General features: G+C 44.3%; 1 protein-coding gene across 3 annotated transcripts; it reads left to right on the top strand.

Annotated features, from left to right (window-relative positions):
- The first annotated feature begins 403 nt into the window (after positions 1-403).
- On the top strand, positions 404-88,822 carry LOC112217627 (transcription factor HIVEP2). Of its 3 annotated transcripts, none has more exons than XM_042300744.1 (10): positions 404-770; positions 9,907-9,972; positions 61,326-61,505; positions 72,875-72,944; positions 73,048-78,157; positions 78,405-78,553; positions 81,035-81,210; positions 81,473-81,574; positions 82,023-82,954; positions 87,470-88,822. In XM_042300744.1, exons 5-10 carry the CDS (start codon positions 73,280-73,282, stop codon positions 88,295-88,297), a joined length of 7,065 nt encoding a protein of 2,354 aa, XP_042156678.1. In that variant the 5' UTR covers positions 404-770; positions 9,907-9,972; positions 61,326-61,505; positions 72,875-72,944; positions 73,048-73,279; the 3' UTR covers positions 88,298-88,822. The 3 variants fall into 3 exon arrangements, with proteins under 3 accessions (XP_042156678.1, XP_042156677.1, XP_042156679.1); XM_042300743.1 differs by lacking the exon at positions 404-770 and adding an exon at positions 9,261-9,404; XM_042300745.1 differs by lacking the exons at positions 404-770; positions 9,907-9,972 and adding an exon at positions 30,057-30,986.
- Positions 88,823-121,896: the final 33,074 nt, after the last annotated feature.

Genomic DNA, 121,896 nt, shown 5'->3' with positions numbered 1-121,896 from the left:
CTGTGGTACACAGTAATTGCACTATGGTATATTTATTAATAGGATTTGCTAGAGACATATTTTCAAATTGGTCCTCGCATGAAATGTACCCTGGTCTGTCTGTCTGTCTGTCTGTCTGTCTGTCTGTCTGTCTGTCTGTCTGTCTGTCTGTCTGTCTGTCTGTCTGTCTGTCTGTCTGTCTGTCTGTCTGTCTGTCTGTCTGTCTGTCTGTTTGCGTGTCACGTCCCTGGGTGCGCTGCTTAGGGAGTTCCCTTTGTACAGAGCACGGAGGAGAGGGGGACGGGGCCGGATTCTCCATGTCCCTGTCCCTCTACCACCTCACACTGCCTCGCTCCACCGCTTCTTCCTCTCTCTCCCTAGGTCGCGCTGGGGGATCCGATGACGTCACGCACCAAACACACTGTCACATTCTCCTTCTCTCTCGTTCTCTCTCTCTCATCTTTTCTATTCTGGGAAGTAGTTCCACAAATAAACCCTGTGTCTCCCGATCGCAAACTCACGCTCTAAGCTTCGGCGTCTTCCTCAAAAACGGAAAAATCCTGTTGAAGAGCATTTTTTTACTGACAACTTTTCTTTATTTAGTGGCAGCATAAGGTTCGAGAATAGTCCTGCAGAAGTCGATCTTTGCTAATTTTGCTCGTTCTTGTGTTCTCGTGACGTTTTATCCGGCAATTAGCGAAGTGTCAAGAGCGTTGTCATAGGTTGTCATTTCTCTGGGATGTTAGGCTACCAGGACGTGGGGTTTTGCACGAAACTTTAAATGTGACACGGTAAGTGACTAAATATAAATGTCAGTTGACTTCCAGTGTACAATTTCGTTATTTTGTAACGAAAAATCTATTGTCTTTGTTCCGTTTATTATAATAGCTATGTGGGGATGGGGAATACCCAGCGCTTGCGCGCAGATTAGGAATGTTGCGTAATATCCTAAGGAATTTGCACAGCCAATGTAGTGGGCAAACGGTTTGTAAACCGATTAAGATGGATTCATGGCAGGAATCTTGTATTCTCTCTCCACGGAATAGTCAAGACCATGCACCTTTCTCTGTCACCTATTTGTATATTATTGTCTGTTATGTGCGTGTTGACTGTCGTGGTCTGTAATTTGATGTAGCCTACATCCTATGTTTCTGTGTGCTTGAATGTGTGTGTGTCTGTGAGAGGTATGGTGGGTGGTACACTAGCCCGTTCGGGGAATGTTCCATGACGTGTTCGCCGTCAAAAACGGGGCCCATTAAGGGGGTTCTCAGGCGCCTGCTTTTTTTACCCACTTTCTGGTGAAAATAATATGATTTCATGTTAAAAAAATAATGTAAAAAATAATTCGTAAGAGTTGACTTGTATTATCCATTACGTATGGATTACGAATGGGTTGTTTCTGCACCGGATTACCCAACTGCAGCATATGCACAGAGCTAGTAATGTTGAAAATTCAAATTTTCTCTTTAGCTTGTATTTTTTGTTTCATTGCCTAACAGTTATTTCCTCCCAACCATTTGGTCAACATGTATTTCTATTATATTATTTTCCTAATAGAAAGCACATTTTTCAATGGCTTTTTATAGAAAGATAGTTTAGAGAGATCTGTGCTCTTGCACATACAGTACCAGTCTTTAGGATGATACATTTTCATGTTTAACATCCTTCCTGGTTGTCCAATGTATGTTTGACTGATTGAACCCATGTCAATAATATTTACCTGCTGGGTCCTCAATCCATATTTCAGTCTGTCATCATGACAATGACAGGTGACTAAGTGATGTGTTTTTCATCATCAAAACAGAACTAACCATCAACATGTGATATATTTTCCCGTGAAACATTAATGGATGTGCTCAAAGGCTTTACATCCACGATAACAGTCTATTAACATGGTACCACAATTGAAGTCTACGTTACCCAGTGGCAGTTTTTGTTTCTCATACAGTACCTTCATTTGGATGTCCTACATTGCTTTAATGCAGATACAGCAATAACCTACTATCCCATCATTGTAATTCACCTTTGTTGAGCATGATCTGACTCTAAACGGATATCATTCAGGTTCGGCACCCACAGCCAAAGGCAGAGAGCAGTAGAGTGGCACTGTGGATAGCCAACAAACACTGAGCATGAATTCTAAAAGACCAACCTACATGCTGTACCATCTGTCCCACAGCGTTGTAGGAGAGGAGTGGGATATATTATGCCATACTGCACACATATTTTAGCGTGTCTTTCGCAGTACCAGCAACCTGATTGTGAGAGGAGGACGGTGAGGTTGTCAGCCTGGAATACAGAACGTAAGCAGTATGATATTGCTCAATTTCACAATGGTCACTTAGCAGTGGATGAAACCCTCTACTCATCTCTTTGTGTGTGGACTTTTTTGTATTGTGTCTCTGGTTAGGGAGCTGGTCTATTGTGAAGCTTTATTTCAGATCTACAGTACCTGTCACAATATACCGATAAGAGTCTTTCCTCTACTGACTGCACGGAGACACTGGACCATTTGACACCAGCAGCTTAATGATACAGTCAAATGTTCTGTGGTGGGGTAAATAAATAGTAGTCTAATGTCAATCTCTGCCTTTGAGCTACGGCCCTGAATACACACAGAACATGGAACACAGAACACAACACACAGCCTGGGAAGAGGAGATCTACTTTGCACCATTGTCATTATGGAAGATTCCCTCTCACCACTTAGTTTCAAAGACCAAACCATGCAACACATTTAATGACTTGATTACCCAGAGAGGGAATCGAGTTGGGAACGGAAGACCATGGTATCTAAAACTTGCTGTTACTAGTGGTTCTGCATGTATTATCTATAGTGGTGGCTGTAGTGTATATATCAGGAGACTGGGATGCTAGGATATTACTGAGCATGGATCCTAAGTATCTTTGCCTTCATGTCACCCTTCAGTGATGGGAAGATGACAGTGACTCACACCTGAGCTGTGTCTGGCCCCTTCTAAGTCCTCTAAGCAATCTTTCTGTCTAACTCTCTAACCTTTGTTGTTGTCCCCCCGTCCCAATCCCCATGGGGGTTCCCAAATAGGACTGTGATTTAGTGAATGACCTTTGCCTCCCTCCAGGCCTGAGTGCACACACTTTCTAGTAGGCTTAAATTGAAGATATGGCAAATAGGAGTGGCAATATTGTCCGCTATTATCCTTAGTAATTTTCCATCCAAGTTGTCAGACCCCGGTGGCTTGTCATTGTTGATAGAAAACAATCATTTTTTCACCTCTTCCACACTCACTTTACAGAATAAAAAATGACAATGCTTGTCTTTCATGATTTGACCAGATATACTTGGATGTGTAGTGTCAGCGTTTGTCGTTGGCATGTCATGCCTAAGTTTGCCAATTAGAAAAATAAATTAAGTATTTGGCAATATCAGTGGGTTTTGTGATGAATGTGCCATCTGTATGAAGGCACAAGGCGAGACCCAAATTCAGACACAGGAGGCAGATGGTTGGAGTCTTACAATGTTTATTAATCCAAAAGGGTAGGCAAGAGAATGGTTGTGGACAGGCAAAAAGGTCAAAACCAGATCAGAGTGGCAGACAGGCTCATGGTCAAGCAGGCGGGTACAAAGTCCAGAAACTGGCAAGGGTCAAAACCGGGAGGACTAGAAAAAGGAGAATACAAAAAGCAGGCGAATGGGAAACATACAAGACGAACTGGCACAGAGAGACAGGAAACACAGGGATAAATACACTGGGGAAAATAAGCAACACCTGGAGGGGGTGGAGACAAACACAAGGACAGGTGAAACAGATCAGGGCGTGACAATCTGTTTCAATGATTGAGCTGAGTTTTATTTTTCCCCCAAAATGTCATTTAAGATGCTCCAAAGCTTTTTACTATCATTCTTTATATAATTTATCTTTGTTTCATAGTATGGTTTCTTCTTATTTTTATTCAGTTTAGTCATATGATTTTCTCAATTTGCAGTAAGTTTGCCAATCGGTTGTTCTTCCATACTTACTTGCCATACCTTTTGCCTCATGCTTCTCAACCATACAATTTTGGGTTTACTACCATTTTTATTGTTCAGAGATGTGGTGGGTACTCTCTTCGTTCGCAGGACTTTATCCTGCAAACTGTTCCAAATGTCCAAACTGAATTTGGTAAAAGGGCTTTTATGTACTCTGCGCCATCGGCTTGGAACACCTTACAAAATACTTTTAAACTGGAAGAACTTGTCCCGATTGGTGTTTATAAATCAGGATTTTGAGGCTGATTCCCTGACCTGTCAATGTTTTTAATTTGCTGTTTTATGATTGTGTTATACTCTTGTGAATTCTATGGTTTTTACTAGATTACTTGTAGTTTATCATGTTGTCTGTCTGTAATTGTGTAATGACTTTGTGCTGCCTATCTTGGCTTGGTCGCTCTTGAAAAATATATTTCAAATCTCAATGATCCCTTCCTTGTAAAAAAAAAAAAAATTCCTCATCAATCCAAGGGGAGTTAGCAGTTTAGCAGTTTTTACAGTCATTTTCTTAATGGGTGCATGCTTCTTAGTACCCGGAATACTAAGAATACCAAGTGCAGGATCTGGTTGCTAGTCATTACACACCACAGACCAGCAAATATTCTTTACATCTTCAACATAAGAATCACTACAAATCTTATTGTATGACCTCTTTTACACTATATTAGGCCCAGCCTTTGGAACTTTAATGAGGACACAGAGGTCCAAGCACCAGGATGACCTTCAGACTAGTCGGTCCCTTTGATCTCAGTGTGGCATTGTGGATCCAAATCATATTCAAATGTATGAGATGGTCAGAGATGAGTCAAATGGTTAGAGATGGGTCATTGTGACCGTGTAGTTGTGGCTGTTTGTCCAGGGTGTACTGCAATGGGTATGTAGGTCTGTGGTGTTGCTTGCATTACGCTAGAAATGTTTTCACGTCACAATACACTCAGACACCTGTGTCCTACATCTGACGCCATGGAAATGCCAGTAACTCTGAAAACAGCACAGGATCCTGACCTTGGCTTGAAATCTTCACAATCATGTGATCACAATAACAAAAACAGCGTTGACACAGGTGACTCGATGTTCAGGTTCCCCCCTCTACAGTATCTTTATGTAAGGTGTGTGTGTGTGTGTGTGTGATAGTGTGTATTTATATAAACAGTGTTTTCTGTAAGTACATGGATTAGCCAACCAAATATAAAAATTAACCCCGGGCGGGAGAACAAGCCCTATTTTTGTGGCCTCTGGTACATTCGAATGCCTTGATTCCATATGAAATACCCATATTGGTCAAATGAGTTGTGTTATTGAGAAGAAAGACATTATTTTACAATTAAAATGACTGAAAATGTATGATTTCAGTATGCTAGTTGTTTTAGGCCTATATGATCAGGACTATTAAACCAGTCTTCTCTTGAGATTAAAGTCATATTTATACTGAGCAATGAACTCAACATGGTAGCAATTTCAAAGATTTAGTTACAGTTCATATAAGGAAATCAGTCAATTGAAATAAATCAATTAGGACCTAATCTATGGATTTCACATGACTGGGACTTGGTGAGGATGACCAGCACACAGATGAACTTCTCAGAGATGGTTTCTGACAGTTTGTGCAAAAATTATTCAGTTGTGCAAACCCACAGTTTCATCAGCTGTCCGGGTGGCTGGTCTCAGACGATCCCGCAGGTGAAGGAGCCGAATGTTGAGGTCCTGGGCTGGCATGGTTACACGTGGTCTGCGGTTGTGAGGCCGGTTGGACGTACTGCCAAATTCTCTAAAATGATGTTGGATGGAGCTTATGGTACAGAAATGAACATTCAACTCTCTGGCAACAGCTCAGGTAGACATTCCTGCAGTCAACATGCCTATTACACACTCCCTCAAAACATGAGACATCTGTGGGACTGTGTTGTGTAACAAAACAGCACATTTTAGAGTGGCCTTTTATTTCCCCCAGCACAAGGTGCACATGTGCAATTATCATGCTGTTTAGTCACCTTATTGACATGCCGCACCTGTCAGCTGGTTGGATTATCTTAATGTTGGAGAAATGCTCACTAACAAGGAGGTAAACAAATGTGTGCACAACATTTGAGAGAAATACGCTTTTTATGTGTATGTTTTATTTCAGCTCATTTAACACAGGTCCAACACTTCACATGTTACATTTATATTTTGAATCAGTGTACATTGTTACTGCAATATATGAATTGCCACATTGATGCATGTTCTTCAAATAATGTATTGTATTGACTCTGCTGCTGTGGACACATAGTGTAAGAAAACCAATGTAATTTTGTAATTTGGGTGAACTATCCCTCTGACAGTTTGGCCTGTCAATCAATCACTGTCCGTGGGATTGTCAGGGGAGGGGGCAGGATGTTTATAAATCACAGAGTTAGGGTTTCAGATCTGTCAATTAGTCACTGTGGGTGGGACTTTGAGGGAAGACATTAGATTAGTAATACTGTCAGAAAAACTAGTCTAGTCTACTCATTAAATTTAATGTATTGTGTAAAAAACTGAATCTAATCTACTGTTCCAATTGAGTTTGTGGCAAAACCTAAGAAAAAAGGTTGTGAGAAACAACATGTGTAAATTCACATGGAGCTGACTGCGGCCAACTAGAACGCACAAAAAAATAACACAGTTACTGAGAGGCGGTGACAGACAGCAGACTAACAAATCTTCACTCGCTTAGTGACTGACAGGCGCCTGTCCTATCAATAGATCACTAGAAGATGTTTGGCTTCCCAATGAGCAAGGGCTATTTTGTTTCAAGGTTCCGTTGGTCCCATAGTGACAAATGACATTGTTTTGATAGCAACGTTGCTATGTTAGAATCAGCTATTTAAAAATTTCTTTTTTTAAATTTAACTACGCAAGTCAGTTAAGAACAAATTCTTATTTACAATGACTGCCTACCCTGGCCAAACCCGGACGACGCTAGGCCGATTGTGCACTGCCCTATGGGACTCCCAATAACGGCCGGATGTGACACAGCCTGGATTCAAACCAGGGACTGTTGTGACACCTCTTGCACTGAGATGCAGTGGGTATGGGTAGCTACCGCGAGAGTTTGGACTTCTATCAATGTTAAGATGAGAGAAGTAGCTAGCTAGGACACCGGTAGAAAGTGTAATTCGCCACCCCGGAAATAGCTAGTTATTTTCCATTTGTTGACAAACAGTTTTCCATAACTGCTGGCTAGCTTCCTTAGCCTGCAGGAAGTCATTTGTAACTGTGGACCCCGTGCAAATTGGGTAGCATGATCACGGGCTACTCAATTCGCGCGGGGTCCATTGTTAGTGAGGATTTAACAGAAATCCAATCTCCTGTGGTAGCTATCCATAGTTGACGCTAACGTAGCTATCAAAACAATGTCATTCGTCACTATGAGGCCAGCGGAACCTTGCTAACAAAGGACTCTGTGCATACTGGGTGGCCCGTACTCATTGGCTAGCCACCGATGCATGTCGTTCATTCTAGCGGGAGTAGGCTATACAGACTTTTCTGACTAGTGAATTTAAACTTTTAAATGAAAGTAAGCCTAGTTAATAAATGAGGTGGAAAAAGTAGCCGGCTGACAATGAGTCTGTTATCGGCTATTTAGCCGACCGCCGTCGATTATGGAAAACATTGTGTGAACCCCAGCAGTGTGTATGTGTTCCTCCTCACAGCTCTCAGGCCCCAGAGGTAAGGTGATAGGGCCACCTGTGACCGGGTCCCTGAGAGGGGCCCTTTGAATTATTCACCGGCACCGTGCTCCCTGCACCGTATACAGTTAATGGGCTGACGCGGTTCAGTGGTTCACCCTGCTCTGTGGTTTCCCCTATTAGCTGCACATGTACACCTGCAGAGCTAGGAGGCAGGGGAGGGGAGGGGAAGAAAGGGAGAAGAGGGGGGGAGGGAGAGAGGAGGGGGTGATATGTAGCGCTGACTACAGCTCCCCTGGAGCAGCAGTGGAACAAGGAGGAAATGGCAGTGGTAACCAAGGCGACCCCCTCCCTCACTCTTTCTCTCTACAAGGATGCTTTGTTGAGCCAACGCTGGGCTAACAGAATGTGCCTCCTGTTGCCCTCCTCGAGTGTCGTTTGGCCCATGTTTGCGTAGGGTCTGCCGGGCCGGGCTTCCGAAGAAAATTACCCTCAGATGGCTTGAAATAAGTGGTGGAGGGAAATTGCAACAGTAGGAAGCTTGATAACATCTGCACCTGTGCTCCGTGGCTGTAGCCCAGTGCAAAACCATAGCAGGCTGTTCAAGGCTAATGGAAGAGAGTAGTCCTTCAAAAGAGAAAGACAGAATTGGTGAAAAAACATGTAATTTGTACGCCTACTAGTTGTATTCTCCCTCTTGTGTATCATGACACACTTTCCTTAAAAGGGAAAAGCCTGCATACATATACTTGTAGATTCTTGGCGTATTTACTTTCCTTAAATGAACGGGTTTTCTCTGAATAAAGTGTTGATTTACAGTGTAATTGGCCCTAGCTGGGTATCAGTGCAGACAGGCACAGTGTGGCCGGATGGGGCTATTCACAGCTGAGTAATGACACTCCTCCTCAGATGCTGTCATGGACCACATTGACTATAACCGCATAATGGATCAGTGTGACACACATGCACATGCACACCCACCCACACACAGGGCTATATGTCTTCTAAATGTGAACCCCTGTCAATGGAGCAGGACATGGCCACTTAGGAAACAGAGGGGCAGCAGTGCAGGCACATTCTGACAGAGAGTCAACACATGGAGTAGTCTTTGTGCTGTTGTCCTCCTGCTACTCCTCCTCCTCTGGGTGACTGAAAGGAGTGTATCTCCTCCGCCGGCTGTGCTGATGCCCTGGAGGAGTGTGAACGCTGTGTGACGTCCTCGCTAGTCACTTGCCCTGGCTGCACAACAGGAAACACTCATGGCCTCCTCCTTCCTGCTCTCAGAAAGAGGTAGTCTCTCTCCCTTTCCCCCGATTTCTTTCTTTTCTTTTGCTTTCTGCAGCGGTAAAACCAGCTGAGACCTACTTTTATGGCTGCACTCTGCCAGCCAGCAGCCACTGATGGTGTGTCACTGGCTCGATTTATTCCTCCTCCGCTCCCAGCCAGCCAATCAGACCACAGCTGCTTATGCTAAAGAAATATGATAATTTTTTTCTCCCGCTCTGCTCCCGCCTCTGAGCAGCGAGCAGTGCTAGAGGCAGAGAGAGAGTGAGCAGGCAAGCTAGAGAGAGAGAGAGAGAGAGAGAGAGTGAGGGAGGGAGGGAGGGCTGCAGACAGTAGAAGGGAATAGTTCTTATTCTCAGAGCCGTGTGAACGGCGCTCGTAGAGGCTTGTGCGACTTGGACTCTGTGGCTGTGATTTCTACCCCCCGCCCCTCTCCCCTAAGGCTCCCCATCGCTGAAGGGATGCAGAGGACACCGTGTCAGGTGGGCTGCTGTGAGGCTTGGCTCTGGAATACTGCTGAATAATGTCGGGAGAGAGATAGATTTGAAGGAAGCGAGATAAAGAGAGAGTGATACAGAGAGAGAGAGAGAGAGAGGTCTTGTCAGTGTGTTTCGGTGCTGCTCTTGTCACCTGCCTCTCGTCAGCCAAGGAGGTGAGGTGACATCACAGTGACTATGTAGGACAGAGGACGGGGCACAGAGGACAGGGGTGAGAGCAGAGAGGGTCTCTCAGGGATGGTGGTAGAGGCTCCACCACGCCACCTGAAGGAGAAAGAGGAGCGCAGCAGGCTGACAGGCACAGATACATAGAAGAAAAGTGTGGCGAGCAGGTTCACTGTTCACTTTGTGCAGAATATACATGAATACCAATTTACAATTTCACTGTGTTTGTCTGGGATTTGGGTGGTATTTGTGCATGGTCATGCACGTTTAGCCACTAGTCTTTATATTCTGACAGCCCGTTTTCTCTCTCTCCCGATCACAGAGTGTGTGAAGAGGGTGTGTGCCTGGATAACTTTGCCAGGGAGAAGAAGTCTGACAAATCCCAGAGGTATGTTCCCATACTGTACTCTACTGACTGTACCGTTTTTCATCTGTATATCTCTGGTCAGCCATTTCCATCGTTCTTTACACAGGACAGGAGCTCCATCATAGAAGGGACAGCTCGCTAGAGGTGTTAACGTGGGAATTTCTGTCTAAAAGTGAGAGATCTTTAACAGAACCAATGAAGCCGTTTTTCTTTTTCGCATAATACCCATCATTAGAGGGTAAAATGGCAGTCCCTTTGTCTGATAGACGGGTTAGAATGAGGTGTAATGTAGTTATTTTGTAGAATTATTCTCAATGTCACTGCTGAATACCATGGTAACCAAATGACTCCGTTAATATTCTTTTGCCAAGAGTATAATATCCTAAATTTAGAATGTTTTTTTTTGTGTGTGCGCTTTTTCCCACATTAACATATTAATGCCGCTAGACTAATTATGGTGCAATTATTTCTATGCAATGGGCTTGATAAAAGAAACAGTCGGCGTCAGATGATGTTGTTGACGCTGTTGACAACGTGCAGCAATGTAGCCTTTGAAGGTTTAAAGAGCGTCCTTCTGTCACTCGTGTCACCGTGTCATATCCTGTTCCTTTATACGTCTCTCTCTCTCTCTCTCTCTCTCTCTCTCTCTACTGCTTCCCTTTATACATCTCTCTCTCTCTCTCTCTCTCTCTCTCTCTCTCTCTCTCTCTACTGCTTCCCTTTATACATCTCTCTCTCTCTCTCTCTCTCTCTCTCTCTCTCTCTCTCTCTACTGCTTCCCTTTATACCTTGTTGAGGAGGTAGTGTGTATTCCAGCTGCAGCACAGTTCTTTGACTGACTGAGGCTCTCAGTGGGGCTGCAGATAGAAAAATACATGTAAAACACTGATAACCATCACACTCTGCTGAGTTTGTGTGTGTGTGTGTGTGTGTGGGTGCGCCCGCCCCACACGTCCGTCAGTGTTAATGTGTGAATGTCAGCATCTCGTCGTCCCCGGTTCACACAGGAAGTGGGAGTGACAGTGTGGGGGTGTTTCAGTGCTACCTGTGGCTGCGAATCGGGGTGACAAGCCTGGCAGTGCCAGTGCAGTGCACAGGCAGGGAGAAATGTCACTAATTGCACAACTTTGTGTGGCAAGTTGCTCAACAATAGAAAAGAGAGACTTCTTCCCTTCATGTTTGAAAAGGAGAGCTTTACAGTTCTTGAAATGACTATGGTTTTATCGATACGTTATTAAATATTATATTGCAATAGAATTTGATACCGTTTATTACTTCAATATTTTTTCCACATCATTTTGTACCATATAGTAAACTCTGGGTTGGTAACTGTTTATTTTCCCTGCAGACACAATCCAATGGTATTAAGTGCTTAGTCGGTTAAAAGGAATTTATAATCTTGTTTCTCTCCGCCTTGGGATCTGTCATCATGCAATGTTTATGTTTCTGAGCTCTATTTTTCTAAGATGACAGGAGAGCACTGTAGTAGAGCCCTCCAGTTGTTGTTTCATCTGCTAATTGGAGATTCATGCAACCCCCTGGAAAACTGTGGGATCCAAAATGGCGTCCAGTGAGTCAGCTGAGCAGCAGGAGCTGTCAACAGCCGGGAGGGGTTAGACATCGGTTCGTCAAAGTTCAATATAGCAGATATTGGGGGTGCAACTGAAGCTTTTAGTGGAGTGGGACGCATGGTGTTTTGGGAGGGAAGACGTGGGAGAAGACGTCAGTCCTGAACAGTTTATGGAGGCTCTCTGTATTTAGGTCATGTTCTGTCCAATGGAAAATAGTTTCCATGGGTCTTCAGTGTAGACAGACAGACAGGGAAGTAGAATTTATACAGTCTTGCCTGCGGGTGTATAGCCATAACCCCTCCCTCCCACAGAGCACCAATGGACTCTCACACATAAGTGGGGTGAGCTTAATGTGTTATAATTTATGAATAGTGGCTTGATACATGGTAACATTCATATTATTATGCCAAATTATTATCAATACCTATGTTCATTGTCCAGTGACTTCTTGTTTCCGAAGCAGTATGTTAACCATTAAGGTATATTTACTCATAGACGGTGCTTGCATTGTACAAGTGACAGTCGTGTCTCGCAGTACCTTCCTTCTGCTGTTATCCATAGCTTCATGTTCCCAGTGGAACTGCCTGCCATGCTTACAGGTCAACCATGGCCACTCTGGCCCTGCTGTCACCCCAGCCCAGCCACGCACCCAGGAGGCTCATGCGAGGTAGGATTTGAGTTACACTGGTGCTTATTTCGTATTCAACAGGAAACACTCCCACCCCACATCCATGTCGACAAGAGTCTGTCTACTGTGAAGTTTAATCCCCATAGGAGAGTGTCTACTGTAGCAGAAGGTCAGACTACCATGCGCTGGGTCAGATAAGGCTTCTCTGGTCTACTCTCCCCTTTGGTGTAGTAGTCTCCATGTGCAGTGTCATACAGGCATACAGAGGTGGAGGTGGCTCAGCTCTGTGGCCTGTCACGCGATGCCCTTGAGTTCAGTGCTCTCACTGTTTGTCATGCGGCATCGGCCCAGCCAGCTCAACTCCCTCTGAAAGCAGCGGGGTTCTGTCAGCACCGCCATCTTCAGCCCTAAGCCCAGAGAAAGGTCAATGCTGCCAGGCGGGAGGATCGGACCAAGGTGCTGGGGCTCAGACACTCACACACCTGGCAGGGAGAGCTCGGACACAGAGAGAGATCTGCAGCTACGCTGGTCACCAGGGCTAAACCCCATAATGAGCCGTCGGCTCCCTACTAGCTCAGATCAGCTCCCGTCTCCCTGAAGCAGACACATTTAGGTACATCATTTTGGGTTGGTGGGATTTAACAATCCACACGTAGACTTTCTAGGTAAGTAGGTGTGGGTTATAGGGTAAGACCATGAGACCTCTGGCGCAGTTGGAGTGTGTGTGTGTCTGTGTGTGTCTGTGTATGCCTGTGTGTGTCTGTGTATGCCTGTGTGTGTGGTTATGCCTGTGTGTGTGGTTATGCCTGTGTGTGTGGTTATGCCTGTGTGTGTGGTTATACCTGTGTGTGTGGAAGGGCTCCAGGCGTAGAAGTGTTGTCAAGCTGCCGTGTCCCCTCTGACCGTATGGCCATGGGGAGTCCCAGCAGGAGAGGAGAGCAGGCAGCTTACCACAGCTATAACGTGCTAAAGCAAACCCAGGCACAGCAACACACTTATTGAATACTGGGCCCCCAAGCCCTCCCTGGCCTCCACTGGACAGCCAAGCCTAGTAGGAATCTACCCGACACTATGACTGGGCTGTCTTTAGGGTTTCAGTCTACAGCATCACTGCCATAAACCACCACCAAAGACCGAAACCAAAAACCTAAACATCGATCTCCCTCGTCATCCAAAATAAAAGGGTCCACTCCAAGAGAAACACACAGCCATATTCATAAGTGGCCAAAGAAAATGGCCGGCCACTTTATGAACCACAGCAGGCATTCCGAAAGCTTGTCATGGACTGGGGAGCTGAGGGGGGAGGAAAATAGATGAGCGCTATTGGTCAGCCCGGCATTTGCTTTGATTCAAGCTGCCGGCGTGGTAGACAATAGATAGAAAAAGAGAGCCCTAAAGTAGAAAGACACATTCTGTTACTATGGGAACCCTCAGCACGCGGCTCAGCACGTCCTTGGCAGAATCAGATTGAGAGTGTAACAGTATGGACGTACGGGGCTGAACAAGGGTGAGGAGAGGAGGGGGGCGCTCAGCCTGTGAAACAGCTGTGGCCAAATATATTCACCCCCGGGGGGGTTAAATATGGCTGCTAAGAATTAAGGCCCACGTGATTGCCCTGTGTGCACACAACGTCTGCCTCTCATGTAGGTACTCACAAGCCCAACACGTCAGTTAACTAGAAAGATAACCTCCCCCCTTTCTCCTTAGCCCTCCCTCCCTCTGACTGTCTCTCTCTCTCATTCTACTTCTCTATTGATTGGATACATTAACAATTGATATCCAGGAGTCAGGAGCAGTGGCTAGACTGATGGCTGTGCTAATGTGAGGAGGTTGTTAGCTGGCTCCCGGCTGCTGCTGCTGACTAATTGTGTTGTCTGGGTTTCACCTTCATCAACACACGAGGGATAGGTGAGCAGTCGATATGTTGTAGCACAGCGCGAGCTGCTATTTTGCCTGTTCATGCTGGTGTACACAGGGGGCAGCAGCATGCCAAAACGCTGCGTCTGCATCGGTGTGGACTTAGAACAAGAGCTCTGCTCGGCGTGTGTGCAGGAGTCTTGTCAGATCTGGAGCGGAGCTCACACACATCTATGGACATGTTCAGTTTCTAACACATGCACGTTCATAAATCAAATCAAATCAAATGTTATTTGTCACATACACATGGTTAGCAGATGTTAATGCGAGTGTAGCAAAATGCTTGTACAGAACCATGATCACGTAGACTCATATGCAGGGAATTGAACGGTGTGTGTACACATACACTTAAAAGTCACATTTATTCCCTAGCCACCACGTGAACACGATCTCTGCTAATAAGCAACTAGTCTCACACAAAAAAAAAAAGCGCTCCGCACATCGGTACATCTCCGTGAGTCCACACCCATTCACCCCTGTTCACCCACATGAACCCATTATTCTGAGTTGTATTGTTGTTACCGTCATTTTGTCCTTTCACTCTGTGTCCATGGGGAGGAAAATACATGGATGTCACCCACACACACACACACACACACAGTGATCCATTTCCCTTTGGTGCTGGGGGGATAGATAACAGAGCATTTTAATGGATGGATTGAAGCGTCGCTGAGTACCAGTTTGCTTGTTCCCATTTCATGCAGCTACCCAGATGTCCTTGGGCAGGCCTTATGTCCTTAGTCAAAGCACATGGAAAGCAGTGTTTGGGGATGAGGAAACGGACGGTGCTGCGGCTCAGTACAGTAAAGGCATAGCGAAGCACGGTTTCATTTCCTCTTCCTCTTCACCGCACATGCAAATGATGCGCTCACAAACTCACGTCTGTGCAGCCATGCACACTTCCTGTTTAGGGAAGCTGCGGAAGCGTGCAGAGTTTGCGTCGGTCCGTCCTGATGAGAGAGATGGAGGGGGAGACCAAGTAGGGCTGGAGTGATTGCACCCACCAAGATACGCAGACCTGCCCCCTGCCTACCCCTTACCTCCACTCTACCTCCTCTGTCTTCCCACACATGCTGAAGGGGGTCTTGATTAGGTACGGACTGGTACGACCTGAGTGTAACCTGTGGGTCCTGAAAAGCCCATACCATTGCTTACCTCAGTCTCCCAGCTATAGTGTTGATAGACAGTAAGCTGTATCACAACATTTACGTGGGCATTTTAGTCATTTAGCAGATGCTCTTATGTAGAGCGACTTACAGTAAGTGCATTCATCTTAAGATAGTACATTTTTCCTCAATAAAGTAGCTACCAGCAAAGTCAGTGCTAGAAGGGAAAAGTGTAAAGTGCGAGTGTTAGTTCACAAAAGGCAAGGGTGAAGATGGATCTGACAAGCTATATCCTGTGTTACTATATCATTAGTGCAGTACACTACAGTTCTACCATAACCCACCACTACAGCCAGACCAGTCTAGGTGGTACGGACTGACTGGACCAAAGAGGGATGATGAGCTACAGTAGGCTGCAGAGCTGTGCTCTCCAACCCTTAAGCCCCCCTCTGTCTGTCTCCCTGGACCCCTGCCTGCCTGCCTGACTGCCTGACTGCCTGCTGCATAGAGGACACTCCACAAAGGGATCCTCATCTCACACCTGTTCCTCCCTGCAACCGTGAGCTTGATCCCCCTGTCTGATCTCTCTCTCTCCCCTCTCTCTCTCTCTCTCTCTCTCTCTCTCTCTCTCTCTCTCTCTCTCTCTCTCTCTCTCTCTCTCTCTCTCTCTCTCTCTCTCTCTCTCTCTCTCTCTCTCTCTCTCTTTTGCCATGGCAGAACAGGTGGCGGGCTCTCAGGAAGAACCAGTTGGTCTCCCGGAGCCCGCAGCTCTGCCAGGCGGTGACTCGCAGGAAGAAAGTGCTCCCCGGAGCCCGCAGCTGTGCCAGGCGGTGACTAAAGTGCTACTTCACTACGCCCACGCTCTCTAAAGAGCAAATGGCAGGAGTGTCACTCGTTAGCTCGCTCTGCTCGCTGAGTGCCGATGGAAGTCTGGGGACCGAGAGAGGGGGTGCGGGCAGGAGAAGGAGGAGATAGAAGCGGGGAGGGTGTTAAGGGGCGGTGGGGACTGACTGAGGTACATGATTTTCTAGGAGAGAGAGAGATTAGTCGTTTTTTCAACAAAAAAATCCCACTAATTTCAGGCACTTACACGTGAAAGAGGAGAGAGAAAAAAAAACGTTTTTCCGCCCAGTGAGATTTGTATGAATGGTAAAGGTTTGCCATTGTCACCACTTCCTGCTTGTGTGTCCTGCTACTGGAAGGTTGTCATTTTATTCTCAGCATGACTGAACTCTCAGTCCTTTACATGGACACATGTGAGTTTGTGTGTGCACGTGTTTGTGATTGCATGTGTCTGTGCGTGAGCCTGTGCGTGAGCCCTACAGGACAGTGCTGCCTGCTGAGGAGATGGATACAGCCCCTCTGACATTGCCATATTTGCACTTCCTCTCTCTCCATCTCTTAATCTGGCCTGTCTGCCATTAGCCGACCCCTTGCTGTTCAGCCTCATTCAGATTGCCTTTCACTGCGTTAACCAGAGGAGGGAGAGAGGAGAGAGACGTGAAAGCCGGACAGACGGTGTCTCTTCTCTTTATTGACTCCAATGATGAGATGATGGGAAGATGACGATGATACTCATCCACTCTGCAGTCAGAGGCAGGAACCATGGATGTGTCACAGTATTTGATTAGCCACAGTTGGCCACTCAGCCTGAAGCACTCCTTACACCCTTACCTCACACCAGACCAAGATGTTTGTTTTCATTTGGGGTGGGGGGGGTGGGGGGTGAAAAAGGTCAATAGCTAGGAAGATGTGACACTGAAAGTCGGAGCCTGGTTTAGCTCACATGGCAACATCACGTCAAACGCCTATAAAGTGCTGACGAAGTAGCAGGCCAGTGTACAAACCCAGGAGAAGCATCCCTCTGTGCGCGCAAGTGTGTGTGTGTGTGTGTGTGTGTGTGTGTATATATGTGTGTGTACGTGCTCTCTCCACTATCCTCCAGCCTCCTTCTCTGGCTCTTATATAATACCCTCTTTAGCCCAGAGTGTATTGACATGTATGGGATGAGAGTGGCAGGGGATTGGACTTTTCTATTAGCCCTCAGGATTAGCTAGCGCTCGCTAGCTCCCAGCTTAGCTCCCAGCTCCCATCACAGGCAGCCAGGGCATTAAAGAGAAATCTCTACATCACCAAAGTCGTCATGAATTTGTAAGGACCCCAGAAAAACATGTTTTGAATGCTGAATTTCAATACTGATGCTAGAACTTCAAGCAAACAGACAAACAAATTGACAAGAAACCTAAGTAGGCCAATATTATTCGTCCATTTTTTTGCGATGGGTGCTTTTGATAAGTTATATGTACGATATGCGTGTCTTTGCATGTGATTATAGCTGACTCTCCCTCTTGCCTGGAGAGGTTGCCTTTTCCGCCTGTGTGTGTGTTTGTGTGTGTGTGTGTTGCCATCCATCACAGAGCTGGGCCCTTGATCACAGGGCTGGCAGTCTTCAGACGTCTTCAGCACTGAATCTACTGTGAAGCGCAGTGTCAGAGGTTCTGATGAATACAACCCCTCCCTCCCTCCCCCCAAAGCCCTAGCGATCTGTCTGTAAACATTGATCCTCTTCCTCATCCTGTCAACGCGCAGCGACACCCCAAAGACAATATTTGCAAAGAGAAAATGGTTCCTTTTCTCCGTACGTGTCAGAATATCTAGCTCCGCTCTGAAGCTCTTCTTTGTTTGTCCTCGATCCTTTTAACTGGCGAGGCGAAGAGGCATCTAAAAGAGCGTTTTGATGTATATGTTTAAACGCTCTTTCCTGTGTTCCCCTGTTTGACATAGTAAAAATAGTGGTGCTTTGTTGCCACCTGCAATACGATCAGCGCAGTCTGACTACTACGTGATGCAGCACCACTTTACAGACACAGATACTATTCCACTGACAGCTCCAGACAACGCCATCAGCCTGATATTCAACCTCTTTGTGAACATGAACTAGATGTGAACATGAAAGCCAGTCAGCTATTAGTGTATTCGGCGTCTGTGTGTTTTTAGCAGGCTTCGTTTGTCTAGTCTCGTTTACCATTTTGAAGTCGTTGGCACTTTGTTCAGTCTTGGTGGGCACCAGTCAGACAGGCATGCCACCACTCGTTTTCTGACATGTAGTGTATGTTATCTTAGCTGTCAGACCCATACATGGGGGTTTATGTTGTTCAGTGTATTTATACAGTATGTTCCCTATCCTATATCTAAATAGGTTGATGGATGCCTAGCACAAGGGACAAATTGGAACAGTTGTGGAATCATCACTTCCTCCCACTCGACACCTGCTTTCAGAGCTGCATCCTGCTCCTCTCCAAGCAGACTGTGATTTTGGGCTGAGAAGAGGAGGCGTCGCCATTGCACACTCACTCACTCACGCACACACGCACGTACGCACTCACCCACACCCACAACACGAACACTCTCACATCTTATTTAGGTGGGCTGAGGAAGGGAAGTGTGAGCTGCCTCTGTGTCATGTCTCTAGTGCTGCCAGTGACCAACGCTGCATATGCTTTAGCATCCTGGCTGTGTCAACACCACAATCTACGCACCACCTCTCCTCCTCCTCCTTCCTCTTCCCTCCTCTCCTGTCTCCTCCTTCTCTCCTCTCCTGTCTCCTCCTTCCCTCCTCTCCTGTCTCCTCCTTCTCTTCTCTCCCCTCCTCGCTTCTCCTCTCCTTTCCAGTCTGGGCCCACCGCACCACACAGCAGAATAAATCAGGGAATAAACACACCTATAGCGCACCACAAAACACTTGGAGGGAAGATAAAGAGAATATTTGCGGAACCCCCAAATTAAAAATGGTGCCACCTCTCATTCGGAGCACGTCTCAAATAAAACATAGTCTTGCAAAGGCATAATCACTCAATCTACACCAGTGTGCACACACCCTACCCCCTGGACACAGAAAGCAGGTTGTGTGTGTGCGATTTCAAAACACTTCCAATGCAAGTGGCATACGTAGCTAGTAGTCCTGTAGGGGCTGTGTCTTGGCAGGCAGGTATGCACCGGTAGCCTAGTGGGAAGTTTCTCTTTTATCTGATTTCTGGCCATTTTCTCATCCCATCTGGCAGTTGGCAGATCCACAGAAGCTGACATTGTTGCTCCTCTCCTGAGTATCTAATTTAAGCATCCGATCTGTCAGAACTGCATTGGGAGCCTTCAATCTTCCATGCTGTGGCATGCTACACACTTCCCTCACAACTAACAACTCTTATCTGTATTGCAAGCCAGTTCGTACACAACACCGACTAAAGTGGACGTGCAATAATGAGAAGTAACGTGCTTTAGTAGTACAGCGCCTGGGCCCGCATGCATGGAATGGATAAGAAGAATGCCCTCCATCTCTCTGTGATGTACTCCTCCATCCTCAGTTCACCCCTCTGCTCGCCATAGAATTACTAGCAAAGTCAGGGAGCTGTGTGTACAGTTAGTTCATCCATGAGAATACCTGTGTCTGTACAGAATGAGAGTTAGAGACCTGGGCAACATTGGACCGTATCACTCAGCGCTGACAGCTACAGGAGAATTGATAGTCCTGGGATCAACTCTGTTCTAAGTCAATGAGGAGTAATTGGAGTTAAGTGAGCCCTGAGTATCCATGCCTACTGGGCAGGATACTACAGGGGAGATGCTGTTCTATGTGTGAGAGGCCCCACTGAATTTACAAGCTGCCTTCCTGTAGAGCGAGAAGTTCATACAGTATATTGGTGTACTATGCAGTATGAATTAGGCCAATGTATTATTTTACTTGCTGCAAGAATGTACTTTTTTTTGCATTTGAAATATTGCGATGCAAAAAGTACTGTAAAAGATTGTGCAGAAAGAGTTTAAAAATAAACACTGTTTTACGTCTTAAGGAGTGCATAAATATTATTTGGTGTTGAAAGGGAGTCCCTGTAGTTTCATTTGAGGTGTCTGATGTGCCACTGTATAGAAAGCTATAATTTAGGTGTTTTTTCTCTCCCAAGCAGAGATCCAAAAAGCTGCTCTGGCAAGTTTGTGGGATATATAAATATTGAAGCAGCAAATTCCGATGCTAGTCGAGACTGTAATCCTGTAAAAGATGGCTGCATATTTGCTCTGTCTTTTTTTAGGCAACATACATTTATGTGAGAGATTTTGGTCAGCCTCTCACACAGAGTAGCACTGCTGTTTAGCTACAGCCAGATGGGGGAGACCTTGTTAAGGATAGCGTTGAGAGACTGAAGGTAAGTGGGGGCGGATGCTTCCCCATCCGCCAGGTGAATTGAGCAGTGTTTAAAGCATCATTGTTCAGCGAGACCCCCCCAGAGAAGGATCTAGCCTGAGGCCTGGGTCCTTCTGCCTTCTTTAGTACTCCTCACAGATGCCAGTTTTCCCCAGCCTCTCTCTCTCCCTCCCTCCCCCCCTGCCTGCTCTTGTCTGCACACAAACTGCTCTTTGTTCGTCTCAGAATAATGTTTCCGCTCCGTATGCGCCCACTCATGACATCTCCTTAATTCCTTGAATGGATAAGGAAAACGATGGTGTGTGTTGGTGGCCTTGTGAGGTGATTAAACCACACTTGAGTGTGAGGCTGATATCACAATATGCATAGGTGACTAACTGTTGGCGATGTAGATGTTAGTATTGATAACTAATTAGGTTAGCCCTATAGAACAGCAGGGGAGGAGAGAAGGATCTGCTCCAGGATACAGATGAATCAGTGCGGCTGCCTGACTGGTGTTACCCATGTGGTCCGGTGTTTGCGGAGGACTCTATTAAAGCTAGTAATCTGCATAAACACACAGCGGATCTGAGGAAGGCCCAGCAGCAGGCGGAGAGGCAGGGAGGCAGATTGATTCCCTCTGCTGGGACAGACCTGGGCTCTCCGCTGATGAAACCCGGGTTTGTCTGCTCTGTTTGACTGGGGACCTTATCTCTCTCTCTCTATCTCCCCCCACCCGCATCCTCTCCTCCCTTCTCTCCCCCGCCTTGAGCCACTCTGTTGCGGTAGCTCCGGAGCCTCCCGCTGCTTCTCAGCCTCCTGTTTCTGGGATGGGCTCGGGGAAGGACCTAAAATTAGCAGCTCCCCCTGCTCTGTTTTGCTCGGCACGGACCGCTTAATTAGCTGTAGAACACAGCATTGCTTAGCCCGGACTTGTGCCAGGGATGCATTATATAAGCGTTGTATCATCTGATGCATATTTTATGCTGAACAGCGCAGAGAGAGAGTGTTGCTTGATGGTGGTGTCCCGCTCGCAGACCTGCGCTGTTGAGTCAGATAAGAGGCAGAAGGTGAACTCTGCTCGCAGAGTTTGACACGGAGAGAAGTTACTTTAACCAGTATACAGAGGCAGCGTCTCAGAGGCTGGGGGTGCTAATGGTGTCTATAATACTATGATGATTGGCGTACACGTAATCATCCTGCTGTGAAGATAATGAGGTCACTTCTTATTTTCAGTGTGTCTATTTGTAGCGCCACTCATTCGTCGAAGACAAATGACTTGAAACAACAGAGGTGCAAAATGAATTTGCCTCCCATCTTATCCACGTTCACCATCTAGAACTACCTTCACTATATGAGTCAGCATGCGTGCTCGTTATACAGTAGTTATACAAAATCCTCTAAATACCCAATAAATTCACAGAGAAAGTAGGTTTCGTAGTGGTGTAGTCCTCTATGGGTAAGCGACGTGATGTTTGTCTTCTCTGCTAGCTGACCTACAAGGACATTGCCAGACACAAAGTGTCCTGTGTAAAGGCCTGTCTTTGTTGATGGCTTTGAAGAGATCAAATACTCTTGATTTATTTATTACTAGTCGTTTTTTAAATATTTTTAAGAAGTGTACATTGTGACCATGGTTACAGTATATGTGTTATTGTTGTAGCATCTCAAATGTTCTTTCATTACAGTTGATGGGATGACCCTGGTAATACAAGGGGCCTTCAAACAAAGCAATGGCATCCATTTAGCTCGACAATGTTGTGAAAAATCACACCGTTCTTTACACTAGCTAGGATTACACACGCACTACTGTTACATAAGAAATTGCAACATTCACACAGATCAAATCACAACACCAACAGAGGCATCCATAACATAACATGATATGAAGTCACTGATACAGTTGAAGTCAGAAGTTTACACACACCTTGGCAAAATACATTTAAACTCAGTTTTTCACAATTCCTGACATTTAATCCTAGTAAAAATACCCTGTTTTAGGTCAGTTAGGATCCCCACTTTATTTCAAGAATGTGAAATGTCAGAATAATAGTAGAGAGAATTATTTATTTCAGCTTTTATTTATTTCATCACATTCCCAGTGGGTCAGAAGTGTACATACTCTCAATTAGTATTTGGTAGCATTGCCTTTAAATTGTTTAACCTGGGTCAAACGTTTCGGGTAGCCTTCCACAAGCTTCCCGCAATAAGTTGGGTGAATTTTGGCCCATTTCTCCTGGCAAAGCTGGTGTAACTGAGTCAGGTTTGTAGGCCTCCTTGCTCGCACATACTTTTTCAGTTCTGCCCACAAATGTTCTATGGGATTGAGGTCAGGGCTTTGTGATGGCCACTCCAATATCTTGACTTTTTTGCCACATCATTAGAAGTATGCTTGGGGTCATTGTCCATTTGGAAGACCCATTTGCGACCAAGCTTTAACATCCTTACTGATGTCTACGAGACATTGCTTCAATATGTTCACATAATATTTCTTCCTCATGCTGCCATCTATTTTGTGAAGTGCACCAGTCCTGCAGAAAATACCCCCACAACATGATGCTGCCACCCCCGTGCTTCACTGTTGGGATGGTGTTCTTTGGCTTGCAAGCCTCCCCCTTTTTCCTCCAAACATAACGATGGTTATTATGGCCAAACTATTCTATTTTTGTTTCATCAGACCAGAGGACATTTCTCCAAAAAGTACGATCTTTGTCCCCATGTGCAGTTGCAAACCGTAGTGTGGCTTTTTTATGGTGGTTTTGTAGCAGTGGCTTCTTCCTTGCTGAGCGGCCTTTCAGGTTATGTTGATATAGGACTCGTTTTACTGTGGATATAGATAATTTTGTACCTGTTTCCTCCAGAATCTTCACAAGGTCCTTTGCTGTTGTTCTGGGATTGATTTGCGCTTTTCGCACCAAAGTACGTTCATCTCTAGGAGACAGAACGCATCTCCTTCCTGAGTGGTATGACGACTGCATGGTCCCATGGTGTTTATACTTGCGTACTATTTTTTGTACAAATGAACGTGGTACCTTCAGGTATTTGGAAATTGCTCCCAAGGATGAACCAGACTTGTGGAGGTCTACTATTTTTTTCTGAGGTCTTGGCTAATTTCTTTTGATTTTTCCATGGTGTCAAGCAAAGAAGCACTGAGTTTGAAGGTAGGGCTTGAAATACATCCACAGGTACACCTCCAATTGACTCAAATGATGTCTATTATCCTATCAGAAGCTTCTAAAGCCATGACGTCATTTTCTGGAATTTTCCAAGCTGTTTAAAAGCACAGTCAACTTAGTGTATGTTAACCTCTGACCCACTGGAATTGTGATACAGTGAAATAATCTGTCTGTAAACAATTGTTAGAAAAATGACTTGTGTCATGCACAAAGTAGATGTCCTAACTCACTTGCCAAAACTATAGTTTTTTAACAAGAAATTTGTGGAGTGGTTGAAAAACGAGATTTAATGACTCCAACCTAAGTGTATGTAAACGTCCGACTTCAACTGTATATAGCTGCTCCCATAGTTTAATAGAACCCTATAAAACTTCCCATTAAGAGTATTGTTGTGTGTGCAAGCCAGGACAAGCTAACAAAGCTTGTTGATTTTTCGGAGAAATCCCTAAATAAATATGTGTCATGTTACTTCCCGAAACAAGACATGTTTACAACCGGGGCTAAGGGCCCAGTGACTCCCTTTCTTGGCAGCACCGTACACAGGGAGTGGGAAAAAGCATGCAGGTCCTCATTAGGAGTGAGTGTGGGAAACTAAAGTAAGGAAACAGGATCGCATCCAGGATCGGCAAGTCGTTGGCGGTCTCCAAGGTGAGAAGGTTCCCACAGAGACTTCGTCATTGAGGATTTAGTTTGGTTGGAGGTTGATGCCATGTATTGGGATTCCATTACCTGACCAGTTACCAGACCAGTTGACTGTGTCTGCTTTCTTCAGCGTGGCACTCCATTTATGTTAGCTAACAGCTCTGTTTACACATCCATCAGGCAGCCATGGAATCAATCACTGGGCTGGGAGCTAAGTGTTTCATTCAGTTGTATTCCAAACGTAACTAGATGGATCGACGGCACATGCATATGTGGTGTTTCGTTCTATCCATTTGGCACATGGGAATTCATTTCATACCATTATTGGTCTTTCAGAATGAAATGATTGCCATTACAATTGACCTGCTTGGTCATATATGTGTGTGTGTGTGTGTGTGTGTGTGTGTGTGTGTGTGTGTGTGTGTGTGTGTGAGAGAGGGAAAGAACATTCAAGGGGCAGCCCATTGTAACTTCAGCCTGAGCCTATCAGCCTGCATGTCCTTCAACGCATGTCCATCCACAAACAACCTCTCTGTTACTCTACTCCCCAGCCAGGCCATATAATGTAAATGACAGTCTGCCCAGGCAATAAAGATGAATGGTATGTCTGTGCTTTCGCTTGGTTGTCACTTGCCTGAGGGAGTTGTTTTTCGAACGCAAAAGGTAAGATTATCATCTTAGTCGAAATATGTAAAGAGACGTGTCATTCTGATCATGTTCCTCTATAAATGTACTGTCTTCTAGAACACGCTTGCTTATTTGTGGTGTAGAGCATCGTGTATGAGGATCTAAACCCGTTTACTGGATATTCATGTCATTGAAATGCTTTTTTTTCATTACATCTGTCAATATTCAAGATGCCACTTACCACCCTCTCAGAGCCTCCTACTCGGTTCCTGTGTGCATGCCACAAATAGCTACAAATTGGCTGCCATTAAAACCTGTTAAAACCCAGATTATGTAAATCGTCTGTAAAACTGAAAGGTGTGATGCATCCCAATTAATATCATGTTTGATGAACATTTCATCCAGCCATCTGTGATGGAGGATTTGGGCTGACAATTGTCTTTCGTTTAAATTAAAAAAGAGGAAAATCACAAAAATGTGATTATGAGGCGATAATGCTTTTTCCAGGGCAATTATTACAAATTATCATAATAATTGAATTGTTTATTAACTCCCATCCATGGTCTTTCATGAATCACAACATTATATGACCTATTAGTTGGCTGCAACATTTGGTTTTGATTCAAGTTTGAAAAACATGCATTTTCAGTGAGCCAGCCTGAACCCAGATATCTTTTGGATGTTTTGTTCTTGAGGCTGGCTCTTAGTGAGTCACCTGCACTTCCATGCATTGCTGTTTGGAGGGGTGCTGAGGGCCATCCGACCTCAGCAGGGGTGATCTGTTTGGGAAGCCCCCGCATAAGCCAGCTGATCTGAGTTAGGGCCAAGTCTAAAATTGGTACTGCTTGTCTGGCGGATTTTGGCGTAAACTGACACTCTAGTGGGAGTAAGAAAAGGCCATGGGGGAGTGGAGGGGTGAGCGGGGGGGGTGAGCGGGGCTCTCCGGGCTGTTCTGCCTGCTTTGCCTTACTGCCAGGGGCAAAAGGTGCCTCGGGCAACATAAGACCCTGTGGAATGACAGGGCCAGAGAGAGGGGCTCGGGAGAGACGTTCAGTTTTCGGTTTTCGCACCGAAAGGTTTTCATCGCCGGAATCGGGGACAGCTGTGGGATACCTACTCGGCTGACGGTGGAAAACACGCAGACAGGCAGGCGGGGTTGCGTTGTGTAACTACTAACCGGGTCCCTGATGGCTGGCTGAGAGCGAGTCACTGCCTTGCACTCCGATGAGCAATTGTGCCTTGGGTTGCATGAGAGCGTGTTTGTTTTGGAGGAGCTGCTGAGTGACTGTTTTCATGATCGCTTGCTCTCATTCTGTCAGGCTCCCTCACGCTCCCCCAAGGCTTGCTGGGGGGATCCACGTCCTGGCCAGGGAGCGTCAGGGGTCGCCAGGTCAAATATGACATTAGAGAGGCCAGGAACATGTGACACACTGTGTTTCTACTTCTCTCTCTCTGTCCCTACCTGGCTAAAAGGAGAGAATGGAAAGTGATATATAAAGTGATTAAATGTGATGAACTCATTCGATATCTGCTTATTCAATATCTGCGTAAAGGAGCACATTTGTCAAGTTAAATGGGGAATGATGTGAGGGAAAATGTTCATTGAAAAATGAACAATGTGTTGTCTGGAGGTCGTACAACCTGCACTCAATACCATAACATTAGACATACAGTGCATTCGGAAAGTATTCAGACCCCTTGCCTTTTTCCACATTTTGTTACGTTACAGCCTTATTCTAAAATTTTCTCATCAATCTACACACCCCATAATGACAAACAAAATGTTTTGTTGTTGAATTTATAGCAAATTGGGAATTAAAATAAAAGAATGAAATATGACATTTACCCATTACTCAGACATTGTCCCGAAGCCACTCCTGAATTTTCTTGGCTGTGTGCTTTGGGTTGTTGTCCTGTTGCAAGGTGAACCTTCGCCCCAGTCTAAGGTCCTGAGCGCTGAGGGATGGTGCCAGGCTTCCTCCAGATGCCAAAGAGTTCAATCTTGGTTTCATCAGATCAGAGAGTCTTGTTTCTCACGGTCTGTGTCCTTTAGGTGCTTTTTGGAAAACTCCAAGTGGGCTGTCATGTGCCTTTTACTGAGGAGTGGCTTCCGTCTGGCCACTCTACAGTACCATAAAGGCCTGATTGGTGGAGGGCTGCAGAGATGGTTCTCCTATCCCCACAGAGGAACTTTGGAGTTCTGTCAGAGTGACAATCGGGTTCTTGGTCACCTCCATGACCAAGGCCCATCTCCCCCGATTGCTCAGTTTGGCCGGGCGGCCAGCTCTAGGAATAGTCTTGGTGGTTCCAAACTTCTTTCATTTAAGAATGATGGAGGCCACTGTGTTCTTGGGGCCCTTCAATGCTGCAGAATTTATTTGGTACCCTTCCCCAGATCAGTGCCTCAACACAATCCTGTCTCTGACCTCTACGGACAATTCTTTCGACCTCATGGCCTGGTTTTTGCTATGACATGCACTGTAGTGGTGGACCTTATATAGACAGATGTGTGTCTTTCCAAATCATGTCCAATCAATTGAATTTACCACAGGTGGACTCTAGTCAAGTTGGAGAAACATCTCAAGAATGATTAATGGAAACAGGATGCACCTGAGCTCAATTTCGAGTCTCATAAGAGTCTGAAAAAAGGGTCTGAAAAAGTACGTAAACAAGGTATTTCGTTTTTTTTTTTTGCTTTGTTTTTGTGGGGTATTGTGTGTAGATTGATGCTAAAAAAAAAAATAATAATTGAATCCATTTTAGAATAAGAATGTAACGTAACAAAATGTGTATTGCTATTAAAAATGTAGTGTGTGTTGCATGCTGTGGGGACTTCCTGTATTCCTCTTCGTGAGCACCAGGAGTGTATCAGTGAAACCCACTGCTCAGCTTTAAACATAAGAATACAGAGAAGGTTCCAGGTGTCCGTTTTTTCCTTCTCTCTCTCAGTGTAGCTCTCATGGCCACTTTACATTAGGCACAGATATGCAATATGTGGCTGATGAAATGTACCATCTTTAAGAGGGCCATTGTTACTTTTTTTTCTCTTCCTGTTTTATAGAAAGTTCAATATGATTCCAGGTCTCTGATCACTTGCGTTGAGGTTAACTACTCCTGAAGGCAATGGTTTTCAGAGGGATACGGTGTCGTATTGCCAACCTGCTTTTGGGGGAAACGTATTATTTCATTCCCCGCCTCTCTGCCTGCTTTAAACAAGGGATCCGCGTCGCAGTGCCGTAACAACTTCCAAAATAATATTATTTTCAGCTCCTCAAGTATGATGCAAGCATTTCATCGAGGTAGCTATGTTGGTTAATTATGCAAGTGTTAATAGGAAATCACTCTTCTGACAGGATATCAGCGTGTGTAAAATACTTCCAGCAATACTTGAGATGAAATATTGATGCTGTAAAGGAGGGGATGAAAGTCCTCAATTAACACTGTTTGTTTGCTCTTGTCCCAGAAAGAGACTTACTGACGTACCACAGGTCTGAATACCTGGGGTAAGGTTATTCTTTTTAAACATTTTGTAGCCTTTTAAAAGGGTACACTCCACTCAGAGTTTTGGGGACTAATGTTGTGCAGGGTCCTGGATGGAAAAGGTTGGAATCTTGCTAGACATTTTATGGTATAGAAACCCATAAGGCAATGCATTGACCTGAGGTGCTGCAAAATTATCTTCAGCTGTGTTCATAGAATTCTCCACTTGAAGAACTCTACATGGTTCTCTAATACATGTACCTGGGGATACCTAGTCGGTTGCACATCTGAATGCACCCTATGTTGCTCTGCGTTTATATGAGTATGTGCACTTTCCACAATAAGTAGGTTCATTACTTATACTATGAGTATGTTGAAAATACGAAAGGGCCAACATGGTAGAGAGCTGTCCTAGTTGTACACGGTTACATAACCAACATGTTTCTCAAATGAAGACAGTCAACCAGTACAGGAGGATGTTGGGACTGTCTCTTTAAGATAAAGTCTGAGAAAGTCTGGAGCTTGTTAAACACTGCCGACTGTTTTCCTTAGCGACTACCTGTTTTTCTCTCCAACCATCTGTTCATATGTTGTGTGGTGTCGTGTTATTCTCTTTCGGTTGCCTACCACTGTCAATACACGTGCAGGGTAGAAATAACGAGGCATGTCGTTGTGAACTATGTGAAATTGGGTTCTATTGATCTTGTCTCAGACATGCCTTCAACTATGCATCTGGTACTGCTCACTGCTCAGGAGCACTGTGCTCTTAGTAAGAGGTGTACAGTGTGGACTATTGACTTCTGTTCACAGCAGGTGTTGGTTACGTTGAATTGCCCATACGTGGCTATGGTGTCAGGTCTCCCGGGAGTCCTTGGTGTGTGTGCGTATTAGGGCCAACTATTCCCAGTTGTCTCCTGTCCACACCGGTTCCTGATTCCCCATAGAGAGGTCAACAGAGGTTAAGTTATTTTTAGACCTGTAAATTGGATTCTCCAGTAAGGGCAAAGTAACAGTGGGCTTCTTATAGATGTGTACGTTTGTCTTGCATGACAGCACGGGTGTTATTAACCAATTTATCACCAGCACGGGACTGGTGTCTAACCTTGGTCGAGTTGGTCCACTTTAAACAAGTGCCATACGTGTTTGTTGACATCTCCCGAGTGTTGAGGTGAATTCCTCTCCACAATGCCTGCTATTTTGGCCATGTGTGACCCTGAATGTATGCAACGCGGAGAATGTTACACGGTGACCCTCAAACTAGCCGCACCGCTGTCACTCGTGACATACCTGAGGCTGACACAGAACCATAAACATGCACTAATATTCACACTACAGATGCAAAGAGGGTTGTGGCTGGAGGCTTTTTCTCAACAGGGATTCTCTCCCCCCTCTCCCTCTCCCTCCCTCCTTTCGCACTTCCCTCTCTCCCCCCCACTTTCTGTAATGCCTTGTCGCAGTGCTGACCTGTCCCAATGTCACTCTCCGTGGCCGATAATGTGGTGGTAGCCGCGCGTTGAAAGAGCAAGACAGGAGGAAATCATATCGTTGACCGGAGAGCAGAGGATGGGGCCAGAGATGGCACATCTCAGAGGATTTTACATTATTGGCCTGGTGAGATATTTATAGAGGTGAGGAGTGGGATGGAGGAGAGGGAGAAGGGGAGTCACAGGCGGCAGGGGAAGTAAGCTGGCCGGGAGGGGTAGAGGGGAGAAGGGGGGGGTTACCATGTTGTTTTGGCCCCCTGGCCGGTACACACTCTCTGGGACAGGACAACCCCCGGGGGCCTGCCGGGCTGCCCCGATAAGGCTGTGCTACTGTGTCATCACAACAGTAAAGAGTACAGCTGCACGATATGGGAATGTCATCTATTTGCTATTTTGTCTACCAAATATTGTGATTGCCATTTTACTTGCGATTTAGATCAAAACACTTGGGTGAACTGTTGGGATCATAGAAATAAAAATGAGTATTCTGATTCTATGGTTGGTGTTGTTTGGCATGACAACGACAGGTACAGTAGAAGTTATGTGACAGGTTAAGAACCAAAGTGTTGATCAGAGCTTCCCAGGGGGATGCTTTTTACATTAAAATGTTACATTCGTGGCATTTAAAACAAATTGCAGCGATATTGGTATTGCACATGTCAATATTGCAATTTTGACTACAATTCCATTCATTATGCAGCCATAACTAAGAGAGAGCAGCATCCTGCAACAGCCATGCTCCTACCACTCCACCCCCTAACTGTTGCCTTTCACTTGACCCCTCTATTTATGCTCATGTCTTGCTTAGGAAAATGTCAACTTACTTTGTGAAAAAAGACTCGGGGGCCAGCAAAGAGAGAGAGAAAAAAGAGCAAAAGAGAGAGCGAGAGTGTGTACAAGCCGCTGCCTGGTCTTTGGGCCAGTGGAAGTGCCTCTAAATGTAGTCTGTTGTATAATCCCTCTGGGGGCCCTATTGCTATTTCTGTTCCTAAGTATGCGTCATGACTGACTGGGTATTTTCTCTGGTGACTAGCTTACATCAGTAGGTCTCCTAACAAGCATACACTCTCTCTCTACCAGTGAGTGGCTATTCTGATTGATGGGAGTTTGGCCCTGCAGTTTGGTTTTTCTATTGGTGACCACAGAGAATGGACAAAAGGAGTTTCATCCCAGAGGAATGCTGTCGGTGACTGGAGATGTTGTGGGACTGGGGAGCTGATATAGCTAGGTTGGTAGACCAAATGTTTCTCCCTCTCTCCTTTTTATCTGTCTCTCCCGCTGGTGTTGCTGCTGAGAAGGTGATTTCCTTGTTGTCAGTGTGTTTTGTGAACTGAATGGGGGATGACAGTGGCTGTTGGATTGCCACCGGAGTGCTGATAGTGTTACGGACAGGGCAGGGGGGCCTTCTGCTCTGTGTGTTGTGTTACCCACTGTCTGCTGTGTGTCGTTGTAGCGATTCAGCCTTCACTTTGCTTGCCTGTGTGTGTGTGTATGACAGATTGGGCCTGGTCTGGGCTGCAGGGGTTGTCACAGGGCTGTGTGTGTGTGTGTATGACAGATTGGGCCTGGTCTGGGCTGCAGGGGTTGTCACAGGGCTGTGTGTGTGTGTGTATGACAGATTGGGCCTGGTTTGGGCTGCAGGGGTTGTCACAGGGCTGTGTGTGTGTGTATGACAGATTGGGCCTGGTCTGGGCTGCAGGGGTTGTCACAGGGCTGTGTGTGTGTGTGTATGACAGATTGGGCCTGGTCTGGGCTGCAGGGGTTGTCACAGGGCTGTGTGTGTGTGTATGACAGATTGGGCCTGGTCTGGGCTGCAGGGGTTGTCACAGGGCTGTGTGTGTGTGCCTGCTCTGTGTTCCTTGTTTGCACAGCCTTGGCAGGCGTCTCCCAGACGGAGATAAAAGGGAAACAATGCCTGCCTGTTTACAATCCACCTTTCCTTACGTATCCCCCTTCCTCCCTCCGTCATTCCCCTGTCCTCTAGCTCTCCTCTCCAGGAGCTCTCCAGTGGGGCACTAGTTGTTTACTCTGTAGGAAGCATGGCTGTAGGACCCCCGGTCATTTCCCCCTGGGCTCCACTGATGAGCTTACACAGAGCTGTCAGTTTTCTCCATTAAGGAAAGGTCTTTCCTAGTGTGGCACTGCTACCCCCCTCACCCCCAAGCTGCCGTTGCATGCTTTGAATCAAACCTCCCTCCCTCCATCTGTATTCCCCAGGGAGAGGGACAATGTTGTTTAACAAGAACGGGTTCCTTTTACAGCCTAGCACCCAGAGCCACAGAATCGCTTGCGTGTCTGTCTGTCTCTCTCACTCTGTCTGTGTGTGTGTGTGTGTGATCATACTGGAATAACTTGCTATGTGAGGGAATGTCCTGGTGATAAGGCAGGGAAACACCACACGTACACACACCTCTTGCCTCCCGCAGGTCTTACCCACATGCACATACACACAATTTCAAAGATGTTGCTTTCGGAAAAGCTCATCTTCCTGCCACTCTGCATGCTAAATCACACACACCACCCCGGCAACAGAAACCCCAACCCCAAACTCAGTCTCTCTTCCGCACTCTTTCTAGCTCCTGTAGTCCAGGGGTGAAATTAGCACAACCTTGAAATGAACTTGAACAACATTCCCCTCTACTCCTCCCTCCCTCCTCTCCTTCTCTCTCTCCCTGCCCACCACAGTCAGCCAGATAGATTCCTTTTATGTACTCTCTCGCTTTTCTTTTTCTCACTCTGTCTGTCTTTCTGCGGAGAAGAGAACTGTAATACCCCTGTCTGATAACCTTGGAATGAGGATTCGTGCCTATGCCAAGTGTGCTAAACCATTTTTCCATTCACAAATTCTCAGACGATTTAGAATGTGTGTCACTGGTACTCGCAGTGCTTCAGGGTGTTTGTGGGAACATTTTTGCCCGGGCATGGCTGGGGGACACCCCCTCCCTCACTGTAGGCTCCTGTCTGGCCTCCTACTGCCTCTCAACTCATCTCAACCTTTTGAGAGCTTATGTCCTAACCCTAACTCCAGGAAGCTATGGGAGGGAAGACACGGTGTGCTCATGCTAATGTTTGTCTAATGTCCTCACGTCCTGGCTCTGTGCTGTGTGTGTAGTAGTGGATGCTATAGCGCTGTACTCCTGCATCCTGACAGGGCAGAGAGACTGAGCGGTGGGTACCACACTAACTGCCTCATTGTTGCGGGGTGATGGGGCGTGTTGGTCAGTTGTCTCACTATCTGTATCTGTCGGTGGGGACCAATGCAACTACCCGACAAAGTTGGATTCCAATAGGCCTCAAAGGGCACGGGTAATGTTATGCAGGGCTACGTTAAGCAACCACTACTATGGTTGCAATGGAGCCACATCGAGAACAGCCTGATCCGGCCCCTGCTTTATCAGTTGCACTCTCTTGGCAGCGGGACAGGCCAGTAATTGTGTGCAGGTTTCGGTGCTGCATTCTTTGTTGCTTGTTTTCTGTTTGCGATTATTTGATTAGCCTCGAGCCTGTTTTTGAGTGTTCGCAAGCTATTTTTTTTTGTGTTGTGTGTGTGTGTGTGTGTGTGTGTGTGTGTGTGTGTGTGTGTGTGTGTGTGTGTGTTTTTGTGTGTGTGTGTGTGTGTGTGTGTGTGTGTGTGTGTGTGTGTGTGTGTGTGTGTGTGTGTGTGTGTAATAAAGGATAATAAGGCATTTCACCCTGGAGCCCAAACAGTGGGAAGGGGGTCTCCCAACTTTATTTTTCCATCTAACTTGGTGTTTACTGCTTGCCTCCAGTCCTGTCTAAAGTGAGTCACAGTCAGTCCCACTCCCTCCACTCTACAAGGGTCTACTATGCAGAGAGGCCTTACTGCAAGCTGCGTTATTGCTTCTCCACTCCCACATCAATGACCATCGCTGTGCGTTATTCACATCCAGTATCCTACAGTATGTTCTCATTCTCAGTATTGGAGTAGGTTGGGATTTTTATCTGCCCACGTACCTCACCCAAGGTCAGCCTAGCCTGGTAGCAGATATACATGTTTGCCCAAACATATACAGATCTGTGACCAGGCTAGGAGCAGTTTTTGTCCATGACCTTTTCTCTGTCATTATCTCTGCTTTTCAGTCTCTCAGTCCCAGCTATGATGCACCTGTTCTGACCTCGCCTTCTGGATGATAGCGGGGTGGACAGGTCATAACTCAGGTGGTTGATGTCCTGGAGGGCAGGCAGTGTGCCCCCGGTGATGCGTTGTGCAGGCCGCACCACCCTCTGGAGAGCCCTGTGGTTGGGGAGAAGGGCTGTCCTGTCCAGTGTCCTGTAGTGTACAGTAGGATCCAGGTGGATGGGCTCAGTGTCTTAACCTGAGACGTGTGATCCTAAGTGACCCTAGGAGCGTTCAGCTGTCTGTTTCAGAGGAGGAGGTACATCAACACGTCAGTACTTTCATCACTGCTCTCCTCTCTCAAGGCCTTTCTTTCGTTCATTCCCTCTCGCTTTCTGTCTTTTCCCTTCTCTCGTTCTCTGTTTCCATCCCTCTCAAGTTCTCTCTTCCTTTCTTCCCCCTCTCTCTCTCTCTCTCATCCTCTCTTTCGCTCTTGCTCTCTCTTTCACCCCCCCCCCCCTCCACCCTCATGTCTCTCGCTCCCTTTGAAAAGTAAGTGTGTTCTAAGCAGGAGCTTGGCCCCAGTGACTGTGCATAGTCCCAGTGGGGGTAATTGCCTAGCTCGGGCCGTGCTCCTCTAGTATGGACATTTACCTCTATTGATGTGACCTTTATCTGGTCCCCGCTGTGTAGGCGGTAACATAACCACACAGCTAGAGTCACTCAAGCCAGCACGACTTCCTTTAAGGTTTGCATTCTCAAGCGCTAGCTGTTCAATACACTCTTCTGAATGGATGCTTCCACACAGCCGCTGTACAGAAAATGCCTTGATTGAATGGAAAAAGCCATTTCGGCCTCAGCAATCCTGGAAACACACACATAGGCATTATGATAATCATTGAATCCCCGATTCATTCTATATTTAGGTCCATTGCGGCAAACATCTTTTCACTATTCTCCTTGAAGCTGCACAATGGGCTTGTCTCAGCAAAAAAATGTATTGCTCACCTTCCTATGGAGGATTATGATTCATCTGTTCCTGTGAAGAATGTGGTAAGGACAGACAGACCAGTAAGTTCAGCTGTGGAAATGTGTTTGGAGATGGGTGACTGTGTCCTGTTGGACTGTAATGTTTGTGTGTTTCGGTAAGTGTACCTCCTACTGTGAGAGTGCCTGTGCCGTGGTCTCTGACAGGGCGTGGCAAGTTCTAAGCCCCTCATACCTTCTGTCATTCTGTCCGGCAGCTGCTGGTGCCAGGTCCATGGCAGAGAGAGAGAGGCCCGGGCAGCAGGCACTGCCAGGCGGGCAAGCTTTCCTCTCCCTGCCTCCTACCCATTTCCTACTCAGCAGGTATCAGGCAGGCTAACACAGCCCAGCCTCTGTTCTTCTGGCAAACATGTCTTGTCCTCAACAGTAAAGAGAAAACAATGGAGGTAGTGAGAGAGGGGCGAGAGAGTTGGGAGAGAGGGGAGTGAGAGGAGAGTGAGGGGCATCTATTTCTCAGTCAAAAACATATGGTACCTTTTGAAAATACAACAGCAGGCCCAGCATGCTTCATGTCCATTGTGTTCACAATCAGTATTCCATTCCCACAGTTACCATGGGTTACTATTGCTTGTACTTTTAGGGCTAGCTTTGGCCACTTTTAGCATATCAGTGTATGTGGTCCGTGTGTCAAGTTAGATGGGGGGCTGGAGGTGCTGGTTCCTAGCCTGTATTGGAGGATTAGCACAGATGCTAATGCTAGTGTCAGTGGTTTGGCAGGGCAGAACGCCTCAGTGTCCAGGGTTAGCTGCTGGTGCTCTGTCATTACAGCCTGACTGCCAGCGCTGGAGGCCATGGCACCAGGCCTGGACAAACACACATGGGTGCAAACAGGCAGGCAGGCAGGCACGTACATGCAAACACACAAACAGAGGAAGTGGAAAGGCAGGGCCAGGGGGACTCTCACACAGATGGCCCACTGACACGGGACACAGCGCCCATGGCAGACTGAGAGGACATGCAGAGAGAGGGAGGTGAAAGAGAGGAGAGAAGGAAAGAGAGTTAATGAATGAGAGGCTCCATGTAGAGGTGAGACAGATATTGTGAGGCAGCCAGGAAACTGGGACTGTGTTCCATGGAGTAAACACTTCAACTCTAGGTGATACCACCTGTCCACCAGGCTTATTCCAGGCCACGTCCACTCTGACCACCTCACACCAACAGCGAGGGGACTGGAGGTAGAATGGAGCTACAATGCAGGGGCTCAATGTGGCACAGCCAGGCTACTCAACAATGGCTCAAAATAGCTAGAAGGCTAATTGCTAGCAGGCTGGCCGTTTGGTTCCTTTCTATATTTTCCACCATTGAGCCTTTTGTTGAGAGGCTTTCTGAACTACAGTAGGATCAGCTTCAACTCTCGTAGACAATGTCCCTCTGAAATGATCCAGTCTCTGTCTGGCGCGTCTGGGAAAGTTTCCTGTCTTGCAGCTCGCTCGTTCAGATTCACCAATCACCTCCCTCCCTTTCCCTCGCTTGTTCCCTTCCAGAAACGACTGCTCCTACACTGCTCATTAAATGCTGGAAAAATCACCAGGCCAGTCCGCCTGCATTACTCATAGCACAGGTGGACCCAAACCCCCATAAAAATATCCGTGGACTTATGCATACAGATGTCTTTATTTGAATGATTCCCCCCTTATTTTCCTATAAACCAGATGGATGTAAGAGATTGCTTGTGTATATAGTATTATTATCGTTTTTCCATGTCTTTTGTTCTAGCATTTTCCCATGTTTGTAGGTCCAGAGTGATAGTGGAGGGAAATGCCTAGAGCCTATTATTAATCATCATGTAGGTCTGCGGGGTTACAAGCCAACCTAGAGACATGTCTGTTGTGTGCAGCAGAGAGACAAAGGGAGGGAGAGCTGGCAATCATTCAGCCAAATTGCTGTAGAGTGGGTGGCATTTTACACCCATGAATAATAACGGTAGGATTTAGCAGCTGAGACATGAGGATAGATGGAGGAAAACACGCCAGCAAGAGGAGAGACAGAAACAGCAAACGTAGTGAGGGAGTGTGAATGAGTGGTGCACATGGTTACATAGAGGGAGTGTGTGAGGAAGGAGAAGTATATGGAAATAGCACACTGCCCCCGGCCTTGCAGTAGCCCAGTGTACAGCAAAACAGCACAACACACTGGCCTAACTGTTTGTTTGAACCACATGCTAACACAGTCAAGAGATCAGTTGTGATGACGACAGGTCCATTAAACAAGGCTGCTCAGGTTCAGCCCACCAGGCCCATGCTGTCTGCTGACACAAATAAAGGCTCTCCCTTGCTCGCTTTACTTACAGTGCCTTCGAAAACTGTTCACACCCCTTGACTTTTTCAGATTTACAATGAATTAAAATGTCATTTTTGGTCAACGATCTAACACAAAATACTATGTCAACGTGGAAGAAAAATTCTAACACAGCTTTGCACACCTGGACTGTACAATAAATAAACAGCCATTTTCAAGTCAAACTGTAACTAGGCCACTCAGGAACATTCAATGTCATCTTGGTAAGCAACTCTAGTGTATATTTGGCCTTTTGTTTTAGGTTATTGTCCTGCTAAAAGGTGAATTTGTCTCCCTGTGGCTGTTGGAATGCAGACTGAACCAGGTTTTTCTCTAGGGTTTTGCATGTGTTTAGTTCCAGGTAGTGGGACAAAACGAGTATCGTAACGGATATGGGCATTTTCGGGTGCCAGCACGTGTCTTTCTCATGTCCGTCAATCATGTGCTAGGTTCTATGTGGTCTAAGTAACTCAACTGGCTGTTTGTAGCGAGAAGGGCAGGCTGTACAGTTGATCCTGCTGCTCTTATTGGATAGAGTGAAGCTGTATGTCTCCGTCCACTTGCTTCATAATTTCCTCCGATCAATTTCCCTCGCATGTTTTCGGGCTGATCGTTTAGATTGCTGCTGCCTGCTACTATGATAAATCACACGGCGAGGACATTTGCGATCGAGCTATCAATGTGCATAATATCTAACAACCGGGGCAAGTTAATTTCTTTGCCATATTTTTTGCAGTTTTACATTACTGCCTCATTGCAAACAGGAGGCATTTAAAAATATATATTTTTTATTCTGTACAGGCTTCCTTCTTTTCACTCTGTCATTTAGGTTAGTATTGTGGAGTAACTACAATGTTGTTGGTCCATCCTCAGTTTTCTCCTATCACAGCCATTAAACTCTGTAACTGTTTTAATGTCACCATTGGCCTCATAGTGAAATCCCTGAGTGGTTTCCTTCCTCTCCGGCAACTGAGTTAGGAAGGACGCCTGTATCTTTATAGTGACTGGGTGTATTGATACACCATCCAAAAATGTGTAACTCATAACTTCACCATGCTCAAAAGGATATTCAATATATGATTTAATTTTTTTACATTTACCCATCTACCAATAGGTGCCCTTCTTTGGGAGGCATTGGCAAACCTCCCTGGTATTCGTCGTTGAATCTGTGTTTGAAATTCAATGCTCGACTGAGGGAACTTACAGATAATTGTATGTGTGGGGTACAGAGATAAGGTAGTAATTCATGTTAAACACTATTATTGCACACAGTGAGTTCATGCAACTTATTATGTGACTTTTTAAGCACATTTTTACTCTTGAACTTATTTAGGCTTGCCATAACAAAGGGGTTGATTAATTATTGACTCAAGACATTTGAGCTTTTCAATTTTAATTAATTTCTAAACATTTCTAACTGGCAGCTTCGTTAAATAGTACCCACAAAACACCAGTCTCAACGTCAACCGTGAAGAGGCGACTCCGTGATGCTGGCCTTCTGGGCAGAGTTCCTCTGTCCCGTGTCTGTGTTCTTTTTCCCATCTTAATCTTTTATTTTTATTGGCCAGTCTGAGATATGGTTTTTCTTTGCAACTCTACTTAGAAGGCCAGCATCCCGGAGTCGCTTCTTCACTGTTGACGTTGAGACTGGTGTTTTGCAGGTACTATTTAATGAATCTGCCAGTTGAGGACTTGTGAGGCGTCTGTTTCTCAAACTAGACACTCTAATGTACTTGTCCTCTTGCTCAGTTGTGCACCGGGGCCTCCCACTCCTCTTTCTATTCTGGTTAGAGCCAGTTTGCGCTGTTCTGTAAAGGGAGTAGTACACAACGTTGTATGAGATCTTCAGTTTCTTGGCAATCTCTCGCATGGAATGGCCTTCATTTCTCAGAACAAGAATAGACTGAAGAGTTTCAGAAGAAGGTTCTTTGTTTCTGGCCATTTTGAGCCTGTAATCGAACCCACAAATGCTGTTGCTCCAGATACTCAACTAGTCTAAAGTATGCCAGTTTTATTGCTTCTTTAATCAGAGCTAACACAACGTGCCATTGGAACACAGGAGTAATGGTTGCTGATAATGGGCCTCTGAATGCCTTCGTAGATAGTCCATCGAAAATCTGCCATTTCCAGCTACAATAGTCATTTACAACATTAACAATGTCTACATGGTATTTCTGATCAATTTGATGTTATTTTAATGGACAAAATATTTGCTTTTCTTTCAAAAACAAGGACATTTCTAAGTGACCACAAACGTTTGAAAGGTAGTGTATGCTTGTAATATTTCTACACACATAGCGATACATTCAGGGCTGTTTGGTCTAGTAATGATACTGTAAATATGAGGGGTTTTTTCACACAGCCTTGTGCTACTGGTTCTTTTGTAATCAACCAAACACAGGAGGATCTTCAGAGCAGGACAAAAGGAAGAGGGGAAGTGATACAATGTCATGGGATGAACCAGATATTGTGTCTCTGTCTGTGTCACCTGGTGAAACCTCTGAGCGTAGCCAACCCCACTAGGCTGTGGTGTAACTAAGTAAAACTAAGTAAAAAAATACTTTTGAAGTAGAACCTAGAAGTAATTTTGGGGGGTATCTGTACTTTACTATTTATTTTTTTGACAACTTTTACTTTTACTCCACTACATTCATAAAGAAAATGTGTACTTTTTACTCCCATGCAATTCACGCACCTATCAATATAACATGGGGTCATCTGATGTCTCTGATCAATTCACGCACCTATCAATATAACATGGGGTCATCTGATGTCTCTGAGCAATTCACGCACCTATCAATATAACATGGGGTCATCTGATGTCTCTGATCAATTCACGCACCTATCAATATAACATGGGGTCATCTGATGTCTCTGATCAATTCACGCACCTATCAATATAACATGGGGTCATCTGATGTCTCTGATCAATTCACGCACCTATCAATATAACATGGGGTCATCTGATGTCAATATAACTGTCATCAATTCAATATAACGCACCTATCAATATAACATGGGGTCATCTGATGTCTCTGATCAATTCACGCACCTATCAATATAACATGGGGTCATCTGATGTCTCTGTCAATTCACGCACCTATCAATATAACATTCAATTCACGCACCTATCAATATAACATGGGGTCATCTGATGTCTCTGATCAATTCACGCACCTTGTATAACATGTCATCTGATGTGAGCAATTGCACCTATCAATATAACATGGGGCATCCCTGGCTGTCTGTAAATACATGTTTTTTAAAACACAGTGTAAGGAATTTAATGTATGGCATTTACTTTTACTTTTAGTCAAGTATGAAAAGTACTTTTTCCACCACTGTACTTAAATACATTTAAAACCAGATACTTTTAGACTTTTACTCAAGTAGTATTTTACTGGGTGACATTTACTTGAGTCATTTTCTGTTAAGGTATCTTTACTTTGACTCAAGTATGACAATGTAATACTTTTTCAACCACTGCCAGCAGGATCAAAGGTCACCTGTGGAGAATAGAGCGGGGGAAAATCTGCTTTCTGGTTCTGCCTGATGCTCCCATTGGTGCAAAGGCCAAGTGTGTTAAGATATTCAGCCTGGAGAATTACGCAAACAGGGCACAAGCTCTGGAAACAGGCTAGAATTTCCTATGTTGTTTTTTTGACATGATATGGAAAATAAGTAGTGTTATTACTACTGTAACTAATAACTCGTGATAATGTATTGTAAAGTACAGCACAGGTCAAATTCCAATGATGATACTAGTGTAACATTCATTCTGTATGGTATTCTCACACCCCAGACCGGTATGTCCTTTTTTGGTGTCATATTTTGTGCTGTAGTGGTAATGGAAGATTTGTCTGGTCAGCCATTCATACATACAGTATGTGTTTAGAGATAAGGTTTTTACGGAATCTTCGATCAGGCTGTCTGGCAGCTATACCTACAAACCTTTTGACCGGAGTCTGACTTGCACACACACGCACACACACACACACACACACACACACACACACACACACACACACAGAGACACAGACACAGACAGAGAGTAGTGAGAGACTTCCCAGAGGTCCTCCAGCAGATGTGTGGCATTTGTGTCTGGCCCATGGAGATGGTGGAATGTGAAACCTCGTAACGCACCTCCGATTTTCCATTCCTGCTGCGTACACATCCCATTATCAATTTTATATGAAAGTAGGAAATACCTTTAAAGCGCTAGCGCGATCTGGCTGCCGGTCCATCAGCTGAGGGGGCATTCCTGGCTGGGGGGCCTCAGGGCCCAAGGAGGAAGAGGACAGGGCTCCAGGGTGGCCCTTTCATGGCCACATTAATGGTGGTATTAAAAACTGCTATACTGCTTCACCTATTTTCTCTCTCTCTCTCTCGCTCTCCCCCCTAAAATAGAGCTGCTTCTGGTCATTTGCAGCTGAAATGGAATATAAATGGGCAAAAAATATATTTTGTGTCGGTGTTTGTAGCACGTGTTGAAACCTTTGGAAGAAGTGATTTGAAATTGTCTGGTTTTTCAAACTTATTTCACAGATTACCGCTGGCTGTAATTAAACAGAGGCTGAGGAATATGATCATGCAGTGGGGTGAGCTGAAGAGGAGCTGTTGATAGAAAGTGCAGTATGGTTTTGCAGCGTGAGCAAACTGTTCCTAACCAAGAGGAGCTTCTATCATTCAGTAATATTGCAGCCTGACTGTTGCCCACAGATGGACGGGCTTGAAGTTGTAACATTTCCAAGAGCTGAAGTCAGTTGTGACAGCTGAACTTGTACCCTGACAATACAGACAGTGCTCCATTCAGCCTGACAATGCCTCACCTTTGTCGGGTCTCCCATGAACACTCCACAGACGACAGATTTCTGCCGGAGCGAAATAAACTTTCTCCAAAGAACAGAACAGAAGCCTATAACATTCCCTGGTTGTTTCTGACTGCCCTTTAAACTCACAGGAGCAGTGCCAGGTGACGAAAGAGGATGTTGACTAAGCTCACGTCAGTTTCCTGGTGCGTTGATGTGGCCCGAGGAGGCTGGAGACTGTTGGTTTCCTTTTCCTGTGCGGTTAATCTTAATGTCGTAGAGGGTTTATTCTCTTTTTCTGCTGTTTGTCAGTTTTTCCCTGTTTAGAGGTTGCGGACTATTTTAGCTGTATACCTTGCTTCTTCCTGGGACCTGGTAGAGTAGTAGAGTACAGTCGACTCGGACCCAGAGTTGTCTCAGCTCCTGGCCTGGCCCACTAGAAGCCATGTTTTACCACCACAGCAGGTGCTTGGTAGTTATGTTCATATGAGAGCCCTTCGAGAGCTCTGTCACAGCAGTGGAGTTCTGAGAGAACACATCAGGCCCAATAAGACCACCGGTCCCAGATTCCAGATAGTGGGGAAAAGGACAAGGAAATATTTCTTCCCACTCCAGGTCGGGGAAAAAAACAAACATTGCAGTTGATTATGTGGTTTGTTTACTTGTGGGTTAATCCCCTCCACTCCTCTTTCTGATCCCCCTCTAGATATCTATACACCACACACACACACACACACACACACTGGCTGATGGTTGTGTGATTGGAGGGGAGGCAGTTGTGACTGCAGTGTGTGTCCCAGAAGAGCCAGTGTAGTGTGTGATGTGTTGCCCTCCACCCCAGTCAGACAGCAGCTGCTAACGTTATGTAAGCAATGTGCTGCACTACTCTGCACTGCTCTATGCTGTCAGTATGCATTAACCCAGCCCAGCCCTGAGAGAGGTGGGGGATGTGGGGGTTGCCCAGAGCTCTTGAGCACACGCGTGCGCCAAAAATGGTTGAATTTTATATATCTATATCTCAGAGGTTTATGTAATGTTTCCTGGCGACCTCCATCACTGATTTGTGGGAGGGAGGGAGGGAGGGAGGGAGAGGTAATATAGTAATCGTGTTGCAGAGAGAGAGGTAATGTAGTAATAGTGTTGCAGAGAGAGAGAGTAGGGTAATATAGTAATAGTGTTGCAGAGAGAGAGAGGTAATGTAGTAATAGTGTTGCAGAGAGAGTAGGGTAATATAGTAATAGTGTTGCAGAGAGAGGTAATATAGCAATAGTGTTGCAGAGAGAGAGAGAGGTAATATAGTAATAGTGTTGCAGAGAGAGAGAGAGAGGTAATATAGTAATAGTGTTGCAGGGAGAGAGGTAATATAGTAATAGTGTTGCAGAGAGAGAGAGAGGTAATATAGTAATAGTGTTGCAGAGAGAGAGAGAGGTAATATAGTAATAGTATTGCAGAGAGAGAGAGGTAATATAGTACTAGTGTTGCAGAGAGAGAGAGAGAGAGAGAGCGAGAGGTAATATAGTAATCGTGTTGCAGAGAGAGAGAGGTAATATAGTAATAGTGTTGCAGAGAGAGAGAGGTAATATAGTAATAGTGTTGCACAGAGAGAGAGAGGTAATATAGTAATAGTGTTGCAGAGAGAGAGAGTAGGGTAATATAGTAATAGTGTTGCAGAGAGAAAGAGGTAATATAGTAATAGTGTTGCAGAGAGAGAGAAAGAGGTAATATAGTAATAGTGGTGCAGAGAGAAAGAGGTAATATAGTAATAGTGTTGCAGAGAGAGAGAGGTAATATAGTAATAGTGTTGCAGAGAGAAAGAGGTAATATAGTAATAGTGTTGCAGAGAGAGAGAGGTAATATAGTAATAGTGTTGCAGAGAGAGAGAGGTAATATAGTAATAGTGTTGCAGAGAGAGAGAGGTAATATAGTAATAGTGTTGCAGAGAGAGAGAGGTAATATAGTAATAGTGGTGCAGAGAAAGAGAAAGAGGTAATATAGTAATAGTGTTGCAGAGAGAGAGAGAGAGAGAGGTAATATAGTAATCGTGTTGACGAGAGAGGTAATATAGTAATCGTGTTGACGAGAGAGAGGTAATATAGTAATAGTGTTGAGAGAGAGAGGTAATATAGTAATCGTGTTGCAGAGAGAGAGAGAGAGAGGTAATATAGTAATAGTGTTGAGAGAGAGAGAGAGAGAGAGAGAGGTAATATAGTAATAGTGTTGAGAGAGAGAGAGAGAGAGAGAGAGGTAATATAGTAATAGTGTTGAGAGAGAGAGAGAGAGGTAATATAGTAATAGTGTTGCAGAGAGAGAGAGGTAATATAGTAATAGTGTTGCAGAGAGAGAGAGAGAGAGGTAATATAGTAATCGTGTTGCCGAGAGAGAGGTAATATAGTAATAGTGTTGAGAGAGAGAGAGGTAATATAGTAATAGTGTTGCAGAGAGAGAGAGGTAATATAGTAATAGTGCTGCAGTGGATGTCTTGTTTCTGAACCCCTGGCACATTTTTCACTCCTACTTCACTGGAGAATGAAGGGTATTTCCTCAGAGATACAGGCCGAGAGCAGAGAGAGAAGCCCATCTTCTGACAATTTATATCTCACTTCGGAGAAATGCTATAAGCCACCGGCTTTCTAGAAAATGGCAGAATGGAAGGAGAGTCCACCAAAGTTAGTTAACAGTGATACTGTAATTTTATCTCACTCTGTAAGTGTTAACACACATCAGTTATTGATACAGGCATATTCACTTTTTGAGCTTTTAATATAGTACAGTATAGCCGCAGGCTTGGCGTAGGCTGTTGTGGATAAGTCCTGTTATCCCCAGTATGGGACTAGAGTAATACTCAGCCTGTGGGTTTCCCCTGTGTTTTCCGCTCTCTCCTCCCCTGTCCTCCTGATCCCAGCTGGACTGGAAAGTGTCCCAATGGTAGTGACAGGAAGTCCCATACAGGCAGGAACACCTATGCTGTTGTGAGGGTTGGTGTGGTTGCTTGGTTGGCAGCCCAGCCCAGGGCTCTGGGTCTCTCTGGGGCCCTGCTCCAACACAGGGTCTATTTGTGTGGCTCCCACCCCAGCCGTGTGGCTCCCACCCCAGCCTCGTTAATCAGACCAGGGCCCTCCCTCCCCTCCCTTCTTATTGGAGCCCACAGCTGTTTTCCTTCCCACTACCATTCATTACCAACACACATGTTGAAGGCCAATCAGGAGGGACCTGTCCTGCTCTCTCTAGCCGTGAGGGTAAAGGAACAGGAAATGTTAGCATGCTCCGTTACCGTGGGTGCCATACCGCTGAGCCATGCTATCTCGCAGGAGAACTACTGAAAAACAAGTAATTATCCCCCAAATGTTCTTAATAAGGGAAAATTGGGTTTATCTTCTTACTTTACTGGAATAAAAAAGAGGCTACGATGTTTCCTGACCGTGAGTCTCTCTGTCGCTCTCTGACTGTCTCTGTGATGCAGTGGGAACCTTACATCAGAGGCCCCTACATCAGAGGCCCCTTCTCGAAAATCAACTTGTCCACGGAGTGGATTCAACATGTTAGAACAGACATGGAAAAATAAGAGACACAATTGTCTTCTTGACTTGGGCAGGGCCAAATGACTTGGAAAAATGTGCTGTCGAATAGGGGGACTGGAAGCGGAGTGAGAGGAGAACAAGTGGAATATGCTCTGTCACAACCCCTGTGTGTTTGTGTCTGTGTGTGTTTCTGTTTTCCACGGGTGATGTTTGGTCACGGAAAGAAAGAGAGCGAGATCAATCCAGCTCCTCCTCTCCCTCCCAGCGAAGGAACATGTTGTTGAGAGTCCCAGTAGGAATCTGACTAACTTTCCTCCTCATGTGGAACCAAGTGTTTCCAGTGCTTGCCAGTCAGAGTCAGTCAGTGTTTACTCCCTGAGTCCATGTCTCATAGACTGCTCCCTGTCAGGAAACCTGGCGTGGGCCCTCAAGGTGCGAGAGAGCACTGGTATATGGTGAACATGAATGAAAATGTTTTCTTTATCGATTTCCTACTGCTTTGTCTTAAGCCCGTGTCCCGTCCTTTATGTTCTTCGCTGAGCGGAAGCTGTGTGTGACTCTCTCTCTCTCTCTCTCTCTCTCTCTCTCACTCTCATGCTCTCTCTCACTCTCACTCTCTCTCACGCTCTCTCACGCTCTCTCTCTCTCTCTCACGCTCTCTCACTCTCTCTCACGCTCTCTCTCTCACGCTCTCTCACTCTCACGCTCTCTCTCTCTCACTCTCTCTCACGCTCACTCTCTCTCTTTCTCAGTAGTCTTGTTCTTTGTTGTCAGGGAGTTCACACCTCTCGTGACCACTTCCTTTAGCGTCAGCAGCTCGATTCCGGCTACACGCCTCTCTCTATCGCTCTCTCAATCTCACAGATTTTGTTGCCATTCAACACAAAAACACTTGGGTGGGAATTTATGTCGGTGTTGTGTTAAAACACAGCCACATACACTACCGTTCAAAGTGTGGGGTCACTTAGAAATGAAATAAATAAATAATAAATAAATAATAAAATAACATTACATTTATCAGAAATACAGTGTAGACATGGTTAATGTTGTAAATTACTATTGTAGCTGCAAACAGCTGATTTTGAATGGAATATCTGAATAGGTGTACAGAGGCCCATTATCAGCAACGATCACTTCTGTTTTCCAGTGACACGTTGTGTTAGCTAACCCAAGTTTATCATTTTAAAAGGCTAATTGATCATTAGAAAAACCCTTTTGCAATTATGTTAGCACAGCTGAAAACTTTTGAACTGATTAAAGAAACAATAAACCTGGCCTTCTATAGACTAGTTAAGTATCTGGAGCATCAGCATTTGTGGGTTCGATTACAGACTCAAAATGGCCAGAAACAAATAACTTTCTTCTGAAACTCGTCAGTCTATTCTTGTTCTGAGAAATGAAGGCTATTCGATGCGAGAAATTGCCAAGAAACTGAAGATCTCGTACAACGCTGTTTACTACTCCCTTCACAGAACAGCGCAAACTGGCTCTAACCAGAATAGAAAGAGGAGTTGGAGGAGGACAAGTACATTAGTGTCTAGTTTGAGAAACAGATGACTCGCAAGTCCTCAACTGGCAGCTTCATTAAATAGTACCTGCAAAAGACCAGTCTCAACATCAACATTGAAGAGGCGACTCTGGGATGCTGGCCTTCTAGTCAGAGTTGCAAAGAACAAGCCATCTCAGACTGGCCAATAAAAATAAAAGATTAAGATGGGCAAACGAACACAGACACTGGAGTCGCCTCTTCACTGTTGACGTTGAGACGGGTGTTTTGCGGGTACTATTTAATGAAGCAGCTAAAAATCCAGCCACCCAAGTCATAGACTGTTCTCTCTGCAACCGCACGGCAAGTGGTACCGGAGCACCAAGTCTAGGTCCAAGAGGCTTCTAAACAGCTCCTACACCCACGCCATAAGACTCCTGAACAGCTAATCAAATGGCTACCCAGACTATGTGCAAACCCCACCCTGCTATTATCTATGCATAGCCACTTTAACAACCCTACCTGCATGTACATAATTGTCTCAATTACCTCGACACCGGTGCTCCCGCACATTGACACTGTACTGGTACCTCCTGTATATTTCCCCTATATTGTTATTTACTGCTGCTCTTTAATGATTTGTTTTTCATATCTCTTACGGTTTTTTAAACTTTTTTTTTTTAGGTATTTTCTTAAAACTGCATTGTTGGTTAGGGGCTTTTAAGTAAGCATTTCACTGTTTGGCGCATGTGACAAATAAAATGTGATTTGATATTCCATTAAAAAATCAGCCGTTTCCAGCTACAATAGTCATTTACAACATGAACAATGTCTACACTGTATTTCTGATCAATGTGACGTTATTGTAATGGGCCAAAAAAAAAAGAAAGTGCTTTTCTTTCAAAAACAAGGCCATTTTTAAGTGACCCCAAACGTTTGAACAGTGGTGTGTATGGCTACATTCAGGCATTGAAATAATGGCTGGGAACACAAATAAAATAAACCATCAGAACAAAACAGCAATACAGTCTTGAATCCACAGGGACGGCAGAATCATTTAAGTGTGGAACTTTTGTTGCTGAACAGACACAGTATATTACTCATGGCTTTTCTCGGAGTCTCAGCAGTTCCTCGACGCTCCAAGGCCACTTGCGCGCTGTATCAAAAAGGTTTCCTTCGCCACCACACTTCCAAATCCACTCAGACAAGTCTACAGACAGATCATTTTAGATATGCAGGCAGAAATACCATCTTTTTTCCCCCCTTGGAGTTTCTCCCCACATCCCTCCCTTCTCTCTACATAAAATCCTTATTATGGAAGCATCCGGAATATTGTTGCAGCTGCTCTGTTGAGAAATGTTCTTAGACTTATTTCCATCAGCAGCTTTAAGCCTTCAACTGTGAATACCCAGCTGGGATCTGGTGCCTTATTAACATAAACAGGGAAGACACTCAATGGATAGTAATGAATGGATTAATTCTATTGGGACAGGGTTACAAAACCACCTAATGTTTAGTGTACATACTGCATCTTATTCAATAAAGTAATAGTCAATGAAGCCAGTTTTAAGCGATTCAGTTATCTCCATCATGCCGAGTTTAAGAATACAGTTTGCAGTGTCTCTAAAGTCACCCACATTATGGGTCAGTATGACATGAAATGTAACATCAGTTAACATCATCCAGCTCCTACGGTAAGCCTACGTTACAGTTGTCAGTCAACGAGATATCACAAACCTACTGTGGCTTAAATCAGGTTAATGAACTTGCTCTTTCTTATTCTACTTTGCCAGGGTTAGAGAGAACGGTGTACCGTACACACTGTACTGTATGAATGGTTGGTGGAGAAAGACACGAGTGTAATGCAGTTGTTACAGTATAGCCACATGGTAACTGTTCATTCATATAATATGAATAGAGGGCTCTGCGTTTTTCTTAATAAGCACTGACCCAGGATAAACCTCTGAGCCCTAATTAGAGGCCAGTTCTATTGTAGGCTATAACCAAGGCTCAGTTTTTTTCTTCTTCTCTCGCTTGTTGTCATATGGTCAGGAGAAACCAGGTCTCTAAACACAACTCCACCTGGATTCCCATCAAGTTCTGTCGAGGTCGAATTAATAGAAGAAGCCATTTTGAATCAAATCACATTTTATTGGTCACACGCGCCGAATACAACGGGTGTAGGTAGACCTTACAGTGAAGTGCTTACTTACAAGCACTTAACCAACAATGCAGTTTTAAGAAGAATAGGTGTTAAAGTATTTACTCAAATAAACTGAAGTGAAAAAGAAAAAAAAGAAGCAAATAGAAAAATAACAAATAATTAAAGAGCAAAAGTAAAATAACAGTAGCGAGGCTATAGGGGTTACCGGTACAGAGTTCCAGCCTGACGCATTGTCTGCAGTCAGTCAGTCAGTCAGTAGTGTGAGGTAGTGTTCCCTCTGGTCTCCCCAGTCTGCTGGACAGAATTCCTGTGCTGACCGCCACAGCTGTGAGTCCCCCCCCCCCTTCCCCCCAGCTACTTCAACCAGACGCTAAACGAAACCCTCTTGTCCCGCCGACCGACACATTCCTCCAGCTTAGGGTCATAATCACATTAAATGACTAAGTCCATTTGATACAAGGCTCTTACTGGACTGAATAACATTTGTTGTCTAAAAAACTGTGACTGGAGCAGAACTGTTTTCCCTATGGCATGTTTGTTTAGAAGCTGTCTGTCAGTTGATATGAGTAGATAGAGGCACATCAGCAGGCCTTCCTCTTCTTACTTGGCCTGGCCTCCTCCTCAATGGGGCTGTGAAGAACGGAGAGCGGAGAGCAGTGGATGTCTCTCTCGGGGACGTTGCTGTGTACGGTGTTGTGTCTGTGGAGGTGTGACTGCTGGTTGTTATCAGCCTGGAGTGGTTTAACAACACTTGGCCGTGGCTGAGTGTGACCCTGTTGTCCTGTCGATGTGCTGTATCTGACTGTGTGTGTCCTCCTTTCTCCTATCTGCTTATCACTGAGATTCTCTCCTTTCTCCTCCTCTTTTGCTCTTTCTTTCGCTCCATCGTTTGCCCTCTCTCTCCCCTCACTCTTTCTCTCTCACCCTCCCCTCCCCCCCTCTCTCTCCCCTCACTCTTTCTCTCTCACCCTCCCCTCTCCCCCCCTCTCTCTCTAAACTTGCCAAGTGCTATCATGAAAGAGAGGACCACAATGACTTCATTCTCAAAGATTCTTAATCAAGTGCATAATGTGTATGTGTATCTTGCTTTTAAATGATCAAATAAACTGAACTCTCTCTCTGCATTGGCTGCAGTGACACTGGCCTTCTCTATAATTAATTCAGGCCTGGCAACCAGCTTTGTAAAGTGGGTCACTAAGCACTACTCCTGTGCTTAGTTTAGCTTGAATATGAATGGATATTGAGGCTCACTCAGGCATTGTTATTGTCACGGGTACGGGGCCGTCTTCCTCCCAGTGCGGCTGTTAAAGAGACAGACACCGCTGCTAAAATATAGACGCTCTGTCTGAAGTGGCTTTTTGAAAAAGCCCAGCAGAAAGACTGACAGACAGACAGGGAGATATTCTTGGCTCTGGTTAACATCCCTGTTTCCCCCTTCCAATTAGCTCTTTATTAGGAGTGTGGACAGGGCAGGCAGCCTGCTTTCCAATGACAACATTATAATAGGGGGCCCCAGAGGATGGCCCTGGTCCCTGCAGCATCAGGCTTGCACAAGACGCTCCAATTCCCTACAGTCACTCTCTAATCCCCTGGGCGGGGAGACAGGGACTCTGGTAAGGGCACTACTTTATCTCGAGGAAGCCTTTTACAGCCTATCACACCCGCCGTTATACCGAGATTAGCTGGGAAAGACTGTGCAGACACAGCAGTTTCTGTATCGAAGTCCATAATGAATAGGACAGCCAAGGCTAGAGCATCAGCCTACTACCCGCTTCTAACGCCACTGTGGTGAGTCTGCAGTCAACCTGAAGCCTTGGCTTGATACCTGAATAAGGTAAAAAGCTGGAAAACTGATGTGGGATGTCATTTTTTATGTTTTCCTCATCCACTGACAAATGACATCATACTTTTCAAACTGTTTGGGATGTGTTTATATTATCAGACCTTTTTATCATAAACAAACCATTTCTGACTCATAATCAATGACTCTGATTATTTATTATTTTGTACACGTTTTAAGGCATCTGAAATTCCAAGTTAAAACCCTGTTTTAAGCTGCTGATAATGTCACGTCACGATTGCAGTGCTAAAACGGTGTTGAACTCACCTTTCAGGCGGCTCTAAAAGTGTGTCCTCTCAACACCTTGAGTGAAAGGCTTTGGTGTGAGCACACCTTTGTTTATCATAGTCCCTAGGTGTTGTCAGGCAGCCTCTTGAGCAGTGATACTGCCGCTGGACTGAATGAACACAATGCTTTGAAGCCCCCTGTCTTGACTAAGCTCTCCCTTTCAAGGAAGGTAATGCATGAAGGTCTGATCGTCTGATTGTGACCCTCCCATTTCACAATCCTCTGTCTGGGGGAGATTAGCTCCTCCGGGCCATGGGCCCGTCACCTGTAATCATTCCTGGAGGGGGTGCGGCAGTGTTGCATCACACCGAGACTGAGTGCGTGTTTGTGTGTGTGTGTGTGTGTGTGAACGGAGTGCTCTTCATTGATAACTGTGTCCGCTTTCAACAGGGTAGCCCAACCTACTTCCTGTACTGTGTGTCTCTTGTTTGGCCATATAGACATCCCCTACCAAAACCAGATACCTAGCTCTACCAAGGCCTTCCTCCCATGGCATGTTGACTGTAGGCAGTGAGGGATGTAGACTGCCTTTGTTTGATCAACATCCAGGGTTTCCACAAATAGGGTCGACAGGACAACCAGAGCCAGTTACCCTCTATACCCACCCTATGAAAAACGTGGTGTGTACAAAACAATGGTGGAAGATAGACCTCTTTCCCATGCCTTGGCAGTTTCGGGTTACACTTTGTTTCCTGCGGATTTCAGGGAATTTCATCAGAAGGCAGTTGGTTCATCAGAGCGCTGTGTGTGTTGGAGGGTATGGATGAGGAAGTGACTGTCGTACCAGGGGAGGACAAAGCTAGGGGCTATTGTTCAGCTCCCTGTAGTGAGAAAACAGCTGTGCCCTTAACCACACCACTGTGTAATGCAGCACACTGCGTTAACATGGGAGGGAAGCAATTAACAAGTTCTCTCTCACACTCCGGCTGGAGGAACAAGATTTATAGGAATAAGGTGGTCTGACTTGTTAATAATATATTGCCAGACATGCAGTATGTATGGTGGAATTTAATTTGCATCATAAGGAACAGTCTTGTGGTGGCAGTTGATTTGGAGTACTCTTGTGTTGTGACCACTTCTGTGTAGGTAAAGATGGCTAGCGTCTGACTGGAGAAGCTGACGCCAACAATATGAAAATGTTCACCTTCTCTTGCTGCAAACCACTTATGATTGAGTGTTTATGTGTTGAAGTGCACAGAGTCCCCTGTCTCCTCAACCTCAGTGTCAATCAGCATGTTTCCAGTGGGACCCGATAAAACGGGGGACCGGCTAGTACAGGATATGGGTATGTGCTGCTGTTGTGCTGCCCGTCCCCGAGCCCATCAATTACACAGCCATAAAGCTCTCATTTCAGCCCAGAGAATTCCGCCCCAGCACACCAGAAATCCCACCAGATGCTCCTCGGTGCTCTTAAAAACCCCAAAAGCTTCATAAAAAAAAAAGAGAGTGAGACAGAGAGAAAAAAAAGTGCGGGGTGGGTGTGTATTGGGAGGCGAAACTAGTGGAAACTGGACAGACGGGGCCTTGATAGGTTTAACAGGCTGACTCAGAGGAGCGCAGGGCCAGATCCCACCTCATATAACAGGAGTAGGCTTGGCGGGGATGCCGGCTGCTATAGCTGCTGCTGCTGAGACTCACAGGCAGCACAGGCTAGTTATCATGGCGTGGCTAGGTTGTTTTTCGGGGGGATGACACAGACAGACAGAGGGGGAGTGGGTACGTGAACTCAACCCTAACAGACCCTACTGAACCTGGTAACCTCACAGTCCCCAGAGGGACAACAAGAGATCTAGTGAGGAGAGGGAGGGTGGGAACGGATTCTCATTCCTTTGTTTAAGACATGACAACCATAGTGGGTGTCATTGGGCCGTCAGCTCACCCCACCCACACCTCTGATGGCGTGACGCTGTCTGGGGCCTGTGTCAGTGTGAGTGTGTCGAAACATGACACCCCCCCACCCCCTCCATCACAGCCACAGAAAGACACAGTGATTTGGAGACGTGATTTGGTTGAGAAAATGACACTGATTATCTGTTCCCGGATGCTGCGTGGACGTGCGTGTCCCTCTCTCTTGCCCAGCAGTGAGCCCTGAGTTCACTGTGTGATTAATGCCCATTAAAGGCCATGCGGTTCCCATTTTGGTTCAGCCCAAATCCTGTCTCCCAACACGCTGATTACAGAGCAGCGGCCCAGTGGCCCAGCTCTCTCTGCAACACCTGCTGAAGTCTGGCTCCCGGACCCTGATTGTTTCCTGGGTCTGGTCTGCTTCTGGAGCCTCTCTGGGGTTTCACACAGTGGTGTTAGTTAGTGTAACTAGTATTGAGGCTTTGAACTATTGTTGTTGATTCGTTTAGGGGGAAACTGTCTGTCTGAAGGCTATGGGATCTGAGGTTCTGTGAATGTATTAAGGCTGTTGAAAGGAAAGTGATGTGTTATTCTTTACTCTCAGGAATGCACACACACACACACACACACACACACACACACACACACACACACACACACACACACACACACACACACACACACACACACACACAGGGGATATTGTATTGAAACCGCAGTCTTGACAAGGCCTCAGAGTGGAGGAATCCATGTGTAGGCCTGGCCAACCAACCAGCTCCTTCCGAGATCAGACGTTTGTCTGTTGTCCAGCAGCACACAGAGAGATCCTTCTTTCCTTTTGACTTCACCGCAGAACAAACACCAGCGTCAAGCCCACTCAAATGAAAGATGGCTGCCGACGCCATCAGGAAATCCACTTAGGCCGATTTCCCGGCTCTTGTGAAGAGTAACACGACACTCGACCTCAGCTGTCAGGGGAGCGCTCAGGGCCCCCACTTTAAAGAAAGTGTGACGCTGATGTCATGACCGCAGCTATTCTCTGAATTCCACGCTGATGTACTACTCATTCTTCAGTGCTGTGCTTTCCATCAGGCCTGACCTGTCAAGAACAGACTTGGGGATTGGAGTGGTGGACAGGAGGGAGGAGGGGAGGCGGGATGTGCAGCTGGAGAGGGGGAGAGAAAAACAACAGAACCCTCTGATGTGTTTTTGTGCTGGAGCGTGGAGCCCCTCTCTTTCTGTTCTCCCCTCATCACCTCTAACACAGGAACAGGCTTGAATCCTGCCCCCTTTTTGTCCATTGTGCCATTCTTCAAATGTACTTTTCAGTTTCCTCCCATAAATGTTTAAGTGTCCCCATTAAGTATACGGTAATTGCATTGTCTCTATGTAACGCCCCTGGCTACGAGACTAATTAAAGCAGAAACAGGAGTTTAGGCATATTTATTAAGACGACTTTGATTAATTATGGAAGACAGACGTGTGACTTTAAATGAGAGATATTAAGAGAGAGATGATCCTCATCCTCCAGCACCCAGACTAGTTTAGACGGCCGAAGGAGGGAGGGAGGGAGGGAGGGGGAAAAGGGAGAGAGAGAAAGGGTGAGGGAGAGAAAGAGAAAGAGGGTACTGAAACAGGACACGCTCACACAGGGGGCCTTGTTCCCCCAGCAGCATATTTGTAGGCAGTGGGTTTTTTTGTGTTTTTTGCGGGGCTCTGCTATTCTCTCCGAGTGAAAGGCGACGCGGCAGACATGTGAGGCCGTGACTGATGCCAGAGAAATGTGTCAGAGGGGCACGTGGCGAGGCGTGGGCGGTGGGCGGTGGGCGCTTTGTCCCCCTGCCTCCCTGCCACTTCAACCCATTATATGGCCTTAATTGGCCCTTCATTATGGGATCTCAGTCGTGTTAGGGAGGCCGGCTGCCCTGGTTGCCCTGGTTGCCCTGGTGAATAGGACTTCGGCTGAAGCAACATGCTGTGGAGGGCTGGTGGTTTCTGGGCGAAGAGAGAAAGAGAAGAGAGGAGAGAAAATGTAGAAGGGAGGGGAGAGAAAGAGAGAGAGAGGAGGAGAAAAGAGGAGGGTCGAGGGGGGAGTTTGTCGTCTAGGGCAGAGGAGGTGTCAGGCCGATGCAGGTGCACCTGACAGGGCGCTCGTCTGTTTCCATGGTTTCAGACCCGTTGGCAGGGGCAGGGATTAGGGGGAGCAGGGCAGGAGGTGATGACAGGCCCGGTGGCCTGAGGGTACCCCACACTGTGATACATTTAGCTTCTTAATGCCACTTCCAATGATCCCACTAACTCTCCTGTATTACTACACATTACATTTTTATCAGCTGAATAATGTTGTGGGAGGAGGAGGGTCTTTTCATCTCCACCTAGCACCCAGTTCAGATCTCTTCAGTTTAAACAGAGACAATGGTTGTCAGGCACTGTTTTGTGAGGGAATTACTGTAAACATTGGCCTTGGTTGCTATAGATTAACACAGTGCCATCCCGTGTTTGTTTTTTTCAGGCTCTGCCTTCTTCAGTTTGTCACGTACGTTTTCCTGCCGTATACCGTAGCCAAACAATGCACTTTGTATCTTCTGTTGAGTAACAGCGGTACTTTAAATAGAACATGAAAGTGTTTAAGAATCAATCGAGGGGTTACGTAAGAGGGCTGTTACGTTCAGAGTGCTGTTGTCTTTGTGGTGTATCCGTCCATGCCATGTGCCAACGCTATGCTGCTACAGTGCTGCTACACAGACGAGCGTGGCAGGATTTTTTGATGTTTCGGAGAAATGGAAAGAGGGATTAAGATTAGAAAGTACCATAATGTGTGTTGTATTAAATGCTCACGCCTTGTAATCCAATTGAGACTGAGACAATAATAATGAGTGTGGCTGTGACGGCTTTAAGACAGCACCTCTGCAGTAGGCAGGAGGGAGGATGAATTAGTGCACGGATAATGCTGGGGGTATTTTTGGACTGCGGAACATACAGGATAAACATGGAACTTGTTTTGAGTGATTATCTCAGGAAGGCCAATGGATAGGAAAGTGTGTGTGGAACTGGAAGTTCTCTAATTCTAATAGAGGGACTGCTTTTTTTGTTTCCAATTTCCAGTCAGTGCTCCCTTTTTAGGAAAGAGGACATTTCATATTTCCTCAAACTGTTTTATGACTAATAATCAACAAATGCCGTTCAAATGCTTCAGTGTTTACTGGAGAACTTACTGTTATTTGCCAGTTTGTTGCAGTGATGAGTATTTATTTGAGCCTCTCTACAGTATTTGTCATCTAAATTCCTCTTACGTGCTCCAGAAATGAGAATGGACCTCTCCCAGATTTATCCCAGCATTGAGTAATGGGTGCCATGGACGTGCGCGTCATTCACAAGCCCCGGGAATGATTCTTAGAGATAAAAAAGAAGAGCTGTGATCGCCCACTAGAAGTCAATAATCACAGCGCTTACTCCAGCTTCTCTCAGAGGAACTCCTGCTCTCCGGCTGCCAACAGGCTGCCAACAGGCTGCCAACAGGCCCATATTGAAACAAATGGCCCACTTCTCCTCAAAAGAGGATTCATCTATGTTCTGTATAGCTACAACCCGTGGGTTTGGTATGTGGTGGAAATGTGCGGCTAGCTCAGACTTGGCAAGAGACTTGGCTTTTTGAAAAAAAAGCTTTGTATTCTATCCTAACCTTCAGCGTTGAGAGAGACAGAATAGTTCCCACCGGCTATTTCTGTAGTTATGTTATGGTGTTTTCAAACTGGATGGAAATGTCGAATGATTTGAGGGACCTTACCAAGCATGTTTTGATCAACGTTTTATGGAGGCAGGTATGGCCTTCATTTTGTAGTTCTAGCAGCAACCTTTGAGTAAGTTCTGTAGGGCCAAATGCGATCAAATCAAAATGGTATTTTTCACATGCCGAATACAACAAACAGATGTAGACCTTACCGTGAAATGCTTACTTACAAGCCCTTAAACAACTATTTTTTATTTGATTTATTTTTTCCTTTATCTAACTAGGGAAGTCTGTTAAGAATAAATTATTATTTACAATGACGGCCTACCAAAAGGCAATAGGCTTCCTTTATGGACAGGGGCTGGGAGAAGGAAAAAATATACATATAAATATAGGACAAAACACACATCACGACAAGAGAGACAACACTACATAAAGAGAGACCTAAAGACAACAACATAGCAAGGCAGCAACACATGACAACAACATGGTAGCTTTACAACATCACAACAACATGGTAGCGACACAAAACATGGTACAAATATTATTGGGCACAGACAACAATGCAGTTAAAGAAATAGAGTGATGACAATATTTTCTAAATAATCTAAAGTTAAATATAAAATAAAAAGTAACACAATAAAATAACAATGAGGCTATATACAGGGGGTACCGATACCGAGTCAATGTGCAGGGGTACAGGTTTATCGAGGTAATTTGTACATGTAGGTAGGGGTAAAGTGATTATGCAAAGATAAATAACAGCGAGTAGCAGCAGTGTAAAAACAAAGGGGGGGGGGGTCAATGTAAATAGTCTGGTGGCCATTTGATTAATTGTTCAGCTTGGGGGTAGAAGCTGTTAATGAGCCTTATGGACCTAGACTTGGCACTCCGGTACCGCTTGCCGTGCGGTAGAAGAGAGAACAGTCTATGACTTGGGTGACTGGAGTTTTTGGAAAAAATGTGGGCCTTCTTCTGACACCGCCTGGTATATAGTTCCTGGATGGCAGGAAGCTTGGCCCCAGTGATGAACTGGGCCATATGCACTACCCTCTGTAGCACTTTACGGTCGGATGCAGAGAAGTTGCCATACCAGGCGGTGATGCAACCGGTTCCTGTAGTACACAATCAGCTTCTTTGTCTTGCTCACATTAAGGGAGAGGTTGTTGTCCTGGCATCACACTGCCAGGTCTCTGACCTCCCCCTATAGGCTGTCTCATCATTGTTGGTGATCAGGCCTACCACTGTTGTGTCGTCGGCAAACTTAATGATGGTGTTTGGCCACGCAGTCGTAGGGGAACAGGGAGTACATGAGGGGACTAAGCACGCACCCTTGAGGGACCCCCCTGTTGAAGATCAGCGTGGCAGATGTGTTGTTGCCTACCCTTAACACCTGGGGGCGGCCCGTCAGGAAGTCCAGGATCCAGCTGCAGAGGGAGGTGTTTAGTCCCAGGGTCCTTAGCTTCGTTATGAGCTTTGTTGGCACTATGGTGTTGAACACTGAGCTGTAGTCAATGAAAAGCATTCTCACATAGGTGATCCTTTTGTCTAGGTGGGAAAGGGCAGTGTGGAGTGTGATTGAGATTGCGTCATCTGTGGATCTGTTGGGGCGGTATGCGAATTGGAGTGGGTCTAGGGTTTCTGGGATGATGGTGTTGATGTGCGCAATGACCAGCCTTTCAAAACACTTCATGGCTACCGACGTGAGTGCTATGGGGCAGTAGTCATTTAGGCAGGTTACCTTGGCTTTCTTGGGCACAGCGACTATGGTGATCTGTTTGAAACTTGTAGGTATTACAGACTCAGTAAGGTTGAAAATGTCAGTGATGACACCAGTTGGTCATGCCATGACTGCATGTCCTGGTAATCCACCTGGCCCCGTGGCCTTGTGAATGTTGACCAGTTTAAAGGTCTTGCTCACATCGGCTCAGGAGAGCGCGATCACACAGTCATCCGGAACAGCTGGTGCTATCATGCATGCTTCAATGTTGCTTGCCTCGAAACTAGCATAAAATGCATTTAGCTCATCTGGTAGGCTCGCGTTACTGGACAGCACGCGGTTGGGTTTTGCTTTGTAGTCTGTAATAGTTTGCAAGCCCTGCCATGTCAGAGCGTCAGAGCCGGTGTAGTAGGATTCAGTCTTAGTAAGGTATTTACGCTTTGCCTGTTTGATGGTTCGTCTGAGGGCGTACCAGGATTTCTTGTAAGCGTCCCTCTCCATGACTACAGCAGCTCTAGCCTTTAGCTCGGTGGGGATGTTGCCTGTAATTCATGGCTTCTGGTTGGGATATGTACGTACAGTCACTGTGGGGAGGACGTTGTCGATGCACTTATTGATAAAGCCGGTGACTGAGGTGCTATACTCCTCAATGCCATTGGATGAATCCCGGAACCTATTCCAGTCTGTGCTAGAAAAACAGGAGGGCGAGGGAGAGCTTTGTACACGTCTCTGTGTGTGGAGTAAAGGTGGTCTAGAGTTTGGAGAGCCGCCTCTGGATGAGCATTTTCTTATTTGCTTATGGCCTTAACCAGTGTGGTCTTAGTGCCAGCATCGGTTTGTGGTGGTAGATAGACGGCTACGAAAAATATACGTGAAAACTCTCTTGGTAAATAGTGTGGTCTACAGTTTATCATGGGGTAATCTAACTCAGGCGAACAAAATCTTGAGACTTCCGTAATAATAGACAACGCGCACCTGCCGTTACTGACAAATAGACACACACACCCACCCCTAATCTTACCAGACGTAGTTGTTCTGTCCTGCCGATGCACAGAGAACTCAGCCAACTGTCACGCCCTGACCTTAGAGATCCTTATTATTTTCTATGTTTGGTTAGGTCAGGGTGTGACTCGGGTGGGAAAGTCTATGTTTTCTATTTATTTGTTTTTGGCCGTGTGTGTGTGTGTGGTTCCCAATCAGAGGCAGCTGTCTATTGTTGTCTCTGATTGGGGATCATATATAAGTTGTACTTTTCCTTTGGGGTTTTGTGGGATCTTGTTTTCTGTTTAGTATCTGAGCCTGACAGAACTGTGCGCTTTCGTTTTTTTTGTTGTCTTTATTATTTTGTTTCGGTGTCATCAATAAAAATACGATGTACGCCGACCACGCTGCGCCATGGTCTCCTTCTACAAATGAGAGTCATTACACCAACTGTATATTATCCGTGTCGTCGTCCAGACACTGCATTCAAACAGTTTGGGGTGGTACATTAGGCATATCAATCCGATTAGTAGAAGTACTGTCATTTTTGGACCTTGAATTACATTGTGTGAAAGAGAGGATAGTTTGACTTTATTTTAGTTTCTGGTGGAATCCTGCGTTGGAGGGGAGCATGGCATTCAACATGGCTAGATGTAAGCTAGCCTATGCTCTTTTGTTGCTGAGAGAGTCATACTGCAGATTATGATGCAACTCCGTGGAAATATTCTGGATTATCTTGCCTCAGAGTTCCCCTCCCCTGCAGCCCTAGGTCAGACAGAGTGGGGTAGTATTCTACCTTACTGGGGGGGGCTCTCTACCCTCTGACCTGGAAAAGCTTACATAAACCACAGCATGCCTGGCCTGGTGGACCTCTGTCTGCCTGATTCTCAGAGAGTGAGTGAGTGAGTGAGAGAGTATGGTCACAGATTACTGTGACCATACTGTACTGTATTTAATCAGGGAGGAGTCCCTCTTATTGCGAAACCACAGTGATATTCTTCATGCAGCAGACCCAGCCAGTGGCCGAGGGTCAGGGCCTTAGCACGGCCATGGAATTAAATAGGGGGGCATAAAGAAGAGAGGGGGACAAAGAAGAGAGAGAGAGAGAAAGAAAGAAAAGGAGAGAGAAAGAGAGCGAGAGTGAGAGAGAGTACCGCCTCTGCTATATGTCATTGACCTTGGCTCTCCGGGTCTCTATTGATGTAATATCTGTGATTTGTCAGCACGGCTGAGGAGGTTATGAATGGATCGAGCAGAGTTTCATGCTGGCGTTTTTACGGTGGATGATAAGAAAAAAAGATCTAATTCTTTCTCACTGTCCGTTAGATTAACAACCAACCTAATTATGACCACTCCTCTTTTTCGCAGATAAGATTGGTCTAATTTGTCAGGTCGGAAAGGAGAGCATCAATTCGACCTCTCCTAACAGAGGGAGATATGTAGGGTAGAAAGAGACTGGGCATAGCTAGCTCTATTGAAAAGGCTTTAACAGGCAATGTAACCATTTTGCCTGTTCCTGTATGTGCACCATACTGTACCTTTCAGATCCTATGAATTATGATCTATCTCTATAAAACGTTTTGGCAGGAGTGCCGTTAACTGTATGGAGTCAACCCAGAGCACTGAAACATTTAGTTAAATTAAAAAAGCAGATTGATAGAGCAATGCTAATTTTGGTTTGATTTATTGCCCCATTCAAAATCAGTCTATTGGATTTTTTTTATGGCAGGTTTCTATTGTTGTGGGAGGTGTCTAAATGGTCTTCTTCTTGTTGTTTCTTTCCAGTGGTCTGTGTCGTCTCCTCACCCCTACCAAGGGGTCATCCTGACCTCGGACCCCCCTCTTGCCCCCTCCCACGAGCCTGACCCAGTGATCCCCCAACCCCCCACCTTGCCCCAAAGCAGACTGAAGAACCCTAAACAGTGCCAGGCTCAATCACCACTCAAGTCCCCTGAGATCACGCAGGTGAGTGTACGAACACACACACACATTCCACACAAGAGTCAGGAGTGCGTGCGTTTAGGGTGGAAATAATTGGAGTGTTAGGAACAGACACCTTGTCTCAGTGAGCCTCACATCTGGAAAGGGGTGAGTGTTAGCTTTAGCTGCATGCTAGCAGATGGGATATAAAAGACAGGCCTGATGCTATCTGATCTATGGGTTGTGGTTGACTTGATAAAGGTGATAAAAAATACTGCTCATGATTTACTGGCTGTTCAATAGGTAAGTATAAATACTGAACAATATCATTCAGCCTTGTTTTCGATTTCTAGCATTGGGACTTTGCAGTACCACCAGGAAGCAGATAGGATTGTGTTTGTTTATGCACAATTGATTATGGCTGTGTTTATCGGGTCAGTCGTGAGACGACCCTGCTGTTACAGGTCTAAAACATCCTCTCGATCTGTGACAGCCACACTCCCAACTGACTGGCCATGTAATGGTCTAAATGATTCTGTCACTTTTCATCACGCTCCATCTGTCATCCCTCCTCCAGCTCAAACCTCTCCTCTCGCCGATGGAAGACCCTCTCTTTGCTGCCGTGTCGGGCTAACCTGAATCAACTCCAAATGTCTCCGTGGTGCAGCTAGCTATTTCTTCAGGGAAGGGAAACCCATTTGACTACACACACCGTTTGTCCATTCACTCCGAAACACGTTGACTGTGGAGCTGGTGACATTTGTGCTAGACATCCCTGATGTGTACGTTTCCAACAAGTCTGAACTACGGAGTATTAGCACTTTCCTGGGTTTTCCATGGTAGGCAGTGTCAGTGGGTCCTGTCTGTTTACTCGCCGTAAGCGGGGGCTGTTAACCTTGGACAGTGACGAGAGTTGTTTATTTGGTCTAGGAGGGAGGCCCTGGTTGCACCATGCAGGCATGGAGGCACATTGGTGGCAGATGTTTGAGCTTTTCCTCCTCCTCCACCTCCTCCTCCTCCTCCTCCACCAGTCCTACAGGATCACATCCTCCAGACGATCCCCTTCTTGTTTTGCCTTCCTCTTCTCTTTATAGAAACTGGATTCAAAATATTTGGAAGTTATGAGGTGTACTGTTCCACTGGAGTTCCCCAGCGCCGTAGTACAACACCCTGTTTGATACATTGGTTGTGTCCACATGGTGTGTGGTGTATATTAGGAATATAATACCCAAACTCTGAGCGCTGGGAGGGATCTGTATGAGGGAGGAGGGGGGGGGGACATGGAGGGGTAGTGGATGCTGCCTTCCAGGCTTAGTTAAGCCTGTGTTAGTCCTCCATCCAAGACAGCCACAGCTGAGATGTCCGTACGGAAGCAGCCTTCTTTCCTACGGTTATGTGGTTTCAAAAGTTAGCGTCGCCTATTTTCTGTTGCTCTAAAGTTTAGCATGCCTCATGAAGTTCTAATGTCGATGCAAAGACGGGGGGCTCGGTGTTGTAAGTGGGGGAACCAGTGAGAAAGACAATTAATCAGTACCTCTACAGCTGCTTCCTGACATTTCTGCAAAATGTTGTGGAAAATGTAATGAAGGTAATTTTTCAAGCTTACCCGGTGGAAAATATGACCGTCTTTCCATAGACAATTAAAACCAACATGAAGCCCTTTTATTTATTTCTTTTTATTCTCCCTCTCTTTCCTTCCATAGGGGGGATTTGATGTGTTTCATCCAGCGCTAAATGGAAACATGTACATTAAACGGCTACAGCTGTGGAGCATGAATAAACGAGGGATAGTTAGTTCTGCTGCTTAGCTGGAGAAATCCCATAACTGCACCTACTACAACATAAAGAGTAAGATCTGGGTCACATGGTTTATCCCACTGTGCACACAGCATGCATGTTTAGCCGTTACCACCTCCAGGAAATAATCATAAATCCAACCAGGAAGCATGCTGCTGCCGACTCTTATTTTGTTGCTCTTTCCAGCATTGCAGCAGGCAGCCTGTTGGAGCAGAGGGCTTGTACACAGACACAGGGAGATGGGTTTTTATCTATGCCGTTTTCAATTACTGAGGCCTGGTGTAATTACCCGGCTCTGTCCCACAGTCGGTCTGCCAGAGAGTCCCACAGTACCGCACTCCCCTCCCTCCCTCCCTCCCCTCAACCCTCAACCTAGCCTCCCCAGGTCCTTAGCATGGCGGCACTTACACCCTCTCCGCTTTGTCTGTGTCCGTCTGGCCACTTGTTTCATTGGTAACTGTATATCAGGCTGGGGACACTGGCGGGGCCGCCAGAGTGTCAGTTGTATTAAGCATGACCTCATGTTGAAAGGATCTGTTTCTCCCTCTCTAAATGGCTTTCAGCCTGTGGGGCCCGGTCTTTTGGCTCAACACCCCAGGCGCTATGCTCAGACCACTGGAGTCTTCCTGCACCCCATGATGGGCCTCTCACTGAGAGAGGAGGAGAGAGAGAGGGACAGAGACTGAAAGACGGAGAAAGAAAGGGAGAGAGAGGGAGAGAGAGGAGAGTGTGTGCGTGTATGCGTGCGTGTGTGTGTGTGTGTGTCTCCACTCACACTCAGGCTCATGGACTGGCTTGTCTGGGGGAAATGATGTCACCCCCTGTTCCCCATCAACCCTGTCCAAAGTCCACAGACTGTTCTGGGCTAATTCATCTTCAAGATGAGGCGCTGGGCTGGTGGCATGGCCAAACAGGTCACACTGTACACATACCCTTTAGCATCGTCTGTACTTACAACCAAGCAATACTTTTAAACATATTATGCTGGACTCTGAGTCTCTGGAGAGGGTTGATTATGAGCTGGATCTCCTCTGTACTGGGCTTTTAAATTTATTTTTTTAAATTGCTTTTATTTAACCTTTATTTAACAGCCTTTACCCAACACCAACAGACAGCACTGCTCGTGTTCTCTGTAACTGGGCCTTTACCCAACACCAACAGACAGCTCTGCTCGTGTTCTCTGTAACTGGGCCTTTACCCAACACCAACAGACAGCTCTGCTCCTGGTCTCTGTAACTGGGCCTTTACCCAACACCAACAGACAGCACTGCTCCTGGTCTCTGTAACTGGGCCTTTACCCAACACCAACACCAACAGACAGCTCTGCTCCTGTTCTCTGTAACTGGGCCTTTACCAACACCAACACCAACAGACAGCTCTGCTCCTGTTCTCTGTAACTGGGCCTTTACCCAACACCAACAGACAGCTCTGCTCCTGTTCTCTGTACTGGGCCTTTACCCAACACCAACAGACAGCTCTGCTCCTGGTCTCTGTACTGGGCCTTTACCCAACACCAACAGACAGCTCTGCTCCTGGTCTCTGTAACTGACTAATGTGGAGCCTGAATAACTGACTAATGACTAATGTGGAGCTGAAGATTTTCACTGTAGCCTGCAATCACACCTGAAACCCCTGAACCCGTGACTATTAAACACTCTGAATCTCTGAATGTGATTGTCTTCTTGGAGAGAGCCAGGGAGAAACCAGATCAGAAACTGATTAAGAGGATCTGGATGGACGCATCGATCAAAAGCCCATAAACAAATGAGTGAACAGCCAAACAGTGTCTCTGGGGCAACTGTGAGGCGTGAGGCGATGTGTGTGCTGTTGGCCTGAGTGCCAGACTGTATACCTCCGCACAGCCGAGAGAGATTCTGTTTATTACCGCCGCTCGTAGGTTACGCCTCCCATAATGGCCTCCCATAATGGCCCAGCATTCTTGGAAGAGCAGATAACATTCATCACAATCAGCAGGAACATCATCAGGCATGGGGCTGATACCCATGGCACGACCCAGTCGAGATTTGTGACACAGCGATTTGTTAAGAGACAAACCAGTGCCCAGATTAGTCCATTTTTGTAACATCAATATGTTTATAATTTGATGGATTATGTTTCCCCATTCAATGCCAAATGTTTTTGCCATATCTCATAACAACAAATGCAAATAAAAGTAATAAATTCCACCTGCCTGTCAGCGGGAGACGTGTAACTACTGCCATTATTGCTTGTGCTATTGCATGGCTGTGCACAGTGAACGCCTCAGCTTAAAGTGTGGTTTGCTATGCCTAGTGAACGCCTCAGCTTAAAGTGTGGTTTGCTATGCCTAGTGAACGCCTCAGCTTAAAGTGTGGTATGCTATGCCTAGTGAACACCCGTCTTCCCACTTGAGCTCTCACACCGACGGCGAGAAGAGGTGGCCGAGCAGAGCGACCGACCAACCGCCTAGCTGGGTTGTGCAACCAGCTCCTTTCATAATTTCAATTCATCAGCATTGGTAACCCTGCTGCATGGCATTCAGGCTTTATTCTTCCCACACAGGAACTGTCACCCACACTCCTCACCTCACCCTGTCTCAATGAGGCTGTAGCCAAGGCCTCTCACCCACGCAGAGCCCAACTCTCTCTTTTCACTACTCACTACACACACACCCACCATGTTAAAAATACCACCTCCCATCTTATGCCTAGCTGTACCTCATACTTTCTGCTTGAAATGTAGACCTGAGTATGACAGGATGTATGACAGGATGTATGACTGGATGTAAGACAGGATGTATGACAGGATGTATGACAGGATGTATGACTGGATGTATGACTGGATGTATGACAGGATGTATGACTGGATGTATGACAGGATGTATGACTGGATGTATGACAGGATGTATGACAGGATGTATGACAGGATGTATGACAGGATGTATGACTGGATGTATGACAGGATGTATGACTGGATGTATGACAGGATGTATGACTGGATGTATGACTGGATGTATGACAGGATGTATGACTGGATGTATGACAGGATGTATGACAGGATGTATGACAGGATGTATGACTGGATGTAAGACAGGATGTATGACAGGATGTATGACAGGATGTATGACAGGATGTATGACTGGATGTATGACTGGATGTATGACAGGATGTATGACAGGATGTATGACAGGATGTATGACTGGATGTATGACAGGATGTATGACAGGATGTATGACAGGATGTATGACAGGATGTATGACTGGATGTATGACAGGATGTATGACAGGATGTATGACTGGATGTATGACAGGATGTATGAAAGGATGTATGACTGTCAAGATATGATTCTTGTCTGAATCATGTGCCTTGTAGTTTTACCAGTACTGGTCTTTACTTTTCTTGCTGGAGTTTGTCCCAAAACTAAATATCCATCCCATCATGCCATACGCATTGCACATACACTCACCATTCTATAAATGTGTATGATGCACTATACATTGTAGTTGTAATTTTAGTATTGCTCTGTGAGGGCACTGGCTCTGCTGACCACCTTGACCTGGTTTGAGCAATGGATGGTCTCTCTCTCTCCCCCCCTCTCTCAACCTGTTGCGTGTTGTCTCTCCACAGTCTCCAGACTGCAGTATCTCCCGGCTGCAGTCTCTCCCAGCTCCAGGCTGTGCTTCATCTTTGGGCTCCTAATGAGGAGTCAATATGACACTCCCGGGGGCTGACTTGCGAACGGACTGGGTGATGCATCCACAGAACCTGCTTACAGGGGATAAAATCACACCACAAAACCTGCTGGCTGTGCAAATGGTGAATCTCTCAGGCTGTCAAGACGCAAACTATTGGTGGTATAAGTCTGAAGATGAAAATAGTTATTTCTGGGATTTCAATAAGATTCAGGAATATTTTCTGGGTGTATATTTATTGCATATTATTTTGTTTTTATTCCATTCTATTCATATTTTACAATATGCGTATTTTTTTATACACGATACAGACTGGAAAAGACAAACAAGCTACTTTTGTTGCCCATGTTACATTGAGAGGCACAGATGAACCTGCAACTGAATAGAGTAGAGAAGTGTGTCAAGACTGCAGAATTAATACATTTCACTCAGTCCTTTCGATAGTCCCAAAAAATATGTTGTGTATTCTGTGCATGCAGTCCATTTGAGAACAGAGGGATTCTTCAACGTTGCATTGTGAATAACTCCCTGACACAGTTCAGGTGAAAGGCGCGTTGATCCAGACGCCCCTAAAACACATAATACTTTATTGTAGGAGCTTCAATCTATTTTCAGAACCCTTTCAGATTTTCCCCTAGCTAGCCAGTTGATAAAGCCAGTTGGAGCTTTTAACGTTGCTTCCATCCCCAATGAGCTGGAATAGCTGGAACAAAGACCCCAGCAAACTGACCCAGCTCCCCTCTCATTCCCACTGTAAGGGAAGACACAGAGAACGGTATAAAACTTGTATGCAGATATGTGTGTGTTTCTAACAAACAAACACAGATAAATAAACAAGGGTCTCGGTTAGGGGTCTCATTAGGCCCCCTGAGGCTGAGGCACTGACCATGATGCACTTCTAGGCAGGACTTTGTTACCATAAACTCTGTAATTACTGAATGGAAACAATTAGCAATGATTTGAATTATTCAGAATCTGCCCTGGAAAGTACAAGAAACTGTGCCGGTTTCCGTTCAGGGAAATAAGAAACGGCCTGTGTGTGTGTGTGTGTGTGTGTGCCTGCCTACATCGCTGCTGTGAACGTGATGTCACCAGGAGGACAAACAAAAGGGGTAACCGGAGCTTTGAAAACACACTGGCGGATGTGTCACGGTCAACCCCACAGACAGGCCACTGAATTAGGCCACTGTGCTGATCGAATGGCCCTGTGGTTTAGGAGATACCCAAAACACACAGGCGGCTACCCATGCGACTGGCCTTTGTTTCTACAGGAATTACTCAGGTATAATTGCAGATGTCAATTTGCTTAGACCAACAAAACCGTGTGTACTACCCTCTGTAATAGAGATGGAACTGAAACTAGATGAGGTTGATTTAATTACCTTCAGCGGTTTATTGGAGTAACTATGTAACACTGATAGGTCTAAAACATCAGTCGATAATAGCAGTGTCAAAGACTATGACTCCAAATATTTAAAGAACATAGTTTGGCAACGGAGGTATTTTCCAGGTCTGTTTTTTAAAATGTTATTCCAACAATTGTATTTATTTATTTAAAGTGCTCGTGTCCTGCAAATAACTTTTGGTTGGACAGTGAGAGATATGGCGTCATGGTTCATTTTTAACTTCAGATGTTGTTATTTTATGGGAAAAGAAAACGGGATTCACTCTATTCTTTATTTCAGTGTTGAAAGGAATTCCAAGCACTTCAAATTGGTATGTGGCATCTTGGCTGTCCAAATGGTTTAAGGATAACTACACATCACTCATTGTCACACAAAATAACAAAACATTTTCTAATCCTCTCTCTTGAATCTGCCAGCCCAAAAATGCTTAAATACCTAATCCCTGCATTGGAAAGAGGATGTATTTTGATTGAGTGAAAGGGCCTCTTTAAGGTTTGCTCTTTCCCCAGTCACAATGGAGATGTTCGTCAGTGTGTAGGGCCTGGTACGGCCCCAGGCTACCAGCTTATCCCCCACTCCCCATAGATCTCCAGCCAGAAACCAGAACTAGGCCCGAGGTGGGCAGAGGCTCTCTATCACCGTAATGTTCTCCCCATGAAAAGAGAGCCCAAATAAAGAAGCTAACATGGCTTATACCCACACTTTATGTATACCTCTGGGGAGGAGGGGGTTGATGGAGATATATGTACTGTAATGCTTGGGGGAGTAACTTACTGGGGGGGGTGTACTGTAAATAATGAAAATGTCCTCCTCATCATGATCATGGTCCATCAGTTTTTGCGGTGGGGCCTCCTATCAGATGAACTACTGTTAGACTACGGAGATGTTACATAAAATGCTTGAATCATCCAGTGGAGTGTTTCTGTTTATATCTTTGAGAATGTGGTCCATCTCTATAGAGCGAGGTGTCCCTAGCACACTCTGCCTCTGTGTGTCCCACGCACACTTCCATCAGGTACTCCACTTAAAAATGATGCCAAAGAATATTCCCACCCACACTCAGTCAGAAAATAGGACAGCGTTTTAGTTAGGATGAAAACACTTTATATAACCCATTCAATAGTTTTTCTTTGACTTGAACAATGATAACCTTATGCAACACGGCAGAGAATAATTCATTAATGGTTTTGGGCAGATGCCTACTGAACTGTATGTCCAAAAAGAAAGATTTTAGAGAACTTCGGGCACCATGGTAGCGGATCTGTACTGATAACAAGAGATACTAGACAGATGGATTCATGGAAGGAGATGCGCCCAAACATGGAGGGGGGAAGAGGAGAGGGGTGCACCAACCTGGCCACCATTAAGTGTAATATATGAAACTGACTCCAGCTTAGAAAGATGGCTCTTTTCCACTCAGTGATAGGTTTGCTCTGGCTTCATAAGGCTCATCAGCTGACACTTTTTTACGGAGTGCGTATTGTGTGAATAGGCTAATGAGTTATTATTCCTCTCAGAATGTTTCTCTCTGTAACTATGTTATCTTTACAAAGCTGACAATCGAGAACATTTCATGAGGTGTGCACCAAGGGGTGCACCAACCTGGCCACCATTAAGTGTAATATATGAAACTGACTCCAGCTTAGAAAGATGGCTCTTTTCCACTCAGTGATAGGTTTGCTCTGGCTTCATAAGGCTCATCAGCTGACACTTTTTCACAAAATACGGAGTGCGTATTGTGTGAATAGGCTAGGATGAGTTATTATTCCTCTCAGAATGTTTCTCTCTGTAACTATGTTATCTTTACAAAGCTGACAATCGAGAACATTTCATGAGGTTGGTATGCAACACCTGTTGATACAGGTGTGTTGCAATTGATACTGCATTCTGTATCTTACAATCTCTCTATACATAGCAACATCTGGCTGTGTTTTCACATACACATTTGGCTTTGGGTTTAATTGAAACATGTACATGTACAGTTTTTTTGAACAGGATCGCAGGTGGTATTTATCGTTGGTCAATAAGAAAGGATATCTGGCCGGTACCAAACCTCCATCCAACCACTTATTCTGAGCGCCTATGACTTTGTTCTGTTGTTTGCACACATTCTTTTTGTGTAACAGCACGGAAGAAAACAAAAACCGACGCGAAGTTCATGTTTCAGGTGCTAAAAATACCAGTGTTTTCGACTGGGATATTTTTATCTCTCACATTGGCCTCAAGACACCCGTGTCACATAGCTTCCATGCTCCTACCCCAGTAGCGCCAGAGCAAAGGGGCCGTGTGTGTGTGTGTGTGTGTGTGTGTGTGTGTGTGTGTGTCGCAATCAGAGAGAAAAAATGAAATCAAGAAAATCACGGCAGAGACTTACATGTTCAGCATGTTAGTCTCAGACCCTGGATTCATTCTATATTCAAGTTTTGGTGTGGTTTCTGTACGTTAGCACTCTGAAATAGAATCACAAACGAATGCAAGTTTATTTGTAGCTTCTGTGTTCACTAGGCATTGCAGTATGTGTATGTATAGAAAATAAACATCAGAGGCCAGCGAAAAGAAAAATGCTAGTGCTTGTAGTTCCTTTACGACTTGCCCTTTGGACGCCCACGCACATATGATGTCTTACGTCACCTCCATTTGGCCGGCTATTTGTACTTTTTTGTGTCTTTTTAGGAACTGCGTGGGCCTAGTTGTTACTGATGACTCACTGTAAGCACGAGGGGGTGGGTGGCCCAATCACACTCATTCGAAATATTTTAACCTCAATCTAGTTTAGCACTGTACTTGTACTGCATGCCACTGTACATGAGAATATACAGTTGAAGTGGGAAGTTTACATACACTTAGGTTGGAGTCATTAAAACTTGTTTTTCAACCTCTCCGTAAATGTCTTGTTAATAAACTATAGTTTTGGCAAGTCGGTTAGGACATTACTTTGTGCATGACACAAGTAATTTTTCCAACAATTGTTTACAGACAGATTATTTCACTTATAATTCACTCTATCACAATTCCAGTGGGTCAGAAGTTTACATACACTAGTTGACTGTGCCTTTAAACAGCTTGGAAAATTCCATAAAATGATGTCATGGCTTTAGAAGCTTCTGATAGGCTAATTGACATCATTTGAGTCAATTGGAGGTGTACCTGTGGATGTATTTCAAGGCCTACCTTCAAACTCAGTGCCTCTTTGTTTGACATCATGGGAAAATCAGAAGAAATCATCCAAGATCCCAGGAAAGAAAATTGTAGACCTCCACAAGTCTGGTTCATCCTTGGGAGCAATTTCCAAACGCCTGAAGGTACCACGTCCATCTGTACAAACAATAGTACGCAAGTAGGAACACCATGGGACCACGCAGCCGTCATACCGCTCAGGAAGGAGACGCCTTCTGTCTCCTAGAGATGAACGTACTTTGGTGCGAAAAGTGAAAATCAATCCCAGAGCAACAGCAAAGGTCCTTGTGAAGATGCTGGAGGAAACCGGTACAAAAGTATCAATATCCACAGTAAAACGAGTCCTATATCGACATAACCTGAAAGGCCGCTCGGCAAGGAAGAAGCCACTGCTCCAAAACCACCAAAAAAAAAGCCAGACTACGGTTTGCGACTGCACATGGGAACAAAGATCATACTTTTTGTAGCAATGTCCTGTGGTCTGATGAAACAAAAATAGAACTGTTTGGCCAAAATGACCATTGTTATGTTTGGAGGAAAAAGGGGGAGGCTTGCAAGCCAAAGAACACCATCCCAACCATGAAGCACGGGGGTGGCAGCATCATGTTGTGGGGGTGCTTTGCTGCAAAAGGAAGGAAATTTCTGTGGATATATTGAATCAACATCTCAAGACATCAGTCAGGAAGTTAAAGCTTGGTTGTAAATGGGTCTTCCAAATGGACAATGACCCCAAGCATACTTCCAAAGTTGTGGCAAAATGGCTTGAGGACAGCAAATTCAAGGTATTGAAGTGGCCATCACAAGGCCCTGACCTCAATCCTATAGAAAATGTGTGTGCAGAACTGAAAAAGGGTGTGCGAACGAGGAGGCCTACAAACCTGACTCAGTTACACCAGCTCTGTCAGGAGAATGGGCCAAAATTCACCCAACTTGTTTTGGGAAGCTTGTGGAAGGCTACCCGAAACGTTTGACCCAAGTTAAACAATTTAAAGGCAATGCTACCAAATGCTAATTGAGCGTATGTGAACTTCTGACCCACTGGGAATGTGATGAAAGAAATAAAAGCTGAAATAAATAATTCTCTCTGCAATTATTCTGACATTTCACATTCTTAAAATAAAGTGTTGATCTTATCTGACCTATGACAGGGAATTTTTACAAGGATTAAATGTCAGGAATTGTGAAAAACGGAGATTACATGTATTTGGCAAAGTTTATGTAAGCTTTCGACTTCAACTGTAGATGACTGAACTGCGATTAATTTTTTGAAAATGGAGGAAAATCATAGAGACATAAGTTATTAACTGACTTCACAGTAAATGCTTTGTTTCAATCATTGAATTGTTTCCCTCTCCTCTCTCCAGGTCGTACATAAAGATTCTCTTGGAAGTTGTAAAAGGAGGGATATCAACAAAACCTTTTTTTTTCAGACTGGTAAGTGTTCAGTAATAGATATTTTATACCGAATCATGATTTTTAAAACCACGTTTTGTTTCACAGTACATGGAATTTATTCATGTTCTGTTTGAATTTTCAGATCACTCTAAGGTCTTGATACATTTAATAAACAAAAAGAAAATTGAAGGGCTGATGCAAGTTTACAGTATGCTTGACAGAAAGAAAGTGTTCTGATGCCCACTATAGAGGATCTTTGTGACTCAAATGTAGAACAACCCAAAACGACTTCAGCAATGGAAGGCCCCTTCATTTGAGAACTACATCATCTGACATTTGACCTTTGAGAACCCCAAAGGAAGTATAGTTGGACAATGGAGCCACATGAATCCGCTTCTGGTCAAAAATCCACCAAGGAGCCACGGGAGAAGCTACAAAGGAAGTGGGTCTCCGAGCCCTCAGCTGTCACAAAAAGAAGCACTTTCGCTGACCTGGAGGGAAAAAGGCACTCGCATCGTGAAAGCCTGCAAAGTGGTGCCAGTGGCAGCAATATTACTGGCTCAGCACAAAAGTATGGCTCTGGGAAGATGTTATCAACTGCAATGGGTCAGCCGCATCAAGACAGTCAATACACACAGGCTTTCCCCCGTACTTACTCCTACCAGTTACCACAACAGTACCCACAGCAGCCCATGCAAGAGCGCTTCCTGTCCGGAGCCAAGCCACAGCCTGGTCTGGAGGCCCATGCCTGGCCTTTCGCTGGACAGCTCCCATCCGACGACATATTCCCTGGACACTCCCGTGCCCATGGAGTTTTCTCTCGTCAGAAATCTCCCAGTTTACCCAGTTCTTTTGGCCAGTATTCCAAATCAGGGCCGGAGCTGCCAGAAGAGGGATACAAGAAGGAGCAGAAACCCAAGAAGCCAGGAAAGTACATCTGCCACTACTGTGGAAGGGCTTGTGCGAAACCCAGCGTGCTGAAGAAGCACATTCGTTCACACACTGGGGAACGCCCCTACCCTTGTGTCCCCTGCGGGTTCTCCTTTAAAACCAAGAGTAATTTGTACAAACACCGAAAATCTCATGCCCATGCCATCAAAGCAGGACTAGTCCCATTCTCCGAACTGGCAGCTTCACGCACAGACATGGATCAAGCGTCCTCAGTGGGAGAGACAGATGTACACTCAGATGGTGAACAGAGCACGGACACCGACGAGGAGACGGCAGAGGTCTCTATGTTTATGGACAAAGTCAGCCCCATCCCCCAGATATCATTTGAAATGGACAAAAGCACAATGGAGAAGGGTGGGGAGCCGGCATATGCTGACTCAGCTGAGGAACTAGCTATGGCATCCATGAAAGTGCCTATCCTAATTGTCCCAAAACAAGGGATCCCACCAACAGCAATGGAGTGCCCCCCATTCATGGAACTCAAGGCTTCTCACATCAGCTCACAGGTGAGCCGCGTGGATGACTCTCCTACTATAAAACAGAGACTGGCTCTGAAACTGACAGATAGGAAGGGATCACAGGACTCAGACCAGCAGTCCCAGCAGTCCCTGAACCTTCTGAGTCCACACAGCAAAGGCAGCACAGATTCCGGCTACTTCTCTCTTTCAGAGAGTGCGGAGCAACAGATCAGCCCTCCCAACACAAACGCAAAGTCCTACGAGGAGATCATGTTTGGTCGGACTTGGTATTACAAACCTAACTCTCCTAGATCGAGACAATCCATTGCAGTAGGCATGGCCACTGTTGGCCAAGACTCTAACCTAATCATGGGGAAGATATCTGAAGATCATATATTCTTCCGTAATGATAACAGTGAAGCGCATCTACTAGCAGGTGTTGACCCTAAGCAGTATCCCACAAGCCCTTGCCAAAGCAACACAGGTCTATTAGAGGCTCCTGATTCAGGGCCACTCATTAGGAGTAACTCAATGCCAACATCCTCCCCGACCAACCTCAACGTCCCCCCGGGGATAAGAGTGAGCCACTCCTTCGACGAGATGATGACCTCTGATGATGTCTTCTACCCGGGTGCTGCCGGTCTTAGGAGGCTTAGGAGACAGGCAGCTTTAGATCATTCAGCACATGAAGGGCATGGCGAAACTGAAACCTATGGACACATTCCCAAGAACACAGCCCCATTTGTGGTTTTAAAGCTAGGGGAGCGTAGTCCTGTGGTGCCAGAGCATACAGCATACAGCCCTTATGGTACTAAAGTGGGAATGACAGAGATTGCCACTCGTAAACGCAGGAAGGAAAAGAGTGTAGGGGACGAGGAGGATGGCCCAGGCCAGTATGACAGTAGTGGCTCAGTAGATATGGTTGGGGATTATGATTCAAAACAAGGTAGTCAAGTAGGTTCAAGGGCAATACCTACTGGGAAAGGATCCATAGGATCCATGTACAATGCACATAGCCAATCAGACAGTTTTGAAACATGCTGTAGTAGTATGTGCTCAGAGGATGTAGTGCTAGTCCCAGACTCTGACAGAAAGGCAACTGGCAACGTTATCTCTGTCATTCAGCACACAAACTCACTCAGTAGGCCAAACTCCTTCGAGAAGTCAGAGTCCTTCGAGCACCCAGCCTACCTGCAAGACAAATCCTCTAGCCAATATTCAGAGCAGTCAGATACAGAAAACACAGAAGATGTGCAGAGCCCGGACTCTATCCTGAGGTCTGAGAGCATGGAGCAGCAGAGCAACAGTGATTTAGCTTCACCCAACCAGCCCTGTCACATGCCCCCCAAACTGGTGCGGCAGCCTAACATCCAAGTGCCTGAGATCAGGGTGACGGAGGAGCCAGATAAACCTGAGAAAGAGCCTGATGTACTGACCAAGGAGCCAGAGAAGCACGTTGAAGAATTCCAGTGGCCCCAGAGGAGTGAGACACTGTCCCAGCTCCCTACGGAGAAGCTGCCTCCTAAAAAGAAGCGTCTGCGTTTGGCAGACTTGGAGCACTCCTCTGGGGATTCCAGCTTTGAGTCCTGCACCAGCCTGTCCAGGAGCCCAAGCCAGGAAAGCAACCTGTCCCACAGCTCCAACTTCTCTATGTCCTTTGACAAGGAAGAAAACCTGAAGTCTGTGTCACCGACCAAGCAGGATGACTTTGGCAAGCAGTCTGAGTACAGTGGCAACTCTCTCACCATCCCCGGCCATCACCAGCAGAGGGAGATGCGACGATCCTCATCCGAACAGGCTCCCTGTGCTCTGGCCACCGAGATCCCAGAGATCCGTAGCAAGTCCTTTGACTATGGCAGTCTCTCAACATCATCCAGACAGGGAGAGATTTACTCCAGTGCATCAGCCATTAAAGAACGGAGAAGGGGCTACCTAGTAAGGCAGGCATCCCTTAGCGTTTACCCTGAGACAGTGGTGCATGATCAAGGTGGTCTCGAAATGACCATCAAGCAAGAGCACTCAGACCATGGACCTTTATCTTGGCAGAGCCCCCCATCCTCTCAAAGTTCTCATGGTGCATCAGCCAGCGAAGTAGCAAGACCCAAGAGAGGGTCACCTTATCATCTTCTGCAACAGAGAATTAGTGAGGACAGCCAGGAAGACCCAACACTGTTCCAGAAGTCATCTTGTCTGCCAAGTCAACAGTCATCAGAGGTAGAGCATCCAAGTCATGAGCTCATCAGCCAGGAAGCCATGCAATACTCCTCACTCCAGAGCAGCTTGGCTTCACTGCCTTTCCTGCCATTTCAGCCCGGCCTGTTCTGGCATCCGGAGTCAACACAGAGACACAAGCAACATCTGGCTTTCCAGCCACACCAGTTACAGAAACTACATATCAGACAGCCTAGTATACCGCACATGCTCCAGAAATCCCACCCACCTCATCATCAGCTACAGCAGATCCAGGAGCAGTGTGACATTAAGGCTGACGGTGTTATCAGTCAGAACTACCAGTATCCCTCCAGAGTCTCCCCCCAGGCCCAGCATTACAGCTCTCCACCGTCTAAAGTGGCCCTCACCGAGAGTAAAATGCTCCTGCAACAGGTCCAGCCAATCTTCGCCACTCAGAATGCAGGATCACAGCCATCACTCCCAGGTATGCTAATCCCCGTTAGGATACAGACTCACGTGCCATCTTACGGAAGTGTTATGTACACAAGTGTTTCACAGCTCTTAACTAACCACAGCCAGAGCGCTTATTCAGCAAGAGTCATATGCTCAGAGAATGCATCATCCAATTCACTCCCAGGTGGCAGTGTTTCAAAGCACGGAGTTTGCTTCAACTTATCTCAGATCCTTGGTCAGCCTGAGGGAGCTCCACGTTATCCACTCTGGAAAGTTCCAGATCTGAACACTGAACATGGGAGACTAAACACGGGAATTCCGCTGTCGTTGACATCGAGAACCATCTCCACCACGGATGCGTCCTCCAGTATCGGGGGAAGCAAGCGGATGTTATCACCAGCCAGTAGCCTGGAACTCTTTATAGAGACCAAACAGCAGAAACGGGTCAAGGAGGAGAAGATGTACGGTCAGATTGTAAAAGAGCTGAGCGCTGTTGAGCTGAGTGCTTCGAAGGACAGCGTCAAGTTACCAAAGCATGCATCTCTAAAGAGTGAGGGTTCAATGGACGATCAGGAGAGGATGTCCTCCTCCCCACCAGCAGACTTCCCTTCCACCCAAATCCCAGTGCGTTCCAACGCACCTCACATACCCGATGTGCCACCAGCTGACAGCTTCACTCCCCCTCTGCAAATTGTGATGGACACCCCTGGTGGCAGAGAGTCCCCAGAGGAGCTGGATGTTGACGACTCCTTCACCCCAGAGGCTAGCTCCAGCCCACAGTCCATGGTCTCCTCCAGTGACACTCCAGAGGAGGCCAAGCCACCCATGGGCAGCAAGATCCCTGTCAACATGCTGGTGCAGCTGGCTGCCAATCAGAGTGGGGGCGCTGCTGGAAGCACTCTGCTGCTCACAGATCTGGCAGACATTCAGCAGTTCTTTCAGTTCCCCAGTCTTCGCACGGCAACCAGTGTCAGTTGGTGCTTCCTGAATTACACCAAGCCAAACAACGCTCAGACGACTCCCCTGACTTCTGTCTACGGCTCCTGGTGCGTCAGCTCCTACAACCCCAACCCTCTCAGCCTCAGCACCAAGGCTACTCTGGCCCTGCTCCGATCCAAGCAGAGGAAGAACACAGAAACCTACACGATGGCTGCTATGTATCAACCTGGAACTGGAAAACTTGTGTCCTCTCTTGCTTGGAAGCAGAAGTTTGAGCAGGTAATCAACACATCACATTTGCCTCTTGTTCACAATCTACTACATTTACATTTACTAAATAAGCATTACAGATTTCATAACTCACATGTAAGTTTTAGAAAGTTTGAAATCCCCTACAATATTATAAAGCAATCTTAGGTACAGTAAAATGTTATTTTTGAGCCGACATTTCATTACATCTGCCATCAAGTGTTTTTGTCTGTTTGCGAGGATTTAACTTAGTGTAATGCATGTTTTCCATTTGCAGATGAAGCCAGAGCTCATGCAGCTAGATGTGAGCAAATATGGGAAGAAAATCAAGGGGCTGAGCTCCAGGGATCGAATCAAGGAGGACCATGGAGAGGAGGCCTCCTCAAAGCAGGCTGAGCCCACTCGCATCAGAATCTTTGAAGGAGGGTATGTCAAGATGGCTGCCATTAGCCATTAAAATGTAATTGAAAGCCTTTTGATATCAGTGTGGAACCTTCTGGAGACGGCTGCTTAAATTGTTATAATGTTGTGACTTCTATACAAAATGTACAGGTTTGTATAGAAATTATCAGCACTTAAATCTGAAATATTTTGTGGTTAAGTTGGATTTAATGCCTGGTGGCTGAAACCACTTCTTCATGGCCTATGTTATATGAGAATGATAAAACAATTACTGTGGTAACTGAAATGTAGCTATTACATGATTTTGTCAAATTACTGCTTTTCATGGACTTGAAGGCTTTTTCCGCAGAAATAGGATGTATACACTGCATTCAGAATGTATTCAGACCCCTTGACATTTTCCATATTTTGTTATGTTACAGCCTTATTCTAAAATCTAATTTAAATACATTTTCTCATCAATTTACACACGATTAAACACGGTGTTACACACGATGAGGTTTCACACAATTTACACATAATGACAAAGCAAAAACCGGTTTTTAGAAATGTTTGCAAATGTATTAAAATACTAAACAATACTAAATATTTACATAAGTATTCAGACCCTTTACTCAGTATTTTGTTGAAGCACCTTTGGCAGCGATTACAGCCTTGAGTCTTCTTGGGTATACAGTCTTGTATACAGACTGTACAGCAGTACAGTCTTGGCACATCTGTATTTGGGGAGTTTCTGCCATTCTTCCCTGCAGATCCTCTCAAGCTCTGTCAGGTTGGATGGGGAAAGTCACTGCACAGATGTTTTCAGGTTTCTCCAGAGATGGGCGATCGGGTTCAAGTCCGGGCTCTGGCTGGGCCACTCGAGGACATTCAGAGACTTTTCCCGGAGCCTGAGTTGTCTTGGCTGTGTGCTTAGGGTTGTTGTCCTGTTGGAAGGTGAACTGTCACCCAAGTCTGTAGTCCTGAGCACTCTGGAGCAGGTTTTCATCAAAGATCTCTCGATACTTTGCTCCGTTCATCTTTCCCTCGATCCTGACTAGTCTCCCAGTCACTGCCACTGAATAACATCCCCACAGAATGATGCTTCCACCACCGTACTTCACCGTAGGTATGGTGCCAGGTTTCCTCCAGATGTGACACTTGGCATTGAGGCCAAAAAGTTAAATATTGGTTTCATCAGACTAGAGAATATTGTTTCTCATGGTTTGAGAGTATTTAGGAGATTTTTGGCAAACTTAAAGCGGGCTGTCATGTGCCTTTTACTGAGGAGTGGCTTCTGTCTGGTCACTACCATAAAGGCCTGATTGGTGGAGTGCTGCAGATATGGTTGTCCTTCTGGAAGGTTCTCCCATCTCCACAGAGGAACTCTGGAGCTCTTTCAGAGTGACCATTGGGTTCACCTCCCTGACCAAGGTCCTTCTCCCCGCCGATTGCTCAGTTTGACTGGGCGGCCAGCTCTAGGAAGAGTCTTGGTGGTTCCAAATTTCTTCCATTTAAGAATGATGACGGCCACTGTGTTCTTGGGGACCTTCAATGCTGCAGACATTTTATTTGGTACCCTTCCCCAGATCTGTGCCTCAGCACAGTCCTGTCTCGCAGCTCCATGAAAATTCCTTTGATCTCATGGCTTGATTTTTGCTCTGATATGCACTGTCAACTGTGGGACCTCATATAGACAGGTGTGTGCCTTTCCAAATCATGTCCAATCAATTGGATTTACCACAGGTGGACTCCAATCAAGTTGTAGAAAAATCTCATGGATGGTCAATGGAAACAGGATGCACCTGAGCTCAATTTCGAGTCTCATAGCAAAGGGTTTGAATACTTATGTAAATAAGGTTTTTCTGTTTTTATTTTTCAATACATTTGCATAAATATCTAAAAACCTGTTTTCGCTTTGTCATTATGTGTAGATTAATGAGGAAAAATAAGGCTGTAAAGTAGAAATGTGGAAAATGTCAAGGGGTCTGAATACTTTCCGAATGCACAGTATATATAAAGCAGAATGTATTTTTCAGATGGCTTTTAATTGTGGTTGAAAGGTGTTACTAGCATAGGCTACTGTTTTTATGGAAATACAGTAGAGCATAGTTTTGTTGTTTAACTGCCGTGGTGTTATTGACTACTGTCCGTGAGGCTTCGGTTAACCTATTTACTTTGGTTCAAGCGATAAATAGATTTCCAAATGATTTTTGAAATCATTTTTTTTTTCTAATCACAATAACATACGGTGTCTTGAATATCCCTTTGAAGATATTACCATATACAGTTAGATTTTTTTCTTTATATAATTCAATTTCAGAAACGAGAACAGCTGTAAAAATGTCTGACCAATACCCAGTTGAATCTGGCACTGGAATTATTTTCTCTGAGCAGTTGCAGGCTAACTTTCCCAATGTAAAGTTAGCTGTTTGATGTATTTGATATTTGCTCCCTTAACACATGCTTCGATATACTCAAAACCCTCTAATAATGTTGAATAATCTGATCTTGTTATGATTTCAGGTACAAATCCAATGAAGACTATGTTTACGTGCGGGGCAGAGGAAGAGGGAAGTACATCTGTGAAGAGTGTGGGATCCGCTGTAAGAAGCCAAGCATGCTGAAGAAACATATCCGCACACACACCGATGTCCGGCCGTATGTCTGCAAGTTCTGCAACTTTGCTTTTAAAACCAAAGGTGGGTTTCCTTCTTCCATTTCATATAACCACATGTATGCAAATGTACACCTTTCTTCTCAAGCACTTTAACATGATAGTTCAAACAAAAACAGTGATCACATTGGAAAAGGATTTATGTACAGACTTCTGTCTGCATTGCGTTAGAAGGGTTGCAGGGTTCTCTCTCTCCTGCAGTGGAGTGTTGATGAGTGAATTGAAAGGCCAGGCGGCCTATGCTGCTTCCAGTAAGACATTTTAAAAGTCGTAAACTCTTGTTTCAGGAAACCTGACTAAACACATGAAGTCGAAAGCCCACATGAAGAAGTGCTTGGAGCTCGGGGTGTCAGTGACATCTGTGGAGGATGCGGACGCCGAAGAAGCTGGTATGAATCAGACAGACTTACTGAGCATATTTTATAGAGATGAGCCAATATTTGATCAATACTGGGCGCTGTATGTTGCACTGGTGCGGTTCTTGAGGAACAATTATTGTAATGAAAAACAGGAACCGCCTCTGTCAGGTTTATGTAAAATGACCAACTTTAAAGATACACAGTTCACATTTTCCCTGCTTGTATCCCATCATTTAGCATTAAGTGGGAAAGAACACCAGTGACCCATTCAATACAAAATAAGTCAATTGCAGATGCTGTAAAAGTTTTGTAAACGCCTAAATAGAAAAGCACTACTGTGTTTGTATGTCTCATTTCCTTGTTAAGACTGCACTAAATTCTGTTTATTTGTCTTGCAGAACAAAGTAGGCTACTGTTACTGCATTTGCATAGGGTTTGACTGGATCAACGGTTGGATAAACCATGTGTTTCTTTTTAGACAATGTCGAGGATGGCCAGAGGGAGACTGGGAAGATGTCAGGCATCATGGCTGACCACCAGTTCTCAGACGCCGATGATTCTGATGGTGGCGAGGATGACGGGGATGAGGTGGACGACGATGAAGATGATGACGACGATTACGATGGCGAATCCACGCCGAAGACTCGCTCCAGAAGCACCAGCCCTCAGCCCTATGGCATACCATCTCTGTCTGTCACGGACTCTCAGGGCGCCTGCTCCTCAGACCTGCTGGGCCACTGCTCCAAACCACCCCTCTTCAGCTACTTCACCAGCCTGCCCAGCATTCAGATCACCCAGCTCATGGTGCCCAGTGAGGGTGCAGGCCAGGGCCAGATGGCAGAGTACCAACAGCTGCTGCAGGGCGCCCTGGGGGAGGACTATAAGAGCAGGCTAGACGTACCCAGCTCCATGGACGAGGACTTTGGCCTTTCCCCAGCTCACAGCTCCTCATCATTCGACCTGTCCCTGTCTCGCCTCTCTTCCCCAGGCCTGGACGCCTCCCCTCTCCGAGAGCCATCCCCCACCTCCACTTCACGCAAGTACCTCTTCCCCCGACGGGACCTGTCCCCCCATGGCCGCCTATCACCCCACAGAGAGGTGTCCCCTCTCAGGCACCACTCCCCCAAGAGGGACATCTCCTTCAGAAGGGACCTCTCGCCCCGCAGGGACCTTTCCCCCAGGAGTCACATCTCACCCCTGTCCCACGCCGGACGCCCCATGTCACCGGGCAGAGAACTGGTGGGCAGGAGGGAGCTGTCTCCACGGAGTCGCCACCGGGGCATGATCAGACCTGTCTCCCCCAGGAGGGGCATGCACCATCACAGTGCCCCCTGGAGTCTGGGCCAGCACCTACACTCAGAGATCGTGCCAATGGGCCAGCGTAGCAGAAGCCACTCAGAGATGGAGACAGTAAGTGTTCCAGAATGTATTCAACTCTTCTATTCTATTATATAAACATTGCACATCAGCCTTCATGAACAGCTCCTTACTGGCATAATATACACTGAGTTTACCAAACATTAGGAACACATTCATAATATTGAGTTGCACCCCCCCCACACATTTTGCCCTCAAAACAGCCTCAGTTTGTCGGTGCATGGACTCCAGAAAATTATGTCATGGCTTTAGAAGCTTCTGATAGGCTAATTGACATCATTTGAGTCAATTGGAGGTGTACCTGTGGATGTATTTCAAGGCCTACCTTCAAACTCAGTGCCTCTTTGCTTGACATCATGGGAAAATCAAAAGAAATCAGCCAAGACCTCAGAAAAAGAATTGCGGACCACCACAAGTCTGGTTCATCCTTGAGAGCAATTTCCAAACACCTTAAGGTACCATGTTCATCTGTACAAACAATAGTGATCAAGTATAAACACCATGTGACCACACAGCCGTCATACCGCTCAGGAAGGAGATGCATTCTGTCTCCTAGAGATGAACGTACTTTGGTGCGAAAAGTGCAAATCAATCCCATCTCCTGTGGTCTGATGAAACAAAATAGAACTGTTTGGCCATAATGACCATCGTTATGTTTGGAGGAAAAAGGGGGATGCTTGCAAGCCGAAGAACACCATCCCAACCGTGAAGCACGAGTGTGGCAGCAGCATCATTTTGTGGGTGTACTTTGCTGCAGGAGGGACTGGTGCACTTCACAAAATAGAGGGCTTCATGAGGGAGAAAAATTATGTGGATATATTGAGCAACATCTCAAGACATCAGTCAGGAAGTTAAAGCTTGGTTGCAAATGGTACTTCCAAATGGACAATGACCCCAAGCATACTTCCAAAGTGGTGGCAAAAGGACAACAAAGGACAACAAAGTCAAGTTATTGGAGTGGCCATCACAAAGCCCTGACCTCACACCTATAGAACATGTATGGGCAGAATTGAAAAAGCGTGTGCGAGCAAGGAGGCCTACAAACCTGACTCAGTTACACCAGCTCTGTCAGGAGGAATGGGCCAAAATTCACCCAATTTATTGTGGGAAGCTTGTGGAAGGCTACCGGAAACGTTTGACCCAAGTTAAACTATTTAAAGGTAATGCCTTCAAATACTAATTGAGTGTATGAAAACTTCTGACCCACTGGGAATGTGATGAAAGAAATAAAAGCTAAAATAATCATCTCTACTATTATTCTGACATTTCACATTTATTCAAATAAAGTGGGATCCTATCTGACCTATGACAGGGAATTATTTCTAGGATTCAATGTCAGGAATGATGAAAAACTGAGTTGAAAAGTATTTGGCGAAGGTTTATGTAAACTTCCAACTTCAACTGTAGATATTCCATTAAAAAATCAGCCGTTTCCAGCTACAATAGTCATTTACAACATTAACAATGTCTACACTGTATTTCAATTTGATGTTAATTTAATGGACAAAAAATGTGCTTTTCTTTCAAAAACAAGGACATTTTTAAGTGACCACGAACTTTTGAATGGTAGTGTATATATACTGAAGAAAAATATAAATGCAACATGTGTTGGTCCCATGTTTCATGTGCTGAAATAAAAGATCCCTGAATCTTTCCATATGCACAACAATCTTATTTCTCGAATGTTGTGCACACATTTGTTTAATTCCCTGTTCGTGAACATTTCTCCTTTGCCAAGACAATCCATCCACCTGACAGGTGTGGCATATCAAGAAGCTGATTAAAACAGCATGATCATAACACAGGTGCACCTTGTGCTGGGGACAATAAAGGCCACTCTAAAATGTGCAGTTTTGTCACACAACACAGTCCCACAGATGTCTCAAGTTTTGAGGGAGTGAGAAATTGGCATGCTGACTGCAGGAATGTCCACCAGAGCTGTTGCCAGAGAATTTAAGGTTAATTTCTCTACCATAAGCAGCCTCCAACGTCATTTTAGAGAATTTGTCAGTACTTCCAACCGGCCTCAAAACCGCAGACCATGTGTAACCTCTCCAGCCTCAGACCTTCTTTACCTGTGGGATCGTCTGAGACCAGCCACCTGGATTACTGATGAAACTGAGGAGTATTTCTGTCTGTAATAAAGCCCTTTTGTGGGGAAAAAACTCAATCTGATTTGCTGGGACTGGCTTCCCAGTGGGTGGGCCTGGCTCCTAAATGCGTGGGCCTATGCCATCCCAGGTCCACCCATGGATGCGCCCCTGCCCTGTCATGTGAAATCCATAGATTGTGGCCTAATTTATTTATTTCAATTGACTGATATCCTTATATGAACTGTAACAGAGTAAAATGGTTGAAATTGTTATATGTTGAGTTTACATTTTTGTTCAGTGTATTATTAGTGCCTGCTTTTATAGGATGATAAATGGAGAGTCTAACTTAAAGTTATAGTACAATGGAACCGTGCAGGCCCACTATAGAGTGCTCTTACAGTCTCTGCGGTCGTTTCTATTTATATATGTGGCTAATTAAGAATCCCTGGGGAAAGGGGAAAAATGCAGTATTCTTGCACTGTGGAGTCATTCTTGACTTCTCCCCACCATCTGGTTGGTTTCCGTGGTAGTGAGGGATAAAAAGATAAGCCAGCCGTAGCCATAATGTACTGTAAGCTTGGCTCATCACTCAGTGGTTAGTAACTGTTTTTTTTCTTTCTTAAGATTCTTTTTAAATCCGGACAGTTTAAATGAAGCGTGAAATGGAGCCTGCTTCAGCTGTATAATATATATATATTTTTTAATATTCATATTTGACTTCTTTTTAGCTGGTAATAGTTTTGTCGTATTTGAGCTGATTTTTCCTACCATCTCAAGATCCATTAAAATCCAAAGTAACACTTCATTTGGATAGTCCATCTGTAGAAGCGCTACAGATGATCAGTAACCTTTCAACTACATGTGTACTAACCCTAACCCTAGCCCTTATCCTAATGCTAAACTTAACCCTAACCTTAACCCTTACCCTAATCCATATTTTAAAACTAACCTTAACCAGCATTTGCTTATCAACCGATAGTTTGTTGATAGTATGAAGAAGCACAGGGCAGAGTTCTATTTCCAATGACATACAATTCCTAAAAACGATAGGCGATTTACATTGAATGTAAATAAATGTTGTTTCATGCATTTGCCTATTTTCATACAGTGCATTTGGAAAAAATTCCGGCCCATTGACTTTTACCACCTTTTGTCAAATTATGCCATTATTCTAAAATGGATCAAATTGTTTTTTTTTTACCTCCTCAATCTACACACAATACACCTTAATGACAATGAATACTTACAGTACCAGTCAAAAGTTTGGACACCTACTCATTCCAGTGTTTTTCTTTATTTTGGCTATTTCTACATTGTAGAATAATAGTGAAGACATCAAAACGATGAAATAAAACATATGGAATAATTTAGTATCCAAAAGAGTGTTAAACAAATCAAAATACATTTTATATTTGAAATTCTTCAAAGTAGCCACCCTTTGCCTTGATGACAGCTTTGCACTCTCTTGGCCCTTGAAACCTGTTTTTGCTTTGTCATTGTGTGTAGATAGATGAGGATTTTTTGTTATTGAATCCATTTTTGAATAAGTCTGTAAGGTAACAAAATGTGGAAAGCCTGTTACTTGCGCAGCACATCATGGGCATTAAATTACTAGTTTTTTTTATATCACTGGACTGATGGTTCGATTTTGTATCAGTTATTGAGAAATATATATTTTTTCAACATTAAAATGCACCATGCATTATGTGGGTTGAATGCTGTAACAGCACAGAATAAAACAATGAATAAAGTCCCATGAGGGTAGTGACTGCCCATTACTGCCTATCACTTATTAATCATTATTTATTAACATTACTTCACTTTAATAAATATTGCAAATGTTGCATATATTACGTTTATTTTATTTGATGACTTTATTATGTCTTTAAGTTAATAATTATTTGACTAATTCTCACCTTGCGAACAAAACATTTTAGCGGCCCCCCTCATGACAGTGAAGAGAGACATTTTTTGTTTAAATGTTCATTTCTTGCAATTCTACATATTTTGCCACAGGGCGGAGAGAAGATTTTACAATTTTATAACTCATTTCATGCAATTCTACTCATTTTGCCATGGGGTGGAGAGAAAAATTATTTTTTTTACAGCTAATTACCTGCAATTCTACACATTTTGCCATAGGTTGGAGGCAAATGTTGTCCGTTTTTTATATGATAACTGATGATCAATGGGACCCACCCCGTTTGGAACACTGACAAGTAATAATAATAATAAAAACATTATACAATAAAAATATGTTATTGGGGGATTGCTCAATCTGATTGGGTGGGCCTGGCTCCCCAGTGGGTGTGTCTGCGCCCACCAGTGCCTACGCCCCTGACTTAAATTGAGAAAATGCGTAGTACTTTCTGCATATTCTATAGTCGAAGATCCACAGACCCTATTTATCTTTGGCCACTATATTTTGTACTGAATTCATCTTGTATTGTTTCAGGATCAGAGGAAGAGTTCCCCTCCCCACAGCAGCCAGGAGTCCACACGGCCACACCAGGGCCTGTTCAGCCACCTCCCCCTGCACTCCCAGCAGCAGGTCCGCATCCCCTTCCCCATGATCCCTATCGGGGGCATCCAGATGGTGCACTCCGTGGCCACCTCCGTCACCGGCCTGGCCCACCCTGCCCGCCTCCCTCTACAGAAGAGCACGTCCGAGGAGTCTAGCACCAGTGAAGTGTCCTTTCCGCTGGTCAGGGGGTCCACCAGGTCCACCGATTTGCCCCAGTGTCATGAAAGAATGGAGAGGACCCCGGTTCCTTCCTCCAGCCCGTCCTTACCCAGGTCAGGAAGTCGCCGGGACAGCGCAGACATGTCCGACATCAAGGACAATCAGCAGCAGGAGGAGAGCATACAGACATGTACCAAAGCTATCGCCTCTCTCCGCATCGCTACGGAACATGACACTCTGGAGAAAGGCGTGGTGGCGTGCTCTTTAGAGCCCCACCAGAGACGCCGCTCCCCGCTGCCTCACCCCTGCCATCCCCCTCACCCCATCCCCCAGGAGAGCGCTCCCAGCAGGATTCAGCACTTTAGTGGCCTAGAGGTTAGGCAGACCCCGGCCGGCCGCTCGGCCTCCCCTCTCCCCCTACCCTCCAGCTCCAGCTCAGAGACCTCCCTGTCGGCCACATCAAAGGGCCCGGCGGGTCCCACGGCAGGGCCAGGCCACCATGTCAAGGAGAGGTCACCAGGTCGACAGGGCCCAGGAGAAAGGGCAGCAAGCACAAAGAGAGGTAAAGATATATCAAAGGACTCCACAGAGAACAGGTGAACGATGTTGAAAAAGGGAGGGACGTGCAACGTAAAAACATCAACCCATACTATTGCACACACACAACACAAGAACACAGAGAGACAGACATTCAAACACACACACATGCAAACACAAGCAAATTAAGTAGATACTCTGCAGTTTCAATGTATGTGTATAGCATGCCTTTTATAACCTGGTTTGCTATTTTAACAATGTATTTCTTATTTAAAGTTTCAGAGAATATACATACAGTATATGTTAACTTATCCATGAGCCTGACCAAATTGCTTATGGACTCCAGTCTGGTACTTTTAAATGTACAAATGTGTGTGCCTTTTCTTTACTTTCTGCTTATATTCTTATAAGCATATTAAGCAGGAAGAGATGTAAATATATAAAGTTTATCAGCTTTGTAATAAATGCAATTTCCCGTCTTTTTTGGACACTTGAGTCTGAATGATGTGAAGTATCAATATATGTAAGGTTGCACTAAAACATATTTTTATATGAGTGAAATTAAATGGCTTTTGTGTACAGCAGCAATTCTATAATACTATTTATTGTATCATGTTTTATAAATTGTACATTTTTCTTAATGTTGTGTATGCCTTTTCTATGTAAAGCATGGGTTTTGCTATGGCGTAATTAGAGCAAAAAATATGTACACTGTAAAATGGCTTTATATGTTAGTGAATACACTTTACTTGGAAGTATATACATATAATTAAATTTACAAGAATATATACCTGTATTGTATAAATATATATATATATATATATTCTATATATATTCTATATATATATATATATATATATATATATATATATATAATATATATATATATATATATATATATATATATATATATATATATATATATATAATATATATATATATGCACTTACATTTTGGATTGACACCCACATACAGTATGGTAGTTAGTTCTAAATGCTTGTACCTTTTTCTCTCCTGCTGGATTGGCTACACTAGTTGTGATTTTGTCATTTTTTTACAAAAAAGTAGAACTTATTATTTTTTTGTTCAACATGTGCACTTATGCATTTTCTTTCTTTCTTTTTGTTGTTGTTCATCGCTTACTGAAGTAGTAGTGAAATATTAAAGATAGTTTGATCTTCTGTGAATCATGTTGCTTGAAGTACTTGATTTAATGAGTAGTATGGGGAACATTCCAGCAGATGTAATATTGAATGCCCATGAATCTGTGTGTATATATATATATATATATGCAGTCATACACATTTATACATGGAAAGAGTTGATTCTGGGCGATGCCGTCAGTTCATCCCCAAAACATTTTTAAAGGCTTGTACACACAGATATCAAGAACTCTGAAGAAATGCACCTTATGTTCCCTAAATTTTGGGGGTACAATCTCATAATATATACATTTTGGAACTGGGATTTGGATTCCCCAGTTGCTTGTAAAAAGCTGTGCAAATAAACAACCTAAATGAATGGGAGCATTCAGCCAGTCACTCTTATGTATATCTGTATTTTGTATGGTGTGTATAAGATCGGTGTATTTTACTCTTTGGACATTTTTGTCAGTAGTCCCTGGTATTCACTTAACTGTATTAACATGTCTTTCAAATCTAAGGTATCAAAGCACAAATCATTGTATAGGAAAAAAAGAGAAAAAAAAGGTAAACATACATAAAAAAGGGTAACTTTGTGATGTTCAGTGGAAAGTACAATATCATGTAAGACCCCAGTTTTAATAATGAATCACAGTACAGGTGGGAAAAAACGTTTTTTTTTGTTAAAAAAATAAATAAATACGACTACAATAATATGCATGTCCTCGATGCTTTCATTCTTTGTCTCCCTCAAGTGCTTCATATGTACGTACAGTGCCAGTCAAAAGTTTGGACACCTACTCATTACAGGGTTTTGACTTAATATTGAATATTTTCTACATTGTAGAATAATAGTGAAGACATCAGAACTATGAAATAACTCATATGGAATCATGTAGTAACCAAAAAAGTGTAAACAAATCAAAATATATTCTTCAAAGTAGCCACCATTTGCATTGATGACTAAAGTTCATTTGTGGAATATATTTCCTTCTTAACTTCTTGCGTCGAGCAATCCCGTATCTGGGAGCGTAATCATAGCCTCAAGCTCATTACCATAACGCAACGTTAACTATTCATGAAAATCGCAAATGAAATGAAAGAAATATATTCACTCACAAGCTTAGCCTTTTGTTAACAACACTGTCATCTCAGATTTTCAAAATATGCTTTTCAACCATAGCTACACAAGCATTTGTGTAAGAGTATTGATAGCTAGCATAGCATTAAGCCTAGCATTCAGCAGGCAACATTTTCACAAAAACAAGAGAAGCATTCAAGTAAAATAATTTACCTTTGAAGAACTTCGGATGTATTCAATGAGGAGACACTCAGTTAGATAGCAAATGTTCAGTTTTTCCGAAAAGATTATTTGTGTAGGAGAAATCGCTCCGTTTTGTTCATCACGTTTGGCTAAGAAAAAACCCTGAAAATGCAGTAATTACAACGCCAAACTTTTTTCCAAATTAACTCCATAATATCGACAGAAACATGGCAAACGTTGTTTAGAATCAATCCTCAAGGTGTTTTTCACATATCTATTCGATGATAAATCATTTGTGGCAGTTGGGTTTCTCCTCGGAAGCAAATGGAAAAATACACGCAGCTGGAGATTACGCAATAATTGCGACGGAGGACACCAAGCGAGCACCTGGTAGATGTAGTGTAAAATGGTCAATCTTCCAATGATATGCCTACAAATATGTCACAATGCTGCAGACACCTTGGGGAAACGACAGAAAGTGTAAGCTCATTCCCTGGCGCATTCACAGCCATATAAGGAGACATTGGAACACAGCGCCTTCAAAATCTGGGGCATTTCCTGTTTGAAATGTCATCTTGGTTTCGCCTGTAGCATCAGTTCTGCGGCACTCACAGATAATATCTTTGCTGTTTTGGAAACGTCAGAGTGGTTTCTTTCCAAAGCTGTCAATTATATGCATAGTCGAGCATGTTTTCGTGACAAAATATCTTGTTTAAAACGGGAACGTTTTTTTATCCAAAAATTAAAAGAGCGCCCCCTATATCGAAGAAGTTAACTTAAGGTATAGGGGGCAGCATTTTCACTTTTGGATAAATAGCGTGCCCAATTTCAACTTCCTGCTACTCAAGCCAAGAATATAAGATATGCATATTATTAGTAGATTTGGATAGAAAGCACTCTGAAGTTTCTAAAACTGTTTGAATCATGTCTGTGAGTATAACAGAAGTTATGTAGCAGGCAAAACCCAGAGGACTAACCGTTCAGATTTTCTTTTTGAGGTCTCTGTCTGTTCAGGAAAGTTCTCATTGGAAAACGATATTTCTTAGGAACTTGTTTTCAGTTCCTTCCACTTCCACTGGATGTCACCAGTCTTTGAAATTTGGTTGAGGTTATTCCTTTGTGCAAGGAAGAAGTATGGCCATCTAGGAACTGCGTAACACTGTTGAGAGTTGCGCAAGACTTGAAAAGTAGCTTGGTTTGTTGTCTTCCTGTATTGAACACAGATAGACCCGTCTTCAATTGGATCGATTATTAACGTTTAAAAATACCTAAAGTTGTATTACAAAAGTAGTTTGAAATGTTTTGGCAAAGTTTACAGGCAACTTTTGAAATATTTTGTAGTGACGTTGCGCAATTTGGAAGCAGTTTTTTTTCTGGATCAAAAGCGGCAAATAAATTGACATTTTGGATATATATGGACGGAATTAATCGAACAAAAGGACCATTTGTGATGTTTATGGGACATATTGGAGTGCCAACAAAAGAAGCTCGTCAAAGGTAAGGCATGTTTTATATTTTATTTCTGCGTTTTGTGTAGCGCCTGCAGGGTTGAAATATGCTACCCTCTCAAATCAAATCAAATCAAATTTTATTTGTCACATACGCATGGTTAGCAGATGTTAGTGCGAGTGTAGCGAAATGCTTGTGGTTCTAGTTCCGACAATGCAGTAATAACCAACAAGTAATCTAGCTAACAATTCCAAAACTACTACCTTATAGACACAAGTGTAAGGGGATAAAGAATATGTACATAAAGATATATGAATGAGTGATGGCACAGAGCGGCATAGGCAAGATACAGTAGATGGTATTGAGTGCAGTATATACATATGAGATGAGTATGTAAACAAAGTGGCATAGTTAAAGTGGCTAGTGATACATGTATTACATAAGGATGCAGTAGATGATATAGAGTACAGTATATACGTATACATATGAGATGAATAATGTAGGGAACATTATATTAGGTAGCATTGTTTAAAGTGGCTAGTGATATATTTTACATCATTTCCCATCAATTCCCATTATTAAAGTGGCTGGAGTTGAGTCAGTGTGTTGGCAGTAGCCACTCAATGTTAGTGGTGGCTGTTTAACAGTCTGATGGCCTTGAGATAGAAGCTGTTTTTCAGTCTCTCGGTCCCAGCTTTGATGCACCTGTACTGACCTCGCTTCTGGATGATAGCGGGGTGAACAGGCAGTGGCTCGGGTGGTTGCTGTCCTTGATGATCTTTATGGCCTTCCTGTGACATCGGGTGGTGTAGGTGTCCTGGAGGGCAGGTAGTTTGCCCCCGGTGATGCGTTGTGCAGACCTCACTACCCTCTGGAGAGCCTTACGGTTGTGGGCGGAGCAGTTGCCGTACCAGGCGGTGATACAGGCCGACAGGATGCTCTCGATTGTGCATCTGTAGAAGTTTGTGAGTGCTTTTGGTGATAAGCCGAATTTCTTCAGCCTCCTGAGGTTGAAGAGGGGCTGCTGTGCCTTCTTCACGATGCTGTCTGTGTGGGTGGACCAATTCAGTTTGTCTGTGATGTGTACGCCGAGGAACTTAAAAGTTACTACCCTCTCCACTACTGTTCCATCGATGTGGATAGGGGGGTGTTCCCTCTGCTGTTTCCTGAAGTCCACAATCATCTCCTTAGTTTTGTTGACGTTGAGTGTGAGGTTATTTTCCTGACACCACACTCCGAGGGCCCTCACCTCCTCCCTGTAGGCCGTCTCGTCGTTGTTGGTAATCAAGCCTACCACTGTTGTGTCGTCCGCAAACTTGATGATTGAGTTGGAGGCGTGCGTGGCCACGCAGTCGTGGGTGAACAGGGAGTACAGGAGAGGGCTCAGAACGCACCCTTGTGGGGCCCCAGTGTTGAGGATCAGCGGGGTGGAGATGTTGTTGCCTACCCTCACCACCTGGGGGCGGCCCGTCAGGAAGTCAAGTACCCAGAGTTGCACAGGGTGGGGTCGAGACCCAGGATCTCGAGCTTGATGACGAGCTTGGAGGGCACTATGGTGTTAAATGCCGAGCTGTAGTCGATGAACAGCATTCTCACATAGGTATTCCTCTTGTCCAGATGGGTTAGGGCAGTGTGCAGTGTGGTTGAGATTGCATCGTCTGTGGACCTATTTGGGCGGTAAGCAAATTGGAGTGGGTCTAGGGTGTCAGGTAGGGTGGAGGTGATATGGTCCTTGACTAGTCTCTCAAAGCACTTCATGATGACGGAAGTGAGTGCTACGGGGCGGTAGTTGTTTAGCTCAGTTACCTTAGCTTTCTTGGGAACAGGAACAATGGTGGCCCTCTTGAAGCATGTGGGAACAACAGACTGGGATAGGGATTGATTGAATATGTCCGTAAACACACCAGCCAGCTGGTCTGCGCATTCTCTGAGGGCGCGGCTGGGGATGCCGTCTGGGCCTGCAGCCTTGCGAGGGTTGACACGTTTAAATGTTTTCCTCACGTCGGCTGCAGTGAAGGAGAGTCCGCATTTAGTTGCGGGTAGTGTCAGTGGCACTGTATTGTCCTCAAAGCGGGTAAAAAAGTTATTTAGTCTGCCTGGGAGCAAGACATCCTGGTCCGTGACGGTGCTGGTTCTCTTTTTGTAATCCGTGATTGACTGTAAGACCCTGCCACATACCTCTTGTGTCTGAGCCGTTGAATTGAGATTCTACTTTGTCTCTATACTGACGCTTAGCTTGTTTGATTGCCTTGCGGAGGGAATAGTTACACTGTTTGTATTCGGTCATGTTTCCAGTCACCTTGCCCTGATTAAAAGCAGTGGTTCACGCTTTCAGTTTCACGCGAATGCTGCCATCAATCCACGGTTTCTGGTTTGGGAATGTTTTAATCGTTGCTATGGGAACGACATCTTCAACGCACGTTCTAATGAACTCGCACACCGAATCAGCGTATTCGTCAATGTTGTCGTCTGACGCAATACGGAACATATCCCAGTCCACGTGATGGAAGCAGTCTTGGAGTGTGGAATCAGATTGGTCGGACCAGCGTTGAACAGACCTCAGCGCGGGAGCTTCTTGTTTTAGTTTCTGTCTGTAGGCAGGGATCAACAAAATGGAGTCGTGGTCAGCTTTTCCGACAGGAGGGCGGGGCAGGGCCTTATATGCGTCACGGAAGTTGGAATAGCAATGATCCAAGGTTTTTCCCGCCCTGGTTGCGCAATCGATATGCTGATAAAATTTAAGGAGTCTTGTTTTCAGATTAGCCTTGTTAAAATTCCCAGCTACAATGAATGCAGCCTCCGGATATATGGATTCCAGTTTGCAAAGAGTCAAATAAAGTTCGTTCAGAGCCATCGATGTGTCTGCTTGGGGGGGAATATATACGGCTGTGATTATAATCGAAGAAAATTCCCTTGGTAGATAATGCGGTCTACATTTGATTGTGAGGAATTCTAAATCAGGTGAACAGAAGGACTTGAGTTCCTGTATGTTGTTTTGGCCACACCACGTCACGTTAACCATACCCTCTTTGTTTACTGTTGTGCTATCATCAGATAATAGCTTCTTATGCTTTCGCCGAATGTTGGCTGGATTCACAACGAGTGTAGCTTTAATTTAGTTTTTTACATGTGTGATTTAATGAAAGTTTGATTTTTATATAATTTTATTTGAATTTGCCGCACTGCATTTTCCCTGGCTTTTGGCCAAGTGGGACGCAAGCGTCCCCTATACCATAAGAAGTTTGAGCCAATCAGTTGTGTTGTGACAAGGTAGGGATGGTATACAGCAGATAGCCCCATTTGATAAAAGTCTGTATTATGGCAAGAACAGCTCAAATAAGCAAAGAGAAACGACAGTCCATCATTACTTTAAGACATGAAGGTCAGTCAATCCTGAAAATGTTAAGAACTTTGAAAGTTTCAAGAACTTCGCAAAAACCTTCAAGCGCTATAATGAAACTGGCTTTCATGAGGAACGCCACAGGAAAGGAAGACCCAGAGTTATCTCTGCTGCAGAGGATAAGTTCATTGGTGTAAACTGCACCTCAGATTGCAACCCAAATAAATGCTTCACAGAGTTCAAGTAACAGACACAGCTCAAAATCAACTGTTCAGAGCAGACTGCGTGAATCCGGCCTTCATGTTTGAATTGCTGCAAAGAAACCACTACTAAAGGACACCAATAAGAATAATTGACTTGCTTGTGCCAGGAAACACGAACAATGAACATTAGACTGGTGGAAATCTGTCCTTTGGTCTGATAAGTCCAAATTTGAGATTTTTGATTCCACCATGTCTTTGTGAGACACAGAGTACTGTAGGTGATCGGAGGATCTCTGCATGTGTGGTTCACACCGTAAAGCATGGAGGAGGAGGTGTGATGGTGTGTGGGTGCTTTGCTGGTGACACTGTCAGTGATTTATTTAGAAGGCACACTTAACCAGCAAGGCTACCACAGCATTCTGCAGTGATAGAAAGACACCTCCATACTGTGTAAGGGCTATTTGACCAAGAAGGAGAGTGATGGAGTGATGCATCAGATGACCTGGCCTCCACAATCACCCGACCTCAACCCAATTGAGATGGTTTGGGATGAGTTGGACTGCTGAGTGAAGGAAAAACAGCTAATGAGTGCTCAGCATATGTGGGAACTCCACTCAAGACTGTTGGGAAAGCATTGCTCATGAAGCTGGTTGAGAGACTTCCAAGAGTGTGCAAAGCTGTCATCAAGGCAAAGGGTGGCTGCTTTGAAGAATCTCAAATATAAAATATATTTTGATTTGTTTAACACTTTTTTGGTTACTACATGATTCCATATGTGTTATTTCATAGTTGTGATGACTTCACTATTATTCTACAATGTAGAAAATAGTAAAAATTAGTATGAGTAGGTGAGTCCAAACTTTTGACTGGTACGGTATGTGGACTTCATATTTGCAATATCATGTAGGGCAACACTACATTTCACACTTTACAGTACCGTAGGCACAACAGGAGTCAATGCATACAAACCATGTACATGTATAGGGGCTGGATTCAAACCGTATCTCAGAAGATCCACATTAAAGTGTTAAAACCACATGCATGCTTTTCAACCGTTCGCTGCCTGCACCCGCACGCCCGACTAGCATCACCACCCTGGATGGTTCCGACCTAGAATATGTGGACATCTATAAGTACCTGGCTAGACTGCAAACTCTCCTTCCAGACTCATATCAAACATCTCCAATCCAAAATCAAATCTAGAGTCGGCTTTCTATTTCGCAACAAAGCCTCCTTCACTCACGCCGCAAAACTTAACCTAGTAAAACTGACTATCCTACCCATCCTCGACTTTGGCGATGTCATCTACAAAATAGCTTCCAATACTCTACTCAGCAAACTGGATGCAGTTTATCACAGTGCCATCCGTTTTGTTACTAACGCACCTTATACCACCCAACACTGCGACCTGTATGCTCTAGTTGGCTGGCCCTTGCTACATGTTCGTCGCCAGACCCACTGGCTCCAGGTCATCTACAAGTCTATGCTAGGTAAAGCTCAGCCTTATCTCAGTTCACTGGTCACGATGGCAACACCCACCCGTAGCACGCGCTCCAGCAGGTGTATCTCACTGATCATCCCTAAAGCCAAAACCTCATTTGGCCGCCTTTCCTTCCAGTTCTCTGCTGCCTGTGACTGGAACGAATTGCAAAAATCTCTGAAGTTGGAGACTTTTATCTCCCTCACCAACTTTAAACATCTGCTATCTGAGCAGCTAACCGATCGCTGCAGCTGTACATAGTCCATCAGTATATAGCCCACCCAATTTACCTACCTCACCCCCATACTGTTTTTATTTTATTTACTTTTCTGCTCTTTTGCACACCAGTATCTCTACCTGCACATGTTCATCTGATCATTTATCACTCCAGTGTTAATCTGCTAAATTGTAATTTTTCACTCCTATGGCCTATTTATTGCCTACCTCCTCATGCCTTTTGCCCACAGTGTATATAAATTATTTTTTTTCTACTATGTTATTGACTTGTTTATTGTTTATTCCATGTGTAACTCTGTGTTGTTGTCTGTTCACACTGCTATGCTTTATCTTGGCCAGGTCGCAGTTGCAAATGAGAAAGTGTTCTCAACTAGCCTACCTGGTTAAATAAAGGTGAAATAAAATAAATAAATAAAAATGTAAAGGTAATTTCCGATTGAGCCAACACATTGCGTTATAAATTGGATCTTCATCGCTATGGATTGAATAGAGCCCTAGGCCTTTGGATGGTCTACACTTTATCAACTACCTCAGTTATCCCTCTTATATATATACCTCTTATATAAAACCTTAAAGATCTCATCTCCAGCTGCTAATTTTTGTCAATCACTGCGTGTATATACTTCCCTTTGGTTTAATCCACTCTGACACAACTAGGTTGGTTATTCTCACGAATGTGCTTGTCTTTCAGATCACTTTGAAAGATACTTTGATCTTAGAGTATTTTAAACCTGATGAGTTTATATGTTTCTACTTTGAAAGTCATCTGTTTACGTAAATTCACATGGGAATTCTCCCTTTAGATCTTCAGTAACTCAGAGGCCTATTTTGGATTGTCAGATTGTCATCCTCATGAATACTGCATCTGACAACTTGTTCGTACCGTATGTCGGTATTCAGGTAGAATATACAATACAGCCAGCAAATGACTAGCCTATTGGTTATTTTGTATCCAGGCGTGTGGGTGCAGTGGCCTGGTGCTGTCACAGCTGTGAGTGAGCACGCTAGATGTATTATTTTCCTTACATCTCCATCAGGGTGGCAGGCAGGCCGTCGGTTGAGTGTCCTCCCCTAGGACATGGCTGTGTCACCCAGACACCTGCCATCCGTCTGGCCTTGTCCTGTCTTTTCATGTCCAACCCTCTCTGATGAACGGCTACCACAGACAGATCAGGACGGCAGGACGTGCTGCTGGAGCCAGCCTCTAAGCACAGCCCAGAGATTTTTCCTGGCCCTAAAGATAACCTACCTACTCTCTATTGTTCTCTTACAGACATTTACAGTTGTCGTTGGTTTAAGGGTGAGGCACGTATAGTAAATAAACATTTTGATTTGTTTGAAAAAAGGAGGAGTGGCCATCCCTATAATGCCACAATCATCCACTTCACACTTTGTACTGAGTGGCTATTGTGAAATGTTATAGAGCAAGAGCAACATTAGTTATGGGTTTAGAGGGCGTGCTGTAGCATGCCACTAAGGATATAGTTACTGTACATTACAGCTCTTGGATGTCATTGATCATAACCTATTGCTGAGAAAACATAGCTGTTATGGATTTGCATCCTCTGCCTTATTATGGGCAGCCGGTTAGGGACCTTATTGTTGTCTGTTTTTACAAATGACCTTCCACTGCTCTTGAATAAAGCCTGTGTCTATGTACGCTGACGACTCAACAGTATACACATTGGCTGCAACATTAAAATAAATAACTGAGAAATGTAACATAGAGCTCCAGTCAGTTTCAGAATGGGTAACTAGCTGGTGCTAAATATCTCTAAAACTAAAAGCATAATTTGTGGGACAAATCACTCAATCTATTATTGAATAATGTGGCTATTGAGCAAGTTGAGGAGACTAAACTGCTTGGTGTAACCCTAGATAGCAAGCTGTCATGGTCAAAACATATAGACTCAATGGTTGCTAAAATGGGAAGAGTTCTGTCCATGATAGGGCGTTGCTCTGCCTTCTTGACATTTCAGTCGACCAGACAGGCCCAAATTTTTTGTCACCCGGACTACTGCCCAGCTGTGTGGTCATGTGCAGCAAAGAAGGACATAGATCAATTGCAGATGGACCAGAACAAAGAATTTATCGCACTTAGATGTACATGGGAAGGCGTCAGTAACATGCATGCCAGTCTCTCCTTTCTCAAAGTTGAGGAGAGATTGACTGCATCACTTTTGGTCTTTGTGCGAGGTATTGATGTGTTGAAGGTACCGAACTGTCTGTTCAACCAGTTGGCACACAGTTCGGACACTCTTCGGTACAACACAAGACATGCAACCAGAGGTCTCGTCACAGTCCCCAGATCCAGAACAAAGGCTGGGAAACACACAGTATTAAATAGAGCCATGACTACATGGAACTCTCTGCCACCCCAGGTAACTCAAGCTAGCAATAAAAGCAGTTTAAAAAAAACGGATAAAAGAACAACTTACTGCACAAAGGGGACACAGCCATTTTATATATATTGTATTGTAATTTGCACTGTACTATATATTAGACCTAGATATTGTGTGTATGTACTGATATGTCGGCTATGTGTGACGTTTTAAATTGATGCATTTCAGTCCTTGACTAATATTGTTCTGTACTATGTATTATGTCATGTTTTGTGTGGACCCCAGGAAGAATAGCTGATGCTTTTTCAGTGGCTAATGGGGATCCTAATAAACACCCACAATGACAGGAAATAATCTCTTTATGTTTTTGCTGTGCTGTGTATGCACTGTATTGTGTATGATCAATGCATTATTTTTATTGAGGTGCCATCTTGGCCAGGTCGTAAATGATCAATGGGACTTTTCTGGATAAAGCAAATGCATGCTAGTTATAAATGATGACTCGTCAAGCCGTGCAGTTTGTTCAATGTGCAGTTAACAAGCTGTCTAAAAGCGGTCTTATTTTGCCAAATGATTTACTTCTCTCATTTCAAATTGGTCATTTGGAATCACTAGGATGTAGTACTAGCATAATGGAAGACTGCAATGTGTCGTTAAGATTGAACTCACAGGTTCCAAGGAAGTAGTGAGTGTTTGGTTTGGGGGGTACCCTCACAGTGTGTGTGCCTGTTTTCCTGGAGAGGAATCTGTTTGGAGGAGGAAATAGTTGTCCTTTTTTTGGTGTCAGGAAAAAAATGTATCAATTAAAACCATAATGTTCTCTCTCATGTCCATGTTTCCAGGACCGGGAAGGTTCATCTGAGCACTTGACAGGAAAAACTGGTGACGTTAACAAGCTCTGATGATATCCCTCAGACGGAAACCCACTTGCATGGGAAATAATTTAATGTAAATTATTTTTACGTAAAATTTGGGGCAGCAGGTAGCCTACTGTTGGACCAGTAACTGAAAGGTTGCTAGATTGAATCCCTGAGCTGACAAGGTAAAAAATCTGCTGTTCTGCCCCTGAACAAGGCAGTTAACCCACTGTTCCTAGGCCGTCATTGTAAATTAGAATTTGTTCTTAACTGGCTTGCCTAGTTAAATAAAGGTTAAATAATTAAAATGTACTCTACCTATGCATGATGGCTTGACAAAAATGATATAGAGGAAGGTGTGTGCCAGGAACATTGGAATATGAACCAAAATTTGTGTTTACCAGAAAATTGTATTCTGTAAATGTCAATGACAGGATTATATACACAGTAAGCATAAAGCAGTGTAGTGCACACAACAACCCATATGTCCTACATAAAGGCTGGGTAGCCTGTACCCTAAGTAAAAGTCAGCACTGACTAAGAATATAATATATGAATGTAGATGCTTTTATTTTTGTATTTTTTTTGAGTCGAGTAGTCATTTTCATTAGTATTATTTTTTTTAAATTAACAAATATCCGCAAACAAAAGAGGAATAGTCGCATGCAAACAAGCATACATACAAATGATTGAAATTGCCAGGAATCCTAAACAAAGAGATCATATTCATTAATAATACAACAAGTTCTAATGGCCTTTTTTCCCCTTCATTTTAGTTAAAGTAGTGCCATGTTGTTTCAATTCATTAATAAAGTGAAAAAAGTTAGGTTTTGAATTAGACCATTTGCATTTGTGAATATGAAACTTACCTAGTATTATAAGCCGTTGAATTAAATATACTAACGACTCTAGGCTATGCGGCTTCAAGAACATTCATTGTAGACATGTCATAGAGATATACTGCCACCTGTAGGTAAAACATAGTAGTACAGCTGTTGTTGAAAGCCTGTTGAAATGTGAACTGCATGCAATGTAGACGGATGACTGTTCTGCATTAGTCGGCACCTCTCATGTATTTCTTTTTATCCACTTACTTTACACTTTATGATTTTCATTTCATGAGACTTCGTCAAGCGTTTTAAATAATTTTTGCATCACTCCTAACTAGATTATAATCCCCCAAAACGACTACAGTTTAATTACACATTTAAACAATGCATCCTTAATGTTGCTGTTCAAAACAGCCCAAGGCAAGACAATGTCTCAAGAGAAAAATCCCTCCCATGTCCCTGATAAGATAACAGCCACTGTACTTACATGAACAGTCTTATTATATGTACAGTATTAATTCAGTCGGACTCTGGTTGGGATAAACTCTCTTTCTACAAAATAGGGAGGTGTTTGAATTGTCCAGGCTGGGTTTGGCTGCCTGCCGGATGGATGAAGTTCACTCTCTCTCTGGCCCCGAGATCCAGGCAAGCTAGCTTGGGGACTGGAGCCACATATGGTCGGCATGGGAACTCATAAACAGAACCAGATGTGAAGCAGATAACAACAGTCTCAAAGTCAGACTAATGTTATTGTTTACTGTAATCTCACATTGGTGGTGATATGAGAGCCCAACGAAATTGATAAGCAATCAATATATGTAGACTAAGAGAGCAGTTTTGGGGGAATTATTGTAAAATCTGCAACATGTCCTAAAAGTGATTTTAACATGAAATGTATTTCATGGAGACATGGTTACACCACGTTTGCCGGCTTCTGTTTCCTAAAAATGTGGTCCCCTGCGTATGATTACTGCAGATAGATCATATCTTTGGTTCTACATGTACTTCCTCAGATCCTGGCTAATTTATATGGTCCATATCAGCTATCCAATGTTTCCTATATAGGATACTGTATGTTCCTCTGTAAATATGTTTTCATTTTTTTATATATTTTTTTCACCTTTATATAACCAGGTAGGCAAGTTCTCATTTACAATTGCGACCTGGCCAAGATAAAGCAAAGCAGTTCGACACATACAACGACACAGAGTTACACATGGAGTAAAACAAACATACAGCCAATAATACAATAGAAAAATAAGTCTATATACAATGTGAGCTGGTTCTAAATTTCTTGAATGGGGCATGCTTATTTGAGATGGTGAGGAAGGCATTTAAAAAAAAACAGGCATCCTCTACTGACGGGATGAGGTCAATATCCTTCAAGGATACCCGGGCCAGGTCGATTAGAAAGGCCTGCTCGCTGAAGTGTTTCAGGAAGCGTTTGACAGTGATGAGTGGAGGTCGTTTGACCGCTGACCCATTACGGATGCAGGCAATGAGGCAGACAGCAGAGGTGTATTTAGACAGCAAGTTGGTTAGGAGGATATCTATGATGCTGTATGTTCCTCTGTAAATATGATGCTCTGTGATCCTCTGTACATGTCAATAATCAACTGACTGGCTATCTTGATGTCTATAGTATTGTCCCTGGTATGCAATCTAGTTTCCGCTAAGGTTATGGATGTGTCACTGCAACCTTAAATGTCCTCAATGATGTCGCCATTGCCCTTGATTCTAAGCAATGTTGTGCTGCTATATTTATTGACTTGGCCAAAGCTTTTGATACAGTAGTCCATTCCATTTATCTGGGCCAGCTAAGGAATATTGGTGTTCCTCTCAAAGAGTGCAGAGTATAAAGTCAGAAAATCTGCTGTCTCAGCTAGTGCCTGTCATCAAGGGAGTACCCCAAGTCTCAATCATAGGACCCACGCTCTTCTCAATTTACATCAACAACATAGCTTAGGAAGTAGGAAGCTCTCTCATCCATTTACAGTTGAAGTCGGAAGTTTACATACACCTTAGCCAAATACACTTAAACTCAGTTTTCCACAATTCCTGACATTTAATCCTAGTAAAAAATCCCTGTCTTAGTTCAGTTAGGATCACCATTTTATTTTAAGAATGTGAAATGTCAGAATAATAGTAGAGATAATGATTTATTTCAGCTTTTATTTCTTTCATCACATCCCAGTGGGTCAGAAGTTTATATACACTTAATTCGTATTTGGTAATATTGCCAATTAATTGTTTAACTTGGGTCAAATGTTTCAGGTAGCCTTCCACAAGCTTCCCAAAATAAGTTGGGTGAATTTTGGCACATTCCTGGTGTAACTGAGTCAGGTTTGTAGGCCTCCTTGCTCGCTCACGCTTTTTCAGTTCTGCCCACACATTTTCTACAGGATTGAGGTCAGGGCTTTGTGATGGCCACTCCAATACCATGACTTTGTTGTCCTCAAGCCATTTTGCCACAACTTTGGAAGTATGATTGGGGTCATTGTCCATTTGGAAGACCCATTTGCGACCAAGCTTTAACTTCCTGACTGTTGTCTTGAGATGTTGCTTAAATATATCCACAGAATTTTCCTTCCTCATATGATGCCATCTGTTTTGTGAAGTGCACCATTCCCTCCTGCAGTAAAACACCCCCACAACATGATGCTGCCACCCCCGTGCTTCACGGTTGGGATGGTGTTCTTTGGCTTGCAAGCCTCCCCCATTTTCCTCCAAACATAACTATGGTCATTATGGCCAAACAGTTCTATTTTTGTTTCATCAAACCAGAGGACATTTCTCCAAAAAGTACGATCTTTGTCCTCATGTGCAGTTGCAAACCGTAGTCTGGATTAGTTATGTCGATATAGGACTTGTTTTACTGTGGATATAGATACTTTTGTACCTGTTTCCTCCAGCATCTTCACAGGGTCCTTTGCTGTTATTCTGGGATTGATTTGCAATTCTCGCACCAAAGTATGTTCATCTCTAGAAGACAGAACGCGTCTCCTTCCTGAGCGGTATGACGGCTGCGTGGTCCCATGGTGTTTATACTTGTGTATTATTGTTTGTAGAGATGAACGTGGTACCTTCAGGCGTTTGAAAATTGCTCCCAAGGATGAACCAGACTTGTGGGGTCTATAATTTTTTTTCTGAGGTCGTAGCTGATTTCTTTAGATTTTTACATGATGTCAAGCAAAGAAGCACTGAGTTTGGATGTATGCCTTGAAATACATCCACAGGTTCACCTCCAATTGACTCAAATTATGTCAGTTATCCTATCAGAAGCTTCTAAAGCCATGACATAATGTTCTGGAATTTTCCAAGCTTAGTGTATGTAAACTTCTGACCCACTGGAATTGTGATACAGGGAATTATAAGTGAAATAATCTGTCTGTAAACAGTTGTTGGAAAAAGTAGATGTCCAAACTATAGTTTGTTAACAAGACATTTGTGGAGTGGTTGAAAAACGAGTATTAATGACTTCAACCTAAGTGTATGTAAACTTCCGACTTCAACTGTATATGCAGATGATACTGTCTTATACTCAACTGTCCCCTCCCCGGATGTTGTGTTAAATCCTCTACAACAAAGCTTTCTTAGTGTCCAACAAACTTTCTCTACCCTTAACCTTGTTCTGAACACCTCCACAACAAAAGTCATGTGGTTTGGTAAGAAGAATGCCCCTCTCCCCACAGGTGTGATTACTACCTCTGAGGGTTTAGAGCTTGAGGTAGTCACCTCATACAAGTACTTTGGAGTATGGCTAGACAGTACACTGGCCTTCTCTCAGCACATATCAAAGCTGCAGGCTAAAGTTAATTCTAGACTTGGTCTCCTCTATCGTAATCACTCCACTTTCACCCCAGTTGCCAAACTAACCCTGATTCAGATGACCATCCTACACATGCTAGATTACGGAGACATAATTTATAGATCAGCAGGTAAGGGTGCTCTCGAGCGGCTAGATGTTCTTTACCATTCGGCCATTCGATTTGCCACCAATGCTTCTTATAGGACTCATCACTGCACTCTATACCTCTCTGTAAACTGGTCACCTCTGTATATCCGTCGCAAGACCCACTGGTTGCTTATTTATAAAAGGCCTCACTTCCCCCTATCTTAGACCTCACTTCCCCCTATCTGAGATATCTGAGATATCTACTGCAGCCCTCATCCTCCACATACAACACCCGTTCTGCCAGTCACATTCTGTTAAAGGTCCCCAAAGCACACACATCCCTGGGTCGCTCATCTTTTCAGTTCGCTGTAGCTAGCGACTTGGAACGAGCTGCAACAAACACTCAAACGGGAGAGTTTCATCTAAATATCTTCATTCAAAGACTCAATAATGGACACTCTTACTGACAGTTGTGGCTGCTTTGCGTGATGTATTGTTGTTTCTACCTTCTTGCCCTTTGTGCTGTTGTCTGTGCTCAATAACGTTTGTACCATGTTTAGTGCTGCTAGCATGTTGTGTTGTTACCATGTTGTTGTCATGTTGTGTTGCTACCATGCTGTGTTGTCATGTGTTGCTGCCTTGTTATGTTGTTGTCTTTAGGTCTCTCTTTATGTAGTGTTGTCTCTCTTGTCGTGACGTGTGTTTTGTCCTATATTTATGTTATTTATCTATTTTTTATCCCAGCCTCAGTCCCCGCAGGGGGTCTTTGCCTTTTGGTAGGCCGTCATTGTAAATAAGAATTTGTTCTTAACTGACTTGCCTAGTTAAAATAATAGCAATTATGTCATACATTACAGTTGAGGAACAATGTTCCTCTGTATATAGGATGCTGTATGTTCTTCTGTAAATAGGATGCTGTATGTTCCTCTGTAAATAGGATGCTGTATGTTCTTCTGTAAATAGGATGCTGTATGTTCTTCTGTAAATAGGATGCTGTATGTTCCTCTGTAAATAGGATGCTGTATGTTCTTCTGTATATAGGATGCTGTATGTTCCTCTGTAAATAGGATGCTGTATGTTCTTCTCTATGTAGGATACTGTATGTTCCTCTGTATGTAGGATACTGTATGTTCCTCTGTATATAGGATGCTGTATGTTCTTCTGTATATAGGATGCTGTATGTTCCTCTGTAAATAGGATGCTGTATGTTCCTCTCTATGTAGGATACTGTATGTTCCGCTGTATGTAGGATACTGTATGTTCCTCTGTATGTAGGATGCTGTATGTTCTTCTGTAAATAGGATGCTGTATGTTCCTCTGTATATAGGATGCTGTATGTTCTTCTGTATCTCATCATTATTCATACCTTATACAAACCCTCACAGATTATTAATTTCGTACCTACCGGTGGATGATTCATTTCGTACCTACCAACTGTGTGTTTCGTCACGTGTTCCAGCACCTCGACCACACACAGCCGTTGACGATCACTCCTCTAAAAAAAAAATGCTCCCTGAGAGCAAGGTATATACGTAGATTCCAACTTCCATAATGTGAATATTTTAGGTTCATTTGGGTATGGGATGGAGATATTTAATGGTTCTTTGGGAGAAGGAGAGCTGGTTTTTGGTCCCACTCGGTATTGTGGGACCCGGTTCTAGAGAAAATGCTGTGCGGTAATGAGTTAATTACTCTGTAATTAGGAAATGGTAGTACAGCGTAATGATGGGTTTGGAGTGATGGCCTCTCCCTTGGGCACAGGCTTGTAATGTTGAGTTTGTGCTCATCCTCTCCATACCCTGATATCCTCCAGTCACGCCAGATGACGTTCTCTCTCTCTGTCTCTGATAGTTACACCCCCCTCCCCCTCTTGGGCCTGGGAAGACTCCTTGGCTAGTACTTTGCCAGGCTGGCTTTTCACCATAACCCACCGCACTGACTAAGCACATGCAAAAGATATTTAAGGACAACAAGATGGCCTAGAATGCCTTGAGTTTGAGTCAGGCCCTGTTAAATTGTGATTACAGCTGCCACCATTAGGAAGATATATTTGGAAACATTGGGGGAAAGAACAACATCAATTCTGCCGTGATGGGCATGAGAAAGGGCAAGGGCATGCTGAACATACTGAGAGGTTACTTTTCCATCAGATGGAGGGAGGTTGTGGAGGACAGGGCTGTGTCTGCTCTACGCCGGGATGACCCTCGCTCCATTAATCCAGCCCTATAAATCAGTCATCAGCACCACACCATCACCATGCTGTCTGTCTCTCTCTCCCCCACAGCCACCGCTCCAGGTCACACATTAATGACACGGCTCTGAGGAAATCTGGATAGTAAAACCTTTCCTTCTCTCCTGTGACAGGTCCATGCTGGGGTGTTTATTTGGAAAATGGAATGTGTTTAAAAGTGAAAAGGGTGTTGCAGCAAAACTTGCATTTAGCAGACACTCTTATTCAGGGCAACTTACAGGAGCAATTAGGGTTAAGTGCTTTGCTCAAGGGCACATTGACATTTTTTTTTTAAATAGATGGCTTGGGGATTCGAACCAGCGACCTTTCGGTTACTGGCCCAACGCTCTTAACCGCCTTTGCAAGACCTTATCTTCTACTCTGTAGTCTGCTACAGTATTACAGGATGGGATTCCTGGAGCTCTGTCAGTTGGGTCAGAAAGGAGGGAGGGGAGAGCAGACCAGCGGTTAACCTCAAGAGAGGTGGCCAGAACACCCCACATCTCTGAAGATAGACATAACACATAGGAAACAACAGTGCCAACACATAGATGGGCAAGTAATATGAGCTGCCCAGAGCGGGATGGAGGGAAAGGAGGAGAGGGAGAGGTGGGAGGAATGGCGGGATGGATGGAGGAGGAGGAGGGGGGTGCAGGCAAGAGATGAAGCAGCGGGAAAGATGGAGCTCAGTGAGACAGAGAGGACATATGGTTGAAAAATCTGTTCCTCAGGCCACTTTTGGCCGAAGTATTTCCAGCGAGCGAAGGAGGAGGGAGGGGGGTGTTAGAGAGAAAGGGAAAAAGACATGGTAGGTCTCATGTCATTGACGTGTGTTTGGGCTGGGGTACAGGGTGGACTTGGCCCACGTCTGTTTGTTTGTTATTCTTAGAGCCACGTTGTCGTCATCCGCTCCACGTTTCTGGCGTTTTAAAATGTCACACTGTTGCAAACTGTAGACCGTCAGCATACTGACTGAGGCCACCTCCAAACAATGATCTGATCTCAATGAGAGAACTGGATAAAACAAGAATGAGAGGGTGCAATACATTGTGAATGAGGAATGGCGCTACGATTATTAGCAATAACACAACATTTAAAACCATTTGCTTATTCTGACACATCAGTGAAACTGGGTGAAATAAAAACATTGTTTTATGCACTTGTACCAATATCATTTTGATGTACAGTACCAGTCAAAAGTTTGGACAGCTGCTCATTCAAGGGTTTTACATTGTATAATAATAGCAAAGACATAAAAACTATGAAATAACACACATGGAATCATGTAGTAACCAAAAAAGTGTTAAACAAATCAAAATACATTTTATATTTGAGATTCTTCAAAGTAGCCATCCTTTGCTTGATGACAACTTTTCACACTCTTGGCATTCTCTCAATCATGAGGAGAATGCTTTCCCAACAGTCTTGAAGGAGTTTCCACATATGCTGAGCACTTGTTGGCTGCTTTTCCTTCACACTGCGGTCCAACTCATCCCAAACCATCTCAATTGGGTTGAGGTCGGGTGATTGTGGAGGCCAGGTCATCTGATGCAGCACTCCATAACTCTCCTTCTTGGTCAAAAGGAATGGCTATTTAATAGCCCTTACACAGCCTGGAGGTGTGTTTTGGGTCATTATCCTGTTGAAAACAAATGATAGTCCCACTAAGTTCAAACCAGATGGGATGGCTTATCGACCATGCTGGTTAAGTGTGCCTTGAATTCAGTGTAAGCAGCAAAGCACTCGCACACCATCACACCTCCTCCTCCATGCTTCACGGTAGAACCACACATGCAGAAATGATCCATTCACCTACTCTGCATCTCACAAAGACACAGCGGTTAGAACCAAAAATGTCAAATTTGGACTCATCAGACCAAAGAACAGATTTCCACCGGTCTAATGTCCATTGATGTGTTTCTTGGTTCTTATTATTGGTGTCCTTTAGTAAAGTTTTTTTGCAGCAATTCGACCATGAAAGCCTGATTCGAGAAATCTCCTCCGAATATTTGATGTTGAGATGTGTCTGTTGCTTGAACTCTTGTGAAGCTTTTATTTGGGCTGCAATCTGAGGTGCAGATAACTCTAATGAACTTATCCTCTGCAGCAGAGGTAACTCTGGGTCTTCCTTTCCTGTGGCGGTCCTCAAGAGAGCCAGTTTCATAATAGGGCTTGATGGTTTTTACGAAGTTCTTGAAATGTTCCGTATTGACTGAGCTTCATGTCTTAAAGTAATGATGGACTGCCGTGTCTCTTTTGTTATTTGAGCAGTTCTTGCCATAATATGGAGTTTTACCAAATAGGGCTATCTTCTGTATACCACCCCTGCCTTGTCACAACAAAACTGATTGGCTCAAAAGCATTAAGGAAGAAATTCCACAAATACACTTTTAATAAGGCACACCTGTTAATTCCAATGCATTGCAGGTGACATGAAGCTGGTTGAGAGAATGCCAAGAGTGTGCAAAGCTGTCATCAAGGCAAAGGGCGGCTACTTTGAGGAATCTCAAACATAAAACATGTTTTGATCTGTTTAACTACTTGTTATTTCATCGTTTTGATGTCTTCACTGTTATTCTACAATGTAGGAAATTGTATGAGTAGGTGTGTCCAAACCTTTGACTGGTACTGTACATTATTACATGAACTCTATGGGCGAATTCTCATGGAAATGTTAAACGGCTTAATTGACATTTTGACTTGATTGATATTCCAAAGCCAAACCAACGAGGGCAATTAGTGATTTTTTAAATTGTATTCATTAAGGAAAAGTATCCTAAATGATAACCCGAACGACCAAATACGAGTATTTCTGTACATTTTTGGTGAATGATACAATTTAGCTTCAAAGCAATCGTCCAAGAACTCCCAAGTGCTCTCCATGAATCCAAACCTCTAAATATAGTCCGAAAAGTTGTAAAACATTTTAGGTAGCAATTGAGAAACGTGTGTTTTTCTGGTTGCGTAATTGCATGATTCTACAAAGAAACAACATCACCGATCCTTTGCTTAACATATGCTTAGTACTGTTATTGTACCCCATTCATAAACGGTGGATGTGGTAAGTTTACTATGGATCCAGAAAACATCTGGACAAAAATCTGTTGTGCATAGGTTCAAATAGGTTAATCCCATGACACCGCAGAGCATTCTGCTGTGCAGATGCCAGGCAAGCAAATCATTACAGACAGTGGATTCTTTGTTTCAGTATACACACAAGGTCTTTGTTGTTTTGTTGATCCTGATAAAGAACGTGTAAATATGCCATTGCTAAACCAATGCTTTTCATATCTATGAATCGTTTAAAAGTAATGTTTTTTTTTAAATGTGTAGCTAACAAGATTGATCATGTTAGAGTTCAGTAACTCAAAACAGAAGTGTTCTAATGGTTATAACTTATGAGTAATGGCAAGCCTCTTCAGCTGATATTCAAAGATGTGTTTGTGTGACAGTTACCTAACTTGCTAAGAGTGCTCAACCAGACTAGATATGACCACGGATATGTGCTATGGCAATGTGGAGAATGCATATGCGCCCAAGTGTCGTATGTGGACACCTCTTCAAATGAGTGGATTCAGCTATTTCAGCCACACTCGTTGACAGGTGCATAAAATCGAACGCACAGCCATGCTGTAAATGACAGATTTCCTCCTCTTCGTCTGAAGAGGAGTAAGGATCGGACCAAGATGCGGCGTGGTAAGTGTTCATGACGATTTTAATAAGAAAAGCACTGAACACTACGAAATACAAAAACAATAAACGAATACGTGAAATAACCAAAGCGAAACAGTACCGTGTGGCGACAAACACACACACGGAAACAAACACCCACAAACCAACCCCCTCTTTCCCTCTCCCTCTTTCCCTCTCCCTCCTAAGTATGGTTCTCAATCAGGGACAACGATAAACAGCAGCCTCTGATTGAGAACCATATCAGGCCAAACACAGAAATAGAAAAAACATAGAAACACAAACGTAGACTGCCCACCCCAACTCACGCCCTGACCATACTAAATAGAGACAAAACAAAGGAAATAAAGGTCAGAACGTGACACATGCAATGGCACAGTCATAGGATGCCACGTATCCAACAAGTCAGTTCGTAAAATTTCTGCCCTGTTAGAGCTGCCCCGGGTCATCTGTAAGTGCTATTATTATGTAGTGGAAACATCTAGGAGCAACAACGGCTCGGCTGTGAAGTGGTAGGCCACACAAGCTCACAGAATGGGATCGCCAAGTGCTGAAGCATGTAGCGAGTAAAAATCGTCTGTCCTCGGTTGCAACACACACTACCGAGTTCCAAACGGCCTCTGGAAGCAATGTCAGCACAATAACTGTTTGTCAGGAGCTTCATGAAATAGGTTTCCATGGCCGAGCAGCCACACACAAGCCTAAGATCTCCATGCGCAATGCCAAGCGTCAGCTGGTGTGGTGTAAAGCTCACCGCCATTGGACTCTGAAGCAGTGGAAACGCATTCCCTAGAGTGATGAATCACGCTTCACAATTTGGCAGTCCTACGGATTAATCTGGGTTTGGTGGATGCCAGGAGAACGTTACCTGCGTAGTGCATAGTGCCTACTGTAAAATTTGGTGGAGGAGGAATAATGATCTGGGGCTGTTTTTCAGGATTTGGGCTAGGCCCTTAGCTCCAGTGAAGGGAAATCTTAACGCTACAGCTAACAATGATATTGTAGATGATTCTGTGCTTCCACCTTTATGGCAACAATTTGGGGAAGGCCCTATCCTGTTTCAACATGACAATGCCCACGTGCACAAAGCGAGGTCCATACAGAAATTGTTTGTTGAGATCGGTGTGGAAGAACTTGTCTGGCCTGCACAGAGCCCTGATCTCAACCCCATCTTACACCTTTGGGATGAATTGGAACGCCGACTGCGAGCCAGGCTTAATCGCCCAACATCAGTGACCGACCTCACTAACGTTCTTGTGGCTGACTTGAAGCAAGTCCCTGCAGCAATGTTCCAACATCTAAGAAGAATGGAGGCTGTTATTGCTGCAAAGGGGGGACCAACTCCATATTAATGCCCATGATTTTGGAATGAGATGTTCGACAAGCAGGTGTCCACATACTTTTGTCCATGTAGTGTTCCTCTAACTTCCTTCATACTGGATGTAGAGACATAAAAATGGTATCCATGAGTTGATATGACGCTTGGGGAAGTAGATAAAAGGCCAAAATCCCTAAGTATCCATTTAAAGAAACAAAAAGATGCAAAATTCAGTGCTGGAAATGCAAGAGAGGCTTGGAGAGGACTGAATTGGATGATGGGTAGGGCACAGAAACCAAGCATTCAATTAGAATTTTGCAAAAGAACTGAACATATTTTACTCCAGATTTGATCAAACAAACGTCCTTGCAGCCAACATTATAATACATTTTTCAAGCAGATTTGACAAACGTGACATCAGTGAGGAGTGCCACACTATCTTTCAGTCAACGTGACAATAGAGGAGAGGGATGTCACTTCTGTGTTCCCGAGGGGTCAACCCACGCAAATCTCCTGGACCAGACGGCCTAAAGGGGAAGGTCCTGAAGGAATGCGCTTGTTTCCATCTACTGTTCCAGCTGTTTCTGAACACAAGCCTGGAAGGTGTCTGCTATAATTCCTGTACCTAAGATAACACATACCAAATCCCTCAATGATTTTAGACCCATTGCCCTGACCGCACTACTCAGCAAGGGCATGGAAAGACTAGTTGTCAAATAACTAACTGTGCAAATGGACCCTCTTCAGTTCGCTTATCGGGCAAACCGGGGTGTAGAGGATGCCTCACTGACTCTCCTGGACAAAGTCTACACCCATCTTCACAAAGCCAACACATATTTCAGGGTCTTACTCATCAGCCTTTAACACAGTGCAACCACACCTGCTACTAAAACGGCTTTGTGACCTAAATGTCAACTTGGGCCTGGTGCAGTGTATCCGAGAGTTCCTGAGGGAGCGACCCTAGAGTGTCAGTGTTAAAGGCACCCTATCTGATCACCTTGGTTGTGTCAATGACGGTGATTCTGATCTAACCATAAATTCATATATTGTGCCACTGGCCTGTGACGATCGAAGTTCAGTATGTAACCTAGTAGATTCACGTTAACTAGCTAGCTAACTTAGGTGGTCCATTGTTGCCTATGTGAGTAATTTAGGCTAGCAAACATTTTAGCTAGGTAGCTTATGAAAACAAAAGCTAAAAGAGTACAGAGCCATAGACCGTTTTGCCAACATAAAAGAGAGGAGGATGACATTGGCGTTTAACTAGTCTACAAGTAGATCAGTCCTCAAAAATGTTTTACTTATGCACACACACACACGCACAGACAGAAATCAGTCCCATGGATAGCCACATGACATTTAGCAACATTGATTGTAATAAATCATTTTTGGTATCTTTGTTTGGTTCAGAAATCAGTACCATGGACAGCCACATGATGTGGTGCCGGTGGAGATGGCTGCAGTTTTACAGGCTCCTAACCAGTTGTGCTATTGTGTGTGTTTTTTGGAGTTATTTGTAACTTATTTTCTACATAATGTTTCTACCACCGTCTCTTGTGACCGAAAAGAGCCTCTGGATATCAAGACAGAGATTACTCACCTCATACTGGACCAAGATTTTTCTTTAAGGAGTCGGAAGCAAAGGATTTAATTCAGACACCGGACAAGGCCCAAATCCCTGTCATTCACATGAAGAAGAGACAGAGATATCGGGACGTAGCTCGGGGTGCCTTGTAAGGATCCGACAGTGAGTGGGTAATCCACCTCTACCATCAGTCCTATTATCCAACGTGCAATCAGTGGATAAAAAACTGGATGAGCTCCGATCAAGACGAGCCTACCAACGGGACATTAAAAACGGAAATATCTTATGTTTCACTGAGTCGTGGCTGAACGACGACATGGATAACATACAGCTGACTGGGTTTTCGGTGCATCGGCAAGATAGAACAGCTGCCTCCGGTAAGACAAGGGGTGGCGGTCTGTGTCTATTTGTCAATAATAGCTGTTGCACGAAATCTAATATTAAGGAAAACTCAGAATTTTCCTCATCTGAGGTAGAGTATCTCATGATAAGCTGTAGACCACACTATATACCAAGAGAGTTTTCATCTATATTTTTCGTAGCTGTTTATTTACCACCACAAACCGATGCTGGCACTGAGACCGCACTCAATGAGCTGTATACGGCCATAAGCAAACAAGAAAATGCTCATCCAGAGGCTGTGCTCCCAGAGGCTGGGGCCTTTAATGCAGGGAAACTTAAATCAGTTTTACCTCTTTTCTAGCAGAATGTTATATGGGCAACCAGAGGAAAAAAACTCTAGACCAGCTTTACTCCACACACAGACAAACGTACAAAGCTCTCCCTCGCCTTCCATTTGGCAAATCTGACTATAACTATATCTTCCCGATGCCTGCTTACAAACAAAAACTAAAGTAGGAAGTACCAGTGACGAGCTCAATATGGAAGTGGTCAGATGACACCGATGCTAAGCTACAGGATTCCTTTGCTAGCACAGACTGGAAAATGTTTCAGGATTCTTCCGATGACATTGAGGAGTACACCACATCAGTCACCGGCTTCATCAATAAGTGCATCGATGACGTCGTCCCCATAGTGACCGTACGTACCCCAACCAGAAACCATGAATTACAGGCAACATTCATACTGAGCTATAGGGTAGTGCTGCAGCTTTCAAGGAGCGGGACTCTAACCTGGACGCTTATAAGAAATCACGCTATGCCCTCCGACGAACCATCAAACAGGCAAAGTGTCAATACAGGACTAAGATTGAATTCTACAACACCGGGTCTGACGCTCGTCGGATGTGGCAGGGTTTGCAAACTATTACAGACTACAAAGGGAAGCACATCCACAAGCTGCCCATTAACACAAGCCTACCAACGAGCTAAATTACTTCTATATGCGCTTCGAGGCAAGCAACACATGAGAGAACTAGCTGTTCCGGACTACTGTGTGATCACGCTCTCCATAACCGATGTTAGTAAGACCTTTAAACAGGTCAACATTCACAAGGCCGCGGAGCCAGATGAATTACCAGGACGTGTACTCCGAGCATGCACTGACCACCTGGCAAGTGTCTTCATTGACATTTCAACCTGTACCTGACCGAGTCTATAATACCAACATGTTTCAAGCAGACCACCATAGTCCCTGTGCTCAAGAACACTAAGGTAACCTGCCTAAATGACTACCGACCCTTAGCTCTCACGTCTATAGCCAAGTTCTTTGAAAGCTGGTCATGGCTCACATCAACACCAATATCCTAGAAGCCCTAGACCCACTCAATTTGCATACCGTCCCAAAAGATCCACAGGTGATGCAATCTCTATTGAACTGTAATCTTCCATTTCCCACCTGGACAAAAGGAACAGCTATGTGAGAATGCTATTCATTGACTACAGCTCAGCGTTCAACACCATAGTGCCCTCAAAGTTCATCACTAAGCTAAGATCCCTGGGACTAAACACCTCCCTCTGCAACTGGATCCTGGACTTCCTGATGGGCAGCCCCCAGGTGGTAAGGGTAAGTAACAACACATCCGACACTCTGATCCTCAACACGCGGGCCCCTCAGGGGTGTGTGCCCAGTCCCTTCCTGTACTCCCTGTTCACTCATGACTGCACGGCCAGGCATGACTCCAACACCATCATTAAATTTGCTGACAACACAACAGTGATCACCGACAACGATGACAAAGCCTATAGGGAGGAGGTCAGAGACCTGACTGTGTGGTGCAACAACCTCTCCCTCAACATGATCAAGACAAAGGAGATGATTGTGGTCTACAGGAAAAAGAGAACCATTCTCATCGACAGGGCTATAGTGGAGCAGGTTGAGAGCTTCAAGTTCCTTGGCATCCACATCACCAACAAACGAACATGGTCCAAGCACACCAAGACAGTCGTGAAGAGGGCACGACAAAACCTATCCCCCCACAGGAGACTGAAAAGACTTGGCACTGGTCCTCAGATCCTCAAAATGTTTTACAGCTGCACCTTCGAGAGCATCCACCTGCACTTTCGAGAGCATCCTGCCTGGTATGGCAACTGCTCGGCCTCCAACCGCAAGGCACTACAGAGGGTAGTGCTTACGGCCCATCACCAGGGCCAAGCTTCCTGCCTTTTAGGAACTCTGTACTAGGCGGTGTCAGCCCTAAAAATTGTCAAAGACTCCAGCCACCCTAGTCAGAGACTGTTCTCTCTGCTACCGCACGGCAAGCGGTATCGGAGTGCCAAGTCTAGGTCCAAGAGACTTCTAAACAGCTTCTACCCCCAAGTCATAAGACTCCTGAACAGCTAATCAACTGGTTACCCAGACTATTTGCATTGCCCCCCCCCCTCTACGCTGCTGCTACTCTCTGTTATTATCTATGCATAGTCACTTTTAGAACTCTACCTACATGTACATTTTACCTCAATTACCTCGACACTGGTGCCCCAGCACATTGACTCTGAATCGGTATCACCTGTATATAGCCCCGCTATTGTTATTTACTGCTGCTCTTTAATTATTTGTTATTCTTATCTCTTTTTGGGGGGTATTTTCTTAAAACTGCATTGTTGGTTAAAGGCTTGTAAGTAAGTATTTCACTGTTAGGTCTACACCTTTTGTATTCTCCGCATGTGACAAATAAAATTAGATTTGTTTTTACCCACGCACTGCTACTGAGTCCCGCTCATGACTTGCTTGACAAATGTTTCCTTGACCTCAATGTCATCAAGACTAAAGAACACATCTCCCAGATCTCTTCACTCAGAACACTACAAGTAAAGCACTCCAGGTCTTCAATGACAACACCTACCCAGTGCACGCATCCTTCCGCCCTGTCAGAGATTACAGGTGTCACTCACACAGAACCAATTTTTCAAAAATCCTTTATCCCCTCTGCAGTGACAATCCTCAATAAGACTATGGTGAACTGACATGGAAATGCTCAGTGTAATGTTGATGTTTGTATGTCTTTTTTAATTCTTTTAATGTATGTTTTATGTCTGTTTTAATCCTTTAAATGCAAAAGCGCCAGAAACGAATGATCCATTTTATGCAAACCTAATGGACAATAAAGTGTTCTAATCTAGTCTAATAGATCTATGAGATGCCATTGCAGATCCATCCGTCTTTCCTAAGGTATTCACACTTACATATATTCTGAGCTATCTGCTTTCAAATACATTCAACAGGACGAGTTAAAAAGTGTGTTTTTACTCAAAAATGTCTTTATTAAACAAAAAACATTTACTGGCAATTCCAGTCCTCTTCTCTCTCCAACCGGTGCTTTCCAGAGGAGATAATCAGTAGTAATCACATTTGATTTCTCTCCCCGCATGGTTTCCAAACCCCACAGTGGACCATGAGAAGCAGGATGTGGTGAGGCCCCTGTAGATATGGCCACTGAGACACATTAGAATGTGGTCTCTCCCCTAGTGCTTCGTCTGATTGTGGCAAGAAGAAGTGGCACTGGGAACTCCATTAGTCTGAATCCTTCAACATGAAGGGCCTGGTAGCTTCAAGTAGACAGATAGAGAGGCACATGAGCACATTTCAAGTCTAACTACACCATTTGTTGTTCTATAATCATCTGTTCACATTACATAGGAGACAGGGTAGTGTGTGGGTGTTGGAAAGGAAAGGAGCGCATTAGATCCTTAAAAAGGAAAATCATTTTTGTATAAACTAAATGTGAATAATGTATAATCCTGGCTGAATCACCGTACTAATCTCTATGTTGGACTAATCACTGATTATTTGTTATAGATATTAAAGGGACACTCCACTAAAAAAAAAACACTCAACCCCTCCAAAAAACATTTATTGCCATAATGGTCAGAGTTACGTCAGCTTACACCAGTCTCACCTAAAGCAGCAACTGTAAGACTTGAAACCAAACACTGGCAAACCAGAATCACATGATTTCTAACAGGTCTTTAAAAATCGTATGGCATGTGAAACAGTAACACCAGGAGGAAAAAACCCGAAATTATGCACTTACAAATATTGTCAGCTAGGTGGAGTTGTCTGACTATTGGAGTTGTCTCACTACATAAAGGAGCATTGCCATTTAATTCTACTGAGATGTATTTGAGCCTGAGCAGAGTCAGCACACTCTCAGCCTGGCCATGGATGGCTCTTCAACGGGAGTCAGTAACAGCGCTGGGTTTTCTATCCACGTTTCCACTATAGCAAGAAAGTAAAAGTGGCAAAAATCCCTGTTGGCCATTGGTTTTGAACTGCTCTTGAACTATTTACGTGGAACTGAACCCTTTTTGCATAAATGTACAAATCTCCATTAACAATAATTGTATGGTACTTTGAACTCTTCTCTATTTTGATGTGTTGTACAGTATGCCAACATTGTGGTGGTATGGAGGAACAGAAGAACAGAAGAGGAAGCAAGTCATCCCACTCCCTAATTTCTAGGAAACCATACTCAAGATGAATCATGTGACCAAATATTTAGGAAGAGGTCATCATTTCATGGAGTCTGTGAAGGAGGAAGCCACATGGAAAAAGTGGTAAGCAGGTTAGGCCCAAAAAATTGATTTTCACAAAGTAAAAATAATGTATTGTGTTATAGGTTTCATGATGCTTGTATGTAAACCAAATTAGATTTATACATCAGTTGGGGTCTCTATAAGCTACAATATGAAGTCCTAAATGTACATATGAATCCTTGTAGCTGTGAAGGCTAATACAATATAATCCAAATGGTTGCTTTTGGGTAAATTGTGCCATTTGGCCAGACGCAAAAGTTGAGCCAATGTAGTCAATGTACCCCATACAAATGATTACAGTTTTATTTTTATAGTATTTTGAAAAATGCCTTTCTCAGTTGCCCCCCCACCCCCTCCCCTCGCCCAAGGCCACAATTGAAGTGTTTTCTTCCAAAGTGTCATGTAAGGTATTATCGCTGGGATATGAGGTTATCCCAGGGTCTGAGCCTATGTTAAATGTTTTGTACAAGTGTTAGAAATGTGCCCTTATGCTTACCCTGTCCTTATGCTCAATTTACCCCATACCCTTACTAAGTTATCCTGTTTGGGATAGGGGGCAGCATTTTCACATTTGGACAAAAAGAGTGCCCAGAGTAAACTGCCCGCTACTCAGTCCCAGTTGCTAATATATGCATATTATTAGTATATTTGGATAGAAAACATTCTGAAGTTTCTAAAACTGTTTGAATGATGTCTGTGAGTATACAAGAACTCATATGGCAGGCAAAAACCTGAGAAAAATCCAACCACGAAGTGGGAAATCTGAGGTTTGTAGTTTTTCAACGCTTGGCCTATTGAATTTACAGTGTCTATGGGGTCAAATTGCACTTCCTAAGGCTTCCACTAGATGTCAACAGTCTTTAGAAACTTGTTTCAGGCTTCTACTGTAAAGGAGGGGCTCACAAGGGCTCTTTGAGTCAGTGGTCTGGCAGAGTGCCACAAGCTCGCGACGCTCGTTCACGTGAGAGGTAGCTCGCGTTCCATTGCGTTTCTACAGACAAAGGAATTCTCTGGTTGAAACATTATTGAAGATTTATGTTAAAAACACCCCAAAGATTGATTCTGTACATCGTTCGACATGTTTATACGGACTGTAACGGAACTTTTGGACTTCGTCTGGACCTAGTGCTCGCGCCTCATGAAGATGGATTACTGGGCTGAACGCGCTAACAACAAGAAGGAATTTGGACATAAATGAACTTTATCGAACATTAACTTTATCGAACAAATCAAACGTTTATTTGTGGAACTGGGATTCCTGGGAGTGCATTCTGATAAAGATCATCAATGGTAAGTGAATATTTAGACTGCTATTTCTGACTAATGTTGACTCCACAATATGGCGGATATTTCTTTGGCTGGAAATTGTTGTGGCTCTCTGCAAAATCACCGGATGTTTAAGAAGCAAAACATTATTGAACGTAACACGCCAATGTAAACTGAGATTTTGGGATATAAATATGCACTTTATCGAACAAAACATACATGTATTGTGTAACATGATGTCCTATGAGTGTAATGTGATGAAGATCATCCAAGGTTAGTGATGTATTTTATTTTATGTTTAGTGTTTCACCTTCATTAATAAATAGAAGATGTATTCATATCACGCTGCGCCTTGGTCTCCTCCATTCAACGAATGTGACAGAGATCTTAAAGAATTTGAAGTTAGGATAGGCTGAATGTTTTAAAGTTGGTCTTATAGCTTAATTTGTCAAGGATTAGGACCATTTTAAATAGCTACTGTACCACTGTATTACTGTGGCTCTAATTCAAACCCATGTTAATTTATGCAAATTTAAAATGGTTTTAATTGTAAAAAAAAAATAGAAAATCAAGTTGAAGCCAACATTCGGTTGTATTGCTCATAATAACCACACATGGTTTTACTGCAACAAGTGCAACAGACCAGCACAACAGCCTTCAATTCAAATGTTGGGAAACAAACCAAAACACCAACATCTCTCATAAAAACTGATCAGAAATCAAATCACAGAACAATTATATTGGAGCAGTAGAACTTCTAAGTGTCAGCGGCCACGTCATGATGATGATGCGTTTTGCATCATATGATCCAGTCATGATCTGGCTGATGATCTGATCTGGCTGATCTGGCTGATCTTGGTAACTTGACTGCTGACATGCAAAAAAAACAACAACAGTGGACTAATGACAAAAAAAGACCAAAAGATAATTTGGGTGAAATTTCCCTTTAAGCATTTTTGTAGACTTAGAACATCCACTGTAGTTGCTTTTCTACAAAAAAAAAGTTGATTTTGAGAGTGAAAGCATGAAGAAACTGGAGGAAATTGGTCCTTACGCTTTCTTTATCAAATCTTCTCTCTCGAGGATTTTGCAGAAAAGAACACATGGCACTTTAAAATCTGCAATAAATGTAACAGTCTCTTTGCTATTACAGTAAATCTATTCAAATAAATGTAAGAACACAAGGGCAAGCTAATTTAAAAGATGGCTAGTCATTATTAGCTTGGTTCTGTATGGAATGCAGGCACAGTATGGGAGACGGGCTAGTTCATCATCAATGATCCATTTCTTTATAATAAAAATATGGTGCGACCAAATTATGTTCTGGTGCCACCAACTGAAAAAAATGATTGGATAAAGTTAGTGAAGAATCTTATATATGTTGATAGCTTTCAGAGTTCAATACAGGATTGTAACATTAGCTAGCTAGCTATCTTACCTAGTCCTGCTAGGCTAGCAAGGTAGCTAACTTTAGGTTACCTCTAATCGAGAATCTTTAGAGGTAACTTTCTCAGCTTTCATTGGAATGGATTCCTCATCAGTTCAACCTGAAAATCCCTGATAATCTTTGGTTACCACAAGCATAATTACTGATAGCTGC

The sequence above is a fragment of the Oncorhynchus tshawytscha genome, linkage group LG18, assembly GCF_018296145.1.
Source record: "Oncorhynchus tshawytscha isolate Ot180627B linkage group LG18, Otsh_v2.0, whole genome shotgun sequence".
NCBI classification, from domain to species: Eukaryota; Metazoa; Chordata; class Actinopteri; order Salmoniformes; family Salmonidae; genus Oncorhynchus; species Oncorhynchus tshawytscha.
The sequence above is the reverse complement of the archived record's forward strand: the minus strand, read 5'-3'. Positions and strand labels throughout refer to the sequence as shown.

Bases quoted from the DNA above. Each gene is read 5' to 3' on its own strand.
- LOC112217627 (XM_042300744.1), top strand. From the start codon at position 73,280: ATGGAGCCACATGAATCCGCTTCTGGTCAAAAATCCACCAAGGAGCCA. The intron at 78,554-81,034 runs GTATGTCAAGAT...TTATGATTTCAG, and splicing joins ATCAGAATCTTTGAAGGAGG to GTACAAATCCAATGAAGACT. The intron at 81,211-81,472 runs GTGGGTTTCCTT...CTCTTGTTTCAG, and splicing joins CTTTGCTTTTAAAACCAAAG to GAAACCTGACTAAACACATG.